This window comes from Motacilla alba, chromosome 28 (genome assembly GCF_015832195.1).
Source record: "Motacilla alba alba isolate MOTALB_02 chromosome 28, Motacilla_alba_V1.0_pri, whole genome shotgun sequence".
Lineage (NCBI taxonomy): Eukaryota > Metazoa > Chordata > Aves > Passeriformes > Motacillidae > Motacilla > Motacilla alba.
In genome coordinates, this window is record NC_052043.1 from 318027 (window position 1) to 451592 (window position 133566).

General features: G+C 56.5%; 10 protein-coding genes and 1 long non-coding RNA gene across 21 annotated transcripts in view; 7 read left to right on the plus strand and 4 right to left on the minus strand.

Moving 5' to 3' along the window:
* Positions 1–1397, plus strand: part of TMEM161A (transmembrane protein 161A) — a 5344-nt gene extending 3947 nt beyond the window's left edge. The window contains exons 11-12 of the mRNA XM_038163801.1: positions 218–314; positions 759–1397. Of these exons, the coding sequence (XP_038019729.1) occupies positions 218–314; positions 759–1015 (354 nt within the window). The 3' untranslated portion in view covers positions 1016–1397. The remainder of the gene's footprint in view (positions 1–217; positions 315–758) is intronic.
* A 5439-nt stretch (positions 1398–6836) lies between these two features.
* Positions 6837–19537, minus strand: SLC25A42 (solute carrier family 25 member 42). Of its 4 annotated transcripts, none has more exons than XM_038164018.1 (8): positions 19484–19537; positions 14068–14183; positions 12367–12478; positions 10648–10673; positions 9447–9613; positions 8530–8646; positions 8042–8221; positions 6837–7366 (listed from the first exon to the last, which is right to left on the minus strand). In XM_038164018.1, the coding sequence occupies exons 2-8, from the start codon at positions 14143–14145 to the stop codon at positions 6868–6870; spliced, it is 1179 nt and encodes a 392-aa protein (XP_038019946.1). In that variant the 5' UTR covers positions 14146–14183; positions 19484–19537; the 3' UTR covers positions 6837–6867. The 4 variants fall into 4 exon arrangements, with proteins under 4 accessions (XP_038019946.1, XP_038019947.1, XP_038019945.1 ...); XM_038164019.1 differs by lacking the exon at positions 19484–19537 and adding an exon at positions 14269–14293 and having other exon boundaries at positions 6837–7199; positions 8042–8193; XM_038164017.1 differs by lacking the exon at positions 19484–19537 and adding an exon at positions 14269–14293.
* A 1372-nt stretch (positions 19538–20909) lies between these two features.
* ARMC6 (armadillo repeat containing 6) lies at positions 20910–27319 on the minus strand. Of its 2 annotated transcripts, none has more exons than XM_038164011.1 (7): positions 27189–27319; positions 26721–26800; positions 25507–26077; positions 24535–24680; positions 23446–23577; positions 22993–23130; positions 20910–22028 (listed from the first exon to the last, which is right to left on the minus strand). In XM_038164011.1, the coding sequence occupies exons 1-7, from the start codon at positions 27307–27309 to the stop codon at positions 21819–21821; spliced, it is 1398 nt and encodes a 465-aa protein (XP_038019939.1). In that variant the 5' UTR covers positions 27310–27319; the 3' UTR covers positions 20910–21818. The 2 variants fall into 2 exon arrangements, with proteins under 2 accessions (XP_038019939.1, XP_038019938.1); XM_038164010.1 differs by having other exon boundaries at positions 20910–22031.
* Positions 27320–27793: 474 nt separating this feature from the next.
* On the plus strand, positions 27794–41575 carry SUGP2 (SURP and G-patch domain containing 2). The gene is made up of 11 exons (XM_038163460.1): positions 27794–28061; positions 28416–28609; positions 29789–31402; positions 32105–32222; positions 33361–34100; positions 34689–34800; positions 35922–36406; positions 37793–37857; positions 38878–39014; positions 40278–40398; positions 40931–41575. Exons 1-10 carry the CDS (start codon positions 27934–27936, stop codon positions 40396–40398), a joined length of 3714 nt encoding a protein of 1237 aa, XP_038019388.1. The 5' UTR covers positions 27794–27933; the 3' UTR covers positions 40931–41575.
* A 1826-nt stretch (positions 41576–43401) lies between these two features.
* HOMER3 (homer scaffold protein 3) lies at positions 43402–59165 on the plus strand. Of its 4 annotated transcripts, none has more exons than XM_038163952.1 (10): positions 43402–43580; positions 49854–49973; positions 51432–51588; positions 52053–52184; positions 53281–53388; positions 53678–53799; positions 55122–55278; positions 56107–56217; positions 56452–56592; positions 57787–59165. In XM_038163952.1, the coding sequence occupies exons 2-10, from the start codon at positions 49960–49962 to the stop codon at positions 57973–57975; spliced, it is 1131 nt and encodes a 376-aa protein (XP_038019880.1). In that variant the 5' UTR covers positions 43402–43580; positions 49854–49959; the 3' UTR covers positions 57976–59165. The 4 variants fall into 4 exon arrangements, with proteins under 4 accessions (XP_038019880.1, XP_038019882.1, XP_038019883.1 ...); XM_038163954.1 differs by having other exon boundaries at positions 56452–56532; XM_038163953.1 differs by lacking the exon at positions 43402–43580 and adding an exon at positions 48415–48613.
* Positions 59166–59882: 717 nt separating this feature from the next.
* Positions 59883–68730, minus strand: DDX49 (DEAD-box helicase 49). Its single transcript, XM_038163948.1, has 13 exons — positions 68589–68730; positions 67385–67508; positions 66955–67040; positions 66426–66547; positions 65516–65703; positions 64662–64802; positions 63951–64026; positions 63798–63874; positions 63114–63211; positions 62325–62399; positions 61587–61675; positions 61384–61455; positions 59883–60776 (listed from the first exon to the last, which is right to left on the minus strand). Exons 1-13 carry the CDS (start codon positions 68701–68703, stop codon positions 60501–60503), a joined length of 1539 nt encoding a protein of 512 aa, XP_038019876.1. The 5' UTR covers positions 68704–68730; the 3' UTR covers positions 59883–60500.
* Positions 68710–76121, plus strand: COPE (COPI coat complex subunit epsilon). Of its 3 annotated transcripts, XM_038163949.1 has the most exons (10): positions 68710–69333; positions 69755–69817; positions 70664–70770; positions 71473–71625; positions 72263–72316; positions 72755–72836; positions 73855–74010; positions 74598–74666; positions 75509–75583; positions 76026–76121. In XM_038163949.1, exons 1-10 carry the CDS (start codon positions 68725–68727, stop codon positions 76071–76073), a joined length of 1416 nt encoding a protein of 471 aa, XP_038019877.1. In that variant the 5' UTR covers positions 68710–68724; the 3' UTR covers positions 76074–76121. The 3 variants fall into 3 exon arrangements, with proteins under 3 accessions (XP_038019877.1, XP_038019878.1, XP_038019879.1); XM_038163950.1 differs by lacking the exon at positions 71473–71625; XM_038163951.1 differs by lacking the exons at positions 73855–74010; positions 74598–74666; positions 75509–75583; positions 76026–76121 and adding an exon at positions 72928–73014.
* A 1392-nt stretch (positions 76122–77513) lies between these two features.
* On the plus strand, positions 77514–89724 carry CERS1 (ceramide synthase 1). The gene is made up of 7 exons (XM_038163956.1): positions 77514–77913; positions 83967–84126; positions 85212–85392; positions 86159–86320; positions 87201–87348; positions 88111–88247; positions 89047–89724. Exons 1-7 carry the CDS (start codon positions 77689–77691, stop codon positions 89087–89089), a joined length of 1056 nt encoding a protein of 351 aa, XP_038019884.1. The 5' UTR covers positions 77514–77688; the 3' UTR covers positions 89090–89724.
* A 773-nt stretch (positions 89725–90497) lies between these two features.
* GDF1 (growth differentiation factor 1) lies at positions 90498–93965 on the plus strand. Its single transcript, XM_038163845.1, is given in 3 exon segments — positions 90498–91168; positions 92083–92660; positions 92662–93965. Coding segments are annotated over 3 exon segments (1293 nt in total). The 5' UTR covers positions 90498–90672; the 3' UTR covers positions 92881–93965.
* An 882-nt stretch (positions 93966–94847) lies between these two features.
* On the minus strand, positions 94848–118308 carry UPF1 (UPF1 RNA helicase and ATPase). Of its 2 annotated transcripts, none has more exons than XM_038163842.1 (24): positions 117717–118308; positions 111572–111714; positions 111097–111186; positions 110383–110550; positions 109413–109593; positions 108826–108987; positions 108165–108249; positions 107931–108029; positions 107609–107726; positions 106663–106822; positions 106417–106535; positions 105949–106113; positions 105659–105773; positions 105010–105153; positions 103877–104090; positions 103130–103247; positions 101961–102117; positions 100931–101073; positions 100169–100343; positions 99442–99523; positions 98570–98731; positions 98243–98460; positions 97541–97663; positions 94848–97271 (listed from the first exon to the last, which is right to left on the minus strand). In XM_038163842.1, the coding sequence occupies exons 1-23, from the start codon at positions 117939–117941 to the stop codon at positions 97544–97546; spliced, it is 3363 nt and encodes a 1120-aa protein (XP_038019770.1). In that variant the 5' UTR covers positions 117942–118308; the 3' UTR covers positions 94848–97271; positions 97541–97543. The 2 variants fall into 2 exon arrangements, with proteins under 2 accessions (XP_038019770.1, XP_038019772.1); XM_038163844.1 differs by having other exon boundaries at positions 107609–107717; positions 117717–118307.
* Positions 117763–119846, plus strand: LOC119712527. Its single transcript, XR_005259838.1, has 2 exons — positions 117763–117900; positions 119510–119846. It is a non-coding gene; the product is annotated as an uncharacterized LOC119712527 (long non-coding RNA).
* Positions 119847–133566: the final 13720 nt, after the last annotated feature.

Sequence of the window (133566 nt, forward strand, 5' to 3'; positions counted from 1 at the left end):
TCGGGAATGGGATCAATATTGGGAACGAGAACGGGAATGGGAATGGGACTGGGATCAGGACCAGGATTGGGGTTGGGACTGCAATCAGCATTGGGATTCGCGTTGAGGATTCCCAGAATTCCCGCTGGTCATTCCCGGATTCCTGCTGGGGATTCCTGCATTCCCGCTGATCATTCCCATCTCCCGGATTCCCGCTGAGCGTTCCGGGTTCCCGCAGATCACCAGGATTTACTGCTACGTGTCCGTGGTGAGCCTGCAGTACCTGGGCCCCGTGATCCTGACGCTGCACTGCGCCCTGCTGCTCAAGACGCTGGGTGAGGAGGGGCTGGGGGCTCGGGGGGCTTTGGGGTGGCAGGAGGCCACCAGCACCCCGACTGTCCCCAGCTGTCACAGCCCCCAGCTCAGGACCTCCCACGGTTCTGTCCTGGTTTGCTGTGGGGACAAACTCGGTGCTGGGACTGTGCCACAGCAGGGCTGGGGCTTGGGGACACCCTAGACCTGTCCCCTGTGTCCCACAGGGACCCCCAGACCTGTCCCTTGTCCCACGGGGACCCGTCCAGACCTGTCCCCTTTGTCCCTGAGGGATTCCCCCACATCTGTCCCGCAGGGACCCCCAGACCCGGCCCACAGAGACCCCAAAACCTGAACCCTGTGTCCCTCAGAGACCCCCGAGCTGTCCCCTGTGTCCCTCAGAGACCCCCCGAGCTGTCCCCTGTGTCCCTCAGAGACCCCCCCGAGCTGTCCCCTGTGTCCCGCAGGTCACCACTCCTGGGGGCTGTACCCCGTGTCCCCCGCCGTGTCCCCAGCAGCGCCGGTGGCCCCGCCACGCCCCGAGGGTGACAGTGACAGGGACGTGCAGGCGGTGGTGCAGGAGATCTCGGGGGTCCTGGGCTGCATCTTCACCCCCCCCTTCTTCCGAGGACTCTTCTCCTTCCTCACCTGGTGGGTGGCCACCTGCCAGGTTGTCACCAGCCTCTTCGGCCTCTACTTCCACCAGTACCTGGCAGCGTCCTGACTGGGAGGGACTGGGAGGGACTGGAGGGACTGGAGGGACTGGAGGGACTGGAGGGACTGTCCCTTGCTGCCTTGCCTGGTTGTGCCACTTTGAGGACACACTTTGGGGACATTGGTGCCACCAGGACGGGTTTTGTGTCACCACCGCTGTGCCTGCCCCTCGTGGGGACGCTCCAGTGCTGCCTTTTCTTGGAGGGCAGCGGCTCCTGGCATGCTGGGGACACGGTGGGGACCTCCGGGAGTGGCACCTGGAGCGGCCAGCAGAGATTTTGGGGTTTTTGTAGGGTCTCTGCACCCCCGCGTGACCCCTCGGGCCCAGCAGCCTCAGGGGTGGCTGCTTCACAATAAACAAGTGACACCAGTGTCGTTGTCACCCAAAAGCTCCTCTTGGTGTCCCCAACCCCCCTGGGCAGGTCCCACAGTGCTCCCACCTGCGAGGAGCAGACCTCAGCTCACCTGTCCCTGTCCCTGGGGTCCCCGGGGCTGTGGCACAGGGGTGGGGATGGGGCGGGGGTCCCTTCCCTGTCCCTGGGGTCCCCGGGGCTGGTGGCACAGGGGTGGGGACAGGGTGGGGGTCCCTGCGAGCCGCGCTGTCCCGCGGGGTGGGGGCTGCTGCCGCTGCGTGTAACGGGATTAGCAGGGCCGGGGCGCTGATCCTGTTTGATGGCCTTGTAATGGGCTTAATTCCCTCTCGCCGAGGCCCGGGAGCAGCGCTGGGCCGGGGTTAACTGGGCTAATCCAGCTCCTCCTCCTCCTGCTGCTGCTGCTTCCCAGGAATCCTCGCCGTGGATGTTTGAGGAAAAAAAAATAAGAAAAAAAAGAGGGGGAAATTCCCATTTTGCAAGTGGGGAATCCAATCCAATCCAATCCAATCCAGTCCAGTCCAATCCAATCCAATCCAATCCAATCCAATCCAATCCAGTCCAGTCCAATCCAATCCAATCCAATCCAATCCAGTCCAATCCAATCCAGTCCAGTCCAATCCAATCCAATCCAATCCAATCCAATCCAATCCAATCCAGTCCAATCCAATCCAGTCCAGTCCAATCCAATCCAATCCAATCCAGTCCAATCCAATCCAATCCAGTCCAGTCCAATCCAATCCAATACAGTCCAATCCAGCCCAGTGGAAATGGGGAGCCCAAAGCCCAGCCCAGCCCAGCCCAGCGGGAATGGGGAGCACAAAGCCCAGCCCAGCGGGAATGGGGAGCCCAAAGCCCAGCTCAGCCCAGCGCGGGGCGGGAGGGGTCCCGCAGGGTTTGGGGTGCGGGAGGAGCGGGCTGTCCCCGCCGTGGCGGTGGCGCTGGCGCTGCCCTGCTGGCCCGATGTCGCCTGTCGCGTTGCTAGGGCCGGGTTGCGGCGCAGGCAGACACGCAGACGGAGCCTCCCCGGGGAGCTGCCCAGACGGGTGACCCTGCCCGGCGGCGACAGTGACAGATCGAGCAGCCGGCGGCGCAGACGCGGCCGCGGGGGCCGGGGGCCGCTGCCAGCCCTGGCCCAGGGGGACGCGGGGGACAGCGGGGCTTGCTTGGGCCGGGGGGTCCGGTTCGGATCCGGGAGATGCCGGGGGGATTCACAGCTGGGGGGATCGTCCGGGCAGGGAGGGATGTGGGGAGTCCTGGCACACCCCACTTCATCCCAAATGGGATCCCTGGCAAGGGAGGGATATGGGGAGTCCTTGCACATCCCACTTTATCCCAAATAGGATCGTCCTGGCAGGGAGGGATGTGGGGAGTCCTTGCACATCCCACTTTATCCCAAATGGGATCCCTGACAGGGAGGGATGTGGGGAGTCCTTGCACATCCCACTTTATCCCAAATGGGATCCCTGACAGGGAGGGATGTGGGGAGTCCTTGCACACCCCACTTTATCCCAAATGGGATCCCTGACAAGGAATCCTTTCCCACTCCATTTCCATCCCAAATGGGATCCCTGGCAGGGAGGGATGTGGGAATCCTTTCCCACCCCATTTCCACCCTAAATGGGATCTCCGGCAGGGTCTGTGAGGGGATTTTTGAGGGGATTACGAAAGGTTTTTGAAGGTTTTTGGGAGGTTGTGAGGGGTTTTTTGAGGGGTTATGAGGGGTTTTATGGAGCGTTGTGAGGAGGTTTTTTTGGGGGGTTATGAGGGTTTTTTGAGGGGTTTTGAGGGGCTATGAAGGGTTTTTTTAGGGGTTATGTGAGGTTTTTTTTGGAGCATAGTGAGGGTTTTTTGGGGGGAGTTTTGAGGGGTTCTTTGGAGCGTTGTGGGGAGTTTTTTAGGGGGGTTATGAGGGTGTTTTTTGGGAATTGTGAGGGATTTTTGAGGGGTTATAAAGGTTTTTTTGGGGGGTTATAAAGGGCTCTTTGGGAGTTAGGAGCGGCTTTTAGGCTGGCAGCCCCCAAAGCCGGGGGAAGGCTCCAGGCTGTGCCTGAGCCGACAGTGCCACCTGCTGCCACCAGCCTGGGGACAGCGACAGCGACAGCTCGGCCTGGAAGGACCAGAGCTCCTTCCCTCCCTCTGGAACCCTCCCAGATTCCCAGCAAAGCCCCGAGCCAAAGCACGGCAGGAGATTTGTGTGGGCAAGGGGGCACAACCTTCAAAAAACCCATAAAAAACCTAAAAATCCTCACAAAAAAAAAAAAAAAAAAAAACAAAACCAAAAAAACGCTCAAAAATCCTCATTACCCCTAGAAAAATCTCCTCAGAACCACCCAAAAACCTCCTCAAATCCTCCCCAAAACCCCTCAAAAATCCCCCAAAACGTTCCAGGCCTGAGAGCCCGAGAGAAGCCGTGGAGAGCCCCGAGGTCAATCATATTTTTTATTAAATATACATCCTCTCTTGGCACAAATCTTAAAATATATAAACATTATATAACAAAGTGTCTTCACCGCAATAAAATAGAATCCAGATCCAAGAAAAGCCGTCAAAATCGACACCACACACGGATGGCGAGGGCAGGGGAAAAGGCAATTAACAGTGTTTGTGCTAATTAAGAGATGCATAGACCACACAGGCAGAGACGGGGCTGGGACACCCTGCAGCTCGTGGTGGCTTTGGGGGAAAGCAGAGAAAAAAGGGGGAAAGGAGGGGGGAAAGAGGGAAAAGGGCAAGGAAGGGGAAGGAAAAAGGGGAAGGGAAAAGAAAAAGGGGAAGGAAAAAGGGGGAGGAAGAAGGGGGAGGAAAAAGGGGAAGGGGAAAAGGGAGAGGAAAAAGGGAGAGGAAAAAGGGGAAGGGGAAAAGGGGGAGGGGAAAAATGGGAGAAAAAAGGGAAAACTGAGGATGGAACTGGGGGGGGAAAGAAAAGGGGAAAAGAAAGGGGGGAAAGAAAAGGGGGAAAGAAAAAGTGAGGGAAATGAAAAGAGGAAAAATGGGAGAAAAAGGGGGAAAAGAAAGAAAGGGAGAAAAGGGAAAAGAAGAGGGGAAAAGGGGAAAAAAAGGGGGAAATGGGTGAACAAAAGGGGGCAATCAGCCCCTAGAAGGTAAAAAGTGAAGATGCCAAACCAGCCAAGGAGCTCAGGAAAGTTCCCCCAAACCATCCCGTGGTGCCTGAAAATCCTGGAGCGTCCAGGCTGTGAGGGGAACACGTGCTTGGGCTGCTGGAAAAACACCAAAAAGCTGCAGTTTTGACGTTTGGGGTGCATTCTTTTGGACCTGGTTTTCTCGAAGTGCCAGTGCGGGGCTCAAGGTGCAGGAGGAAGCAGGAGGAGGGAGAGGAAAAGAAAAACAAAAAGCACAAATTTGATGGTGATGCTTTAAGGGAGTGGGGAATTAAATTTGAGAGGAATAAAATGAAAAATTAGGGAATTGCAAGAAAGGAGAAAAAGAAAAAAAAAAGGGGGAAAACTCCTGTTTTGAGTTGTTTCCTTTCTCAGAGCTCTTCCTGGCCAGCACACCTCAGAAAAAATCTGGAACGTGTGTGAATCCACGCAGGGAAGAAGAGAAGGGAAGGGAACACTCTGTTTCCCCTTTTCTACATTCAAAAAAAAGGGAAAAAAAAGGGGGAAAAAAAGCTTTTTAAACCAACCCAAAGCAGCAACACACTGAGAAACAAAAGCACCAAAACCATCAGAGGCTGAACTGAAGGATCTGCCCCTGGACGAACACCCAGCCTGCAAAACTTGTGGGGAAATTGGCTGAAATTCTGAATTTAAATCAGGTGCAGCTGCTAATGAAAAGAAAAACTTGTCAGCACCCCCAGGCTCCAGGAATTCCTGCTTTTCCCAGCTGGGAGGGGACAAGGAAGGGACAAGGAAGGGACAGGACATAAACGCTGCTGGGAATTCCTCCCTCTGGATCAGGACTAGAGCAGGGTAATTGGCTTCTCCATTGGAGAAAAGAAATGGGGGGCTGAGCGAGGGGAAAGCAGAGCTGGGAGTTTCCCACAGCCCCGAAAAAATGACACAGAATTCGCGGCCAAACCCCAGGGATCTTTGATTCCCAGGTAAATCAGGGAATGTGTCGGGGGCAGAACTGCTGAGGTTAATCCCAGCTGCAGCCTGCCCCACGCCAGTGCTGGGAGCAATCTGTGTGTCAACACCCCAGCGCCACTCCCACACCCCCTGATTCCTAAGGAAATATTTGGCATCAGGAGCAGCTTCGTGCTCCAGAGAAGAAGTGCAAAGACAAAAAAGAAAGGAGAAGGCTGCTCCTGCCCCCTTGTGCAATTCCTTCCTCTCCCACTCATCCCATCCAGCTACAACAGCTACAGTACAGCACAACCAGGAAAGGACAGGTTTTAAGGTAAATCTGATTTTTTTTCTTACATTATGGACTCTCTGGAAAGGGATTTTTCCACCTTGGTTTGTGTAATCTATCATCAGAGGAGTCTGAAGTCGGCTCTGACCTCTGAATTTAACAGAGGGATGGATCACCCACCAAAAAAAAAAAAATCTCCATTTCCCTGGAAACTGATTGGAAAGAGGAACACCGAGAGATTCCCGAGCGCTGGGCGTGGAATCCCAGCTGGAAGCCATTGGCACTGCAGGGTCAGCGCTGGGGTGCCCACAAGGATGGAATTCTTGGGGGATCTTAGGGCCAGAACAGCTGAGGGGGTGAGTTAGTGAGCAGAGGTGGCAGGACCTACACAGCAGGTACCAAGGACAGCCAGGACGCCCGGGCTGCGCTCAGCTCCCAGGGACAGCCTTTGCTGGGGACAGCCCAGGGCAGCAGGGTTTGTTCTCCCACGGGGCAAGAGCAGAGCTAACACTGAATGAAATGGGGGCTCTGGAGGATGCAACACCTCCTCCCTCAGCGCCTGCAGCCCTGGAAAACGCTGCCTCTCCAGGGCAGGGCGGCACAGAAGGAAAACACAGACGCAGCTGGAGCGGATCCAGTTTGGGAATCCAGGCACAGCCCTTGCTCGGCGACACCGACAGCACGCAGAGCAAAATTTCCTGGATGAAAGGGCTCAGAACTGCCCTCTGTGCTGCCTCCAGTCTTTGGTAATCTCAGAGGGACACCACAAACGAGGGACACTGGTGCGGCTCAACCCAAAAGCAGGGAAATCCATGGAGAAAGGGCAGCATTCCCAGCCAGAGGAAACATTCAGCTTTCAGAACAAGTGTAGTGGCCTGGGCCTGCTCTGCCCTGCTTCCACAGCCCAGGGGAATCCGGAATTCCCTACGGACTACACTGGGGTATTGCACTTGGCAGAATGTAGGGAGCTACAGAACTGCCCCTTCCCAGACCCAGGGGTTCCTTCCCAACGGCTCCAAGCCCCCTCTTGCATCACCCACGGAGAGGCAGCTGAGGAGCCAGGAGCAGCACGCGTGGGGTGGGGAGGCTCCACTCCTGGGGGCAGAGTCCATCAGAAGGGTGAGGCAGCTGCTTGGGAGGACTCAGCTCTGCAGGATCGGGAATTTCTCACTTAGGGAACGGTTAGGCTTCCAAATTCAAAAAGGGGAAAAAAGAAAAAAAAAAAACCAATCTGGGGACAACAGGAAGAAAAACCCCAACAAACGGGCGAGTTCCCAGCTGCAGGAGCACGCGGGAGGCCAGGCAAGAGTGAGCTGCTCTCCGTGCACGCCGGCCACCGAGCCACTACCTCTCGAGGCCGGGGCCGTGCTGCAGCTTGCGGAGCAGGATCTGCGTCAGGTCGAAGGTGGTGAAGCTGATCCCCACGGCGATGGGGCCCTTCACCCAGTTCATGCTGAGCCCTTTGTACAAGCCCCGGACGAGTCCCTCCTCCCTGACGATGTCCTGCATGGTGAGCAGGATGGAGCTGTAGGTGTGGCCCAGCACGCCGGCCGTCTGCATGCGGCGCCGCACCACGTCCAGCGGGTACGAGGCCGACTGCCCGATGAGGCCGGCGCACGCCCCGAACAGCAGCCGCTCCGGGGGCGAGGGCTGCGCCTTCCCGCTGTGCTCTGGGGGGACACACAGGGGGCTCCTTGGAATTCGCTCACAATTCGGCGTGGGGGGGTGGAGGGCTCCTTCCTGAGGTTTCGTTACCCGGGTTTGTCTGCCCACAAGCTGCTCTCCCGAGGTTTCGTTCCCCAGGCTGAGCTCCCTCAGTTTTGTTCCCCAGCTTGCGCTCCGAAGGTTTTGCTCCTCAGGTTTCATTCCCGAGGTTTTGTTCCTCGAGTTTTGCTCCCCAGGTTTTGTTTTCCCCAGGTTGCTCTCTCAAGGCTTTGCTCCTCAAGTTTTGCTCCCAAGGTTTTGTTCACCAGGTTTTGTTTCCCGGGTTTTGTTTTCCCCAGGTTGCTCTCCTGAGCAACTTCCCCCAACTTTTGGTCCCCAAGTTTTGTTCCCTAAGCAAAATTATTAGAAAGGGTCCCCAAATCACTAGAAAAGGTCCCATGAAAAGAAACCCCGAGTGATGTCACGTTTACTGACAGTCACAGGCACAACTCCCAAGGTTTTGCTCTCCACTTAGTGCACAACCAAGTCCTTCTGCACCCAGAAATTCCCCTTTTCTCCTCCACAATTCAGGCCCAGCCTTCCTGCAGCTTTCCTTGTTCCCAACCCGGAGCTGCACAGACCCCTCCACGCCAGGGCCAGGGCTCCAGCACCCCAAACCCTCCAGCACCTCCCGGGTTTACCTGCGTGCACTTTCTTCAGCGTCTCGTAGGTGAAGAAGCTGAGGCCAGCGTAGGGGATGACGCCCAGGATGGTGGGTGTGAAGCCCCTGTACAAGGTTTTCAGCCCCTCCTCCCGGGATATCCGGATGAAGACGTGGACAATGCTGCTGTACCTGCCGTGGGGACACGGGGAGAGCAGACCTGCGCTGGTCAGCGGCTGGGGTGCTCCCAGCAGGGCTCCCTGATGGATTAATTGGTAATTAATTAAGCTCCGAGCTCATCGGGCAGCTCAGACGGGGTTTTGGCTCTCTCGGGTGCTCCTGGATCCAGGTGGGCTCCTGAACCGATCTCCCAGTATCATCTCTCCCACATCCATGCCTCTGGACGTGCTGCTCACACCCTGGGGCTTTATCCCACCAAAGCCTCCCAGCAAGAAATTACCCAAAAAAGGGCAATACAACCACACGGCCTTATAAAAAAACTCAAAAAGTTGTGTATGAGGCACTTACATCTCCTTGGGTGTGACGGCCATGCGGGCACGGACCATGTCCAGGGGGTAGGTGAGCATGGCAGCCGTGGTGCCAGCCAGGGAGCCGGCAATGAAGCGAGGGAAAGGCGTCAGTGCCCTGGAGTGGGGTGAGAGAGGAGATCAAACGTCACCTGCAGCTGCAAATCCCACCTGGCTGCTGGGAACGGCACTGCTCTGCCTGCCGGGCATTCCCAGCCATGCCACAGGGAAAATCCGCAGGGAGAGGAGGCTCAGGGCTCGGCTGGAGCATCCCCTCACAGCTTCCACCCCGGAGCTTCCTCCTCGAAGGTTCCACCTTGGAGCTTCCCCCTCACAGCTTCCCTCTCGGAGATTCCATCTTGGAGCTTCCCCCTCACAGCTTCCTTCCCCCCGGAGCTTCTACCTCCAAGGTTCCACCTCGCAGCTTCCCCTCACAGCATCCTCTCGGAACTTCCCCCTCAGAGCTTCCCCTCACAGCTTCCCTTCAGAGCTTCCTCCTCAGAGTTTCCTCTCAGAGCTTCCCCTCACAGCTTCTCCCTCAGAACTTCCACCGCAAAGCTTCCCCCTTGGAGCTTCCCTCTTGGAACTTCCCCTCACAGCTTTCCCCTCAGAACTTCCCCTCACAGTTTCCCCGTTGGAACCTCCACCTCAGAGCTTCCATCTTGGAACTTCCCCTCACAGCTTCCCCCTCGGAACCTCCACCTTGGAGCTTCCCCTTGGAGCTCCTCCTCAGAGCTTTCCCCTCACAGTTTCCCCCTTGGAACCTCCACCTCAGAGCTTCCATCTTGAGGCTTTCCCCTCACAGCTTCTCAGAGCTTCCATCTTGGAGCTTCCCCCTCAGACTTCCCCCTCACAGCTTCCATCTTGGACTCCCCCCCTCAGGACCCCAGCAGCATCCCGAGCCCCGCTGCCTCTTACTTTCCCTGGAATCCGTAGTAGTTGCCCAGGATCTGCTTGTACTCCTCGTGGGCGCAGAACTGGATGGCGGCGTAGGGGATCACCCGCACCATGGTGGCCGAGTTCCCTCTCCAGAGGCTCCAGAAGCCCTCGTTGAGGTAGGTGTGATAGATCAGCCTGTACGCTTCCTGAGGGGATAAACCACCCGTGGGGAGAGGATAAACCACCCGTGGGGAGCAGGAGAGGGGATAAACCACCCGTGGGGAGAGGATAAATCACCCATGGGGAGCAGGCCGAGGGCAGGGAGAGGATAAATCACCCATGGGGAGTGGATAAACCACCCGTGGGGAGCAGGGAGAGGGGATAAATCACCCATGGGGAGCGGATAAACCACCCGTGGGGAGCGGGCCGAGGGGCAGGGAGAGGATAAACCACCCGTGGGGAGAGGATAAACCACCCGTGGGGAGCAGGCCGAGGGCAGGGAGCCGAGCCCACAGTTTAACCCCTCCAATCCCCAGCCCACGGAGCTGCCACAGCCACCCCAGAGCCTCCCTGGCACATCCACGTGCTTTAAAACGCAGTTTGTGTGGGATAAATGGATAAATAAACAGAAATTAATTAAAGGAAAATAGCAAAATTGCACTGTGCACTTGTTTTACAGAGCATTTCCGTGCCCAGATCTCAGAATCCAGCGAGGGCAGAGTGAAGCTCCACGCAAGAGCAAGGAAGGATTTTTAGATCCCAGCCTGCCTCATTTCCCCTCTCAGGGAAGGCACAATCTGCACAAAACCACTTCCCAAACCCAAATTCATCTCCCTGGGGCCAGGCAGGAACATTTGGATCACACACACCACGTGTGGAAAAGCTGGAATGCACAGGGGAAAAGCACTCAGGAAGCCAGGAGAGGGATCAGATCCCAGATTTAATCCCCTGTAAATGCTGGAACAGCTCCTGTGTGGCTGGGGAAGGGAATGAGCACTAGAAACGGTCCCAAGGTCACCAGGAAAGGTCCCAAAATTATCAGGAAAGGTCCCAAAATCACTACAAAACATCCCAAAACTTAGAAAAGGTCCCAAATCACTAGAAAAGATCCTATAAACACAAAAAAGGTCCTACAAACACAAAAAAGGTCCCCAAATCACCAGGAAAGGTCCCAAAGCCACTAAAAAATGTCCCAAAAGACAAAGGCCTTCAGAGCAACAGCAGACAGACATCACCTCACCTTGGCAGAAAATCTTTTTGAAGACACTAAAAATAAAAACAAAAGCAAAAAAAAGAAGATTAGGGCTTGCACGATGTAAAAATAAATATTAACCCACAAATCCCTAAATAAGGGATAAATAAACAGGTGTCTTGGCTAAAGGGATAAAAATAGAAGGAAAAGAATGAATGCAAGAGGAAATAGAGATTTCTTTGGTGCCTAAATGCTCCCATAATTTAGCACAAAAGTCCATTTCTTCCCCCCGCTGCCTGTTAGGGAAATTCAGTTTGTGCAGAATAAATGAATAAATAAAAACAATTAATTAAAGAACAACCATCCAAACTGCACTGCTCACTTATTTTTCAGAGCATTTCCATGCCCAGATCCCAGCCTAATTCCAGAACCCAGCGCGGGCAGAGCGAAGCTCCACGCAAGAGCAGCTCCATCCAGCCAAACTCAAATGAACTCCCTGATTTTTATGATTTTCTCCCTTTCCCTTGCATCCATCCGAGGTGACAGCCCCTCCTCATCCACGGCAGGCTTGGGGAGGCAGGATTTGTTTGGCAGCTCTGCCAAAGGAAGGGAAAACCCCGGCTGGAAAGCTTTAATGAAACGCGGCTCCAATTAAGGGGCTGCTGCAGCTCCCGGGGCTCTGGGAGCCTCTCGAGTGTATCCAACAATTCCATGCAAATCCGTTTTCCCCCACTGCTGCTCCTCCGTGCAATTCAATGCTTTTATTTGGAATTTTTCTCTTTTTTTTTTTAAGGAATAAAAACTACCTCGATGAACAGCGATGGTTATCAAGGCGGTTTTGCTCCTCAAAAAATTATTAAAAATAATAAAATGGTTGAGTTGTGGGTAATTTATTGAGTTTGGGATGGGAAAGCTCATCCACCCCTCTGCCATGGACACCTTCCACTATCCCGAGCCCCATTCCTAAAGGCATCACTTTGATGATCCAAAGATATTTTCCTTCCTCACAGACAGGGAATAAAACCCTTTAGGGCAGCAAGAACCTAAAAAACCCCACCAGATCCCAAGAAATTGAAGATTTTAATCCCATCCTTTCCAGCCCCTGGGATGGGCAGAATCCACAGGGATTTTTATTTTTAGGAATGTGGCCTGCCCAAAGTCCAGGGGATCCCCTGGCTCATCCCCGCCCCTGGTGTTTCCACCCTGAAATGAACCTGGGTGTGTGGTTTGGGTGGGAAAACCCAGAAATTCGGGTCCCAGGGGCAATCCCAGCCCCCCTGATCCACATCCCAGCAATTCCAGAGCTCCCTGCTCTGCCCAGAATGAAAACCATGTGAGTAGAAATCAATTCTAAATCAAACGTCAGCCGGGGATTAGGCTGAGCTCAATTCACTTAATCTGGGACGTCACCAGGCTTAAAATTCTTGGCTTTCCCCAATGTCCAGCGAATTAAAGGCCTGCGCTGTTCCCTTTGGGATAACTGGAGGAATTGCACTGCAACAGATCCCAAATCCCCAAATCCCCAAATCCCGCTAAACGCGGGGACATTCCCTGTTCCGCTCCGAGGAATGGCATCTCCTGTGACACCTCGGGGCTGCAGAGCACACACACCCAGGCCTGCAGCAGCCTCTCACTGCGGGGACAGCTGACACAATCCAGGTGCTCCCACAGCCCCATTCCCTTCCCACGCCTCCAGGGCAAGGAGCCCGATGAGCACAAAGGGCTCAAAGGTAAAAACAACTTGGGGAAAGAGCCCAGAGGCCCCACCTTGGAACATGATTTTTGTCCTGTCCAGAGGAGCCACTGCAGTTTTAGCCACAGCCCCAGCCAGAGCCCCAGACATCAGGGAGTTCAGCACTTTCTTCTTCTCCTGGTTATCCTGGGAAAAAAAAACAAAAAACATTGGATAGAGGGGAAAAAATGAAATAAATCAATGCCACAAGGAATAATATTTCACCTTTTCTGCAGCATTCCCCCCAGGGCCAGGATTTGGGTCAAAATGTTTCACTGAGTTTCCAGCACAGTGAATTGCTGGTTGGACTGCGAGGCAAAATTCCAAGCATTCCTCGTGCATGTGTTGTTTTCTCCCTGTTATTTCTCTTTCTTCTCCCTCCCCACGATTTTTAGGCATGGGCAGAAGGGAAGTTTCTGGAAGAGAAGCACCCGAGCCCTATTCCCACACCATTCCCAAGCTCCTGAGGGCAAATCCAGGCAGTTTTCCCCCTCTGATGGGTGGAATGAGAGGGATTTTGCTGCTGGAATTCCTGCCACAGCTCATATTTATAAAATCAGCGTTTTTCTCCCACAGAGAACAACAACAACAAAAAAAAAGCCACAAAATCCAACCCCGTGGAGATTGTGGAGTGAGAACAAGCCCAGGCTTGATGCGTGAACTTTTGACACTTTGTGGAGGAGTTAACATTTCCCTTGTGTTTCCCAACCCCAAAGTTAATGTTTATGACCCAAAAGCCCTGGGTCAGCTCGATTCCCCCTCCCCAGCCAAGGCGAGGTGAACTTCAGCCCCAGATTTGGGTTAAACCCCAGCCAGGCTGGGAGGCACCTCCCTTCTCCTGAGGCTGCAGGAGCAGGGAAAGCCCGGAGTGGTGGTGGGGCAGCCTGCCACTGCAGCCTGGGCTGGGAACGGTCCTGTGGCACTGGGAATGGTCCTGTGGCACTGGGAATGGTCCAGTCTGTCACTGGGAACTGTCCAGTCTGGCACTGGGAATGCCCAACCCCTTCCCAAGGGGATGGGAAGGTCTGGATCTCCTCCCGCCCCATGGATTGCACAAATGCTGCAGCTTTTGGGAGCCCAGAGCTCAAATTCCAGACTGGTTTGGGGTGGAAGGAGCTGAAAATTCATCCCATTCCACGGGCAGGGGCATCTTCCACCAGGGATCCTGCCCTGGGAATTCCATCCCAGCCGGGAATTCCCTGCCAAAATCCCACAGCAATTCCCCCTTTCCAGTCTGAAGCCAAGCCATTCCCTGGGTCCTGTCCCTCCACCTGGAGCCCTTCCAGGCTCTGGGAGCAGCTCCAGGCTTCCTCTGGAGTTTCCCTTCCCCAGCCTCGGGCACCTCCAGGGCTCCAGGGGCTCTTCAGCTGCTCTGGGAATTCCACCCCATTCCCTCCCCACCAGGAATTCCTGCCCAGTATCCCACCCATCCCTCCCCTCCGGCAGTGGGAGCCATTCCGTGTCTCCTGGAATTCCATCCTTCATCCCAGCTCTGTCTCCACGCTCCCTGTGGCTCCTTCAGGCCCTGGGAGGTCACAGTGAGGTGACCCCGGAGCTTTTCCAGGCTGCACAATCCCAATTTCCCAGCTCTTCCCCACTGCTCCATCCCTCTGATCATCCTGGAGCCGCCTCTGGAGTGGCTCCAACCCCTCCAGGACCCTCCAGGTCCTTGCAGGGCTGGCTGCAGAACTGCAGCTGGGAGGGGTGAGCTCCCTCCCCGGATGCCCTGCCCTCACCTCTGCAGGAATCCGGGCTGTGACGGGCTCCACATCCCTCTGGAATTCCACTGCGCCTTCTCTCACACCATTACCCATACCAGTCACACTTCCACAGGCCAGGAGAGCTCCAGCTCCTAAATGCGACCCAAAAACCAAAGGAAAAATGTCAAAAATGGGAAATATCCCAGCGATAAAGCACAGGCACGGGGAGTGACCCACCCAGGGCCATTTCCAGCAGGAAATTCCTCTCCCAGTTCCCAGGAGAACGGCATTTCCAGGATGCTTTCCCTTCCTTTAAGGTGTAAACGGATTTTTAGGGGATGCCAGATAAAAACTGTGCCATTCATATCAACCCGTGTCACCCTGCAAAGAACTCAGCTGAGATAAAACACAAAAAAATCATAATTTCCAGGGAAAAGGAGCAGATCCTGCCCTCTCCAGTGAGCGTTCTGGTGGCTGAATGAGACACTGGGGAAGGAAGGTGGAAATTCAAAATATCCACAATTTCCAGGGAAAAGGAGCAGATCCTGCCCTCTCCAGTGAGCGTTCTGGTGGCTCCTTGGGACTGCTGACTGAGACACCGGAGAAGGAAGGTGGAAATTGAAAACCCTCTGGAAAAAAGGGAAAAAATAGTGCCAGGAACGAGTGCCCAGGGCTGGCAGGAGCACGGGGGGGTTATTTTTGTGCCTCACACGTGCCACGAAGGCCATTCTGGATGTGCTCTGCTGCCTTCCAGGACTCCCTTTCCTCCCAGCGTGGTTTGCACGGGATTTTCCTGCTCTGAGATGTCCCAAACCCAACCTGCAGGAGGAAAGGTCGGCCTGACCTTGGCTGCAGAGCACAGATGAAGGAATAATTCTATTTAAATGGAGTAATTTGCTTTTTTAGCTCTGGCTTTCTGGTATTTCTGCCTGTTATGCTGCAGCTCGTTCAGCCTGGAATCTCCAGGGCTGGAAAACCCTGCGGTGGCCCTGGAGCTGCTCCCAGAGGGGACAAAAATCCCTTTTCTAAGCCACCAAGCTGCTCCAACAGCCCCGCTGCGGAAGGTGAAACCCTCCAAGGAATGTTTTATTAGGAAATGCGAATTCCTGAACTCAGGCCCTTCTTGCCCCAGCAGCTCCCTCCCTCCGAGGCCCGCGAAACCTCGGGCACAACATTTTGCTTAGTGGGGATAAAAAAACCATTTCCAGGCTCTTTTTTCCCCCTTTTTTTGACAATCTCAGGTACTTTGTGCTGTCAGCACCTTTCAGACGTGCTGACCTGCTTTTTCTCCCCTCATAAATTAACGGCAGCCCTCATCTCCAGGCCTGGCAGCAGATTTCAAACACAAAGCTCAGCCTGGCTGAACTCGGGCGTGACCAATTTGGGATGAAGGAGCCTCATCCTGGCTCCAAAGCGGGGAAAACACACCTGCAGGCCTTTAATTAGCCCAGAATTAACGAAGCTTCGGGTCAGGGAGGACTTTTGGGATCATCTCATCCCACCCCACACCTGCCACCACCTCGAGCCGCTCCGACCCGGCCTCAGGATGGGAATTCCATCCCCACCAAAATTCCTTCACACAGCCAGAATTCCTTCCCGATTAATTATCCCAGAATTAACGATGCTTTGGGTCGGGGAGGACCTTTAGGATCATCTCATCCCACACCTCAGGTTGTTCCAACCCAGCCTTGGGCACCTCCAGGGACGGGGCGGCCGCGGCTCCTCTGGGAATTCCCTCCCCACCAAAATTCCAGAACTCCTCCCCACAGCCGGAATTCCTCCCCAGTGCCACCCTGCCCTTTCCCCGTGTGAAGCCTTTCCCCTCTCCTGCCTCTGCAGGCCCCTGGAAATCTCCTCCTCCCTCCGTTTTGTCGTCCCCCCAAAGCTTCTCCTCTCCCCAAAACTCTGGGAGATTCGGGAAGCCCCAAATCCAGGGATTCCCCACCCCGGAGGGTGCTCGGGGAGGGACAAGGGCAGGTGTCTGGGGTTCCACAGCCCCAGGAGCTGAGCAGCACTGCTGGAGGAGCTCCCTCACCCCACAGCCACAAAAACCCCAGCGGCAGAGCCAGAATCATCATTGATTGCTCCTAATTAATCCTAATTCTTTCTAATGCCTGCAGTCACTTCCTCCCCTCCTCACTCCTCCTCATCTCCCAGGCCCGGGACACCTCGTAGTAGAATTCCATTTTTTTTTTTGGGCAGGTGCAGGTCTGATCCCTGCCCTGCCTGCGATGAAGGAATGTAGGCCACAATATCAGATTTATCCTGCCAGAAATAACCCTCCTTGCCCAAAACAGCAGCGGCGCTGCAGGGCTCGGGAACGCAAAATTCCACCTTTCTAAATGCAACGATTGGGAAAGAGGGGCCTGGAAGGAAATTTGCCAACTTTAAATGATGAAATCACGGCCGGATTTATTTTTGCATGGAGATGAGATGAAGTGACTCCACGATATTCCCATTTTTCCTGCTCAGCCACATTCCTTTCTATGTTTAGGGGCTGAGCCTACAAACAGCTGTTGATGTGCTCCACTTCCACCCCAACGGGCAAGGCAGGAATAGCACTTCTGGATTATTTTTATCCCCTTTCGCTGGATTTCATTTCGGACTCGGGCTGGCTTCTGAGCCCGGGGTCATCCTGAGCAGGAGCTCACGCTGCAGCCACGACACCCGAAAACCACCTCCCAGTTCAGCCTGGGATCAACGTGTTGGTGCCAGCTTGGAGCGCCTGGGAATAGTCTGGATAACGGGAATAGTCAGGATAATGGGAATAATCCAAATAATGGGAATAATCTGGATAATGGGAATAGTCAGAATAATGGGAATAGTCTGGATAATGGGAATAGTCAGAATAATGGGAATAGTCAGAACAATGGGAATAGTCTGGATAATGGGAATAATCTGGATAATGGGAATAGTCTGGATAACGGGAATAGTCTGGATAACGGGAATAGTCTGAATAATGGGAATAATCCGAATAATGGGAATAATCTGGATAATGGGAATAGTCAGAATAATGGGAATAGTCTGGATAACGGGAATAGTCTGAATAATGGGAATAATCCGAATAATGGGAATAGTCAGAATAATGGGAATAATCTGGATAATGGGAATAATCTGGATAATGGGAATAGTCTGGATAATGGGAATAGTCTGGATAATGGGAATAATCCAAATAATGGGAATAATCTGGATAATGGGAATAGTCAGAATAATGGGAATAATCCAAATAATGGGAATAATCCGAATAATGGGAATACTCCGAATAATGGGAATACTCCGAATAATGGGAATAGTCTGGATAATGGGAATAGTCTGGATAATGGGAATAGTCTGGATAATGGGAATAATCCAAATAATGGGAATAGTCTGGATAATGGGAATAGCAGAATAATTGCTCCTTCCCACAGCCAAAATTCCTTCACACAGCCACAGAGCCATTATTCTGATTATTATATTACTCTGATTATTCTGATTATTCCCATTATTAGATTATTCTGGTTAATCCCATTTTTCCCAGTGATTTAGGAGCCAGCAGAAGGAACCTTGGCAAGGGAGAACAGAGTGATTATTTATGATTTTCTGGGAAAAAAATAAATTGAAATTTGATTGTTTTCTGGAAAAAAATCGAAATTTTAATTTGATTATTTTCTGGGGAAAAAAATTCAATTAAAAAATAAAATAAAATAAAGATAAAATAAAATAAATAAAATAAAACAAAACAAAACAAAATAAAATAAATATAAAATAAAATAAAGATTCAAGTAAATCCACAATGAAACTCTTGGGGTTGCCAAATTCACCTGTCAGAGGATTCCTGCTGAAATCCAACCCCGGCCCCTCTTTCCTCAGGTCCCAATTAGGGAAAATAAAATAAAATAATAAAATAAAAATAAAAATAAATAAAAATAAAAATAAATAAAATAAAAATAAATAAAAATAAAAATAAATAAAAATAAAAATAAATAAAATAAAAATAAATAAATAATTAAAGTTAAATGCACCTGAAGCACGGGAGGAGCAGCCAGAGCTCCACACACACACTAAAGGTGATGCAGCTTCCAACCCCACTCCAAATCAGCAGGCAGGAGGGAAAAACACCAAAAAAGGGGAAAAAATCCATAAAAACACACAGGAAAAATGGGAAGGAAGCCCATAAAGACACACAGAAAATGGGAATAAATCCTCAGCACGGCCCGGCCCGGCACGGCCCCGGGCACCGCCGGCTGCACCGAGCCAGGGAGCCGGCAGGCACAGCGGGGACTGGGCACGGGTTTCCGTTGGTTTAATTCTAAATAATGCCATTGTCTAAATAATGCCTGTGCAGGGCAGAGCCCTCCTGTGCCCCTGGATCTGCCCCTCGGAGCAGGGACTGTGCAGGTTTGGGTTGTTCTAATTCCAAATAATGCCACTGTCACCCCTGTGCCCCGGGTCTGTCCCTCAGAGCAGGAACTGTGCAGGTTTGGGTTGTTCTAATTCCAAATAATGCCACTGTCACCCCTGTGCAGGGCAGAGCCCTCCTGTGCCCCGGGTCTGTCCCTCGGAGCAGGAATTCCGCTGCGCCTGAACTTCAGCTGCTCGGGGATGGAAATGAACCAAAAATCGCATTTCTGCTCTGGGGCGGGAGGGGACAGAGCCCGGCCAGAGCGGGGGCGGCAGGGCAGGGACAGTGGGACAGGGTGGACAGGGACAGTGGGACAGGCTGGGCAGGTGGCAGGGCAGGGACAGGGACGCTGGGACACGCTGGGCAGGACAGGGACACTGGGACAGGCTGGAAAGGTGGCAGGACAGGAAAAGGGACACTGGGACACGCTGGGCAGGTGGCAGAACACGGAGAGGGGCTGGCAAGGTGGCAGCAGGGCAGGATGGGGCCAGGAAAGTGTGGGAAACAGGGAAAGCAGGGGCTGGAAAGGCAGGGAAAGCAGGCAGGGGAAACAGGCAGGGGAAACAGGGAGAACAGGTGGGCAAAGCAGGGGGAATGGAGGGGAAAGGGAGCAAGGAGGGAAACAGGGAAAAGGAACCGGGGGGAAAGGGAGTAGGGGGCAAAGGGAGCAGGGGAAGCGGTGCCGGAGGAGCACAGCCGTCACTGTTCCCCTCGCTCGGCCCTCCCGGAGCCGTCCCGGAGCCGTCCCGGAGCCGGGCCGGGCCTCCCGCGCGGTGCCGCGGCCCGGAGCGAACGCAGCCGAGGCCGGCGCCGCTGCCCCGCAGCTCAGCCCGGGCCCGGCCGCCGCCGCCGCCGCCCCGCGCTCCCGAGCGCACCGAGGCGGCCGCGCCGGAGCCGCGCGGGCCCGGCGGCACGGGGTGACCCCCGGGAGGCCGCGGCAATGTCACCCGGAGCCCCGCGCCGCCGCAACGCGCGCGGCCGGCAGGGCCTGGGCGGCCGGGCCGCGGCGCCGGGGCCTCGGGGCCGCGTCAGCGCCCGCGGCGGCGCCGCCCGGGCCGGTCCCGCACTCACCGGCTCCGCCGCGCGTCCGCCCCGGCCGCGTCCGCCGCCGCCAGCCGCCCCCGCTGCGCCGCGGGAGGCGGGGCCCGCCCCGGGGCGCGGCCAATCGGCGCGGCGGGGGCAGAGCCGGGCGCCGGGGATTGGGTGAGCGGGGAGGATTGACAGATGAGCCGGCCAATGGGATGAGGGAGGGGCGCGGTAAGGGGCGGGGCGCCGGTAGCGGCACCGGGCGGGCGGGGAGCGCGGCCGGGCCCGGGGAATGCCCGGGACCCCGAACGGCCCCGGGGCACCCCCGAACGGCACCGCCGGGACCCCGAACGGCCCCGGGGCACCCCTGAACGGCACCGCCGGGAGTCCCGAACGGCCCCGGGGCACCCCGAACGGCACCGCCGGGAGCCCCGAACGGCCCCGGGGCATCCCCGAACGGCACCGCCGGGAGCCCAAAGAGCCCGACCGGGCACCCCGAATGGCCCCAGGGCACCCCGAACGGCACCGCCGGGAGCCCGAACGGCCCCGGGGCACCCCGAACGGCACCGCCGGGAGCCCCGAACGGCCCCGGGGCACCCGTGAACGGCACCGCCGGGAGCCCCGAACGGCCCCGCCGGGAGTCCAAAGAGCCCGACCGGGGAGCCCGGCGATTGCCCGGCTCGAGGAGCGACAGTCCCGCCCGGTTCCTCCCTGCAGCACCGGTGCGTGGCGCGGAGATCCCGGCCGTTCACACCGGGGAGCGCTCGGGGATCCCATCCCGGAGATCGCGCACGGCCCCGGGGTCCCCGCGGCCCCTCAGGGCTCAACCCCCGGGCGGTGGCGGTGGGAGCTCAGCTCCAGCGACTCCCGGTTAAGGGAAATTGAATCCGGCAGGGAACGCCCGGTGTGACCCTCCTTTGGGGCTGCTTTCCCCACCCCAAACCCACCATGAAGGCAAAGCTCGGGAGCCTCAGGCTGCACCAAAGCCGCTGCCCTCAGTTCTCATCCTTCTGCACCTTCGCCCCAGCTCTTGGCCCCGCTGGGGGCCCTTTCAGCTGGGTCAGGGCAGTGCCCAGAGCCTGCAGCCTCTCCCCTTGCCTCTTTAGCTGGGTCAGGGCAGTGCCCAGAGCCTGCAGCCTCTCCCCTTGCCTCTTTCAGGCTGGGATGGGGTCAGGGCAGTGCCCAGAGCCTGCAGCCTCTCCCCTGGCCCCTTTAGCTGGGTCAGGGCAGTGCCCAGAGCCTGCAGCCTCTCCCCTTGCCTCTTTCAGGCTGGGATGGGGTCAGGGCAGTGCCCAGAGCCTGCAGCCTCTCCTGCACGGGGGAGAAGCTCTGGAGAGCACGCTGACCTTTGCGATGCGCTGGCAGCCAGCAGCGGGGCTGCGCGAGCCTGCGGTCACAAACCCAGCACCGAGGCAGCTCCCAGCACCTTGCTTTTTTCCTGCCACAAAGAAAAAGGCTCTCCACACAGAGGCACGCAGGCCTGGACGGTTGGAGTGTTTTATAAGGTCACCATTTCTACAGAGAGAACCACATTAAAACATCCACTCACAAAACTGGCAGCGGCGCAGGAGGGCTCAGCACCAGGGCAGGGCTGGCACCAAGGCCTTTGGCTAAGCCTTCAGAGCCTTTGTGGCCCACAAATGCACAGTTGTGCCCCAGCCCACCGGGCTCTTGGCTGCTCAGTGCAGTGAAAGCGCTGCTGGATCCAGGGCAGTGCTGAGAGGGGACAAAGCCCGGCCTTCCCAGCGGCACAGCGCACTTTGGAACTCCCACCCCCACTGCCCTGCTCCTCTGAGGGAGCACATGAACTTTCCTCCTGGATGCCAACAGTTCCTTTGGATGTTATCCCAAATCTTTCTTTGCTTTTTTTTTTCCTTTCCTTTTTTTTGGGTTTTTTTGTTTTTGTTTAAAACGTTACGCTGGCGGAAAAATCCCAAACAAAGCAGCGACACAGGAGTGGGGTCAGCAGTGAAAGAACGGGGCCAAGGACAGAGAGAGCACATCCACAAACGCTGCGATTCCTCCTCCAGCCCCCGAGCAGGGGCACAAACGGGAGCCAGCAGCCAGGACAGAGCCAGCCCTGCTGTCACCGCGGGGTCGGAGCAGTGACAGCAGCCCCGTCCCATGCGCCGGGGGGAGCAGATCACCTTCAGCCACGAGATGATCCGGGCAGCCATCACCACACAGAGCCGATTTGCAGGCTGGGAATGCAGAAAGCCACTTCAGGTGTAGCTCCCCTGATCAAAGTTCCCTGCGGCCTCCCAAGGCTGGGTTTGCTCCGGTGTTCCAGCGGGGCTCGAGCAGAACCGTCCGCGCCGCGTCCCGCCGGGCTCCGGGGGCTCCGACGCTTTGGATCTTCCCTGCCTGCTCCCGGGAGGCTTCACTGGGCCAGGCCGCCCCTCTGGCCCGTCCAGAGCTCCCGCAGCTCCACCTGGCAGCCCAGGTCCCGCAGGGCAGCCCTGGCCACGTCGTCGCAGTCGCGGTGCGCGGCGCGCGCCTCGGCGATCAGCGCCTCGGCGCCCAGCGCCAGGATGGGCCCGCAGAGCTCCCGGCTGCGCGACACCAGGTTCCGGATCAGCATGCAGGCCTGCTTCTGGGGAGGGGCAGCACGGGTCACGGGGGCCATGGGGAGCCACGGGGGTCACTGGGGAGCCATGGGGGTCACTGGGGTTTGGAGGGAAGCCATGGGGTCACTGGGGTTTGGAGGGAGGTCAGTGGGGTCCTGAGGGAAGCCCAGGGGTCAGAGGATTTCCAAGGCAAGCCCAGGGGTCCGTGGGGTCCCGAGGGAAGCCCAGGGGTCCGTGGGTTTGCAGGGAAGCCCAGGGGTCAGAGGGTTTCCGAGGGAAGCCCAGGGGTCAGTGGGGTCCCGAGGGAAGCCCAGGGGTCGGAGGATTTCCAAGGCAAGCCCAGGGGTCCGGGGGTTTGGAGGGAAATGCAGCCATGGAAAGTTTTGGCATTGACAAAGCAGATCAGCTCAAGAGTATCTCCTGAGAAACCCAAACGTGAAATGCTGCAGAGAGCAGCAACCAGCTGTTGCCTGGAGGAATAAAATCCACGGATGTTACTCCTGCTGGAGTTTAGACAACCAGAGCTCTGTGCAAATCTCCAACACCAGCCAGGCAACACCAATTAATTTTGAAGTAACGCTAAAAATTCTCCGGTGCAGCAGCCCCACCTTCCCATGCTCCCTAAACCTTAAACTCCTCCTTCAGAAAACATTTTCTGTTTCTGAACACTCAGGAGAGCACAGAAGTGGACACAGAACTGGAACCTGCAGGAGAAAGCAGAGGCCATCTTGCCATGCAGGTGGCTGGTTTGACTCTGGAGGACGGGTGGCACAGAGCCCATCCTCGCTCTGCTCTTCCAGGAGGAGAAGGAAGGCCTGGCACAGGATTGTGGCGCTCTCAGGTGCATTTGAAACCTCAGTTATTCTGCTCAGGGTGACAAATGCAGGGGGCTGCACCGAGCCGCTGCCTTCCCAACCTGCCGGGATTCGACGAGTACAGGGGAGAAGCGATCCCAAAGGAACAAAGGCCGCGCTCCGAGGGACCCACCTGCACGGCCACCTCCCGCGGGTGAGCCTTCATGGCCCGCAGAGCTGCCGCGGCCCCGCCGCCCTCCACGATGACGCCGCAGTTGTCGGGCTTGCGCAGGGCCAGCACGCCCAGGGCGGCGCAGCCCTGCTCGCAGATCTGCAACACGGGGGGCAGCGCTCAGCTGCAGAGCTGCAACACGCGGGGCAGCGCTCAGAGCCACAGAGCTGCAGAGCTGCAACACGCGGGGCAGCGCTCAGAGCCACAGAGCACGCTCACGGGGCAGTGCTCAGAGCCGTGGAGCTGCAGAGCACGCTCCAGATCAGCTCCATCCCGCCCCAAGGGAGCTCCCAAGGGCCTGGGGGTACCTGGGGGTACCTGGGGGCAGCCTGAGGGCTGCTGGGGGTGGCCTGGGGGGTACCTGAGGGTGGCCTGGGGGTACCTGAGGGCTGCTGGGGGTGGCCTGGGGGGTACCTGAGGGTTGCCCAGGTGCTGGCTGATGGCCAGCACGATCAGCTCGGTGGCCCCGGCGTCCACGATGGCGTCTTTGACGTCGTCGTTGCCGGCCACGGCGCGGATGGCACCCAGCACCTGCTTCACCACGTCCTGCTCCGCGGGCAAACAGCAGCAGAGAGAGAGTTGGAGAGCTCAGAAAGCAGAGCAGAACATCCCCACGCCGTGCAAACGGCCATGGTAATAGCAGCTACAGCAACTCCAGCCTCAGTCACGCCCCTGCTGCTCGAGGGACCCTGGAAACCTGAGCCAGGCCCTCACGAGGCTTACAGAATCACACATCAGCCTCTGGGACCTGAGCGTCTAAATGCTTTGTTTGAAATCTCTTTTTGTTTTAAAATCTCATTCAGCTTCTCTGGGAGCAGGCAGAGTGCTGCTGGTGGGCACAGGGCACTCTGAGCCAGAAGCTCACCAATTTCACCTGCAGAGCATTTCACTCTGCCAATTAGAGGGGTTTCAAGCCCGACTGCAGCTGGATTACTGCACAGGCTGATGTCACTGCCGTGCTTCCTGGAAAAATCCCTTGGCCAGGGTTTCTCTCCTGGGAAGCTGGGGAGCCTCAGAGAAAAAGGAAACAATAATTATCTGATTGCTTCTCCTGTGCTCTGCTGCTTTGGAGTGTGGCTGCAGATCGTTCACCCAACAGGGGAATTGTTTTTAGTTATTGGCAATCGTGGCCAGGCTGTGCCAGACTCTGGAAGGAGTCAGCAGTTTGCATTCGTATCTTTCAGCCTTCTGCCTGGATCCTTCCTCTACTCTTTAGCAAAGTTTAGGATAACATTCTTTAATTTAATACCTTCTAGCACCATGAAATAATAAACCAGCCTTCTAAGAACGTGAAATAATTAGTCAGTCTTCTAAGAACGTGAAATAATAAACCAGCCTTCTAAGAACGTGAAATAATTAATCAGCCTTCTAAGAACAGGGAGCCACATTCCTTCATTCCTGCTCCGTGTGGGGAGCTCAGAAAATGCCCCAGGCTGAGCTCCCTCATGGCCGTGCACCTCAGAGCTGAGGATTCTCAGCCCATCCCAGCCCTGCCCTGCTCACCGGGTGCTCCATGCAGTCAGCCAGCAGAGTCACCATGAAGTTTAACCCCCCCAGGTCCACGATCTCCTGGCAGAACTCGTTCCTGACCGAGAGGCGAGACAGCGTGGCGCAGAGCTCGCTGAGAACCCCAGAGTTATCCGTGAAGGCTGCGGAGGAGAGAGCAGGGATGGAGTCATTGCTGCACAATGAACGGGGCTTGCTTTGATTAATCACCAGGAAACATCTCGTTTCTGGTGTTAAAACATCTCATTTAACGTGTTCAAACAGGGGAGATGACACCTGCTCACTCTGCTCTGGCCACAGCCACAATGTCTTCTCTGGGCCCTAAACCTGTAAACGCTTCCTAAATACCCTGAAAAACTGCTCTGATCACCTGGCTGCTGCACAGGTCAGCAGCAGCACCACGGTGGCACTTCTTGGCTCTCTCAGGGCACATTTCATGGATGGAATTAAACCCCATTTGAGTGACAATCCTTGAATCAACTCCGAGGAGCTTCACATTATGACAATGAGAGAAGAAATCAGACAATGGGAGAGAAATCACAAGCGATTCCTGAGAAAATGAGAGAAGAAATCACAAGTGATTCCTGAGACAATGAGAAAAAATCTGAGATGATTCCAGAGAAGAAACCACAAGTGATTCCTGAGAAGAAATCACGAGTGATTCCTGAGAAGTGACAGAAGAAACCACAAGTGATTCCTGAGAAAATGACAGAAGAAATCACAAGTGATTCCTGAGAAGAAACCACAAGTGATTCCTGAGAAGTGACAGAAGAAACCACAAGTGATTCCTGAGAAGAAATCACGAGTGATTCCTGAGAAGTGACAGAAGAAATCACAAGTGATTCCTGAGAAAATGACAGAAGAAATCACAAGTGATTCCTGAGAAGAAACCACAAGTGATTCCTGAGCCCACGGGAAGAAATCCCAGCTGCTTCCCCACCGGGATGAACACCCCCAGGCTCCTTTTACCTTTGGCAGCCTCAATGAGGACTCTCAAGCCATCGTTCTCCAAGACGATCATCTTGGCGTGGTCGTGGGCGTGACCGAAGGGCACGCGGATGTCGTCGTCGAACGTCATGACGCGGAGGGCCGAGGCCGCCGTGCCGACCAGCTCGGCGCTGCCGCCGTGCCGGGCGATGGCTCCGGTGAGGACGGGCAGGACGCCGCCCTTGACAAAGGCCTGCCGGTTGCGCTCGTGCTTGAGGCAGGCGCGGCGCACGCAGCGCACGGCGGCCAGCGTGGCCTCGGCGTCGTCGCGCCGCTCCCGCAGGCTCCGCAGCAGCAGCTCCCGCCCCGCGGCGTCCAGCAGGTCCGGCTGCCCGTCCAGCAGGGCGGCCAGCGCCGAGAGGGCCCGCAGCAGCAGGTCCCTGTCCTCTGCAGCCAGCCGGCAGGCGGACAGCACGGCGGCGTAGGCGCCGCTGCGGCCGGCCAGGCAGCGGGAGGCCGGCTGCTCCTTGCACTGCGCCGCCAGGGACGACAGCTGCTCGCGCAGCCGGGCCGCGTCCTGCTCCGCCACCGCTCTGCCCAGGCTCTCCAGCGTCTGAGGGACACACCAAGGGTCAGCCGAGCGCCCGAAGGGCGCGGGAGGAACGGCAAGCTGCTTGCTTTGAGGTTGAACACGGGCTTGGGGTAGCGGGAGCGGCGGCCGCGCGGTTTACGGGGCTCGGGGCTCGCGCACGGGACCCCGGGGGGACGGGGGCTCCCTGTGCTGCCACTGCCACGGCCCCGCCGGGCACCGGCGCCAGCCGGGCTGGCTCTGACCAGCTCATTCCAGCTCTGCAAGTGTCCACAGCCTGGCCGGACACAGCTGGGGCTGAGCGGCACCGATCCCCACCGTGTCCCCAGAGCCACATCTGCCACAGGGGGACACCCCCGGGGATGGGCACCCCAAAGCTCCCTGGGCAGCCTCCCCATGGGGAAACCCCCCCTGAGCCTCCCCTGGCACACCCTGAGGCCGTTCCCTCCTGTCCTGGCCCGGGAGCAGAGCCCACCCCTCCTCAGCCACACGGAGCCCACCCTGCAAAGAGCACAGAGCTCCTGGGATGTTTTACATCTGCAGAAGAAATGGGATGAACTGCCTGAAGAGCCCCCAGAGGAACAGGGCCGAGGCAGAAGATGGCCTAATATTTATATTATTATTGTTATGTAACCCTGAGAGAGAGAGCAGCAGCTTGTGCTCCTACCAGCAGGATCTGATGCTTTTGCCTCTGCCCGTTCTCAGAGACAGGTCTCACAGCTTTCACAATATTGCTCAGGTCCACACCTAAAAGGGGAAATAAAACCAAGTTTAGTACTGGTTCCAGGATAACTGGTGTCAAATAAACAGCAGCAGTTCCAGTTCCAGGGAAAAGCTGCCAAGGGAACCCCAGAGAACAAAGATGAACTTGTGAAGATGCTGAAACGTTCCCTTCTGGCTGTAAGGTCAGATTCTGCCTGGAACAAAGCTAGATGTCAGCTGAGGGGGGAAAAAAGAAGGAATTTAATTTCACTGACCAAATTTTGCCCTCCAGCTTCCCTCTAAGCAGTTTTAGAATCACAGTTAATCCACAAAAGCAGGTCAGCATTAATGGTGCCTCTGCTCCACTTCTCAAAGGCTCCTTTCCCACGCTGCAGGACGCCCCCGAACCCCGGGATCTGAGCCAGCCCAGTACCTTGGGCCTCGAACTGCTGCACGGCCTCCCTCACGGCCTCCTCGGGCTCCATCTCGAACTCGGTGATGTTCTCCTGCACGGCATCGTCAAACGTCTCCTGGGCGATCTGCCTGGAGCCCATGGCGCTGGCACGGGCTGGCACCAGCTCGGGGTGCTGCTGCTGGCAGAGGGCACGGCTCGTGTGGGTGCGAACCCTCCCGGCGCCCAGCAGAGCCCGAGCCAGGGGCTGGTTCTCCGCCGAGACAAAGGCTCAGAGCTCTGAATCCAAGACACCCCGCAAAGGCACGGCCGGTGTTTTATCTAATGGGGAAAACAGGGAAGGGGGATGAGGAGCCTTTTCAGCAGCACTCCCGCATTCCCATGGGGTTTCAGCAGCGGGCACCGGGGGCTCTCGCTGCAGCACGGAGGGCACCGCGCCCGGGCCCGGCCCTCAGCCCGCCCTGCCCCGCTTCCCCCGGGCCCCGGCGCATCCCACACCCCCCAGCGGGCCCGGCAGCTGCCAGAGAAGCGGAGAGGGCCCCGAGGGAAGGCGGCGGTACCGGGGGAGCTCCGGGGCTCCCCCCGCGGCCCCGCTCCCCCCCACGACCCACCTGGGCTGCCGCCGGCCGCCGCGCCGCACAAAGGGCAGCGCGGAACGGCCCCGCTCGGCCGCCGTAGGCGCTCTCGGCGCACGCGCCGCGGCCCGGATCCGCGCCGCGCGCCCTCCCGCCGAGCGAGAAAGAACGCGGGCCGGGCGGCAGCGCGCATGCGCACACGCGCAGTGGGCGCGGCGTGCCCGGGCGCGCCCGCAGGGCAGCGGCGGCCCCCTGCGAGCGGCAGGCCGCGGGCCGCTCCCCTCGCTCCCGTCCCGCTTACCGGCAGCGCGCCCGCTCCGTTAGTACCGCCCCGCGCCGCCGCCGGGGATGAGGCGGCTCCGCGCGGCGGGAGGGGGCGGGACACGGGGGCGTGGTTAGCGCGTGAAGAAGGCGTGGTTACACCTGCACGGGGCGCGGCCTCGGGGGGGCGTGGCCGTCGCGGTCTCCGTTAGCCCCGGGAGCGGCGGGAGGGGCGTGGCCACCGGCGAGGGGGCGTGGCCAGCGTGAGGGCCCGGTGTGGCGGGAGGCGGCGGCGGGGCCGCCTCGGTGAGGGCGGGCCGGGCTCGGGCTCCGGCTCCGGTTCCTCCTCCCGGCGCTGCGCGGGGGGCGGCGGGGAAGCGTGAGGCTCCCCTCAGGCTGCGCCTCCCCTCAGGCCGCGGCGGCGCCCCGGGCCCGCGCCAGGCCGTGCCGTGCCGTGCCGTGCCGTGCCGTGCCGTGCCGTGCCGTGCCGTGAGGGGAAGATGGCCTCTCGGCGCATCACCCGCGAGACGTTCGAGGCCGTGGTGCAGGAGAAGGTGAAGCGGTACCGGAGCGGTGCTGCGGGGGATCCCGTCCATCATTTCCCAGGTAGGAGAACGGGGATGGCGGGAGCAGCCCGGCAGCGCCTGCCATTCATTTATTCATTCATTTAATTATTTATTTATTTATTTATTGTTTATTTGTTGGCCTGGCGCTGGTGTTTTTCCACATCCGATTTTATGGAAGAGGCAGGAGAACAGCTGGGCAGGGACCGACACCGTAACGGGGGAAGAAAAGGGAATTTTAGACAAAGGAATTGTCCTCAGCACCGCAGAGTGGGTCCATTGCAGGCGGGTCTCAGGGCCCGTGCTGCAGGGTGGAATTCTGAAGTTAAATAAATGCGGGAGTGTGCTGGAAGCCTTTGGGTCCTTGTGCTTGGTGTTATTTCAGGGGAAAAAGCTCAAAGCAGGGCATTGACCTCATGAACGGAACGCAAAACGTGGTCCCCGAATCGGTTTTCCTCCTCAATTTGGGATGGAAAATGTCCAGCAAGACACTTGGGTTGTATTCACAGGGATGGACAGTCACAGGAGAGCTTTAGAATGAAGTCTGATATTTTTTATTGTTATTTCTTCATGAGCCCTGAAGAAATCATTCACATTAAACACTTCTATTTTTTCTTTTTTCAATTATTGCTTACTTTCTGAATTGATCTTGTGGGATTGGGGAACAGCTGGGGAACAATTGAACTTGTGGGATTGGGGAACAACTGGGGAACAACTGAACTTGTGGGATTGGGGAACAACTGAACTTGTGGGATTGGGGAACAACTGGGGAACAACTGAACTTGTGGGATTGGGGAACAACTGGGGAACAACTGAACTTGTGGGATTGGGTCTTGGATAATGAGGGTTTCCTGCAATAGTGAGAGGACTGTGGCTCAGTTTGTAGGAAATCCCAGTTTCTGTCCAGCTGTGGAGTTCCTCCCGGGAATTCCGGTCTGGGTGACAAGGTGGGCATTGGCCAAAGCTTGCAGTTGCTGGTCTTGGAGGTCTTTGCCAATTTGTAAGTCCTGGGGAAGCTGAAAGTTCGGAGTTCTGGTGGTTTTTATGCCTCAGGTAGAAGAGCAAGCCTTGAGACAGTGACCAGCAAAGAAAAATTTGATTTGGAGGAAAACTGAGTTTATGTAGGGACTGGAATACGGGAATGGGAATGCGCCGAAGCGGATTTCCTTCAGGGATCTCCCTGTTTTGACTCTTTTCTCAACCTCTCCGTTCCTCTGCCCAGCTCACCCCCGGGCGCTGCCCCGGCCCCGCTACAGCGAGAGCTTCCAGCACGACGGGCGCTTCCCTCGCGCCAACTGCCGGCCCCAGGACTGGAGCCAGGAGCCCGGCGAGGATTACCCCGGGGAGGATTACCCCGGGGAGGATTACCCCGGGGAGGATTACCCCGGGGAGAGTTACCCCGGCCCTTCCTACAGAGCCGCCAGCCCGCTGCTGCGGAAGGAGAATTATTTCCACGGACATTTCTCCCGGCCCGCGCCCCGGGAGCGGGAATTCGGCCGGGATTTCGGGAAGTTTGGCCGTGCAGCTGCCCCCGGCAGGGAGTACGGGCAGCACCCCGCCGCCCGGGGCCGGGAGTACGGGCAGCAGCCCCGCGACTACGGCCAGCGGGACCGGGACTACGGGCAGCAGCGGGACTACGGCCCCTCGGATTCCTGGGAAGCTGGCGGGCAGCACGGAGCGGGGTTCGGCTCCTCGGAGGTTTTGGGGGATTTTCGGTCTCCCGGGCTGCTGGAGGAGCGGTACGGCGGCGCGGGGGAGCGGGAGCTCGAGGGGGACGGCGAGTTCCGGCCGGCGCTGCGCGGGGCAGGCGTGGGCCGGGGGAGAGCGCTCGGGGGGAAGCGCCTCGCCAGGGGGGCGGCGAAACCCAAGGTGTTCAAAGGAGACCTCAAAAGCCCCCCGAAGAAGTGGAACGTGAAGAAAGCACAGCCGGGCGTGGATCCCGAAGCTCCGGAGCAGCCTCCGGAAGGCGGCGAGCAGAGGCCGGTGCCGCTCCAGCAGCGCCCCGGCCCCAAGCTGCCCCCGCAGCCCGCGGCGGCCCAGGGAGCCATCCTGAGGCTGCCCAAGCCCGCCCACGTCTTCAGGAACCTCAGCTTCGACCTGGTGGACAAATCCGACATCTTCTCCACCTTCGGCGTCGAGATCATCAAGTGGGCCGGGTTCCACGCCATCAAAAACGACGCCGAGTTCTCGCGGCTCTTCGGGGCCCTCTTCGAGCTGGAGACCGAGACCTGTGCCAAGATGCTGGCCTCCTTCAAGTGCTCCCTGAGGCCCGAGCACAGAGATTATTGCTTCTTCACCATCAAGAGCCTGCAGCACGCCGCCCTGAAAACCCCCAAGGTGGACAACGAGTTCTTGAACATGCTGCTGGACAAGGGGGCCGTGAAAACCAAGAACTGCTTCTTTGAGATCATCAAACCCTTCGACAAATACATCATGAGGCTCCAGGACCGCCTCCTCAAGGGGGTGACCCCGCTGCTGATGGCCTGCAACGCCTACGAGCTGAGCCTCAAAACCAACGGCTTCGGCAACCCCAGGGACGTGGCCAGCGCCTTCGAGACCACCGTGTCCCTCTGCAGGAAATCCCTGGCCCTCCTGGGCCAGACCTTCGCTCTGGCCTCTGTGTTCAGGCAGGAGAAAATCCTGGAGGCCGTGGGGCTGCAGGAGATGGCCCCAGCCCCCACGGCCTTCCCGAATTTCGACGACTCCACGCTCTTCGGGAGGGAGTACATGGAGCACCTGAAGGCGTGGCTGGAGAGGAGCGGCTATCCCATCCAGCTGAGGGCAGCAGAGGCGGCGCCCGCGCAGCGGCTCCCGGCGGCCGAGCCCGAGCCCAAAGGTAACGGGCGGGGATGCTCTGCAGGGGGGTTCGTTTGTGGGGGCCGGGTAGGCTGGGAGTTCCTGGCTCTGGGAATTGCAGGGGAATCAGCTCCCAGTCAGGGCTGGAGCTGGGCTGGAATTCCAGCGGAATCCCAGTCAGGGCTGGAATTCCAGGAGAATCCCAATCAGGGCTGGAATTCCAGGTGAATCCCACTCAGGGAGTGAATTCCAAATAAATCCCAATCAGGGTTGGGGCAGGAAAGGAATTCCAGGAAAATCCCACTCGGGGATGGAGTAGAGAGGGAATTCCAGGTGAATCCATATTATATTATGTTATGTTATGTTATATTATATTATATTATATTATATTATATTATATTATATTATATTATACTATTATACTGTATTACATTGTATTACATTGTATTACATTGTATTACATTGTATTACAATTATATTATATTATAATTATATTATAATTATATTATATTATATTTTTATTATATTATAATTATATTATATTTTTATTCTATTCTATTTATATTTCATTACATTGTATTATATTTCTATTCCATTATATCACAATATGTTTATATTACACTGCACTGTGTTCTGTCCATGACATTCTGTGGTAATTGTGTCGCTCACGTTGCGTTCTGTCCCGTGCTGTCACTGCTCTGCTGTTCTGTGTTCCCTCTGTGGTGGCCTCACGGCCCCGCAGCCCCGCAGCGCGCTGACCGCGGCGTCCTGGCGGCCATCGAGCGCCTGGTGAGCAGCACCGTGGCAGGAGCGGCCAGTGCCCGCGATGGGAGCGCCCCGGAGACCTCTGCTGAGTACTGGTGGGTGTCAGAGCTGCTGGGGAATTAGAGCAGATCAATTACAGTTATTAATGCATTAATTACAGTGAGTTAATCCATCCAGCCCCTCACTCCATGGCAGGAGCGGCCAGTGCCCGCGATGGGAGCGCCCCGGAGACCTCTGCTGAGTACTGGTGGGTGTGCCAGAGCTGCTGGGCTTTGGGGCAATTAATTACCGTTAACTAATTCATTAATTACAGTGAGTTAATCCATCCAGCCCCTCACTCCCTGGCAGGAGCGGCCTGTGCCCGCGACCCCAGCGCCCCGGAGACCTCTGCTGAGTACTGGTGGGTGTGCCAGAGCTGCTGGGCTTTGGGGCAATTAATTACAGTTAATAATTAATTAATCCATCCAGCCCCTCACGCCGTGGCAGGAACTGGTTTGGGGTTAGATTGGGAATTTAAATTACAGCAGGAAAACAAACAGGAGTTAGATTGGGAATTTAAATTCTAGGAGGGAAACAAACAGGAGTTAGATTGGGAATTTAAATTCTAGCAGGGAAACAAACAGGCATTAGATTGGGAAATTTAAATTCTAGCAGGGAAACAAACAGGCATTAGATTGGGAATTTAGAATTTAGGAGCATTTTAGGAGCAAATTCGGGTGATGGAGACACCCAGCAAGGTGCCAGGGTTTGGAATTCCAGGGGAAATGTTGGGAAGGGGGGAGCTGAGACACCTCCAGGTGTGGGAGCTGAATAATTCCTGGATAATTCCCATCCATTATTTATTTCCTTGATCCCAGAAAAAGCTGCTCAGCCTCGTGCTGCACACCTGGAACGAACAAACAAACTGGGATGCTGAGGGGTTTTACTGAAAAATAGAGATTTTCAGCTGATTTCTCCTTTTTTCCTGTGTTTCTCAGGTTCCTGTGTGACAAGGAGTATAAATACCACAGGCTGAGGCTGTAAAAATGGAGATTTCAATCAGATTTTCCTGTTTTCCAGGTTCCTGTGTGATGAGGAGTAGAAATCTTTGGCTGAGGCTGTAAAAATGGAGATTTTAATAAGATTTTCCCTGTTTTTTCAGGTTCCTGTGTGACAAGGACAGCCTGGAGTACAAGTACCACAGGCTGAGGCTGTAAATATTGAGATGTCAATCAGGTTTTCCTGTTTTTTCAGGTTCCTGTGTGACAAGGACAGCCTGGAGTACAAGTACTACAGGCTGCGGCTGGCAGAGGCGCAGAGGGGCAGCCTGGCAGGGCGGGCGGTGCCCCCGGAGTCCCTGCGGGCCCTGCTGTGTGCCAGGAGGGTGGCCAGCATCAAAAGGAGACTCTTCAAGAGGAACAAAAAGCCTGCCCTGGCCCCTGCCCGTGCCAGGAGGGTGAGGAGGGCGAGCACGGGCACCCAGACCCTGCTGTCGGCTGGCACCGTGCTGAGGCAGCCAGGCAGGAGCCCTGCGGGTGCCAAGGCTGCCCTGGCACAGCACGGTGGCCTGGGTGCCACCTCAACTCCTCCAGGTGCCACCTCGGCCCCTCCAGGTGCCAGCTCAGCCTCCCAAGGTGCCACCTCAGCCTTCCAAGGTGCTACTTCAGCCCCTCCAGCTGTCACCTCAGCCCCTCCAGGTGCCGCCTCACCCTCCCAAGCTGCCAGCTTAGCCCCCCCAGGTGTCACTTTGGACCCTCCAGGTGCCACCTCGGCCCCTCCAGGCACCACCTCGGCCTCCCCAGGTGCCACCTCAGCCTCCCCAGGTGTCACCTCAGCCCCCCCAGGTGCCACCTCAGCCTCCCCAGGTGCCACCTCGGCCCCCCCAGGTGGCAGCAGGTGCCAGGTGCCGGTGGCAGCAGGGGCAGAAGCCGATCCTGAGGCTTTGGCAGCGGATCCCGAGCTCCTGCCAGCCGCGGGATCGCAGTTTGCTGATGGTGAGTGAGGCCTGGGGTGGAGCGGGGGTTTGAATTACAGCAGGGAGAGCTGGCATGGGGTTAGGTTGGGAGTTTGAATTGTAGCAGGGGAAAAATGAACTGACTTGGGGTTAGATTGGGATTTGAAGTTATATCCAGGAAAAAGAAACTTTTCCTGCAATCCACAAAAATTCCTGCTGGAAACCCCAAAGCCCATTTATTGAATTCTGTATTTATGGACTGGGTGGTTCTCAGCTGCACTGGTTTGGGGTTGGATTGGGAATTTTAAATTGTATCCAGAAAAAGAAACTCAACTTCTCCTGCAATCCACAAAAAGAATTCCTGCTGGAAACCCAAACCCCATTTATTGAATTCTGTATTTATGGGCTGGGTGGTTCTCAGCTGCACTGGTTTGGGGTTGGCTTGGGATTTTAAAACATAGCAGGGAAACAATCAGGGGTTGGATTGGGATTTTAAATTATATCCAGAAAAACCCCAGACTTCTCCTGCAATCCGCACAATTTCCCGCTGGAAGCCCCGAGCGGTTTGTGCGCTCCCGCGTGCTGAGCTCGCGGCTGCCCCTGTCAGCAGCGCCCTCTGTCCCCGCAGTGGACGCCAGGACCAGGCAGACGGCCGAGAAGCTGGCCAGGTTTGTGGCTCAGGTGGGCCCCGAGATCGAGCAGTTCAGCATCGACAACAGTGCCGACAACCCCGAGCTCTGGTGAGAGCCCGCTCTGCCTTCCCTGCTGCTGCCTTCCCTGCCTGCCCTGCCTGCCCACTGTGCCTGCCCTGCCCTGCCTGCCCTGCCTGCCCTGCTGCTGCCTTCCCTGCCTGCCCTGCCTGCCCACTGCCTGCCCCGCTGCCCGCTCTGCCTGCCCACTGCCTGCCCCACTGCCTGCCCACTGCCTGCCCTGCCTGCCCAGCTGTGCCTGCCCCGCTCTGCCTGCCCACTGCCTGCCCACTGCCTGCCCTGCCTGCCCAGCTGTGCCTGCCCCGCTCTGCCTGCCCTGCCTGCCCCACTGCCTGCCCCGCTGCCCGCTGTGCCTGCCCCACTGCCTGCCCTGCCTGCCCTGCTGCTGCCTGCCCTGCCTGCCCAGCTGTGCCTGCCCCGCTGTGCCTGCCCCGCTGTGCCTGCCCCACTGCCTGCCCCACCTGCCCCACTGCCTGCCCTGCCTGCCCTGCTGCTGCCTTCCCTGCCTGCCCTGCCTGCCCCACCTGCCCCGCTGTGCCTGCCCCGCTGTGCCTGCCCTGCCTGCCCCACTGCCTGCCCTGCCTGGGGATTTGGGGCTGCAGGAGCTGGGATTTGGGGCTGTAGGAACTGGGATTTGGGGCTGCAGGAGCTGGGATTTGGGGCAATCCTGCAGCGCCTCCAGTAATGGGGAATATCTGAGATAGCTCAGGAAAAAATCCCATTTGTGCATAAATGGATTGATGTCCCTCACTTCTCCCCTTTCCCCCTCATTTCACCCCTTTCCCCCTCACTTCTCCCCTTTCCCCCTCACTTCTCCCCTTTCCCCTTCACTTCTCCCCTTTCCCCCTCGTTTCTCTCCTTTTCCCCCTCATTTCTCTCCTTTTCCCCCTCATTTCTCTCCTTTTCCCCCCCATTTCTCCCTTCCCCCCCCATTTCTCCCCTTTCCCCCTCACTTCTCCCCTTTCCCCCCCATTTCTCCCCTTTTTCCCCCTCATTTCTCCCCTTTCCCCCTCATTTCTCCCCTTTTCCCCCCCATTTCTCCCTTTCCCCCTCACTTCTCCCCTTTCCCCCTCACTTCTCCCCTTTCCCCCCCATTTCTCCCCTTTCCCCCCCCATTTCTCCCTTTTCCCCCTCGTTTCTCCTCCCCTCAGGTTCCTGCAGGACCAAACCAGCCCCGCCTTCCAGTTCTACCGCATGAAGGTGCAGGAGCTGTGTCCCTCCATCTCCTTCGGCCCCGAGGCTGCAGAAGCTGCCAGAGCTGCAGGGACAGCCCCGGACACCGAGGAGGACGAGGAGGAAGAGGAGGAGGAAGAAGAAGAAGAAGAAGAGGAGGAAGAAGACGAAGCTGAGTTTGAACCCTCCCAAGCTGAGGAGGAGGATGAGGATGATGAGGAGGACGTGGCAGCAGGTAGAAGGGTGACAAAGCTAGAGGAAGATTTGGTGTCCAGAGCAGGAGAGGAGATGTCAGGAGGTGAAGTGCAGCTCTCCAGCCCCTCTGACGGCGCTGTCCCAAATCTGTCGACACAGGCACCCGGCCCGGCGCCCGGCTTCCCCCGCAAACGGGTCAGCTCCAAGTCCCTGAGGGTGGGCATGATCCCGGCCCCCAAGAGGATCTGCCTCATCCAGGAGCCTAAAGGTGCGTTGGTAACGAAATGGTTGAATTCTGTCCAGAAAAAAAGGGAATTTGGGCAAAAATCCCCATTTTTTTACATGTTGTCACTTTAAAAATGGCGTTTCTGCAATGCAAAGCTCAGCTCCAGGTCCCTGAGGGTGGGCATGGTCCCACCAGGAGGATCTGCCCCATCCAGGAGCACAAAGGTCAGTGGGCATCAAAACATTTTATATGAAAATAAATGAGGATTTGGGCAAAAATCCCCATTTTTTTACATGTTGTCACTTTAAAAATGGCATTTCTGCAATGCAAAGCTCAGCTCCAGGTCCCTGAGGGTGGGCATGGTCCCACCATGAGGATCTGCCTCATCCAGGAGCCAGGCAGTGAAATGGTTAAATTCTGTACAGAAAAAAAGGGAATTTGGGCAAAAATCCCCATTTTTTTACATGTTGTCACTTTAAAAATGGCGTTTCTCCAATGCAAAGCTCAGCTCCAGGTCCCTGAGGGTGGGCATGGTCCCACCAGGAGGATCTGCCCCATCCAGGAGCACAAAGGTAGGTTGGCAGTGAAATGGGTTAAATTTTATAGTAAAATAGAGGAGGATTTGGGCAAAAATCCCCATTTTTTGGGTCGATTATCACTTAAAAAATCATATTTCTGCAACACAAAACTCAGCTCCGAGTGCCTGGAAGTTGGGCTGGTCCCGGCCCCAGAAGGATCTGAGCTCAAAGGTCGGTGAGCATCAAAATATTTCAATTTTCTATTAAAATAAATGAGGATTTGGGCAAAAATCCTCATTTTTTAGGTGGTGTTGCTTAAAAAAATCTCATTTTTTAGGTACAAAAATGGACTTGAGGTCTTCATTAAAGGATCGAGCAGCCCAAAGGTCCACGGGCATCAAAACATTTCAATTTTACACTGAAATAAAAGAGGATTTGGGAAAAATACTGATTTTGTTTGGTGTTTTGTCACTTAAAAATGGCATTTTGGGTACAAAAATGAGCAGAAAATTCACTTTAAATCTTCATTAAAGCGGCAAAGGATAGAACAACCCGAAGGTCAGTGAGCATCAAAATATTTCAGAAGAGAATTTGGGCAAAAATCTTAAATTTTAGGTGTTTTCTCATTTAAAAATTGCATTTTTAATAAAAAATGGGCATAAAATTGACTTTAAAAGGAGAAGCTGAAGAAATCATTTGTTGTGGGCCAATATATTTCCATTTAATTGAGTATATATTGAATTTTTTAATGAATTCTGGGGTTTTTCATTGCTCTAATTTTTTTTATTGCTTCTGTTTTAGGTCCAGGCCTGAACTGGAATTTTTGGAGGATTTTTGAGCCGTGCTTTGGAGCTTTTTTATGGAAAGAATTTGAATTTCCAGCTGAATTTTTGGTTTTTTTGCCTTGCAGTGCATGAACCTGTGAGGATTGCTTATGACAGACCCAGGGGCTGCCCTGTCACAAAGAAGAAAAAGGTAAAAAATTCACATTTCTGCCCTAAATCCAACCAAAAATCAGAGATTGTTCGGGAAAAAACAATCTGGAAAGAAGGAAATGAATTTTTTAAATTGTATTTAAAAATTCCTCATAAAAAAGGAAATTACTGTGAGGAAATTGATTTTAAAATTCCTTTAAAAATGGAAATTCCTTTAAAAATTCATTGAAAAGAAGGAAATTCCTTTAAAAACTCCTTTAAAAATTCCTTTAAATGAGGGGAAATTTCTTTTAAAAATTTCCTCTAAGGGAACAAAATTTCTTTTAAAAAATCCTTTAAAAATCCAATTTAAAAGAAGAAAAATTCCTCTAAAAATTAATTTAAAAGAGGGACATTCCATTAAAAAAAATTCAATTTACACCGGTCCTGATGGGGACTTCCCCCATTTCACCCACCCTAATAAATGTTCATTTTTTCCCCATTTTTATGGAATTTTCCCCTGTTTTTGCAGAAGGCCGGGGCACTGGAGCTGCCCCCCTGGAACCTAAAAATTCCTTTAAAATTGGGGAAATTCCTTTAAGAGAAGGAAATTCCTTTTAAAAAATCCCTTAAAAATTCCATTTAAAAGAAGAAAAATTCCTCTAAAAATCAATTTAAAAGAGGGAAATTCAATTTAAAAATTCGCTTTACACCGGTGCAGATGGGATTTCCCCCCCGACGTGTCCCACCCCAATAAATTCCTTTATTTTCTTTCATTTCCCTGTTCTGCAGAGGGCCCGGGCGCCGGAGCTGCCCCCCAGGAGGCTGAGCCCCAGGAACCTAAAAATTCCTTTAAAATTGGGGAAATTCCTTTTTAAAAAATTCCTTTAAGAGAACAAAATTCCTTTTAAAAAATCCCTTAAAAATCCCATTTAAAAGAAGAAAAATTCCTCTAAAAATCAATTTAAAAGAGGGAAATTCAATTTAAAAATTCCCTTTACACCGGTGCAGATGGGATTTCCCCCCGACATGTCCCACCCCGATAAATTCCTTTATTTTCTTTCATTTCCCTGTTGTGCAGAGGGCCCGGGCGCCGGAGCTGCCCCCCAGGAGGCTGAGCCCCAGGAACCTGGGCTTCCGCATGCTGCAGAGGATGGGCTGGCAGGAGGGGCACGGCCTGGGCGCGCGCGGCCGCGGCATCCGCGAGCCCCCCGGCCTGTGAGCGGGGAAAAGGGGGAGATATGGGGGGTATGGGGGGTTTATGGGGGGAAACGGGGGGGGAAAAGGGGAAAATGGGGGATTTATGGGGGTTTATGGGGGAATAAAGGGGATTTATGGGGGGAAAAAAGGGGTTTAGGGGGGGAAAAGGGGTTTATGGGGGAAATAGGGGAAAATGGGGGATTTATAGGGGCATTAATGTGGGAAAAAAAGGGGTTTTATGGGGGGAAAAAAGGGGTTTATGGGGGAAAAAGGGGGTTATGGGGGATTTATGGGGGAAAAAGGGATTTATGGGGAGTTTATGGGGGAAATAAAGAGGATTTATGGGGAGATTTATAGGGGAAAATGGGGGATTTTTAGGGGGATTTATGGGGGAAAAAAGGGGATCTATGGGAAGATTTATGGGGGAAAATAGGAGATTTATGGGGGAAATAGGGGTTTATGCGGGAAATAGGGGATTTATGGGGAGATTTATAGGGGAAAATGGGGGATTTATAGGGGGATTTATGGGGGGATATATGGGGGGATTTATAGGGTAAAATGGGAGATTTATAGGGGGATTTATGGGGGGAAAATAGAGGGATAAAGAGGGGGATTAATGGGGGATTTATAAGAGAAAAATAGGGGTTTATAGGGGATTTATAGGGGGATGTTTTGGGGAAAATAGGGTGTTTATGGGGAAAATAGGGGGGTTGTGGGGGAAAATAGGGGGATTTATAGGGGATTTATGGGGGAAATAGGGGGATTTCTAGGGGGATTTATAAAGGGAAAAAAGGGATTTTATGGGGGAAAACAAGAGTTTTTAATGGGGGAAATTAGGAGTTCTTAATAGGGGAAAATGGAGGTTTCATATGGGAAATTCCCTGAATTTCCATAGAATTCCCTTTTATCCAGAATCCTCTGCCATTCCCTGCTCCCTCCTCAAACCCTCTGGGCTTGAATTCCTGAAATCCCAAAACTGAGATTTTTCCACCAGAAAACCAAACCTGAACTTCAAATTTATCCCACAGTTCCCTCCCCCACCTCATTTTTTTCCCCAAAAAAATCCCAGTTTTCACCTGGGAATTCACCTTCTGATAGGAACTGGAGGGAAAAAATTAAAATAATTTTTTAAAAAATCCAAAAAATTCAAAAGAATTCAAAAGAATTCAAAAGAATTCAAAAGAATTCAAAAGAATTGGCTGCCCCAGGCACCGAATGATGCAGAATTGGTTGAAAAAAAATCAAATTTTTTGGTTCTAACTGTGAAATTTTCTTCCCCAGGGGTGCAACCTCTGCTGGGGAGGGTTTGGGGGTGGCAGGGGAAGAAGCCCCAGAAGATGCTTTTGACGTTTTCCGCCAGAGGATGATCCAGATGTACCGGCAGAAGAGGGCCAACAAGTAGGTGAGTGCCAGGATTCCCTCCCGGCTCTGCTGCCTGGGCTGGGGAGGTTTGGGGCTCCGAGCCTGCTGGGGAGCCCTGGAGGCGCTGGGACACCCCGGGGTTTTCATTCCCGGAGGTTTTGCTGCTTTTGGGGGTTCTGGAGGTGCTGGGAGACCCCAAAATCTGCATTTGGTGGGGGTTTCGGATCTCTGAGCGTCTCTTTTTTCTCCTTTTTCTCTTTTCTTTCTTCTCTTTTTTTTTTCTATTTTTCCCCCTCTTTTTCTCTCTTTTCCCCATCTTTCCCCTCTCTTTTCCCTCCTTTATTTCTCTCTCTTTCTCTCTTTTTTCCCCATTTCTCTCCCTTTTTCCCATTTCTCTCCCATTTCCCTCTCTTTTTCCCCATTTCCCTCTCTTTTCCCCCATTTCCCTCTCTTTTCCCCCATTTCTCTTTTTTCCCCATTTTTCTCTCTTTTTTCCCCATTTCTCTCTTTTTCCCCCCATATCTCTTTTTTCCCCATTTTTCCCTTTTTTTTCCCCGTTTCTTTCATTCCAGCTCCAGGCTCTTCCATGAGGACCCCAGGGCCCCCCCGGCTGCCTCTGCTGGACGGGCTCCGCCTGCCCGGGACCCCAAATTTCACCTTCCCTGCCCCAAACTCTCCTTTCCCACCCCAAAAGCTCCTTTCCCACCCCAAATTCTCCTCTCCTACCCCAAATTCCAGGTTTTCCATCCCAAGTTCTGGATTTTCCCTGCAATTCCACCCCAAAATTCAGATTTTCCATCCCAAAATTAGATTTTCCCTGGAATTCCATCCCAAACTCTGGGGTTTCTCTTGAATTCCATCCCCAATTTCAGATTTTCCCTGGGATAAACCCCAAATTCTGGATTTTCTACCCCAAATTTCCAATTTTCTCTGGATTTTCCATCCCAAATTCTGGATTTCGCCTAGAATTCCACCCTAAATTCCAGATTTTCCATCCCAAATCTCAGATTTCCCCTGGAATTTCCACCCGAAATTCTGGAATTTCCACCCCAAACTCTGGATCTTCCACCTGAAATAAATCCGACTTTGGGGTTTTCTGAAATTAATCCAATTTTGGGTTTTGTTCTGTAACAAATCCAGTTTTGGGGTGTTTGGTGCCCTGGGTTCAGTTTGGGGCCGGGGCTGTTTGGATTCTCTGTGCCAATAAAATTCTGGTGTTGGAATTTCCGTGTTTGGGATTTGGTGTTTGGGATTTTGGGATTTGGGGTTTTGGTGTTGGAATTTTGGGGGTTTTGGGGTTTGGAATTTCAGGGTTTGGAATTTGGGGTTTTGGGGTTTGGGATTTGCTGTTGGAATTTGGGCGTTTGCTGTTTGGGGTTTCCTGCGGCTCTGTGGGGTCAGGGTGGGAGGGACCTCAAAGCCCATCTGGGGACACCCTGGGGACACCCTGGGGACACCCTGGGGGCCAGCATGAGCACATCCTGGGGACACCTTGGGGACACCGTGGGCACACCCTGCGGACAGCCCGGGGACACTTCCTGCCACCCCAGGTGGCTCCAGCCGTGTCCCTGTCCCCTGTGTCCCCCCTGTCCCTCCCCGCGGTGACAGGGGACTCCGTGGGCAGGACTGACCGGGAGCTCTCTGGAACGCCGGGAATCGGAGCGGGGGGACGGGGACAGGGACTGGGACAGGGACAGGGGTAGGGGCAGGGGACAGGGGACACGGACAGGGACAGCGGTGGGGACACTGGGGACAGGGGTGACACCTGGCACAGTTAAAACAGCGCAGGACGGGGAGGAGAGGAAAGGCTGAGTGTGAGCAGGGGGGTTCACACCCGGGTTATCACACTCAGGTTATCACACTGGTGTTATCACACCTGGGTTATCACACTGGTGTTATCACACTCAGGTTATCACATCTGTGTTATCACACTGGTGTTATCACACCTGTGTTATCACACTCAGGTTATCACACCTGTGTTATCTCACCCATGTTTGTCCTGCCGGGGTGGAATTCTGGATTCCAGGGCTGAGGGGCTTTGGGGCTCAGAGGATTTTGGGATTTTGGGGCACAGGGGTTCCGGGGCACCGGGAGCCCCAAGGACTGGAGGCTTTTGAGCTGCAGACGGTTCAGGGGACAGAGCTCCTGTCCCCGCTGTCCCCGGTGGCCCCGAGCCGCTGTCCCGGCAGGCGGAGCTGCCGGCGCCGCGAATAAAACCGGGAGGGGAAAAGCGGCGAGCGGGATGGGGCGGCGGGAGCGGGGAGGGAGCGGCTAGGGAGCGGCGGGCACCGGGCAGGGAGCGGCGGGCACCGGGCGGGACCGGGCAGGGAGCGGGGAGGGAGCGGCTACGGAGCGGCGAGCACCGGGCAGGGAGCGGGGAGGGAGCGGCGGGGACCGGGCGGCACCGGGCCGGGAGCGGCGGGCACCGGGCAGGGAGCGGCGGGAACCGGGCAGGACCGGGAGCGGCGGGACCGGGCAGGGAGCGGCGGGCACCGGGAAGGACCGGGAGCGGCGGGCACCGGGCGGAACCGGGCCGGGAGCGGCGGGGAGCTGGGAGGGAGCGGCAGGGACCGGGCAACGAAGAGCTCGGGCCGCCCGGGCCGCGGGGGAAGGCTCGGAGAGGCACCGGCTGCATCCAGCCGCTCCCTGCCGGGCTGGAACGGAACGAGGGAACCGGGGAGCAGCGGGCGGAGAAGCGCCGGGGCACAGCCGGAGCGCTCCGGGGCCGGTGCCGCTCCCGGTGCCGCTCCTGATCCCGGTGCCGATCCCGGTGCCGCTCCCTTTCCCGGTGCCGGTGCCGCTCCTGATCCCGGTGCCGCTCCCGGAGCCCCTCCCGATCCCGGAGCCCCTCCCAGTGCCAGCGCCGCTCCCGATCCCCTTGTCTCTCCCGGTGCCGGTGCTGCTCCCAAAGCCTCTCCCGGTGCCAATCCCGAAGCCCCTCCCGGTGTCGATCCCAATCCCGGTGCCGATCTCGATCCCGGTGCCGATCCCGGAGCCCCTCCCGGTGCCGAGCCCCTCCCGGTGCCGGTCCCGAAGCCTCTCCCGCTCCCGGTGCCGCTCCCGGTACCGCGGAGCAGCAGCAGCAGCAACGCTTCAAAGTGAAATTCCGGAGGAAATTTCAAGAGCATCCGGATCCGGAGAAAGACAGAAAGAAAGAGGAAGGCGAGGAGGAGGAGGCGGCGGCGGCGGCGGCTGGAGAGGAGCGGCCCCGGCGGGGATGGGGTGAGAGCCGCGGGCCGGTCTCGCTCTGCCTTTGTCGTTCGCGTTCCGGTGCCGCCGTTCGTCGCGCTGGGGCGGCGGGGGCAGCGCTCCAAGGGTTAATCGGGATTCTCCCCGCGCTGCCGCCTGGAAAGTTTCGCCTGGCGTTGGTGCTCGGGGCAGGGAAGCGAGGGACGGCGAGTTCGCCGCAACTCCTCGGAATTCGATGGATTCCCGAGCAAGGGCAGCAGCCGGAGCGGGGCCGTGCCCGAAACTTCCCCGGCAGCTCCGAGTCCCGCTCGGGCCGGGATCGCTGCGCTCCGGAGCCGGGATGGACCGGGCTGGGCTCGGGGGCGGCGGGGGCTGCGCGACCCCCGGGGGTCCCGGCAGGGCGATCCGGCTGCGGGGACGTGGCGCGGGCTTTGGGGGGTTTGGGAGGATTTTGGTGGCTTTGGGGGAATTTTGGTGGGTTTGGGTGGCTCTTTGTGGCTCTTTGTGGAGTTTCGGTGGATTTGGGTGGGTTTGGGTGGATTTTGGGTGGATTTTTGGTGGAATTAGGTGGGTTTCGGTGGGTTTTGGTGGGCTTTGGTTGGTTTCGGTGGGCTTTGGGTGGGTCAGGAGCTCAGGCTGGGCTTTGCTTCATGTCCACGCGTTCTTCCAGGAGGGAAATCCTGCTGCGGGGATGTGGCGCTGGGTTTGGGGGATTTTGGTGGATTTTAGTGGCCTTTGGGTGGATTGGGGTGGGATTTGGGTGGAATTTTGGCGGATTTCGGTGGATTTCGGTGGATTTTGGGTGGGACGGGAGCTCAGGCTGGGCTTTCATTCGTGCCCCAGTTCTGAGCCTCAGCCGGGTCCCTTGTAGGACCCGACTCGTGAGGGTTTTGTGCAGTCCAGTCCGGAGGATTCCTGTCAGATAATTCCCTCCCTGCGTGGGGTTTGCAATAAATCACATTCCTGGGGGCTCCTTTTCCTTTTTTTTTTTTTTTTTTTTAATTTACAATTTCCCTTTTTTTTTTTTTTTTTTTTTTTTGTTAATTTACCCTTCTCCTTTTAAAAGGGGCGTGCAATTCCTCCTGAGTGGAAATCCTCATTTCTCTCATTCCCATTTTCTCTTGCTGCATGGATTTTCTGGGGCGTGTAAAGGATTCCTGAGCTGCAGCCTGGCTTTGAGTTTTAAATTTTAATCGCTCAATTAAATTTTAAATTTTTAAATTTTAATTCCATCCTAGCTGAGCCTGTGTCCCAGAGCAGGAGGAGCAAAGGGACACCCAGGCGGCTCCACAATTCCAGGGAAAAGCCATTCTTTGGGGTTTAAAGGCCCCTGGGGGGGTGTGTGACCTTGTTTGGGGCTGTCCCCGAGCTGATCCCGGGTCTGAGGCAGCTGCTCCTGCACCGGGGAATCCCCTGGGAATGGGGGAAGAGCCGGATCCTATTCCTGGAGCTGCCCCTCCCCCGGGTCACAGCCCTGGAAACCTCCCTGGGGAGGGAAAACCTGCTGGAACCCAAACCTCGTCCCCAAAACCCCGAAACCCTGCTGGAACCCAAACCTTGTCCCTGAAACCCCAAATCCTGCTGGAACCCAAACCTCGTCCCCGAAACCCCAAAACCCCAAACCCTGCTGGAACCCAAACCTCGTCCCCGAAACCCCAAATCCACCTTCCCAAAGCCCTAAATTCATCTTTGGAATCCAAACCTTGTCCCCAAAGCACTTCTGCGGGGAGGAATCGTGGGATATGCTGGATTGTGGGATATCCTGGGTTGAATTGTGGATTATCCCAGGCTGTGGGATATCCTGGATTGAAATGTGGATTGTCCTGGATTGTGGGATATCCTGGATTTTGGGATATCCTGGGTTATGGGATATCCTGGATTGTGGGATATCCTGGATTGTGGGATATCCTGGATTTTGGGATATCCTGGGTTATGGGATATCTTGGATTGTGGGATATCCTGGATTGTGGGATATCCTGGATTGAAATGTGGGATATCCTGGATTTTGGGATATCCTGGGTTATGGGATATCCTGGATTGTGGGATATCCTGGATTTTGGGATATCCTGGATTGTGGGATATCCTGGGTTTTGGGATATCCTGGGTTTTGGGATATCCTGACTGGAGGGGCTCCCCCAGCCCAGCTCCAGGACCAGCACGGGGATTCTCCTGCACCCCCTGAGGCTCTGCAGGGCTCGGAATTTGGGGGGGAGGAGAGGGAAGGAGCTGGGAGCTGACTTTTATCGGCCCCAGTTCCCCAGACAGACAGACAGATAGACAGACAGATAGACAGCCAGGCAGCAGCTCCTGGGGCTGCTGAGGGGAGATAAAAGGAGAGCAGACAGACAGACAGCCCTGGAGGAGGAGGAGGAGGAGGAGGAGGGTTGGGCTCCTCTCTGTGCTCCAGTTCTGCCTGGGGGGTGCTGGGCTCAGCCCCAGCCCGGCCACCGGGGACTGGGGGGATTTTCCCTTTGGGATTGGGGGGATTTTCCCTGTGGGATTGGGGGGATTTTCCCTTTGGGATTGGGGGGGATTTTCCCTGTGGGATTGGGGGGATTTTCCCTTTGGGATTGGGGGGATTTTCCCTGTGGGGGGGGATTTTCCCTTTGGGATTGGGGGGGATTTTCCCTTTGGGATTGGGGGGGATTTTCCCTTTGGGACTGGGGGGATTTTCCTTTTGGGACTGGGGGGATTTTCCTTTTGGGATTGGGGGGATTTTCCCTGTGGGATTGGGGGGATTTTCCCTTTGGGATTGGGGGGATTTTCCCTTTGGGAATTGGGGGGGATTTTCCCTTTGGGACTGGGGGGATTTTCCCTGTGGGATTGGGGGGGATTTTCCCTTTGGGATTGGGGGGATTTTCCCTTTGGGACTGGGGGGATTTTCCCTCGGGGAGGGAGCGCCTGGCTCAGCCCCAGGCCGGGCTCTCAGCTGACTCAGCGTGGCCAGCGGCCAGGGCTGGGCTCATCTCTGTCCTGTGCTCATTCCTGCCCTGCTCACACTCGTTTATTTCTGTCCTGTTCCCATTTCTGTCTTGTACTCATTTCTGTCCTGTGCTCTCATTCCTGTCCTGCTCACCCTCATTTTAATCCTGCTCACGCTCATCCCCGTCCCCCTCGCTCATCCCCGTCCCCCTCGCTCATCCCCGTCCCCCTCGCTCATCCCTGTCCCCCTCACTCATCCCTGTCCCCCTGACTCATCCCTGTCCCCCTCACTCATCCCTGTCCCCCTCACTCATCCCTGTCCCCCTCACTCATCCCCATCCTGCAGACCCCGCTCAGGGAGAGGCCCCTGAGGGCAGAGCCCAGGCCAGGACACCCGAGGACAGCGAGGACAGCCAGTGTGACACCAGTGCCAGGGCTGCACAGCCCCTGTGCCATCACGGCAGGGCTGGACAGTCCCTGTGCCATGCACAGCCCCTGTGCCATCACGGCAGGGCTGGACAGTCCCTGTGCCATGCACAGCCCCTGTGCCATCACGGCAGGGCTGACAGCCCCTGTGCCATCAGTGCCATGCACAGCCCCTGTGCCATCATGCCAGGGCTGACAGCCCCTGTGCCATCAGTGCCATGCACAGCCCCTGTGCCATCACGGCAGGGCTGACAGTCCCTGTGCCATCACGGCAGGGCTGGCTCTGTCCTCTGCTCCTCCTCGCTGTCCCCCCCGTGCCCGCTGCTCCCCCCAGGCTCAGGCGCTGCCAGGGCTGGCCCTGCTCGGTGCCATCTGTCCCTCCTGGCGCAGGTGCCGGGCCCTGGCCGAGTGTCACCGTGTCCCCAGCTCTCCTCACCCTGCCCGGCCACTGCTGCTCTGCCCAGAGCCAGAACTGAGGGCACAAACCACAGATCACAAACCACAGATAACAAATCACAGACAACAGATAGCAAATCACAGATAACAAATCACAGATATAACAAATAACAAATCACAGATATAACAAATAACAAATCACAGATAGCAAATCACAGATATAACAAATAACAAATCACAGATAAGAAATAACAAATCACAAATCACAGATAAGAAATCACTGATAACAGATAACAAATAACAAATCACAGCTCACAAATCATTGATAACAAATCACAAATCACTGATAACAGCTCACAGCTCACAAATCACTGATAACAGACAACAAATCACAGATCACAGACAGATCACAAATCACAAATAAGAAATCACAGATAACAAATGTTCCTTGTGACCATCTCTGGATCCCTGTGCCCTCCCCAGACACCCGGGGGAGAGGGAAGGAGAGAAATGATCCCTTCCCTCCCTGCTGCTGCTGCCATGGGGTTTTGCTGGATCCCCACTAAAAGAAGGGGAGATTTTAATGGATCCCCACTAAATTAGGGGAGCTTTTAATTGATATTCACTAAATTAGGGGAGCTTTTAAAGAATACCCACTAAATTTAGTGGTTCTTTTAAAGGATATCCAGTCAAACAAGGGGTTCTTTCAGTGGATCCCCACTAAATCAGGGTGCTTTCAATGGATACCCACTAAAATAAAGGGTTCTTTTAATGGATATCCACCAAAAAAGGGGCTCTTTAAAAGGATCTCCACTAAATCAGGGGTGCTTTTAAAGGATATTCACTGAAAGAAGGGTTTCTTTTGATGGATATCAACTAAAAGAAGGGGGTTTTGTAAAGGATATCCACTGGAAGAAGGGGTTCTTTTAAAGGATATCCACTAAAAAAGGGGTTTCTTTTAAAGGATATCCACTAAAAGAAGTTGCAGCAACTCACAACTCCCCACTTCCTTACCCTAAAAATAAAATGCAAAGCCAAGCATTCCAGCTCGGAGCGGGTTAAAATCGCAGCATTTAACCCCGTCCTGCAGTGGGAACCCCGTCCTGCAGTGGGAACCCCGTCCTGCAGTGGGAACCCCGTCCTGCAGTGGGTTTCCAGCGGGCCGAGTCCTTTTGAAGCTCCTGGGCTGTTGGATCCTGCCCTTCCCCCGGTGCCGGGAGCAGGGGAGGGACCTGGAGCCCTTCCAGTGCCACCAGATCTTTGTCCTTTCAGGCCTGTGCTCTGCTCCTCCTCAGCTATCTGCGAGGGCCAGCCCCGGGGCTGTGAGTGGGTTTATTTACCGCTTGTTTATTTTATTTATTCGCCCTTGGCTGCGGGACGGAGCAGGACAGAGGAGCCAGCCTTGCAGGGACCCGGCCGGGTCCGGGAGGGAGGAGCAGGAGCTGGAGCCCCGGAGCTGCTGGGGAAGCTCGGGGTGTTTTGGGCAGCAGCTCAGCCCTGGCTGTCCCCTCGGGGTGTCCCTCAGTCCCGTCCCTCTGGGCAGCAGCTCCTGCAGCAGCTCAGCCCTGGCTGTCCCCTCGGGGTGTCCCTCAGTCCCGTCCCTCTGTCCCCACCTGCCCCTTCCGCTGGCTCAGGGCTGGTTCGGGCTGGAGACGATGGAAAGGGCTGGGGTGGAATTCCCAGAGCAGCTGAGGAACCCTGGAGGTGCCCGAGGTTGGGAAAGGGAAACTCCAGAGAAAGCCTGGAGCTGCTCCCAGAGCCTGGAAGGGCTCCAGGAGAGCTGGAGAGGACAGGGAGGGACAGGGACATGGGGACAGGAGCACAGGGACAGGATCTGGATATGGCTCCATGGATGGACAGGGACACAGGGATGCGGTCTGGATACAGCTCCATGGGTGGACAGGGACACAGGGACAGGACTCCAGGATGAACAGGGACACAGGGACAGGATCCTGGACAGACAGGGACACAGGGATGGGGTCTGGATACAGCTCCATGGGTGGACAGGGACACGGGGATGGGGTTTGGATGGGCAGGGACACAGGGACAGGATCTGGATACAGCCCCATGGATGGACAGGGACACAGGGACAGGATCCTGGACAGACAGGGACACAGGGACAGGACTCCAGGATGAACAGGGACACAGGGACAGGATCCTGGACAGACAGGGACATGGGGACAGGATCTTGGACAGACAGGGACACAGGGACAGGACTCCAGGACGGACAGGAGCCCAGGAACAGCTGCTGTGCCCAAGGACTGGTGTCCCAGGAGGGTTTTCCATCAGGCAGCAGCAGCACGTGGCCGTGGCTGGAAGCTCCCAGCCTGCTCCCAGCCTGCTCCCAGCCTGCTCCCAGCCCGCTCCCAGCCGGGGGGCTGCTCCAGCTGCACGGCTCACCCGAGTGCCTCCCAGAACAGGGAAAAAAAAGCCTTGCTCAGCGCTGAGAGAGCTCTGCAGACGAGCGGCTCTGTGGATGCTGGGGCAGACAGAGCCCCGAGAGGTGCCTGGCTGTGTGGGGAGTAACAACTCCCAAGTAATTTTTGGGTTTTCCCTTGGCAGGGAATGAATCCCTGCGGAGGCAGCGCTGGGAAGGAGCCCCAGAGCAGCTGAGAGAGCCCCGGGAGGAGCCGCTGGAGGAGGGGACGCCTCCTGCCCTGCCCTGCCAATGTCAGCAGCCCGGTAAAGCCCTGCCTTGGTTCTTTGCGGAGCCGGCCCGGGGTCTGGGGGCTCAGGGCACACGTATCCATTTCCCCGTGTGCCAAAGACGGGTCGTGATCCCCGTGGAAGCAGAGCCTGGGAAGTGGGAATCTCGCTCCAAAACGCGGGCAGTGAGGGCGAGGAGTGCGCTGCCAGGAGAAACCCGAGCCAGGGCTGGCACCTGGGGGGAGGAAATCAAATCTTCCCTGCCGGGCCCTGGGAAGCGCCGGGGTCGGGATTGATGGGCCGGGCTGCTGGGGCAGCTGGCAGCGCCCGGGGGCAGGAGGCAGCGGGGCTGGGAGCTGCACGAAGCAGGAACAAAAAACCCTGAGCCTCGCAGCTGCCTGCGGGGACACAGCCCTTCAAATGTCCCTGGTGTCGGCCACGAGGAGCCCTGGAGCAGCTGGGATGGTGGATCATGGAAAACATTCCTAAAATTTCCTTCCTTTCCTTCCTTTCCTTCCTTTCCTTCCTTCCCCTGGACACCCTGGGGCCACAGCCCTGCTCAGCTCCTGGGACATTCCTAATCCCAAACCCCAAACCCCTGACCCTGGGGGCAGCATCCTGGGACACTCCTGACCCCAAATCCCAGGGGGCAGCATTTTGGGACATTCCAGCCCCAAACCCCCTGGGCCGGGGGCTCCTGGGCAGCTGCAGGTCTGGGGGTGCAGAGGACAGGAAAGTGCTGCACCCCCCCTTGCCTCAGCTTCCCCTGAATCGCCAAACCAGGAATCACAGCCAGCTCTGAAACGTGTGGCCGCTCTGCACGAGGATTTCACCTTCCATTTATTTCCCAAAATAGCAGATTTGCATAGCCCGGCCCCTCCCAGCCCTGCTCTGCATTAAAATGAGGTTATCAGTCCTGCACACGTGCGCAGTCCCTCTCCCCAATCGGGTCAGTGGCCCCAGGGATGAAGCCAGGAGAGTCTTCCTCAGGTCTCTGTGACCCTCTGGCACCCCCCAGCCCCTGCCCTGAGCTGGAGGGACAGAGCCCAGGTGCCGGGCATGGTTCTGCTTCCAGAATGTTCCTGTAGTGCTTCGCTTGCTCCCCCTCCTTCCCCGGGCGAGCTCATAATGAAACAATTATCCCTGTTCTTCCTGCAGCATTATTTTACCTTTATTTCCACAGCAATGCCTCAGATTTGAGCATCCAATAATCACTAACCATCACTGGTGTGTCTGGCTTCAATGGGAATTGGTTCTGGCCCTCAGCTGAAATTTTAACCCTTTAAAATCACCATTCCAAGCCCTGTTGGTGTATCTACCTTCAGTATGAATTGGTTCTGACCCGCAGCTGAAATCCCAACCCTATAAAATAATTATTCAAAGCCCTGTTCTCCTGTTGGTGTATCTAACTTCAAAATTAGTTGGTTCTGACCCGCAGCTGAATTTTTAACCCTTTCAAGCCTCCCTTCCAAGGCCTGTTGTCCGTCCCCGCAGGGAGCAGCCGATCTTCAGCACCAGGGCCCACGTGTTCCAGATCGACCCGGCCACCAAGAGGAACTGGATCCCGGCCAGCAAGCACGCCCTGACCGTCTCCTACTTCTACGATGCCACGCGCAGCGTCTACCGGATCATCAGCGTGGGGGGCACCAAGGTGGGCACCGCCCGGCAGCTGTGCCCCTAAAACAGCAGCTGTGCCCCCCAAAAATTGCTGTGCCCCTAAAAAGGCAGCCGTGCCCCTAAAGAAGCAGCTGTGCCCCCATAAAAACAGCTTTTCCTGCACTAAAGCAGCTGATTGTCTGATCGGTTCCCTGACTGATTCCCTGATTGATCCCCAGACTCCCTGATCAATTCCCTGCTCAGTCCCTGCTCAGTCCCTGCTCAATTCCCTGATCGATTCCCTGCTCAATCCCTGCTCAATCCCTGCTCAATTCCCTGCTCAATTCCTTGCTCAATTCCCTGATCAATTCCCTGCTCAATTCCCTGATCAATTCCCTGATCCATTCCCTGCTCAATCCCTGATCAGTCCCTGATCAATCCCTGATCAATTCCCTGACTCCCTGATCGATTTCCTGCTCAATCCCTGACCGAGTCCCTCCTGCCCCTGCCCCGTGCCAGGCCATCATCAACAGCACCATCACCCCCAACATGACGTTCACCAAGACCTCGCAGAAGTTCGGGCAGTGGGCTGACAGCAGGGCCAACACCGTCTACGGGCTGGGCTTCGCCTCCGAGCAGCACCTGAGCCAGGTGAGCCAGGAAACCAGGAACCTGAGCCAGGTGAGCCAGGAAACCTGTGCCAGGGGAGAGCAGCACCTGTCCCAGGTGAGCCAGGAAACCTGTCCCAGGTGAGCCAGGAAACCTGTGCCGGGGGAGAGCAGCACCTGAGCCAGGTGAGCCAGGAAACCAGGAACCTGTCCCAGGTGAGCCAGGAAACCTGTCCCAGGTGAGCTCAGGGAACCAGGAACCTGAGCCAGGTGAGCCAGGGAACCTGTCCCAGGTGAGCCAGGGAACCAGGAACCTGAGCCAGGTGAGCCAGGAAACCTGTGCCAGGGGAGAGCAGCACCTGAGCCAGGTGAGCCAGGAAACCTGTCCCAGGTGAGCCAGGAAACCTGTGCCGGGGGAGAGCAGCACCTGAGCCAGGTGAGCCAGGAAACCTGTCCCAGGTGAGCCAGGAAACCTGTGCCGGGGGAGAGCAGCACCTGAGCCAGGTGAGCCAGGAAACCTGTCCCAGCCAGGAAACCTGTGCCGGGGGAGAGCAGCACCTGAGCCAGGTGAGCCAGGAAACCTGTCCCAGGTGAGCCAGGAAACCAGGAACCTGAGCCAGGTGAGCCAGGAAACCTGTGCCAGGGGAGAGCAGCACCTGAGCCAGGGGAGAGCAGGGACCTGAGCCAGGTGAGCCCAGGAAACATGTCCCAGGTGAGCTCAGGGACTGGGGAACCTGTACAGGTGAGATCAGGGACCTGAGCCAGGGGAGCCCAGGGACCAGGGAACCTGTGCCAGGTGAGCTCAGGGAACCCCCCTGGAGAACCCCCCCAGAACATCCCCAGGCAGCTGCTGAGGTGCTGTTCCCGCGGGGCTGGGGTGGGGCTCAAGGTGCAAAGGCACTGGAGCAGCTCTGAGGTTGCATTTCAGAGGGGTTCGGGCACCACCAAAGAGCTGCAGGTGCTGCTCCTGCCCCGAGTGCCAGATTCGGATTCAAACCCCTGGGTTTTGGTGCTGGGGAGAAATCAAAAAACATTTTAAACGAGGCTGCAGGCAGAGCATCAGCTCTGCCCGTTCCCAGCCCCAGCGTGACCTTCCCCTTCCTTCCCTCCCCTCCCTCCTGTCCCCTCGGTCCCTGCAGTTTGCAGAGAAGTTCCAGGAGGTGAAGGAGGCCGCTCGCGTGGCCAGGGAGAAATGCCAGGACAAGACCGAGCTGACCAACCCCGCGCTGAGCATCGCCTCGCACCAGGTGAGCCTGGCCGGGGGTGCCCCCGGGGCTGCTGCCATCCCCTGCCCTCCCAGAGCTGCCCCGGGGTGTCCCTGCTGTCCCAGGGGTGTCCCTGCTCTCCCCAGGGGTGTCCCTGCTGTCCCAGGGGTGTCCCTGCTGTCCCAGGGTTGTCCCTGCTGTCCCTCTGTCACCTGCACAGACGCCTCCAGCGCTGACCCCGTGCAGCCAGGCCGGGCTGGTGGCCACAGGGCCAGCCCAGGTGCCCCTGCTGGAGGTGCCCACGTGTCCCTGTCCTTGTCCTTGCTCCCAGGTGCTGCCCAGCCCCATCATCAGCTCCAACGGGCCCGGGGAGGACAAACTGTTCCGCAGCCAGAGCGCTGACGTGGAGATCAGCACCGAGAAGGAGAGGCTGAAGAAGATGCTCTCCGAGGGGTGAGGCTGCTCTGCCCCCCGAGCTCTCCCTGGGGCAGGGCTTGGGGCAGGGCTTGGGGCAGTTTGGTCACCCCAAGTAACTCTGCCCCGTTCTGCCCTGTTCATTCTCTCCGTCTGCTGCTCAAGCCCGGGGCTGGATGAATTCCTGAATTCCCCTTTGCCCAGCAGGGATTTATTCCAGCTGGGAAATCTCAGAGGGGAGGAGGGGAGGAGGATGCTCTGAGCCTGCAGGGCCTGGGCTGGTGCCAGCCGTGCCCGGATCAGGCTCCTGGTGCCAGCCATGCCTGGATCAGGCTCCTGGTGCCAGCCGTTCCCGGATCAGTGTCCTGGTGCCAGCTGTGCCCAGAGCAGTGTCCTGGTGCCAGCCGTGCCCGGATCAGTGTCCTGGTGCCAGCCGTGCCCAGAGCAGTGTCCTGGTGCCAGCTGTGCCCAGATCAGTGTCCTGGTGCCAGCCGTGCCCAGATCAGTGTCCTGTGCCAGCTGTGCCCAGAGCAGTGTCCTGGTGCTAGCCGTGCCCAGAGCAGTGTCCTGGTGCCAGCCGTGCCCGGATCAGGCTCCTGGTGCCAGCCGTGCCCAGATCAGTGTCCTGTGCCAGTCATGCCCGGATCAGTGTCCTGGTGCCAGCCGTGCCCAAATCAGGCTCCTGAGCCCCCGGGAGATGTTCACTCCTGGGTTTGTGTCACTCCTGGTGGCTCCAGCACAGCCCCTGCTGCTGCCTCTCGTTGTCTCTCCTGCAGGCTCCGGGGCTGCATTCTGCCCCGTGGCTCCTCTCAGGCTCCCCCTCAACACCTGGAGTATTTTTAGATCAAAAGCAAAGAGGCCTTTGCTGCTTTTACCCAGCCTGGGCTTTATTCAAAGCCAGCTCTGCTCTGATGTGGGTTTTTGGAATGGATTCACAATCGCACGCTGCAGAGCCCCGTTAGAGCACCCAGATCTCCCCCGCCCCATCAGCCCCAGCTTCAGGCCCAAAACCCAAATATTGAAGGGATAAAATACAGAGGGGACATCCAGACCCGCATCTGCCCCACCCCGGTAATCCCAGCGTGGTTTGTGCAGCTTCAGGCCCAAAACCCAAATATTGAAGGGATAAAATAGAGAGGGGGACGTTGATACCCAAGGGAAGCATTTAGATGTGGGAGGCTGAAGAGAAAAGCCAGGCCCAAACCCCAAATATTAAAGGAATAAAGCACAGTGCCCCCCCTGCACCTGTGCCACCCCTGCCCCCGTGCCACCCCTGCCCCCGTGCCACCCCTGCACCTGTGCCACCCCTGCCCCCGTGCCACCCCTGCCCCCGTGCCACCCCTGCCCTGCCGTGTCCCCAGCTCGGTGAGCGAGGTGCAGTGGGAGGCCGAGTTCTTCAGCCTGCAGGACAACAACAGCAAGCTGGTGGCCGCCCTGCACGAGGCCAACGCCAGCGTGGAGCAGTGGAAGCAGCAGCTGGCGGCGTACCAGGAGGAGACGGAGTCGCTGCGCCAGCGGGTGAGGGTGGCAGGCAGGGAGGGTGGAACACGGGGAGGGTGGCACACGGGGCAGGGGGGATGGCACACAGGGAGGGGAGGATGGCACACAGGGCAGGGAGCCTGGCACACGGGGAGGGTGGCACACGGGGAGGGTGGCACACAGGGCAGGGGGGATGGAACACTCAGGGCAGGGGGGATGGAACACTCAGGGCAGGGAGGATGGCACACAGGGAGGGGAGGATGGCACACGGGGAGGGTGGCACACGGGGAGGGTGGCACACGGGGAGGGTGGCACACAGGGCAGGGGGGATGGAACACGGGGCAGGGAGGATGGAACACAGGGAGGATGGCACACGGGGAGGATGGAACACGGGGAGGGGAGGATGGCACACACTCAGGGCAGGAAGGATGGCACACAGGGAGGATGGCACTCAAGGCGGGGAGCCTGGCACACTCAGGGCAGGGAGCCTGGCACACAGGGAGGGGAGGATGGCACACAGGGAGCCTGGCACACACAGGGCAGGGAGGATGGCACACAGGGAGGATGGCACACAGGGAGGGGAGGCTGGCACACTCAGGGCAGGGAGCCTGGCACACACACAGGGCAGGGAGGATGGCACACAGGGAGGGGAGGATGGCACACAGGGAGGGGAGGATGGCACACTCAGGGCAGGGAGCCTGGCACACTCAGCAGTTTCTGTCCCACCAGCTCGCTCAGGGCTGGCTCCCAGCCAAGGCAGACCAAGCTCCTGGTTTGTTCAGTGCAGGGAGGCCCCCGGGGCTCTCTGGTGCTGGCAGGCTGCAGTCTCCTTCGCGGGCTGATCTCTCCCCTCCCGTCCCCGCGCAGGTGGCGGAGCTGGAGTCCCAGGGGGCCCAGGATTCCTCCAGCGACAACAACAAGGAGGAGCTGAGCCAGAGCCTGGAGGAGCTGGAGCTGCTGCTCAAGGCTAAGGATGAGGTGAGGCTGCCAGAGCCCCAAAACCTGGCAGAGCCCCTAAGCCAGTCAGACCCCCCAAGCCATTCAGACCCCCCAAAACCTGGCAGACCCCTCCAAAACCTGGCAGAGCCCCCCAAAACCTGGCAGAGCCCCCCAAAGCTGCCAGAGCCCCCCAAAGCTGCCAGAGCCCAGGCCTGTCAGCAGGACTGGAGAGCACAAAGGCTGGGATCTGAGGGCCCCCCTCCCTGTGCCCAGGAGATCCAGATGTTGAAGAGCCAGAGGTGCGGCCGCTGGGAGGCCGAGGGCGAGCGCGAGGAGACGCTGCAGAAGCTGCAGGTACAGGTGGAGGTGGCACCTCAGCTGCAGGTACAGGTGGAGGTGGCACCTCAGCTGCAGGTACAGGTGGCACCTCGGGGACACCCCCTCGTTAATCCCCTCATTAATCCCTCAGCAGGTTTTTTAGTCCCTGGGCTCTGGAGGAGTTTTAGGGTTTTCCCCAGCCCTGAGGCAGTGCCAGCCCTGTGCTCCCTCAGGCCATTCCCAGTGTCCCCTCCCTGGCCCGGAGCCACTCTTCTCCTCGCCAGAACCTTCTGGAAATCCTTTTTGATCTGCTCAGTCCTGTGCTCAGCATTTGGGAATGACAAAAGCTTTGCCAGGCTGTGAAGGAGCCAATCCCACCCAGTGGAGATGATCCAGAGCAGCTCCAGAGCCAATCCCACCCAGTGGAGATGATCCAGAGCAGCTCCAGAGCCAATCCCACCAGGCTGGGGGGATCCATGGCCAATCCCACCAGGCTGGAGATGATCCAGAGCCAATCCCACCAGGCTGGAGATGATCCAGAGCAGCTCCAGAGCCAATCCCACCCAGTGGAGATGATCCAGAGCCAATCCCACCAGGCTGGGGAGGATCCATGGCCAATCCCACCAGGCTGTGGATGATCCAGAGCCAATCCCACCAGGCTGGAGATGATCCAGAGCAGCTCCAGAGCCAATCCCACCTAGTGGAGATGATCCAGAGCCAATCCCACCAGGCTGGGGAGGATCCATGGCCAATCCCACCAGGCTGTGGATGATCCATGGCCAATCCCACCAGGCTGGGGGGATCCATGGCCAATCCCACCAGGCTGGGGGGATCCATGGCCAATCCCACCAGGCTGTGGATGATCCAGAGCCAATCCCACCAGGCTGGAGATGATCCAGAGCAGCTCCAGAGCCAATCCCACCTAGTGGAGATGATCCAGAGCCAATCCCACCAGGCTGGGGAGGATCCATGGCCAATCCCACCAGGCTGTGGATGATCCATGGCCAATCCCACCAGGCTGTGGATGATCCATGGCCAATCCCACCAGGCTGGGGGGATCCATGGCCAATCCCACCAGGCTGTGGATGATCCATGGCCAATCCCACCAGGCTGGGGATCCGTGTGGGCACAGCTGCCCTCCCACACCCTTCCCCGCAGGCAGGGCTGGGGCCAGAGCCCCCCACGGTGACCCAGGGCAGGGACACGGCTCAGGAGGGAGCCCCGGGGACGCCGGGTGGCCCTGGGGTGGCAGGCTGGGGCTCGGAGCAGTCCGTCTGTCTGTCCCTGCAGGAGCTGGAGGCCCGGAACGCGGAGCTGGAGCAGCGGCTGCAGCTGGCAGAGCAGAGCCTGGCAGAGAGCCTGGCAGAGAGGGACAGGCTGCACCTCGAGGTCACCAAGGTGGCCGAGATCATGGATGTGAAGATCTTCGAGCTCAGCGAGCTCAGGCAGGGCCTGGCCAAGCTGGTGGAGAGCAACTGAGCAGCTCCAGAGCCCCTGGAGAAGGGCACCCCGGCCGGGAGCGGGCACCACCCAGAGATCCTGAGGGCACTGAAGGATCCTGAGCGGCCTCGGCGCTGTCCGGGCAGGATTTGCCACCCACCAGCAGCTGCTGGACACAGCGGGCACCAGACTGGCCACTCACTGCCCACCAGACTGGCCACTCACTGCCCACCAGACTGGCCACTCACTGCCCAGCGAGCCCCAGGGAGCACCTGAACCCCTGAGCCTTCTCCAGGGAGCCCCTGAGCCCCCAGATCCTCTCCAGGGAGCACCTGAAGTTCTCAAATCCTCTCCAGGGAGCACCTGAACCCCCAAACCTCTCCAGGGAGCCCCCGAAGCCCAGCCAGGGCTCCCTAGCCCTGCCCAGAGGTGCCAGCTGTGCCCGTGCCCCCGTGCCCCCCCTGCTGCCCCCGGGTTTTTACATTTTCTGAGGCCAGGGGGCTGAGCTTTGGGCTGGGGGTTTCTTTTTTTCTGTAGATTTTTTAGGGAACCGTTTGCCTTTTGCAGAGCAGCTGGGCGGGCAGGAGGAGCTGGGCACAGCCAGCCCCTGACTTCCTCCTCCTCCTCCTCCTCCTCCTCCTCGCTGGGTGCTCCCAGCAGACCCAGCATCCCAGGGGAGCAGGGATGGAGGAAAATTCTGGGAAATTTTCCCTGCCCCAGAGGGAAATCTGCATTGTCACAGCCTGGAGGAGCTGAACACGGAGGGTTCAGGACTGAGCTGGGCTGGGCACGGGGAATTTGGGACAAGGGCCATCCCTCAGGGCACGGCCACCAAGCTGCTGGGCTGGCACCTCTGCTGGCCCTAATTGAAATTAAACGGAGCAAACTGAAATTAAACGGAGCAAACTGAAATTAAATGGAGCAAACTGAAATTAAATGGGGCTGCTCTCGGGGTTTTGGCTTCTTTTTCCAGTTCCTCCTCTTCCTCTTCCTCCTTGCTGGGCGCTCCCGGCAGATCCAGCCCCCGGAGCATCCCAGGGCAGCAGGGATGGAGCTTCCCAGAGGGAAATCTGCGTTTTCACAGCCCGGATGAGCTGAGCGCAGAGGATTCAAGGACTGCTGGAAGACGCGGGGCTGAGCAGGAGGAATTTGGGACAAGGGGCCTCCCCCAGGGCGCGGCCACCGAGCTGCTGGGCTGGGTTAATTGAAATTAAATGGAGCAAGTCACAGCTCTCGGGGATTTGTTTCTTTTTGCTCTCGGGTTTTGTTTCTTTTCTTGGGCCTTTTCAGATGGGAAGCAGCCCCCGGGGGTGTCCTGACAGGGACAGGGCCAAGGACAGCGGGAGGAGCTGGGGACACCTGGGACCTGCCCTGGGGGGCTGGGGGAGGGTGGGAGGACCCCAGGAAACCAGGAGTTACCCCAGGAAATCAGGAGTTACCCCAGGAATCCAGGAGTTACCCCAGGAATCCAGGAGTTACCCCAGGAAACCAGGAGTTACCCCAGAAGTTTGGGAGTTATCCCAAAACGCTCAGGGCTCCCCCAAACCCCACCTCACCCCCACACAACGCTGCCCTCCCCCCCAGTTCCCAAAAAATCCCAAATCCAGGCAGCAGTGGCAATAAATATTTATTGAATCGGAGAAAAGGCACTGAGGGGCAGAGCTGGGCCAGGGCTGGGAGGATCTGGGAATTCCTGTCTCCTGAGGGAAGCAGAAGTGGAATTTGGGATTGCTCAGCCCCAGCCTGTCCCACAGGCACGGAGGGAAGCCCCGGCCCCACTCCGGTTCCTCTGGATGAGCGAGGGAATGCTGGGCAGGAATGGTCCTGGACATCCAGGGCTGCACCAGGGCTGCAGCCTGAGCTCCAGGAAAAGCCTTTAGATGTGCAAAGATTGCCCCAAAAGCAGCATTGTTCCCAAAGCAGGACTGTTCCCAAAATCCCAGGACTGTTCCCAAAATCCCAGGACTGTTCCCAAAATCCCAGGATCATTCCCAAAGCAGCATTATTCCCAAAGTCCCCAGGATTATTCCAAAAATAGGACTGTTCCCAAAGCAGGATCATTCCCAAAGGCCCAGGACCATTCCCAAAGTCCTTCCCAACGTCCCGGACCATTCCAGGATCCTCCCGGGGAGGCTCCAGGCTCTGGCACGGCTGAGCTCAGCTCACCCCGGGTATTTTTAGGCTCTGGCTCAGGGGAAGATCCAAACAAGTGAGAGTGGCAGGGACAGGGGCAGGGGCAGGGACAGGAAGTGTCCCAGCAGGAACTGTCCCAGGATTTGTCCCAGCAGGAACTGTCCCAGCAGGATTTATCCCAGCAGGAATTGCCCCAGGATTTATCCCAGCAGGAATTGCCCCAGCAGGAACTGTCCCAGCAGGATTTATCCCAGGATTTATCCCAGCAGGAACTGTCCAGCAGGAACTGTCCCAGCAGCCCTGAGCTGCTCCCAAGCCCTCCCAAGGGTTCTGGGTTTCCCCTTCTCCCCAGCACCGATGTTTTCCCACTTTCAAGTGCTCAATCCCAACTTTCCCAAAGCAGCAGCAATCCCAGGGCAATCCCGGCCAGGTCACGGCTCCTCCTTCTCCTTCTCCTTCTCCTTCTCCTTCTCCTTCTCCTTCTCCTTCTCCTTCTCCTTCTCCTTCTCCTTCTCCTTCTCCTCCTCCTTCTCCCCCTCCTCCTCCCTCTCCCTCTCCCTCTCCCTCTCCCGCCTGCTCCCGCTCCTCCCGGCCCGGCTCCGCTGCCGTTTCCTGCCCAGCCTCTCCCGCAGCCTCTCCCGGCACTCGCGGTTCCGGCCCCGGATCCGCTCCAGCTCCGCCCTCCTGCGCGCCGCCAGCTCCGGGTCCTGCGGGGACACCGGGGACACGCTGGGGACACTGGGGACACACCAGGGACACATTGGGGACACGGGGACAGGACACCGGGGACACGCTGGGGACACTGAGGACAGGGCACCGGGGACACGCCGGGGACACGCTGGGGACACACTGGGGACACTAGGGACACACCGGGGACAGGACACCGGGGACACCGGGGACACTGGGGACACCGGGGATGGGACAGGACATTGGGGACACACCAAGAAGGGAAAAGGGAGGGAAAAGGGAGGGAAAAGGCAGGGAAAAGGGAGGGAAAGGCAGGGAAAAGGCAGGGAAAAGGCAGGGAAAAGGCAGGGAAAGGCAGGGAAAAGGCAGGGAAAAGGCAGGGAAAAGGCAGGGAAAGGCAGGGAAAAGGCAGGGAAAAGGCAGGGAAAAGGCAGGGAAAGGCAGGGGAAAGGCAGGGAAAAGGCAGGGAAAAGGCAGGGGAAAGGCAGGGGAAGGCAGGGGAAGGCAGGGGAAGGCAGGGGAAAGCAGGGGAAAGGCAGGGGAAGGCAGGGGAAGGCAGGAGGGACTGTCCTTCCCTCTCCCTCTCCCACACTGATCACCCAGAGCCCCTCGCACAGCAGCGCTCACCTTCCCTTCCAGGATCATCTGCTTCCTCTTGTTGATTTCCTTCTTCTCGTCAAAATCCATCCCCTCCAGCTCCTGGCAGAGGGAAGAGCAGCAGAGCCACAAACCTCAACCCTGAGCAGCAAAACCCCTGAAAACCTGAGAAAAACCCCAGAAAGGCGTGGGGAGAGGGGCAAGCAAGGCTCCCCGAGCTGCAGGACACTCACGATCTCACACTCCCTCCTGGTGACGTTCACCTGGGTCAGGATGTCCAGCACCAGCTGCTCCTCCACTGAGAACTCCTGCAGCTGCAGCTCTGGGCCAGGGGACACGCAGGGTCACAAAACCCAAATTATCAGGGGAAAACACCAATAAATCCCCCAAATCCCCGGGGTTATCAGTGGGGCTGTGACACAGAGGGTCACAAAATGCAAATTATCAGGGAAAACACCAATAAATCCCCCAAATCCCCGGGGTTATCAGTGGGACTGTGACACAGAGGGTCACAAAATGCAAATCCTCAGGGAAAACACCAATAAATCCCTGGGGTTTATTGGGATTTCCCAGCGGGGCTGCTATGTGCTCTGTGGTTAAATAATGTTAGATTTTTACACTCTGAGGAGTGGAACAGGGAATGGGGATCCTGAGGAGAGGAAAAAGGAATGGGGATCCTGGAACATGGAACAGGGAATGGGGATCCTGAGGAGTGGAACGGGGATCCTGGAACAGGGAACGGGGAATGGGGATCCTGAGGACTGGAGCAGGGAATCTGAACCCCATTTTTGAAGAAGCAGCTGCTTTCCTAAGGAGCAGCTCCACACAGTTCCTGCTCCACTGGAGCAGCAGGAACACGAGCAGGGAACAGCACCAGCAGGAACACAAGCCTGACCCAGCCAGGGACCCCAAACGTGGGACTCGGCTGCTCCTGCTCTTGCCCAGGCCCCGGGGAGCCCAGCCCCACTCACTGATCTCCCCCTCGATGGCGTGCACCAGGTGGATGTCATACTGTGTCACCAGCGTGATGGCCAAGCCCTGCCGCCCTGAAAGGGGAGAACAGGAACTGAGCAATGCTGGCAGGCACAGAGGGTGGCCCGGGCACTGCCACCCCCCTGCCCAGGGGCCAGGCTGGGAGAGCTCTTCTGGCCCTGAAAGTCCCGTTCATAACCCCACTAAAAGCAGCAGGGTGTGACCCACCCTCACACACCCCAGGGCAGGATCCCAGGGGTGTCTTAAAGGAGGGGGAAATGAGGATTTTGGGAATTAAACACAGAAATGGGAGGTGTCCCTGGAAGTGTCCCAGTTTTCCCAGCCCAGGAGCTGTCCCAGGCCCTGCTGGAGCACCCTGCCCTGGTGGGACAGTCCCTGCCTGTCCCAGCTCTGTCCTGATCCATCCCCTCCGTGCATCCTGAGCGTTCTCCCGATCGATTCCCTCCCTTCCAGGGACTGCCAGCTGCTGGACACCGTGCTGAGGGTGGTGTGGGGTGTCCCTGGGACCCTCCCTTGGGGGCTGTCACCCCTCCCTGGGGCTGTCACCCCTCCCCTGGGGCTGTCACCCCTCCTGGGGCTGTCACCCCTGCCTTGGGGGCTGTCACCCCTCCCTGGGGCTGTCACCCCTCCCCTGGGGCTGTCACCCCTCCTGGGGCTGTCACCCCTGCCTTGGGGGCTGTCACCCCTCCCCTGGGGGCTGTCACCCCTCCCCTGGGGCTGTCACCCTCCCCTGGGGCTGTCACCCCTCCTGGGGCTGTCACCCTCACCGGCGCGCGCCGTCCGTCCCACGCGGTGGATGTAGATCTTGGGCAGCCCCGGGGTGTTGTGGTTGATGACAAGCTGGACTGCAGGGATGTCCAAACCTCTGGAATTCAGGGGGGAAAAAGCAGCTGAAAGATCAGGGAATCGTAAAACGTCTCCGTGGTTTGGGGTGGGAGGGACCTTGAAAGCCACCGAGGGCTCGCCTGGCCTTGGGCAGGGACAGCCACTGTGCCAGGGATCGGAGACTCCTGCTCTCCAAAAGCCCCAGATTCCCAGGGATAGAGTCTGTATTGGCTGATTGCAGGACAAATTCCTTCCTCATAACAATTCCCAGCTCCTCAGGGCTCAGCAATTCCCAGCTCCCCCCAGTTCAACAATTCCCAGCTCCTCAGAGCTCTGCAATTCCCTTGGAGCTGCTCCCTGGCAGCCCCAGGAGCCCCTCAGGAGCCCCCAGCCCTCCCCAGGCTCCAAAGCCCAGCTCAGACAGCTTGGGAAGAGCCTGTCCCACCCAAACCTGGGGGGTTTGGGGCTCTGCCCGTGCTAAACTCAGCCTGAGGTGGCTCTGGTGTTGATCCAGGTGGGAAGAGCCTGTCCCACCCAAACCTGGGGGGTTTGGGGCTCTGCCCGTGCTAAACTCAGCCTGAGGTGGCTCTGGTGAACAAACCCAGGTGGCAGAGCTTTGGATTCACCTGGCAGCCACATCTGTGGCAATGAGGATCTTGAAGATGCTGGACTTGAACTTGGCCAGAGCTGCAAATCTCTGTTTCTGGGAGGAGAAGGCTCCAGGTGAGGGCGGCGGGAGGCAGCGGGAGCAGCCCCGGGCAGGGCCCTGCAGCCCTCACCTGCTTCATCATGGAATGCAGAGCCACGGACGGGAAGCTGAACTTCCTCAGCATCATGTTCAGCACCTGGCAGTCCCTGGAAGGGAGGGAATCGATCGGGAGAACGCTCAGGATGCACGGAGGGGATGGATCAGGACAGAGCTGGGACAGGCAGGGACTGTCCCACCAGGGCAGGGTGCTCCAGCAGGGCCTGGGACAGCTCCTGGGCTGGGAAAACTGGGACACTTCCAGGGACACCTCCCATTTCTGTGTGCAATTCCCAAAATCCTCATTTTTTCCCCTCTTTAAGACACCTCCCACTGTCCCAGAGTGCTCCAGCACGGCCTGGGACAATTCCTGAGGTTGAAAAACTGGGACAGGCAGGGACAGTCTTATGGACACCTCTCATTTCTGTGTTTAATTCCCAAAATCCTCATTTTCCCCCTCCTTTAAAACACATCCCACTATGCCAGGGTGCTCCAGCACGGCCTGGGACAGCTCCTGGGGTGGGAAAACTGAGACAGGGCTGAGTGCCAGGGAGGAGGAGGAAGGAGAAAAGGAGGAGGAAGGGAGGAGGAAAAGAAAGAGGAAAAGAAAGAGGAAAAGAAAGAGGAAAGGAGGAGGAAAAGGAGGAGGAAAGGGAGGAGGAAAGGGAGGAGGAAAAGAGGAGAAAAGAAGGAGGAAAGGGAAGAGGAAGGGAGGAAGGGAAGAGGAAGGGAGGAGGGCTCTCACTTGCAGGTCTTGGTGAAGATGATGATGGCCCAGTCCTCGTGCTGGTCCTGGAAGCTCTGCACCAGGTGCACCAGGTAGGCGTCCTTGAGCGCCTCGGGCACCAGCAGGTACCTCTGCTCCAGCTGCTCCACTGTCCTCACCCTGCAGGGACAGGGAAGGTGGAACCCAGCCCCCCCGAGGCTGGACAGCCCCCAGGATCACCCAGTGCCAACCCGGACTGTCCCCCAGCACGGCCAGCCCTGCCCCGGGCTGCTCCTTCCCAGGAGGAAATTCCTGCTGCTGTCCCACCCGGGGCTGCTCCCTCCTGTCCTGGCGTCCCCCGGGACCCTCCTGGCTGTCCCCTCCTGTTGGGGGCTTGGGGACGTTGGGAATGTCCCCCTGATCCTGCTTTTCTCCAGGCTGGGCCCCTTCCCAGCTCCCTCAGAAATTCCCAGCTCCCTCAGGAACCCTCCAGCTCCTTCCCAGGAATTTTCCAGCTCCCACAGGAACCCTCCAGCTCCTTCCCAGGAATTTTCCAGCCCCCTCAAGAACTCTCCAGCCCCTTCCCAACTCCCTTTAAAATTCTCCAGCCCTTTCCCAGCTCCCTTCAAGAATTCCCAATTCCGTTAAAAGCTCTCCAGTCCCTTTCTCATCTCCCTCTGGAATTCCCCAGCCCTCTCAGGAATTTTCCAGCTCTTTCCCATCTCCCTCAGGAATTCTCTAGCCCCTTCCCAGCCTCCTCAGGAATTCTCCAGCCTCTCCCTGCCTTCTCCTGACACCCCAAGAGCCCTGGCGGCGCCTCAGCAGCGCCAGCACAGCAAAGAGCAGGAAAAGGAGGCAAAGCCCCGGGAAAAGCGGGAACTCCGGGCACTCACGGGGACGTGGCCTCCCAGAAGAAGGGGCTGTTGGCAGCCAGGGCCCGCAGCTGGCTCAGGGTGGCCGTCAGGGTGGCACTGAAGAGCAGGGTCTGGCGGCGCGCGGGCACGGCGCCCAGGATCAGCTCCAGGTCCGCGCTGAAATCCGCGCTGCCCTGCTCCAGCAGGCGGTCAGCCTCGTCCAGCACCTGGGCACAGCTCCCTCAGGGGCTGGGAACCTCCAGGAAACCCCGGGAACCCCCAGGAACCCCCAGGAACCCCCAGGGAACCCCGAGGGAACCCCTAGGGAACCCCCAGGGAACCCGCCCTGCCCTGCTCCAGCAGGCGGTCAGCCTCGTCCAGCACCTGGGCACAGCTCCCTCAGGGGCTGGGAACCTCCAGGAAACCCCGGGAACCCCCAGGAACCCCCAGGAACCCCCAGGGAACCCCGAGGGAACCCCTAGGGAACCCCCAGGGAACCCGCCCTGCCCTGCTCCAGCAGGCGGTCAGCCTCGTCCAGCACCTGGGCACAGCTCCCTCAGGGGCTGGGGAACCCGGGAACCCCCAGGGAACCCCCAGGGAACCTCCGAGATTCCAGGGAACCCCCAGGGAACCCCCAGCATGCCAGGGAACCCACCAGGGAAACCGTGGGATTCCAGGGAATCCACCAGGGAACCCCCACCACGTAATCCACAGGGAATCCACCAGGGAACCCCCAGGATTCCAGGGATTGTGCCAAGGGAACCCCCAGGATTCCAAAGAATCCACCAGGGAACCCGCAGGGAGTCCCAGGAATCCACCCAGGGATGGAGGAAACCCTGCAGGACTCTTGGAAATCCACCCAGGGACCCCAGGGCATTCCCAGGACCCCCAGAGCATTCCCAGGGACCCCAGAGCATTCCCAGGACCCCCGGCCGGACTCGGGGCTCACCAGGAATTTGATCTTGCCGAGGCTGAAGGTGCTGGAGCTGCGCAGGTGGTCGGCGAGGCGCCCGGGCGTGGCCACCACCACGTGGGGCCGGCGGGACAGGGCCAGCGCCTGGGCCACCATGTCTGGGGACAGAGGGGACACGATGGCAGCGCTGGGAACGGGCTGGGAGCGCTGGGAACAGGCTGGGAGCACTGGGAATGGGACTGGGAGTGCTGGGAATAATGGGAATAATGGGAATGGGCTGGGAACACTGGCAATGGGGCTGGGAGCACTGGGAATAAGACTGGGAGCACTGGGAATGGGCTGGGAATACTGGGAATGGGCTGGGAATACTGGGAACACTGGGAACGGGACTGGGAATGGAACTGGGAACGCTGGGAATGGGCTGGGAATGATGGGAATGGGCTGGGAACACTGGCAATAGGGCTGGGAGCGCTGGGAACGGGACTGGGAGCGCTGGGAATGGGCTGGGAGCACTGGGAATGGGGCTGGGAACGCTGGGAATGGGGCTGGGAACCCCCAGACTCACCGAGGCCCCCCACCACCACGCAGTCCTTGAGGCCCAGGGGCTTGCCCAGCACCCGGAACTGCTCGGCGATCTGGTACGCCAGCTCCCTGCGGCGGGGGCGCGGCTCAGCTCTGCCTCCCCACGGCTCCCCACCGGGGCTCCCCCCAACTCCCCCGGGTTCCCCAGAGCTCCCCAGAACTCCCCACGGCTCCCCACCGGGGCTCCCCAACCAGGGCTCCCCGACCTCCCCCCGGTCCCCCCAGGGTCCCCCCAAAGCTCGCCAGGGCTCCCCCCGGCTCTCCCAGAGCTCCCCATCATTCCCCCACCGGGGCTCCCCGACCTCCCTCTGGCTCGCCCCACTTCCCCAGAGCTTCCCAGGGCTCTCCCCAATTCCCCCGGCTCCCCCGGTTCCCCGCTTCCCCCGGTTCCCCCGGTTCCGCGGTGCCGGTACCGGGTGGGGGTGAGCACGAGGCAGAAGATGCCGTAGGGGTCCTGGGCCAGCACGTGCAGCACCGGCAGCACGAACGCCGCCGTCTTCCCGCTGCCCGTCTGCGCACAGCCCAGGCAGTCCCGGCCTGCGGGAACGGGCGTCAGCGGGAACGGGAACGGGAATGGGAATGGGAACCAGGGAATGGGAATGGGAACGGGAATGGGGAATGGGAATGGGGAATGGGAACGGGAATGGGAACGGGAATGGGAACGGGAATGGGAACGGGAATGGGAACGGGAATGGGAACGGGGCAGCGTTAGCGGGACCGGGAACGGGAACGGGAATGGGAACGGGAATGGGAACGGGAATGGGAACGGGGAACGGGAGCGGGAATGGGGAATGGGAATGGGGAACGGGAATGGGGAATGGGAACGGGAACGGGAATGGGAACGGGAATGGGAATGGGGAATGGGAATGGGGAACGGGAATGGGGAATGGGAACGGGAATGGGAACGGGAATGGGAACGGGAATGGGAACGGGAATGGGAACGGGGAACGGGAATGGGAATGGGGAATGGGAATGGGGAACGGGAATGGGGAATGGGAACGGGAATGGGAACGGGAATGGGAACGGGAGAGGGGATGGGAATGGGGAATGGAAACGGGGACCGGGAATGGGAACGGGGAACGGGAATGGGAATGGGAACGGGAATGGGAACGGGAATGGGGAACGGGGAATGGGGCACGGGCGGCGTCAGCGGGAATGGGAACGGGAACAGGAAATGGGAACGGGGAACGGGAATGGGAACAGGAACGGGGCACGGGGCAGCGTCAGCGGGACCGGGAATGGGGAACGGGAATGGGAACGGGAATGGGGAACGGGAACGGGAATGGGAACGGGAATGGGAATGGGAACGGGGCGGCGGGACTGGGAACGGGAATGGGAACGGGAATGGGAACGGGGCAGCATCAGCGGGACCAGGAACGGGAATGAAAACGGGAACGGGGAACGGGAACGGGAATGGGAACGGGGAACAGGGCACGGGGCGGCATCAGCGGGAACGGGAATGGGACCGGGAACGGGAACCGGGAGGGGAACAGCCGGACCGAGACTGGGCACCGGGAAAGGGGCACGGGGGGAGAACGGCCGCGCCCGAGGGAGGGATGGGGTCCGTGAGGGGCCGTTCCCGGGGGTGGGGATGGTCGGGGCCGCTCCCGGGCTCACCCTGCAGCACGGCCGGGATGCAGGCGGCCTGCACGGGCGTGGGCCGGAGCAGCCCCACCTGCCGCGCCTGCTCCGCCAGCCACGGCGCCAGCCCGAGCGCCCGGAACTCCGCCATGCCGCGCCGCCGCGCGCCCCGATGGCGTCACCGCCGCGCGCCCCGATGGCGTCATCGCCGAGCGCGTCGCTCATTGGCCAGCTGGCTCTAACCCCGCCCACACGCGGTGCCGCGCGTCTCGATGGCGTCACCAGCCCGATGGCGTCACCGCCGCGCGTCTCGATGGCGTCACCACCCCGATGGCGTCACCGTGGCGCGTCTCGATGGCGTCACCAGCCCGATGGCGTCACCGCCGCGCGTCTCGATGGCGTCATCGCTGAGCGCGTCGCTCATTGGCCAGCTTGCTCTAACCCCGCCCACACGCCATGCCGCGCGACCCGATGGCGTCACCACCCCGATGGCGTCATCGCCGAGCGCGTCGCTCATTGGCCAGCTCGCTCTAACCCCGCCCACAAGCCGCGCTATGATGACGTTGCTTTGATGACGCAACCTCCTCCCGGCGTCGCTATTGGCGGTTTCCATGGAGACGGCGGCTCCCGGCAGCCCGCGCGGCGCGGCCGCTTCCGGGTTCGTGTCTGGGCCATGGCGGGCGCGGCGCCGGCCGGGGAGGCGGACGAGCTCTTCGACCTCCGCAACAACTTCTACATCGGCGCCTTCCAGGCCGCCATCAACGAGGCGCAGCGCGCCAAGGTCGGGCCGGGCCGGGGCGGCGCACGGAGCCTCCGCGGCCCCCGCAGCGCGCTCACGGCGGGGCCGGGCGGGCCGTGAGGGGCGGGGGTGTGGGGCTGGTTCTGTGGGGTTTTTGCTGCGGGGTGGTTTCGTGGGGTGAGTTGTGTGGGGATGGTTCTCTGGGGTTTTTGCTGCGGGGTGGTTTCGTGGGGCTGTTTGGGGCTGGTTCTGTGGGGCTGGTTCTGTGGGGTTTTTGCTGCGGGGTGGTTTCGTGGGGCTGTGTGGGGCTGGTTTGTGTGGGGCTGGTTCTGTGGGCTGGGTTTGTGTGAGGTGGGTTGGTGTACGGCTGGTTTTATGGGGCTTTTCGTGTGGGGCTGGTGGTGTGGGTTTTATGGGGCTGTTTTGGGGTCTCACATCGCTGAGGGTCCCTGTTGTCCCCCAGCCCAGCAGCCCCCAGCAGGAGGCCGAGCGGGACGTGTTCCTGTTCCGAGCCTACATCGCCCAGGTGAGCCTGGGGAGGGCAAAGCCCTGCCCGTGCCAGCCCTGCCCCGTGCCCTCCCTGCCCCGTGCCCTCCCTGCCCGTCCCATCCCTGCCCGTCCCATCCCTGCCCGTCCCATCCCTGCCCTGTGCCATCCCTGCCCTGTGCCCTCCCTGCCCGTGCCAGCCCTGCCCGTGCCAGGGACGCCTCCCCCTGTCCCCAGCCCCGCCCTGGGCACTGCCAGCATCCAGGGGCAGCCTCAGTGCTCTGGGAGCTCCAGCCCAGCCAGGAATTCCTGCCCGCTTCCCTTTGCCCAGTGTAAATCCATCCCCTGGGCCCTGGAATTCCCATCCCAAATCCATCCCCTGGGCCCTGGAATTCCCATCCCAAATCCATCCCCTGGGCCCTGGAATTCCTAGATCCCAAATCCCAAATCCATCCCCTGGGCCCTGGAATTCCCAGATCCCAAATCCATCCCCTGGGCCCTGGAATTCCCATCCCAAATCCATTCCCTGTCCCTGCAGATCCTTGAGCGTTCTGCTCAAACCTCAACCTCAACCTCCCTTCTCTCCCTTTTCTTCCTGCCCTTCCCGCTTTTTTCCTTCCTTTCCTTCCTTTCCTGCTTTTCCTTCTCTCCCTGCTCTCCCTGCTTTTCCTTGTCTCCCTCCTTTTCCTGCCCTCCCTGCCCTTCCTTTTTTTTCTCCTCCTTTTTTCCTTCTTTTTTTCTCCTGCCTTTTTTCTCCTTTTTTTCCTTCTATTTTCTTCCTCCTTTTTCCCCTCCTTTCTCCTCCTCATTTTTTCCCTCCTTTTTTTTCCTTTTTCCTCCTCCTTTTTCCCCTCCTCTGCTCTCCCCTGCCCGTGCTGTGTTGCAGAGGAAGTTCGGGGTGGTTCTGGACGAGCTGCAGGGCAGCTCCAGCCCCGAGCTGCAGGCTCTCCGGATGTTTGCTCAGTACCTGGCCAGCGACAGCCAGAGCCAGAGGTGAGGGGTGGCCCAGCCCTTCCTTCCCGGGGCTCCCTGGGCTCTCTGGGCTCTCTGGGGGGTCTCTGGGCTCTGTGTGCTCTGTGGGCTCTGTGGGGTGCAGCAAAGCTGGAACACAGTCCCGACAGTTCCAGGAGCTTTTGGGCTGGAGGGGGTGAACACCAGGGATCCCTCCCAGGCTGCTCCAGCCTGGCCTCGGGCACTTCCAGGCACGGAGCAGCCACAGCTTCTCCTCTTTCATCCTCTTTTCTCCCCCGTTTCCTGCCCCCATTTCTCCCAATTTTCCCCCATTTTCTTCCCCTTTTTATCCCATTCCCTCCCACCATTTCCCCCCATTTTCTCCCAATTTCCCCCATTTCCTCCCATTCCCCCCATTCCCCCCCCATTTCCCCCATTTTTTTTCCCCTGTTTTATCCCATCCCCCCCATTTTCTGCCCCATTTTCTCCCTCATTCCTCCCATTTACCCCCTTCCCCCCATTTTCTCCTGAATTCCCTCCTATTTTCTCCCTCTTTTTCCCCATTTCCCCCCCATTTTCTCCCAATTTCCCCTCCATTTTCTCCCCCATTTTTCCCCATTTTCTTCCCCATTTTATCTCGTTCCCCCCACCCTTTTTGCCCCCATTTTCCCCCAAACCCACCCCCCATTTCCCCCATTTTCCCCCCTTTTCCCCCATTCCCCCATCCCCTCTCCCGCCCCGCAGGGACTCGGTGGTGGCGGAGCTGGACAGGAGGATGGCCAAGAGCGTGGACGCGGCCAGCTGCACCTTCCTGCTGATGGCAGCGGCCATCTACTGCCACCAGCAGGACCCCGACGCCGCGCTGCGCGCCCTGCGCCAGGGGGACAGCCTGGAATGGTCAGGGGGTCCCCAAAAATGGGGTCACAAACGGGGATCAGCACCAGGGGGACAGCCTGGAATGGTCAGGGGCTCCCCAAAAATGGGGATCAGCGCCAGGGGGACAGCCTGGAATGGTCAGGGGGTCCCAAAAATGGGGATCAGCACCTGGGGGACAGCCTGGAATGGTCAGGGCTCCCAAAAATGGGGATCAGCACCTGGGGGACAGCCTGGGATGGTCAGGGGTCCCCAAAATGGGGTCACAGTCAGGGCCCGGCGCCAGGGGGACAGCCTGGAATGGTCAGGGCTCCCCAAAAACGGGGTCACATCCTCCCCAAAAACAGTTTGGGTGTTGATCCATGTGGGATCTGAGCTGGGAGCAGCTCCAGGGCTCGGGGCTGGGCTCAGGAGGGACCCTCAGGGCCGTCCCAGTGGGGTTTGGGGTCAGAGGGACCCTCAGGGCCGTCCCAGTGGGGTTTGGGGTCAGAGGGACCCTCGGGCCTGTCCCAGTGGGGTTGGGGGGACCCTCGGGCCCGTCCCGGATGGCCGTGAGCCCTGTGCAGCCATTCCTGGCGTGGGAGTTCCCTGGGGATGTCCGGGCTGCCCTGGTGAGTGCAGCTGGGTCAGCCCCTGTGTCCCTCTGCTCCTGTCCCTGCAGCTTGGCCATGATGATCCAGATCCTGCTGAAGCTCGACAGGCTCGACCTGGCCAGGTGGGATTGGGCCTTCCCTTTCCCCTCTTCCATTTCCCTTTCCCTCTTCCCTTTTCCTTTCCCCTCTTCCTTTTCCATTTTCTCTTCTCCATTTTCTCTTTTCCTTTTTCCTTTCCCTTCCTTTTCCCCTTCTCTTTTTCATTTCTCTTTTTCCTTTTCCTTTTCCTTCCCGTTTTGCATTTTTCCTTTTCCTTTTTCCTTTTCATTTCTCCTTTCCATTTTGCATTTCCTTTTTCCCTTTTTCCTTTCCCTTTTCCATTTTTCATTTTCTTCTTTCCTCTTCCTGCTCCTGCTCCTCCTCCTCCTCTCCCGTTTCCAGGAGTCAAACCAGGCCTCTCCTGGTGAAATAAACCACAGAAAAGGGGAAAACCCCCCCTTTTTTTTTTTTTTTTTTTTTTTTTTCTGCTGAAACCCCTTTTCCTTCGTGGTTCCCTGCAGGAAGGAGCTGAAGAAGATGCAGGAGCAGGATGAGGATGCCACCCTGACCCAGCTGGCCACAGCCTGGGTGAACCTGGCCTTGGTGGGTACCCTCCCCCCAGGAGGAGCCAGATGGTCCCAAAACGTCCCCAAAATGTCCCCAAAGTGTCCCCAAACATCCCCAAATGCCCCAGGGAGCTGCTCTGCTGCCCCCACGCAGACTCCAGGACACAGAATGTCCTTACAGAGGATTGGGAATGAGGTAAAAACACTGAGTCTGGGGTCAGGAGGGTTGGAAACAAACTCCTCAAATTCCTGGGATCCGAGGTCACACAGCCTGGGTTCCCATTAAATTCCAATTCCTGGGATCTGGGGTCACACAGCCTGGGTTCCCATTAAATAAACTCCTAATCAGGAATTCCCAGCCCAGGAATGACCCTGAGGATGTAAATCAGGAATTCCCATGTCTCCAGGGATGGAAATCAGGAATTCCCAGCCCAGGAATGACTCTGAGAATGGAGATCAGGAATTCCCATGGCTCCAGAGGTGTCAGTCACCCTGCCCTGGCCAGGCTGGCCCCAGGGGTGGAAATGAGGAATTCCCATGGCTCCAGAGATGTCATTCACTGTCCCGTGGCCGGGCTGGCCCCGGGGGTGTCACTCAGTGTCCCCTGGCTGGCCCCGGGGGTGTCACTCACTGTCCCCTGGCCGGGCTGACTGTGGGGTGTCACTCACTGTCCCCTGGCTGGCCCCGGGGGTGTCACTCAGTGTCCCCTGGCCGGGCTGGCCCCGGGGGTGTCACTCAGTGTCCCCTGGCTGGCCCCAGGGGTGTCACTCAGTGTCCCCTGGAGCCAGCCACTCCCTGTCCCCTGGCCAGGCTGAGTGTGGGGTGTCACTCACTGTCCCCTGGCTGGCCCCGGGGGTGTCACTCACTGTCCCCTGCCCTGGCCAGGCTGGCTGTGGGGTGTCACTCAGTGTCCCCTGGCTGGCCCTGGGGGTGTCACTCCGTGTCCCCTGGCTGGGCTGGCTGTGGGGTGTCACTCTGTGTCCCCTGGCCAGGCTGGCTGTGGGGTGTCACTCCGTGTCCCCTGGCCGGGCTGAGCGTGGGCGCTGCCGTTGCAGGGCGGGGAGAAGCTGCAGGAAGCCTTCTACACCTTCCAGGAGCTGGCAGATCGCTTCTGCCCCTCGCTGCTGCTGCTCAACGGGCAGGCGGCCGCCGCCATGGCCCAGGGCCGCTGGGACGAGGCCGAGGGGCTGCTCCAGGAGGCCCTGGACAAGGTACAGGGTCCCCTCGGGGACAGGGGACAGCCCGGAGTCACCTCGGGGACAGGGGACAGCCCGGAGTCACCTCGGGGACGAGGGACAGCCCAGAGTCACCTCGGGGACGAGGGACAGCCCCAAGTGTCACCTCAGGGACAAGGGACAGCCCCAAGTGTCACCTCGGGGATGAGGGACAGCCCGAAATTCCCGGGAGTTTTCCTGCTCAAATCCACAGCAATGGCAGCTCATGGATGCACCTCGCTGGCCTTGGGCTGCCAGAGTGGGGTTGGGGTTTTTTTTGTTGTTTTTTGGTTTTTTTGGTTTTTTAAATTTTTCCATTCCATTCCACTCCATCCCCACAATTCCCCGTGCCAATCCCATTTTTCCCTGTGCCCATCCCATTGTTCCCTGTGCCAATCCCATTGTTCCCTGTGCCAATCCCATTGTTCCCGTGCCAATCCCATTCCCTGTGCCCATCCCATTGTTCCCTGTGCCAATCCCATTGTTCCCGTGCCAATCCCATTCCCTGTGCCCATCCCATTGTTCCCTGTGCCAATCCCATTCCCTGTGCCCATCCCATTCCCCGTGCCAATCCCATTCTGCAGGACAGCGGGCACCCTGAGACGCTGCTGAACCTCGTGGTGCTGTCCCAGCACCTGGGCAAGGCCCCCGAGGTGAGCGGGGCCACCCTGGGGGTAACGGGGCCATTCATGGGGTAACGGGGCCACCCTGGGGCCACTTGGGGATAAATGGGATCATTTTGGGATAAATGGGGCCATTTTGGGACCATTTTGGGGTAAATGGGATATTTTGGGATAAATGGGATCATTTTGAGGTAAATGGGATATTTTGGGACCATTCTGGGATATTTTGGGGTAAATGGGATCATTTTGGGGTAAATGGGATATTTTGGGACCATTCTGGGATATTTTGGGGTAAATGGGATCATTTTGGGATCATTTTGGGGATCAATGGGATATTTTGGGGTAAATGGGATCATTCTGGGATATTTTGGGATCAATGGGATGTTTTGGGATAAATGGGATCATTTTGGGGTAAATGGGATCATTTTGGGATCATTTGGGGATCAGTGGGATATTTTGGGATCAGTGGGATGTTTTGGGACCATTTTGGGATATTCTGGGGCTGGGGAGCTCTTTGGGCCGGGGCTGTTTGGGGGATTTGGCTTTTCCCACGGAATCTGAGGATCCTCGAGGTCCCTTCCAAGCCAAACCATTCCAGAACTGCAGAATTCCACGGGACCGAGACGAAAACAGGGCAGAAAAAACATTTGGAGTTTAAAGCTCGACTCTTCCTGATTTTATTTTTGATTTTTTTTTGCTTGGCACCGCCCCTGAAAGTTGATTTTGAAGTGTTTTAATTTTCATTTCAGGTCTGTGCATGGCTCCTACTGGGACAGGGAGAAAAATCAGGATTTAGGGTGTAAAAAAACCACATTCAGGTGGGATTTGTTCCACTCTGCCACCCTAAAATGGAATTTTTTTGTCCCCCCCAGGTCACCAATCGTTACCTGTCCCAGCTGAAAGATGCTCACAAAAACCATCCCTTCATCCAGGAGTACCAGGCCAAGGTAGGGAACGGCAGAGAAGAGAAACAATCCTGGAAATCCGTCAGATAAATGGAATTTTTCCTGTTCTGATGGAGCCAGGGGTGCTTTCCAGACAGCTCCATCTCATCCCGAGGATCCCAAACCTGGGAAAAAAGCTCTGAAATGCAGATTTTTAATCCAGCTGGAAATTCGTGCTCCAAACAGGAGAAAAAAGGGGAGAGGGAATGTGGGGAGAGGGGAGGGAACAGCAGGAAATGATAAAGTGATTGGAAGGGATAAATGGGGCTGGCTGCTCGTTCAGGATTCATGGGAATGAAATAAACTGGGATGAATTCGGTTTCAGGGAGCTGGGCGTGTTCAGCTAGAGAGGGAATAAATGGGAACTGGAGGAGGATTGATTGGTAATAGGGGATTAATGATTAATTAATGATTAATTTGATCCTGGTTTTGGCTGTGGTTGCAGGAGAACGACTTTGACCGCCTGGCCCTGCAGTATGCAGCCAGTGCCTGAGCCTGGCGCCCCAAATCCACCTTCGGGACCCAAAAATATCTTCTGGAACCCAAAAAATCAACTTTGGGACCCAAAAAATCCCCCCTGGAACCCAAAAAACCCCCCTTGGGACCCAAAAATCAATTTTGAGACCCAAAAATATCTTCTGGACCCAAAAAAATCCCTCTGGGACACAAAAAATTCCCTCTGGGACTGAGAAATCCCCTCTGGAACCCAGAAATCCCCTCTGGAATAGGGAAAATTCCCCCTGGAACACAAAAAATATCCCAAAAATCCCCTCTGGAACCCAAAAATCCCTTCTGGGACAGGGAAAATCCTCGCTGGAACACAAAAAATCCCTTTTGGGACCCAGAAAATCCCTTGTGGAACCCAAAAATATTCTCTGGGATAGGGAAATCCCCTGTGGAACCCAGAAAATGCCCCTGGAACACAAAAAAATCTCCTCTGGGACCCAAAAAAATCCCCTGTGGAGCCCAGAAACTCCCCCTGGAGCCAGGGCCCCCTGCAGCCCAGCCCTGCGGGGTCCCCGCGCCGGGGTTGGGTTTCGGGGTGCGAGCCCCAGCTGAGCCCCAGCTGAGCCCCAGAGAGGGACCCGACTCCGATGATTTCCCTCCCGGCACCCGCCCCAAACTCTCCATCATCCTCCTGGAAATTCCTGCTGGGATCAAAATCCCCAAAGAATGAAGAAATAAAGAGAATTAAAAATAAAAATAAACGGAAATAATCCTCGTGTCTGGTGTCCCTCCTGCAGTGTCCTTGTCACCAATCCCGCTGGGTCCAGCCTGCAGTTTCAGGAGTTGTTGTGGCAGAAATCCCCAGGGAATTTCCTCTGATCCCAGCCAGATCTGGGAATTTTTAGGAATTCTGATCCCTCCCCTTGGGAATTTGGGATTTTTAGGATTTTTTAGCATTTTTAGGATTTTCAGGATTTTTAGCATTTTTTAGCACTTTTTGGATTTTCAGGATTTTTAGGATTTTTGGGAATTTTAGCATTTTTGGGATTTCTGCCTCTCCCCGTGGGAATTCCCCCGAGTTTTGGGGTTTTTGGATCCGGGGGGTTCCTGGCTGCCCCGGCCCTGGTGGCGCTGAAAGGCGATGTCCCCTCAGTGTCCCCTCAGTGTCCCCTCGATGTCCCATGCCATGCCGTGCCATCTCCATGCCATCTCCGTGCCAGTTCTGTGCCATCTCCGTGCCATAACCGTGCCATGCCGTGCCATAACCGTGCCATTTATGTGCCATAACCGTGCCATCTCCGTGCCATGCCGTGCCATAACCGTGCCATAACCGTGCCATAACCGTGCCATCTCCGTGCCATGCCGCGCCATCTCCGTGCCATGCCGTGCCATAACCGTGCCATGCCGCGCCACCTCCGCGCCACCTCCGCGCCCCTCCCAGCCGCCCCCCGCCTTCCCCGGTTCCCCCTCTTCCCCCCCGGTTCCGAAATCCGCTTTATTTCGCCTCCGCTCCGCTCCCGCCTCGCCGTCCCCGGGGCCGCGCCGTGCCCGCGGGGGCCGGGCCGTGCCAGGGGGCGGCTCCAGCCCGGTACCGGCGCGGGGGGAGCGCGGCGCCCGCCCCGCCGGAGCCTGCGCGGGGCCGCGGCCGCGGCAGCTCGGCGATGCCGCCTCCTCCGGAGCCCATGCCCGGCTACGGGGAGCTGCTCCGCCGCGGCTACGGCAGCCTGGCGGCGGCGGCGCGGAGCTGCGGGGACTGCGGCTGGGAGCTGGCGCTGCGCACCTGGGCCGAGAACGCGCACCTGCGCTGGGCCGAGGTGCTGCTCTGCGGGCTCTGCGCGCTGGGCTGGACCGCGCTGCGCCGCGCCTGCTGCCGCCGCCTCTTTCGGGTCAGTACCGGGCTCCGGGAACCGGGCCGGAACGGGGGGCAGCGCCCGGGGCCGCCGCGGGGTTGGGGGTGCGCTTGCGGGGGCAGGGATGGGGTGGGATGGGATGGGATGGGATGGGATGGGATGGGATGGGATGGGATGGGATGGGGGATGGGATGGGATGGGATGGGATGGGATGGGATGGGATGGGATGGGATGGGATGCGCTGCCGGAGCCCCCGAGCGCGGAGCATCCCCGGGGAGCGCCCCCGCCGCCCCCCGCCGCCTCCCCCCGCCGCCCTCCCGGCGCCGCAGCCCCGCAAGGCTGAGCGGGTTCTCTTCCAGGTTATTCGCAGCTTGTTCCGTGCCTTCCTCCGGCGCTGCATCCCTGCGGATGGAGCGTCCCGGTGCCCCCTGCTCCGTTTCCCCCGCCCCATCTTCCCCCTGGATCCCCCCTCTAGGCTGAGGTTATTTCTTCCCGGTTATTCCCGGGTTTTGTGCCTTTCCGGGGCTGCATCCCGAAGGATTTGAGCATCCCGGAGCCCCGGCAGAGCCCTCGCTGCTCCATTTCCCCTCGCATTTCCATCCCCTCCAGGCTGAGGTTATCCTTCCCGGTTATTCCCGGGTTTTCTGCCTTTCCGGGGCTGCATCCTGCAGGATTTCAGCATCCCGGAGCACCGGCAGGGCCCCGCCTGCTCCTTTTTCCCCTTACTGCCCCCCCGTTTCCATCCCCTCCAGGCTGAGGTTATTTCTCCCCGGTTATTCCCGGTTATCCCCGGTTATTCCCGGTTTTTGTGCCTTTCCGGGGCTGCATCCCGGAGGATTTGAGCCCTCCCAGCTCCTCCCCCGCTCCCGTTCCCATCCCCGCATCCTCGCAAGGTCGCGGATTTTTCCTTCCCGCTCGTTCCCAGCCCGTCCCTGGCCCGGGGGGGAGAAGAGGGGACACGGAGGGGACACGGAGGGGACACGGAGAGGACACAGAGGGGACACGGAGGGGACACGGAGGGGACACGGAGGGGACACGGAGGGGACACAGGTGACACAGAGGGGACACGGAGGGGACACACTCCTGCGGTTTTGGAGCAGATCTCTGTCCCCGGCTCAGAGCCCCCCCGCTGTCCCCGCGCTGTCCCCGCGCTGTCCCCGCGCTGTCCCCCCGCTGTCCCCGCGCTGTCCCCGCGCTGTCCCCGCTGCCGGGCTTGGGGATTGAAGGGGCTGTGGGTGAGGATTGTGAGGGGAATTTGTGCCAGGCTGGATTCCCCCCATCCCCGACTGTCCACGGTGAGTGGAGGGCGCTGAAAATAAGGAATCTGCTGGGAATTTGTGCCAGGCTGGATTTCCCCATTCCCTGTGAGGGGCTGAAGGGGCTGTGGGTGAGGAATCTGCTGGGAATTTTTGCCAGGCTGGATTTCCCCCATTCCCTGTCAGGTTCTGAGGGGTCAGAGGGGCTGTGGATGAAGTTTGTGAGGGGAATTTGTGCCAGGCCTGATTTCCCCCATCCCCTGTCTGTCCATGATGCACTGAAGGGGCTGCGGGTGAGGAATCTGCTGGGAATTTTTGCCAGGCTGGATTTCCCTGGCAGCTCCTGGCAGGTCCTGGCAGCTCCTGGTAGGTTCAGACAGGTCCTGGCAGCCCCTGGCAGGTCCTGGAAGCCCCTGGCAGCTCCTGGCAGGTCCTGGCAGCTCCTGGTGGGTCCAGACAGGTCCTGGCAGCCCCTGGCAGCCCCTGGCAGCTCCTGGCAGCTCCTGGCAGCTCCTGGCAGCGCCGAGGCGCCGTTCCCTGGGGAAATGGGTCACTGCTGTAACTGCAGAAGGGCCAGGGGGGCCGGGGGGTTCCTGTGGCTGATGTTCCTGCCCTGCTCCTGTCCCCGATGCTGATGAGATGCTGAGCAGGGCTCTGGTGGCATCAGCTTTCCCCCGGCAGCAGGGAGGGACAGCTCGGCCTGCAGGGCTGTATTTTAAAAAGATTGGAAATTTTCCTGCCTGGAATTGCGGTGGGCAGGGATGGGGATTGTGGATTTCCTGGGAAAGCTGCCCGGTTTGGGTCTCAGAGCCCCTGCGAGGGCAGGGCTGGCTCAGGAGGGTTCAAGGGCAGAAAAAGGAGGGGTTTGACCCCCGGAATTCCTCCCCTGCTCAGGATTTTCCTTCTCGGGGATCTTTCCTCACCTGGAGGCTGAAATGACCCCTGGAATGGCTCCCTGCCTGCCCAGGAGCCAGGAACAGCCCCTGGGGGGAAACGCTGCCAGCAGCAGAGCCCAGCTCAGCCGGGACAAACCCCCAGACACCTCCGCAGGGGGACCCCAGGGAAAACCCAGAGCTCGGGGTGGAATTCCAGGGAAAACCCAGAGCTCGGGGTGGAATTCCAGGGAAAATCTGAACATTTGGTTTGATTTAGGATTAGGGTTAGATTTGGAATGAGGGTTGGGTCAGGGTTAGGATTGGTTCTGGAAACTCAGGGTTCTGGAAATCCGGGATTCTGGAAATTCAGGGTTCTGGTAATCCAGGATTCTGCGAATCCAGGATCCTGGAAATTGAGGGTTCCTGGTGTCCTTTCCCCCCTGCAGCCTCACAGGAGCTCATTTCCCAGTGCCAGCCCTGGGCTGGGTGGGGGATGTCCCCAAGTGTCCCCCAGGACGCCGAGCTGGGGCTGCCTCTGCTTTTCCTCCTCTGGGCACAAGCCCCGGAGCTGCGGAGGGACAAAAGCCACCACAAAGGGCCCTTTGTCCCCCGGGGCTGCGCTGCTGTGTCAGCACCGGGGCCGCGGCTCCTCCAGCCCCGGGACGGAATCCAGGGCGTAAAATAACTGCATGAAACAACTCCATGAAACAACTCCAGAAAACAGCCCCTGAAACAACCCCTGAAACAACCCCTGAAACAACCCATGAAACAACCCCTGAAACAACCCATGGAACAACCCTTGAAACAGCTCCATGAAACAACCCTTGAAACAGCTCCATGGAGCAGCTCCTGCTGGAATTGGGTGGGAAATTCCCCTTTTCCTGCTGCAGCTGGGGAATGTGGGCCAGAGCACGGCACGGTGCGGGGAAACTGAGGCACGGAGCTGCTGCGGGGATGGGGAGAGGAGAGCGGGGACAGTGAGGACAGAGGGGACAGTGGGGACAGGGGCACAGAGGGGACAGGGGCACAGAGGGCACCGAGCCCCCGGGCACCCCAGCCCTGGAAGGGGCCGGAGCCGCGGCGCGGGGCCGGGCAGGGCTCGGAGCTGTCCTGGCTCTCCCTGCCCGCTGGCACTGCCAGTTCCCGGGGATGCTCCGTGCCAGCCGCTCCTTTGTGTCCCCGGGGAACGTTCTGTGCCCGGCCAGCCCTGGCACCGGCCCTGGCACCGCCGGGCTCCTGCCAGCCCTGGCCCCGGCCCTGGCACTGGCTGCCCCTTCCCCTGCCCGGCTCTGCCGGCTCCTGCGGGGGCTGGGGCGGGATGCAGGGGTCCCTGGGGGTGGATTTAGGGATCCCTGGATGCTCCTGTGTCCTCCTGCTGGAACTGGCTGTGGATTTAGGGATCCCTGGAGCTGGCTGTGGATTTAGGGATCCCTGGGGGTGGATTTAGGGATCCCTGGGGGTGGATTTAGGGATCCCTGGGGGTGGATTTAGGGATTCTTGTGTGTGGATTTATCCCTTGGGGTGGATTTAGGGATCCCTGGGGGTGGATTTGGGGATCCCTGGAGCTGGAGGCCGGCACAGGAGCCGCTGCGTTCTCTCCTCTCCTCCCCGCGGGTGTTCCCGAGCCCGGGGCAGCCGCAGCCCCTTCCCCCACGCTGCCGGGAACCGCGGGGGGAGGAGGAGGAGGAGGAGGAGGAGGAGGAGGAGGAGGAGGAGGGGAAGCAGAAGGAGGCCGCCCTTTCAGCAGAGCCCCGTGATGGCCCCAGCAGCCCGGGGCTCCTCCAGCCCAGCCCGGGCTCCTCCAGCCCAGCCCGGGGCTCCTCCAGCCCAGCCCGGTCCCGCTCCCGGTCCCGCTCCCGGCGCGGCTCCGTCGCCCGTAGCAACAAGCATCGCCGCGCCGTCACCATGGCAACGGCAGCGGGGCGATGGGAGGACACCCCCACCCCCCCCACGGGCAGAGCCCGCTCCCGTGGCAGCCCCAGGACACCCCCGTGTCCCCCCGTGTCCCCCCCCCCGTGTCCCCCCGTGTCCCCCTGTGTCCCCTCCCCGTGTCCCCCCCGTGTCCCCCCCGTGTCCCCCTGTGTCCCCCCCCCGTGTCCCCCCTGTGTCCCCTCCCCGTGTCCCCCCCGTGTCCCCCTCCGGAGCCCCCGGGATGGGGGAAGGGCTGGAGATGGATGATCCTTGGGGGCCCTCCCACCCCAAACCCCGTGGGGTGAGCAGGGGGTGAGGCTCAGCATCCCAAATCCAGCCTGGGATAGGGAAAGGGACCCCACAGATCCCTGTGGTCCTTTCCACCCCAAACCCCGTGGGGTGAGCAGGGATTTGAGGCCGAGCTCAGATCCCAAATCCACTCTGGGATAGGGGATCCCTGCCCCACAGACCCCACAGACCCCACAGACCCCACAGATCCCTGTGGTCCTTTCCACCCCAAACCCTTGTGGGGTGAGCGTGGCTTGGAGGATCCCAAATCCCCTGGGCTGTCCCCGTGTCCCTGCCATGGGGACATCCCCAGAACTGAAGCTTTTTGTGCATTACTGCTCTCCCCTTGGGAAGCAGCTCCCAGCGTGGGACCCGTCCAAAACCCCAGAGCCTTTGGGATTGCAGCCCAGAAACCCCAGAGCCTTTGGGATTGCAGCCCAGAAACCCCCAGGGCCTTTGGGATTGGAGCCCAGAAACCCCAGAGCCTTTGGGATCGCAGCCCCTGGAGAAGGGGCTGAGCACCCGGGACAGCTGGGGCCTTAATTTAGGAGCAGAAAGTGCTGACCCCGGCAGGGTCCTGTTACTCTGCAGAGTTTTGTTTTCACCTGGGGCTCATCCCGAGCTCCTGGGGTGGTTCTGGGGGGGATTTGGGACTTCTCAGGGACCCCGGGGCTGTCACTGCCCTGCTGGGGGGCAGCAAGGGGGGCTGGAAGGGCTCAGCTGCCACTGGGGGGGCTGGAAACCCTCCCTGGGGCAGGAAAAATCCCCTCGGGGACACAAAACCGTCCCCTTGATACACAAACCCCTCCCTGGGGCACAGGGGAGGGCAGTGCCCCTGCTCTCTTTATTCCCAAAAACCCAGGGCTGTGCCTTGCTGGGTCCATTTAATCCCAAAACCCCAGGGCTGTGCCATGCTGGATCAGTTTATTCCCAAAAAAAAACAGGGCTGTGCCATGCTGGATCAGTTTATTCCCAAAAAAAACCGAGGCTGTACCTTGCTGGGTCGGTTTATCCCCAAAAACCCGGGGCTGTGCCATGCTGGATCCATTTATTCCCCCAAAAAATTGAGGCTGGATCCATTTATCCCCCAGCCCCGAGGCTGTCCCGTTTTCCTGTCCCTCCCAGCTTGTCCCTGTCCCCCTGGGGAGCCAAGACAAGGAACTTCAGGAACTTCAGGAATTTCAGGAATTTCCTTCCATGCCCCCCCGGCAGAGCCGCCCTGGGTGGGTTTGGGGGGCTTTGGGGGGCTTTGGGGGGCTTTGGCCTCGGGAAATCCCGGCGGGATTGGGGCTGGAAAAGGCGCTGGCAGTGCGGGGGGGGTGGCACAGTGCCAGGTCCCCGGCGCTGGTGGCACCTGGTGGCACCTGGTGGCAGTGCCAGCCGTGCCCGGGCGCTCCGGGGAGAGGAGGATGCTCCGGGGATGCTCCGGGGATGCTCCGAGGAGGGGGAGGATGCTCCTGGGATGCTCCGAGGACGGGAGGAAGCTCCGGGCTCCCCTTGCACAGCTCCAGGAGGGTCTCCAACCTCGGAGACAATTAAAATTCCCAATTTTCCCTCAGAATTCCCAACGTTTATCCCCAAAATCCCCCCAAAATCCCCAATTTTCCCCCCAAAAATCCCAATTGTCATCCCAAGAATCCCCCAAATCCCCTGCTTGCCCCTTCCCCAGCCCACTCCTGCTGGCAAAGCGGGGCTCCCGGCCTGGCTGGCACCACCCCGGGCTGGAATTCCTCTGCTGAAATTCCCTCTTTCCCCGCAGCCCTTCGGGGAGTGGTGCAAGCTGCAGCCCAGAGATGCTGCCAAGATGCCCGAGAGTGCCTGGAAGTTGCTTTTCTACTCCCTGTCGTGGTCCTACGGCGCCTACCTGCTCTTCTGCACCGAGTACCCCTTCTTCCACGACCCCCCCTCCGTCTTCTACGGTGAGGACAGCACAGCCACCCCGAAATTCCCCAAATTCCCTTCTTTATCCCTTTTTTATCCCTTTTTTATCCCTTTTTTGTCCCGCTCTGGGTGCAGAAAGGGCACAAGGAGGTGTCTGAGTGATTCTTTCGGTCACTTGGTGGCTGCTGGAGGGGCTGAGTGAGTCAGGAAATAAATAATGAGCAATTAATGATGAAATAAATCATGGACAGTTAAATCATGGAATGGGCTGGGCTGGGAAGGATCTTGAGGATCAGCTCATGGCCATGGGCAGGGGCAGCAGGTCAGGGCTGAAAAATCCCCTCATTCCAACCCCTGGATTAAATCAGGGTTAAAAATCACCTCAAGCTCCCTGCACCAAATTAGAGTTTAAAAATCTCCTCATTCCAACCCCTGCACAAGTCAGGGCCTAAAAATCTCCTCAAACTTTCTGCACCAAATCCCCTCATTCCCCTCACTGCTGGTTCCAGGCTGGCAGCGGGGCACTATTATTATTATTATTACCATTATTGCCATTGTTATTATCATTATTATGTAGATTATTTTCTATAATAATATAGATTTTTTAAAGTTTTTATTTTTATTTTCATTTTTACTCTTACAAACACAAACCACCCCGTGGTGGTTGCAGGCTGGCTGCAGGGCACTATTATAATTATTACCATTATTACCATTATTATTATCATGGTTATTATAATTATTATCATGATCATGTAGATTATTTTTATTTTCTATAATAATATAGATTTTTTAATTTTTAAATTTTTATTTTCATTTTTACTCTTACAAACACAAACCAGCCTGTGGTGGTTGCAGGCTGGCAGCAGGGCACTATTATTAATATTACCATTTTTATTTTTATTTTCATTTTCATTTTTATTTTTACTCTTACAAACACAAACCACCCCGCGGTGGTTGCAGGCTGGCAGCGGGGCACTATTATTATTATTACCATTATTATTACCATTATTATAATTATTACCATTAATATGTATATTATTTTTATTTTCTTTTTTTTTTTTTTCATTTTTTATTTTTATTTTCATTTTCCTCCTACGAACACAACCCCCCCGGGGTGGTGCAGGCTGGCACCGGGGCATGGAGGTGCCCGGGGACATCGCGGTGGCGTACCTGCTGCAGGGCAGCTTCTACGGGCACTCGCTCTACGCCACGGCCTACATGGACACGTGGCGCAAGGACTCGCTGGTGATGCTGCTGCACCACGTGGTCACCCTGACGCTGCTGGCCTCCTCCTACGCCTTCAGGTGAGCCCTGAGCCTCCCCCCTGCCTCCTCCTACACCTTCGTTTTCCCCCCTTTTCCCATTTTTCCCCATTTCCCCATGGTTTTTCCCCATTTTCCCCATTTCCCTGTGGCTTTTCCCCATTTCGCCACAGTTTTTCCCATTTCCCCACTGTTTCCCCCCATTTCCCCATGGTTTTCCCCATTTCCCCACAGTTTTCCCCATGGTTTTTCCCCATTTTTCCCCATCTCCCCACAGTTTTCCCCATTCCCCCACATTTTCCCCCATTTCCCCATGGTTTTTTCCCATTTCCCTGCAGTTTTCCCCATTTTCCCCCATTTCCCCACAGTTTTCCCCATTTCCCCATGGTTTTTCCCATTTCCCTGTGGTTTTTCCCCATTTTTCCCAATTTCCCCACGTTTTTCCCCATTTCCCCATGCTTTTTCCCCATTTTTCCCCATTTCCCTGCAGTTTTTCCCCATGTCCCCACGTTTTTCCCCATTTCCCCGTGGTTTTCCCCCATTTTTCCCCATTTCCCTGCAGTTTTTCCCCATGTCCCCACGTTTTTCCCCATTTCCCCGTGGTTTTCCCCCATTTTTCCCCATTTCCCTGCAGTTTTTCCCCATGTCCCCACGTTTTCCCCATTTCCCCGTGGTTTTTCCCCATTTTTCCCCATTTCCCCATGGTTTTCCCCATTTCCCCATTTCCCCGCAGTTTTCCCCATTTCCCCGTGTTTTTTCCCCATTTCCCCATGTCCCCACACTCGCCCCGGTCCCCGCGGCTCCCCAGGTACCACAACGTGGGGGTGCTGGTGCTGTTCCTGCACGACGTCAACGACGTGCAGCTGGAGTTCACCAAGCTCAACGTGTACTTCAAGCACCGCGGCGGCGCCTACCACCGCCTCAACGACGTCGCCTCCAGCCTCGGCTGCCTGGCCTTCAGCGTCAGCTGGTGCGTCTGCCGGGCCCCGATCCCAACGATCCCAACGATCACAGTGATCACAGCCATCCCAGCAATCCCAACGATCCCAGTGATCACAGCCATCCCAACGATCCCAACGATCCCAGTGATCACAGCCATCCCAACGATCCAAATGATCCCAGCAATCCCAATGATCCCAGCAATCCCAACGATCACAGCGATCCCAACGATCCCAGTGATCACAGCCATCCCAACAATCCCAACGATCCCAGCAATCCCAATGATCCCAACGATCCCAGTGATCCCAACAATCCCAACGATCCCAACAATCCAAATGATCCCAATGATCCCAGCCATCCCAACGATCCAAACGATCCCAATGATCCCAATGATCCAAATTATCCCAATGATCCCAACAATCCAAATGATCCCAACGATCCCAGCGATCCCAACAATCCCAATGATCCCAACAATCCCAATGATCCCAACGATCCCAGCGATCCCAACGATCCCAACTATCCCAATGATCCCAACTATCCCAATGATGGATGGATGGATGGATGGATGGATGGATGGATGGATGGATGGATGGATGGACAGACACAGGGACGGATCCATGGATGGGTGAACAGGCTGTGCAGGCTCTGTCCCTTTCCAGGAGCAGGATTTGGGGCTCGGGGGGCAGCAGGCTGTGCTGGCTCTGTCCCTTTCCCAGGATCTGGGGCTCGGGGGGCAGCAGGCTGTGCTGGCTTTGTCCCTGTCCCTTTCCCAGGATTTGGGGTTTGGGGGGCAGCAGGCTGTGCAGGCTCTGTCCCTTTCCCAGGATCTGGGGTTCGGGGGGCAGCAGGCTGTGCAGGCTCTGTCCCTTTCCCAGGGGCCCCTGACCCCGCGCTGTCGCCGTCCCTGGCAGGTTCTGGTTCCGTCTCTACTGGTTCCCGCTCAAGGTGCTCTACGCCACCTGCCACTCCAGCCTGCAGTCCGTGCCCAACATCCCCTTCTACTTCTTCTTCAACGCGCTGCTGCTCGTGCTCACGCTGATGAACATCTACTGGTTCCTGGTGGGTCACCCGGGCCCGGCCACCCCGCGGAGCTGCCCCGGGGACAGCAGGGAGTGTCCCCTCCCCTCGGGGACAGCAGGGAGATGTCCCCTCCCCTCCCCTCGGGGACAGCAGGGAGATGTCCCCTCCCCTCCCCTCGGGGACAGCAGGGAGATGTCCCTTCCCCTCTCCTCGGGGACAGCCCTGTCCCCGCTGCTGCTGCTGGGATGGCAGCGGTGGAGGAGGATTGGGGGGTCAGGGCGGGGGGAAGGCTGCGTGGGATTCAGACTGACACCCCGGGGGGAGTGATAACAGCAGCCGGGATTTGAGAGAGGTGAGAACGTTCTGGGAATGTTCCTGCATCCCAGGATGGGATTTGAGAGAGGTGTGAACGTTCTGGGAATGTTCCTGCATCCCAGGATGGGGATTTGAGAGAGGTGAGAACGTTCTGGGAATGTTCCTGCATCCCAGGATGGGGATTTGAGAGAGGTGAGAACGTTCTGGGAATGTTCCTGCATCCCAGGAAAGGAGATTTGGGGGAGGTGTGAACGTTCTGGGAAGTTCCTGCAGCCCCAGGCTGCGGGGAGGGGTGGAGAAGGAAAATCCATGGGGCAGAGCGGGGCAGGGAGCTGCTGATTCCATCATCCCTGGGATGAAACCCGGGCAGTCACAAACCCCATCCCGGGGGGAGCTGCCCTGCCCGAAATGGGGTGGGGGCAGCAGGGAGAGGTCCCCCCGGGCTCGGGCCGTGCCTGAGGGTCCCTGTCCCCCTGTGCCCCCCAGTACATCGTGCTGTTCGTGGCCAAGGTGCTGCTGGGGCAGATGCAGGAGGTGAACGATGTCCGTGAGTACGACGTGGAGGAGAGCAGGAGAGCCGGGAAGGAGGCTGGGATCCAACTGCCCCCGGCTCTGAAGGAAGGGTACGTGGAATTCCAGGCTGGTTTGGGTCGGAAAAGCCTCAAGCACATCCAGCTCCACCCTGGCACACTTCCCATGAGACCGGGGTCTGAGGGACCAGGGGCAGCCACAGATGCTCTGGGAATTCCATCCCAGCCCCTCCCAGCCAGGAATCCCTTCCCAACACCCACCCACATCTCCCTTTTCCCACTTTATCTCCATTCCCTGGGTCCCGTCCCTCCATCCCTTGTCCCCAGTCCCTCTGCAGCTCTCCTGGAGCCCCTGCAGGCCCTGGAGGGGCTCTGAGCTCTGCCTGGGGCTTTTCCCTCGTGGGGAAGGGGAATCAGGGTGCACAGATGTGGGGACAGGAGTGGCCCCAGCGGGCGGTGAGCAGGGGCTGTGCTGCGGGCTCTGCTCTCCCCAGGCTGAGCAGGGCTGTGCTGCGGGCAGGGGGCTGACCGCGGGCTCTGCTCCCCCCCAGGCTGGGCAGGGGGCTGTGCTGCGGGCAGGGGCTCTGCTCTCCCCAGCCTGAGCAGGGCTGTGCTGCGGGCTCTGCTCTCCCCAGCCTGAGCAGGGCTGTGCTGCGGGCTCTGCTCTCCCCAGGCTGGGCAGGGGCTGTGCTGCAGGCAGGGCTGTGCTGCGGGCTCTGCTCTCCCCAGCCTGAGCAGGGCTGTGCTGCGGGCACGGCGCTGACCGCGGGCTCTGCTCTCCCCAGGCTGGGCAGGGCTGTGCTGCGGGCAGGGGGCTCTGCTCCCCCCCAGCCTGAGCAGGGCTGTGCTGTGCTCCGGGCACGGCGCTGACCGCGGGCTCTGCTCTCCCCAGGCTGCGCCTCCGGAACGGCCTCGTCAAGGACAAGAGGTTGTGAGGGCGGCGTGGCCACGGCTGCCAGGAGCTGGCGCTGCCCGGGACCCTGCTCTGGGACCCTGCCGAGGACAGGCCCGAGGAGAACATCCCCCCCCGACCCCTGCCAGCCCTGCCCGGAGCCGGGGAGGACACGCCGCTGCCAGGACAGGGCCCCGGGCTGGGCTGTCCCTGTCCCCTGTCCCTGGGGGCTCCCCGTGGCCCCGTTGGGCTGGACACCGGAGGCTGTGCCGGCCCGGGTGGCAGCTGGGGCTGGCTTTGTGTCCCTGGTGTTGCTCCGCGTCCTCAGCCCCGCTGTGACCCCCCCGGACCCTCCCTCTGAGCCCCCCCAGCTGCTCCTGCAGGCTCCAGCCCCCGCCTGGGCAGGGCAGCTCTGGGAAGGGCACCCCGAGGCCAGCTGTGCTCCAGCTGTGCTCCAGCTGCCGCCCAGGGGCTGCAGAGGTGACCCTGGAGGAGTCACTGCCATCTGCAGCTGCCACTGCCTGGAAATCACCTCAGGAGGAGGCCCAGGAGGTTCAGTTTCCCTGGAAAAATCCTGTGGAGGTCTTGGAGTGGCTCAAAAAGGGTCCTGCGGGTCCCTGCTGGGGGCTTCCCCCCAGGGCTGTGCCCTGCCTGAAGGAAAATCAGGGAATTCCTGCTGCCAGGATCAGGATTTTGGGAAGAACAGGGAATTCCTGCTGCCAGGGCTGGATTTCCAGGAGAAGAGGGAATTCCTGCTGCCAGGGCTGGGATTTTGGGAAGAACAGGGAATTCCTGCTGCCAGGGTCAGGATTTTGGGAAGGACAGGGAATTCCTGCTGCCAGGGCTGGGTTTCCAGGCAGCTCCAGCCCTGCAGGTTCCAGGTCCCTGTCCCGGGCAGCTCTGTGGGTCCGGGTCCCTCGCTGTCCCCTCGCTGTCCCCTCGCTGTCCCCTCCCAGGCCAGGCCCCCCAGCAGCCAGAGGGGGATCCAGGATCCAGTTCCAGGTGTGGGAGGGTGGGAATTTGTGGGATTTTTCCATTTTGGTCTCTCACAGGGATTGCCCTCCAGAGCTGTTGTGTCTGAGGCAGGGACAGACCCTGGACCGGGCTGGTGGCAATGTCCCCGAGCCCTGGCAGGACCTTGTCCCTCCTTGTGACTTCCAGGGTGTCAGAGGAGCATCCAGGGCTGGAATTCCTTGGTTTTCTGCGGGATTTGCAGGGCGGGAAGGGAACTGATGCCCCGGGATGGGCCGGAGCAGAGCTGGGGGGACAAAACGGAATTTTCCAGCGCTGGCATTGAGCCGGGCGGCTCCAGCTGCCTTTGGGGGCTGTGGCATCCAGGTGGCAGTGGCAGCTCTGCTGTGATGGCCGGGAGGGGACTGGGGGTGCCTGGCGGGGCAGGACCCGGTGGTTTTTGGGGCAGATGGTTTTTGGGGGCCGATGGTTATGGGGCCGATGGTTTTTGGGGCCGTGTGAAGCAGGACTTTGATGTGCTGGAGGTTGATGGCCTTAAGAGAGAAGCGTTGGATGCCGTGATTGAGTTAAAAAAGGGAATTTTTGCTGAGGAAGAGGCGGCTCCGGGTCTGCCCCCGCTCCGGGCAGGGCTTTTGGGAGCAGCGCCGCATTTCCATGCTCACCCCGGACCCCACGGACCGTGCTGCAGCCCGAGTGCGCTCCGGAGGTGCGGGAGAGACGGCGGAGCCCCCGAAAGGGTTAAGGGGTGCCGGGAGCCTGCAGGGATCCCACCCAGAGCGGCAATCCCGCGGCGCGATTGCGCTCCGAGCCCATCAAAGGCTCCGATCAAGGACCCGACCCCCGCTGGCTGCCCGGGCCCGGCCGCCCTTTGTCTGGGCGAGCGGAGCAGCGATGTGGCTTCTCCCCATCCTCGCCGGGGCTCTGCTGAGCCCCGCGGCCGCCGGGCTGAGCCCGCAGGAAAGCTCCCTGCTGAAATCGCTGGGGCTGAGCGCCAAGCCCAGCCCCAGGAGCCCCGCGCCCGTGCCGCCCGTGCTCTGGAGGATCTTCCAGAGGAGGAGGACGCTGCCCCGGCCGGACGCGGAGCTGGAGTCCTGCAGGGTGGAGGAGTTTAATGTCCCCGGGAACATCGTGCGAGTCTTCGCCGACCAAGGTACAGCCGCGTTTGGGCTTGCCCGGGCTCCAGCCCGGGCTCCGCTCCTTCCTGCCCCGTGGCCCGAGGCCGGAACTGGATCCCGGGAGAAATCCCCGCGGCTGGAGTCCCTGCGGATGCTGCCGGCGATGGCTCAGGGCTTTGAGGGGGGCAGCTGTGCCAGGCTCTGTCCTGGAGCCCCCTAAATCCCTCCCGAGGCGCTGCTTTGATCCCTGGCCTGATCCCGCTCCTGATCCCGCTCCTGATCCCAGGCTTTGGGGTCCCCGGTGCTGGGGGTGAGGGGGAACGTGGGTGCAGGAGCGGGATCAGCAGCAGCTCGGGCAGGGATGGGATGCTCGACCCCCGGGCTGTGTCCCCCCCTCCTCATTGTCCCAGCACATCTGGCTGACCCCAGGGCACATCTGGCTGACCCCAGGGCACATCTGGCTGCTCTGAGCGGTTCGCAGTCCCCTGGGGACTGTTTGATTGGTGTCCCTGAGGGCTCAAGGCACCCCAGAGCTCTTTTCTCTCGTCGTTCCAGTTTGGCTAAACCAGGCTAAACCCAAATTCGCCGCTGTTCGCCCTCTTTTCCCCGATCCTGCTCAGCCCCAGCTCAGCCCTGGAGCTGATCCTGCCCGGCCCATGGATCCCCCAGCCCGTCCTTGGAGCCGATCCTGCCCATCCCAGGGATCCCCCATCCCCGGAGCCGATCCTGCCCAGCCCCAGGGCTCCCCCATCCCGGAGCCGATCCTGCCCAGCCCCAGGGCTCCCCCAGCCCAGCCCGGGGGCCGATCCTGCTCACCCCGAGGGCTCCCCCAGCCCATCCCGGGGGCCGATCCTGCCCAGCCCCAGGGCTCCCCCAGCCCATCCCGGGGGCCGATCCTGCCCAGCCCCGCGTTCAGCCGCCCCCACCGCTGTTTCTCCTTCCTCGCCAGGCCGCTTCCTCCCCGAGGGGCAGCCCCGGGGGTGGCTGTGTCTGCGGAAGCTCCTGTTCTTCAACCTCTCCGCTCTGGAGGAGGGCGAGCGCCTGACCATGGCCCAGCTGGAGCTCCAGTTCCACCACAGCTCCTACCACGGCCCCAGCCCGGGGCGGGTTCTGGAGCTGCGGCTGTACCGGGCGTCCCCCCGGGGGCGGCCGCAGCCCGGCCCGGGCCCGCTGCTGGAGCGCTCCCTCGTCCAGCTGCGCAAATCGCTCCCGTTCGACCTGAGCGAGGCGCTGAAGGGCCGGGAGCCGCCGGGCAGGAGCTTGGCTTTGCTGCTGGAGATCTCGGCGAGCGGCGGCCCCGGGGGCCCGCGGAGCCCCTGCGGCGGCAGCGACGCTTTCGCGGCCGCCTCGCTGCTGCTGGTGACGCTGGGCCGGCAGTGCCGGGCCGCCCGCGGCAGGAGGAGCGCCCCGAGCCCCCCGGTGACCCCCAGCCCGCTGTGCAAGCCCCGCCGGCTGTACATCAGCTTCAGCGACGTGGGCTGGGAGAACTGGATCATCGCCCCCCAGGGCTACCTGGCCAACTACTGCGGCGGGGGACTGTCCCTTCCCGCTGGCGGCGGAGCTGAACAGCACCAACCACGCCGTGCTGCAGACCATGGTGCACTCGCTGGACCCGCAGGGCACCCCCCAGCCCTGCTGCGTGCCCGTCCGCCTCTCGCCCATCTCCATCCTCTACTACGACAACAGCGACAACGTGGTGCTGCGGCACTACGAGGACATGGTGGTGGACGAGTGCGGCTGCAGGTAGCGGGGACCCGGGGGCAAGGAAGGACGAAAAGCGGGGGAAATCCCTTTGTTCCCCGCTGGGAAATCCCCGCTGCGCTGGGGTTAGGCTGGGTTTAAGGGGCGGCGCTGATTTAGGGTTAGTTGGGATGGGTTCTGGGGTTATGACCGAGGCTGGTGCTGGGTCCCTTCTCCGCAGGGGAGGCACCGGGCTCTGAGTCCCAGATTTCCCCCCTCGCTCGTGCCAGGGCTGCAGGTTTTGGGCGTTTTCGGCTGAACTCTGCAGATTTCTCAGGGTGTAAATGACTTTTCTGGGTGAAGAGGGGCTGGGGGTTCCCTGGGGCGTGGTCCAGCTGCAGGGACAGGGATGGGGTGACCAAATCCCTTGCCAGGGGAGGCAGAGCCAGGCAGATTTCTCTGTGCTGTGGGAACTGTTTGCAGGGTGTGCTTGGTGATGGGGTGGTTTGGGGACGGGGCTTGCGTTGGTGGCCAAACGCAGTGGAGGTTTTGCCTGAAAAAATGAAATTTTCCCTAAAAAACTGGAGATTTTGCCTAAAAAATTGAGATTTTGCTAACAAAAATATTTTACCTAAAAAAATGAAATTTTACCCCCCCCCAAATGGATTTTACCTGAAAAAGGGAGATTTTACCTAAGAAATCTGCTGGGAGCAGTGCCAAGGGCAGGATCCTGCAGGGCCCGGGCTGGGTGCTGGCTCTGTCCCCTCCCAGCCCGCTGTGAGTCAGTATTAATTTACCTCCTTTGCAAAGGATGAGCCCGGGCTGTCCCCCGAGTGTCCCCGCGGGTCCCGGGGCAGGAGCCAGGCGGCAGCCGAGCCTCAGGCGAGGGCAGAGCACTGAGCTCAGCTCGTTTTCGCTTTTCCGGTTGTTTTTCGTGGGTTTGTTGGGTTTGGGGCCGGCTGGCAGCCCCGGGCCCTTGGTGGTGTCACTGAGGGGCAGCAGGGACCCCAGCTGGGGCCATTCCCATCTTTAAACCCTTCCCTCCCAGCTGAAGGGGCTGAGCCGAGCTTTGGAGCCCGGCCCAGCTGAGCCGAGCTTTGGAGCCCGGCCCAGCTGAGCCAGCCCCGAGTGTGAAACCACCTGAGTGAGGATTTTGGGATTTTGGGGCAACTGGAAAGGAACCCCAGTCAGACTCGAATTTTCCCTGTTCCTGAGCTGCGGAGCCCTGGCGCAGCTTTGGTGGGGTTTTGTTTTCTCTCTGAGCTCCGATGGTTTTTGTTTTCTCTCTGAGCCCCGATGGTTTTTGGTTTTCCCTCTGAGCTCCGATGGTTTTTGTTTTCTCTCTGAGCCCCGATGGTATTTGTTTTCTCTCTGAGCTCCGATGATTTTTGTTTTCTCTCAGCTCCGACGGTTTTCGTTTTCTCTCTGAGCTCCGATGTATAACCATCAGTTTTCTCTCTGAGCTCCGATGCTTTTCCCTCCTCCTGCACTGAGGGTTTCACTGCCGGGGGTGCCTGGGGTGGTGTTTTTGTGTTTTCACGCCCAAAGCGGAGCCGAAGCCCCGCCCGGAGCAGCTTCAGCTGGATCGCCGTTCCCAGTCCCGGCGCTCCCGGCCCCGGTTCGGGGTCCCAGGGCTCAGCCCCAGCCGGAGCCGCCTCATCCTCATCCTCACTCACACGGGCACAGGAAGAAAACCTTGAAGCGCTCCTGGGTTTGCGGCCAGGACAGGAGCCGGGCTGCCCCTGGCACGAGTCTGTGCCCAGGGCGGTGGCAAGGCCAGGCCTAAACCCCCGCCAGGCCCGGCTTTGAGCCCCCAGCCCTGAGCCTGGCCGGGCAAAGCCATGTTTGCATTTCCTGCAGGCCGGGGGAGCTCCCAGGCTGGGAGCTTCTCCCAAATCCCGGGGCTGGAAGAGAGTGGGGGCCCGTCCCAGTATTCCCAGTTCTCCCAGTCGAGTCGCTCACCCCCTCTGCTATGCACACCCCCACTTTTGTACTAGTCTTGTGTTTAAAAAAAAGTAATAAACTTGACGTTTATACAATCAGGCTAAAGCTTTAATGAACGTTGCATGGTTTCCTCATTGAAACTTAGGGGCCACCTCGAATGCAAGAGCTGTTTATTCATTTTTATTATTTTATTTTATTGATGACAAACAGGTTTTAAAACAAAACTGAGACAAAAAAAATTTAATTAATTAAAAAAAAGAAGAGTTTTAACACCGTGCTAGCACTGATGTCTGGATTTGTAAAACTCAAAAGAGTTTGAACTGCTACAAAGGAAAAAACCAGCACGAAGCAGAGGCAAGCATTCCCAGCAGTGAAATAAAGGGTGAGGGGAGAGGAGGGGGCTACATTACTCATGGATAGCTTTGCACAGAGGGGTTCAGCTTAAACCTACCCGAAAAGTCTACGCCACTACGCAGCCTACCAAGGAAAAAAAATTAAAAAGCCCTTCGGCAATGTTAATAAATAAAACAAGTCCATCTCACGAGGAAGGAAGGTGGCCTGTGTCTCCATTCTTTCACTGTTTTAGAATCTAAACTCTGGAGGCTTTGGATGAGAAAAGAATGGGTTTTGTGAGTTGAGTTGGTTGTGGCTTTTGCAGTTTGTGCAGCTCCCCCCGGGCTGGGGAGCTCGTCCCTCCCGGGCTGGGGTGCTCCACACCAGGGCTGCTCTGGGGCAGATCCAGCAAATCCAGGGCAGGGATCTCCAGGAAGGACAGGAATGAAAGGGCTTCCCCCCTCCCCGGCTACAAAACGGGCTTGGAGCTGTTTGAAGTACATTCAGATGAGAGGTATTTTGAGTTTTCCCCCCAAAATAAAGGACCAGAAACACTTGGAGCCCTTTGAGTGTAAAGCTTGACTGCAGCCTGGGAGCAGCCAGGCTCTGGATCCATCTCTGCTGGCCAGTTGGGAGGTAGAGGTTACCCTAATTCAGGATCTGCTAAGAATGGGGCTGGAGGAATCGATTCTCTCTCTGCACTGTTCCTACAAAAGGTTTGGACAGAAATGAAAAGCTCCCGAGTGTCCCCGTGAGTGTTTCAGACACGGCTCCTCCGCGTGGGCTCCTCGCAGCCCCGATCCCCAGCTGGGCTGAGAGCTCTGCTCCCGCAAAGCAAAGTCTGCTCAGACTCTCTCCCCCTGGAAACTTGGCTTCAACACCTCCCTCTGTCCCTCTCCTGCCTTCACCACCCCAGAGCCTGACCCGTCCTCCCAAATTAAACCCAGCTCTGTCTCTCAGAGGCCACCACCTTCCACCACCTGCCTGCTTTGTCCGTTTGTCCATCCTGCTCCTGCAGTGGCGTGGAGCCTTTCCTTCCATCCTAAATAATCCCCAATTTCCACTAGTCCTCCCCCAGAGCTGCGGGGACCAAAGCAGGCCTGGCTGCACCTTCCCTCCAGGGCCGAAGGGCACAGGAACCCGTCCCCTTTCAAGCATAAAGTTCATCTTACAGAAAGGCTGTTTTTCACAGAGTAGAGTCCAGACAGTTGCCAATTAAAGCATACAGAAAACACTTTGAAACCCTCCTGCTCGAGCACGCAGGCTCCTCTCACTCTAAACCTATCCCATGTAGGAAGAAGAGGCTGATTGCTGCAACTTGAAATCACACTGAAAGTTCTCAAGGATGGTGCTCTAATTTTTGTTTGAAACATTTTTTTTTGGTTTTTTTTTTAAGGTTTTTTTTTTGTAATATAAGCTTCTCAGAACAAGGATCTAAATCTCCCAGGTCCACCACTAAGAATTCAGAGACAAAACTTCTTAAAAAATTCAGTGCTCTTTTTGAAAGAATCTCTTTAAAACCACCTCGTTCAGAATGTGGGCGACACGATGACAACAAATTTCAGAGCCAGTGTTGGACAACAAAACCTGCACCTCAGAGTTGAGCAGCAGCTGGATTTCTGCTCGGCTGGCCGTCACCCAGGCAGGGACTTTCTCTCTCTCTTTTTTTTTCCCCCCTTCTCTCAGATACTCTGCTTCTAAAACGTAACCAGTTCCCGCTAAAACACTTTTAGTGCCCCTCACGGAACGAGCCCAACTCTGAGATGAGGGTTTTCCTCTCCCCATCCGCTCTGAAAAGTCCGCGCCCTGCTCGCGAAGAGAAGTATGGAATGAAGTGAAACCTGCGTTAAGGCCCTTCTCCGGAGCGGGGTGACTGGGGGAGCAGGGGCTCGGCTGAGCCCTCCTGGGTGAGTCCCTCCCGCGGGCGCAGCCAGTCCTCAGGGCTCCGTCTCCTCTCGCATCTCCTTGTCTCAGTGAGCTCCAGCAGTGGCTCTCTCGCGCGCTCCTCTCTCTCTCTCTCTCCTCTCCGTTGGTTGGTTTCTTTCTCCTGTTGCTCTCACGCAGTGGTGCTTCAGTTTTAGCAGTGGAAAACAGGTATCCATTTTATTTTATTTTTTTTATTACCCAGAATAAAATGCTGATGAACTAAGCTCCACACAAGCTTAGCTCTTCTTCCTCAACCTGGGGGCGGAACGAGAGCTGAGTTAGGGGAGGCCCTGCTCACCAGCCAGGCTTCAACCGGGGGGGGACAGTTAAAGCAGGAAGGGACAGCTCAAACCAGGAGGGGACAGTTAAAGCAGGGGGGGACAGCTCAAACCAGGAGGGGACAGCTCAAATCAGAAGAGGGGACAGTTTAGATCAGGGAGGGGACAGTTGAAATCAGGGGATGTGGACATTTGAGCTCAGGGAGGGGACAGATTAGCTATGGGGAGGGGCGCAGGGGTCCTTACACTCTAATACTGTGACAGTCCCGTCACTCCACCATGTTGATATGCTCGTTCCCCCTGGTAAGTTGAGTCCTGTGACAGCGCCACGTCAATCTGGGATTTAAACTCATCACCAAGGTAACTGTCCTGCAAGGGGAGAGGTGAGGGAAGCCTCAACATCAGTGTCCAGCTCAGTGCAAGGCAGAACCAGGTTAGCCATAAAGCTGAGAGCATTTGGGTTTTTTAAATCTGCTTTTTTTTGTTATGTCCCTACGTTAAGGGGTTTTTGAGCTGTTTATCAGCCGAAGCAGCACTTCACTTTCATGCCCCCATCAGTGCAGGCTGGAAACGCTGCAGCTGAGTCACTGAGAGCAGTTTCAGTTTCGTTTCCCTCAGGAGGGAGGAGGCGCAGGCATGGATCACCCACACAAACCCCAGGAACAGCTCCCGTCATCCCTAAAATCACAAACCCCAGGAACGGCTCCTGCATCCCAAAAATCACAAACCCCAGGAACGGCTCCTGCATCCCAAAAATCACAAACCCCAGGAACGGCTCCTGCATCCCAAAAATCACAAACCCCAGGAACGGCTCCTGCATCCCAAAAATCACAAACCCCAGGAACAGCTCCTGCATCCCAAAGCCACAAACCCCAGAACAGCTCCCGGAATCCCAAAGCCACAAACCCCAGAACAGCTCCCGGAATCCCAAAGCCGCGCTCAGCTCACCTGGGATAATTCCGGCTGGGAGAGCCCAGGCTGGCTCATCTGGGAGGGCTGGCTCATGGAGATGTAGCCCTGGGTCAGGGGGCCCTGCGAGAAGGGCTGGGACACCACGTCCTGGCTGGCCTGGCTGTTGGGGAGGTTGGACTGGCTCGTGCCAGGAATCCCAAATCGGTTCTTCTGCCGCCCGCCGCGGCCCGTCTTCCCTTTGGGAGCACCGCGGCCTGGAAAGAGCCCAGCCCCCCAGCAGTGAGAACTCCGACAGGCACCAACACGTTTTTTAGGGAACTGGATCCCTCCCGGATGGCTCCCGGGCTGGCTCTGCCCCTTTACCTGCAGCGGGGCCGTTGGCCTGGCCGAAGTAGCCCGGGGGTGGCATCGGGGGCATGACGAGGTTGAAGGGGATGGGAATGTTCATGGCAGTGACGTGGCTGGGGCCAGCACTGATCATCCCGATCTGGTCGTGGGTCTGGAAGTACATGTTGGATGGACGCCCTGGGGAGGGGGAAAGCACAGGCACTGCAGGAATTCTGGCTGGAGCAGGAGGGAAAAGGACGAGCTCCCCCTGCCCGGAGGCAGCAGCGTTTCTGCCTCGCTGTGGATTCCACACCTGGAAATTCCATAAATCCACCCAACACAGGCTCACCCCACAGCTGCTCCTCACAGCCCCACCTGCGATTCCCGAAATGCTTCTCACACTCCTTTGCCCTCACTGTGCACCTGCTCTGCACATGTCAGCCTGGGAGTCCATTTACAGAGAGCAAAACCCAGGCTCAAGCCCTTCACCCCTCAAATCCATCCCAAACATTTTCACTTGTTAAATTAAATCTCAAACATTTCAGCCTCAAATTCATCCTGAACTTTTTCAGCCTCCATTTCATCCCAGACACTTCAGTCTCCAATTTACCCCAAATATTTCAGCCTCAACTTCATCCCAAACATTTTCAGCCCTTAAACTCATCCCAAACGTTTTCAGTCTTCGAATTCCATCAATTCCAGTTCTCAAATTCCATTTCTGTAGTTTGAAGTTTAAATCTTTAACAAATTCAAAATTTGACAAAGTTTAACAGCTTTGAAGAAGTTTCAAAGTTTGAAGGGTGTAAGATGCGACCCCCCTCAGGGGCTGGTTAGGGGAAAAAGAAACCCCAAAGAAAAACCTAAAAAAAAGAAACCCCTAAAAAGTGAATTTTGGGGATTTCCTTTACCTTGGCTGCTGCGGTCGTAGACAGAGCCAGGGATGATGGCCTCCCGTGCATCATACATGGCAGTGGTCATGAAACGGGCACCCTGCAGAGATTTTGGGAATTAGGCATTCATCCTCATTTTTCCCCCCCAGAAAACCTTGCACTGCAACCTCAGTGGAAGCTGTTTGGGTAAAAATCCATCAAATTCCACGGATGGCACAAATGTTGTGGAAATTAATTCTAACACGTAGAAAACCTTTAATTATTATTTCAGCCACATCCTGAACACCAAAAGTAAGATTTTCCAGCAGCCTGTCCCAAACTGTGAGACATTTGATGAGTTCTCAGTCTATTCTGAGGCCCTGGCAGTTCCTTGCTCCACTCACTGTCCTGTGGCGGCTGCCAAGCTCCCCCAATAACAATTTAAGTTAAAAATTAAGTATAAAACTTGCAGCTTGAGGGTTAAGAGTGAGTTTTCCCTTTCTACACAAACCAGTTCCTTCATTTCACTTCATTCACCTCAAGATTTACCCCTAATAAAATCCTGCAATTCAAAAGAAATCACGACGTTTGCTCAGCCCGGGGACAGCAGCAGCTGCTTCCCCCTGAAGTCACGCTGCACCGAAAGGCAGCAAGAATGGAAACCTGTGGGGGTGTGAGGCTGCGTGGGTGGCTCACCCCACTCATTTGGGATTAATTAACCCATCGGGGGCTAATTGCTGCTGTCAGCAGCGCGGGGGTCACTCACAGGGTTGATGGTGTTGACGAGCTTGCGGGGTTTGCTGAACTGCATGAGGCTCTCGCGCAGGTTGTTCAGGGGCCCCTCCACCAGCACCTTCTGCTCCTTGTAGTAATTCAGGAGGTGATTCCAGAGGGGCTGCTTGGACAGCGCCTTGGGGTTCCCCACAATGATCACCCCGTACCTGTGAACACACAGGAACCACGGCTGGTGATGTTCAAAGCTGATGTTGGGGCAGCCCCGGGTTCCCTCTGATGCAGCTGCAATTGCTGACACAGCCACTCCAGATGTGGCTCAACAGCTGGAAGGAGATTGCTGCAGGCAGCTCCTGCAGCAGCAGCAGCTTCCTCCTTCAGGCTGGCCCTGTGTCCCACCAAGCCCCCCGTGCTGGGCTCCACCTCTGCCCCTCTGGAATCAAAGCCACCAAAAAAAGCCAGATGGGCACAAAATGGCTGCTGGAGTGACAAAGCAGCAGCTGAAGGGATCCGTGCTGGAAACGGGAAGGACATGGTGACTTCCCAAATTTACTGATGCCAAGTGGTGGCAGGGGCTGAGATGAGCAGAGGAAAATGGCACGGAACAGTTTGGGCTGGAGGGACCTCAAAGCTCATCCAGTGCCAGCCCTGCCACGGGCAGGGACACCTTCCAGCTGCTCCAACCTGGCCTGGGGCACCTCCAGGGATGAGGCAGCCACAGCTGCTCTGGGAATTGCACCCCAACCCCTCCCTGTTCCTGTGTCCTGCAGCTCCCTCCACGGCCAGTTTCCCGTACCTGGCTCTCGTCAGGGCCACGTTGAGCCTCCTGGGGTCGTTGAGGAAGCCGATGCCCTGGTGCTCGTTGGCCCTCACGCAGGACAGGATGATGAAATCCTTCTCCCTGCCCTGGAAGGCGTCCACGCTCGCAATTTCCACTTCCTGCAACGCAGGAAAACACCTCAGGCACGGAAGCAAAACAGCTCTGGCACCTGCAGGCACTGCCAGGGGCCCTGGCCACGCTCTGAGCCTTCCATCAGCTGAGAAAAATGTTGTTTTTGGAGGGAGGAATGATTTGGTAACTCCTCTGGGCACTGAGCAGCTTCCCCAGAGGGGAACAGGGAGTCTCAGTTCAGGAGAAATTGCTTTCATGTTCAGAGCTTCATGCTTCTCCTGTTTCCCCAAAACTCTGCAAAGCAGCTCTCTTTGCTCAAGGACGTTGCCAAAAAGTTCTGACTGTTCCAAAATTTGTAGGATGAGAGGTCCAAATTAGCTCTGAGAAACCTCAGTGAGAGGGACACATCATTCCTGGCACAGGGAAAAATGTTTCCACCAAGTTTCCCCGCAGTGAAAACACTGCTCAAGTTCTCAATCTTGCAAAACAAGACCATATTAAACACAGAACTGTCCTGTTTGCAGCAGCTCATTTTCCTGTTTGGTAGAGGAGTTTCACTGGTGGCAGGATGTGTTCCCAAGCAAATAAATTGTGGCCACCAGGATTTATTTGCTCGGTTTCCCGCACGTCCCTTGGCATGGAGGGCTGCTGAAGGCACAAGGTTTTCCACAGTGACCTCTCCCTCCTGTCTCAGAGGATTTGCTGCAGCCTCTTCCCACACAGATTTCAGCAGGCCTTCCCCTTCCCCTGCTCCCACTGGTACCTCCTAACTCTTCTCCCTGGTTTTAACCAAACTGACTTCAAAACTCAAAACCCCATCGATATTAACAAAAACCAACTGAAAAACTCAAAAGACTTGAGCCTGCAGATGGAACAAACGTTAAAAACACTGAGAGTTTCCCAATGTGTGCCTCGGGGGCTGGTGTGGCAGTACCTGGTAGAGCTTGGTGTGCAGGGAGCCACTGAACTGCATGTACTGCACCAGGTAGGAACGCTGCCCCTCGTAGGGGGTGATGATGCCAATCTGGTCCGGCTTGGCCCCAGCCTTGAGCAGCTTCGTGGTGATCTTCTCCACGTTGGCAGCCTCGGTCCTGGAGAGGCAGACTGGGTCAGCCAAGGAGGGTCAGGGCATCAGGGCTCAGGTTTTAGGAAGTTAATGGGATTTAAAAGCCTCCCACGTGAGGGTGCTTCAATGGAAAGATCAATTTTGCTCGAGTGCTGCAATTAATTCAGCTGGAGCTCCTGGCTCTGGACACGCACAGAGGAATTTGGGCCAAAACCAACATCCCAAAGGCCTCAGCACCACGCAGACCTCACCCCCACCTTCTCAGAGCTGCACAACAAACAGCAAAACCTCCTCAATTCCAAATGGGAATTCTTGCTAAATGTAAACGTGGAACTTTCACAATCAACATCATTCCAAACATCCCCCAGATCCTTCAGCTGCTTTATCTTTAAAGCTTTAAATACAGAATGTTTTGGATGTCAATGTCCCCTATCAGCCCAGCACTGTGCTGTTTGTCTCTGCACAATCTGCTCCACTGTAGCCAGTCTTGCACATGCTGCTCAGGAAACAGACTGAGATTAAAAATATCTCAGCTGATATTTTCTTCACAAGTTGGGCTGAGTTTTTTCCCTGCCAGGCACGTGAACAATCGTGACCCAAGAGGAGCAGATTTTACATTTATTTGTGGAAAAAGAAGGTTGAATGTGCAGAAAAAAGGGAAAAAAAAAAAAAGTTCATTTCCATCCCTTTTGAAGTAAATCTGAGTTCAGGATTCTGCCTGAGGAGTTACTGGAATTCAAAATGTGACCTGATCAGCAATTCCTGCTGGCCCAAAATTCACCCACATCAGGCGTTTTATCACACCCTGCTCCTTCTTCAGCCAGTGGGGGTGAGCTCCTGCACTCAGCTCAGCTCTGAGCTGCTCCCCCTGCTGCCTCTTCCCCCTGGTTTGCCACCAGAGGAGCCCAGGGACACCCAGGATCGCAGCTCAGGCTGCAGCCCCCATGGAGGCTCTGTTAAAGCAGGATGGGGATTCTCCTGCAGGAAGCAGCAGCCCTGCCCTGCACGCTCAGGTCCAGACAGCAGGCTCTGCTCACCTGTTCAGGTACGAGGTGCCTGAGCTGGCAATCTCCTCCTGGCCCTGGGTCACGTAGAAGAACATGGGCTTGTCAGGCTGGGGCCACTGGAAATCAAAGCCTTTCTTCACCCTGTCAGCTGAGGAGCACAGCAACAGGGAGCAGAACAAATCAGCAACAGCACCGTGCAATTTCCATATCAAAGAGCCTCAAAATGAAGCGTGATGCAAATTTTTTTATTAAAAAACCAAACCCAGATGAGAGAATGCCTGCTTTGATCCCTGCTCAAGACTTGCAGCTCTCCCCAGTGGCTCAGAAACCTTTAGTGGCACTCTCTTTTCAGATGATCATTTTAATATAAAATCTTACTCACTCTCCAGATTGTTCCACCAGCACCAACACCTTCCAGGCCAAGGGAACAGAAACTAGCAGGGCTGACCCTAAATGAGCAGGGCTGACCCTAAAATGAACACAACTAACCCCAAATGGAACAGGGCTAACCCCCAAATTGAACAGGACTAACCCCAAATGAACAGGACTAAACTCCAAATGAACAGGACTAACCCCCAATGACCTCAAATGAACAGGACTAACCCCAAAATGAACAGGACTATCACAAAATGAAGTCAGCCAGGTTTGTATGACGGAAAGAGAAAATCTTTGTGTGCCTACAGTGGGAATGCAACTGCTCCGTGCTACGCCCTGCCGCATTTCCCAGCCCCGCTCCTGGGTGCCCCTGGTGCTGGCCAGGCTGGCAGCAGCCCTTACCTGCAGTGACCCCGTTCTGCAGGGAGCCCTCGTAGAAGATGTTGGAGGGGAAGGCGCTGAGCGCGGGGTGCATGCGGTACTGCACCTGCAGCCGGATGGGCCGGATGCCCAGCACCACCAGCCTCTCGAACAGCGACTGCGACAGCCCGGCCTTGGCCGCCTTCTTGCACATCACCACAGGCCCCAGCTGGCAGTGGTCACCCACCAGGATCAGCTGGGGGAAGAGGTTGGGGATAGCTCAGTTTGCCTGTTGGAGGTTGTTTGGAGTAACAGAAATATCCCACTGGGAAATGGAGGATCCTAAATGCCACCCCGTGCCACCCTGGGGCGCTTCCCACCATCCCAGCCTGCTCCAGCCTGGCCTGGGGCACTGCCAGGGACCCAGGGGCAGCCACAGCTGCTCTGGGAATTCCCTCCCAGCCAGGAATCCCCTCCCAACACCCACCCACATCTCCCTTTCCCACTTTATCTCCATTCCCTGGCTCCTGTCCCTCCATCCCTTGTCCCCAGTCCCTCTGCAGCTCTCCTGGAGCCCCTGCAGGCCCTGGAGGGCTCTGAGCTCTGCCTGGAGCTGCTCCTCTCCAGCGTGGCCTTGGACAATCCCAGGGATGAGGCAGCCACAGCTGCTCTGGGAATTCCATCCCAGCCCCTCCCCTCCCTCACAGAAACAATTTCCCCGAAATATAAAACCCAAACCCACTCTCTGTCAGTTTAAACCATTCCCTGACATGTCAGCAATTAATCATTCTAACTTGTGAGGCTTCAGCTCTCCCCAACGGCTCAGGAACCTTTAGTGGCACTCTCTTTTCAGATCATTTTAATATAAAACCTTACTCACTCTCCAGATTGTTCCAACAGCACCAACACCTTCCAGGCCAAGGGAACAGAAACTAGGGCTGACCCCAAATGAGCAGGGCTGACCCCAAAATGAACATGGCTAACCCTAAATGAGCAGGGCTGACCCCAAAATGAACATGGTTAACCCTAAATGAGCAGGGCTGACCCCAAAGCGAGGCCAGGTAAGTTTATGTTACAGAAAAGGAACAATGCTGAGTGCCTGCACTGGGAACGTGGCTGCTCGGTGCTGTGTCCCCTGCTGTGCTCCCCCACCCCGTCAGGGGATGCAGGGTTACCTGCTTGGCCCCCAGCACCACGGGCACCATGCACTCCGGCTCTGTGGCCTGCGTGCTCTCGTCGATGAGGATGGAGCGGAACTGCATCTTGGCCAGCCGGGGATCTCCAGCTCCCACACACGTGCAGCAGATCACGTCGGCGTTCTGGGACAGCCAGCGAGCACGTCAGCGTGCCACGGGGGCAGTGCCACAGGGGAACTGCCACGGGGGCAGCACTGCCACGGGGGCAGCACTGCCACGGGGGCAGCACTGCCACGGGGGCACCACTGCCACGGGGGCACCACTGCCACGGGGGCACCACTGCCACGGGGGCACCGCTGCCACGGGGGCACCGCTGCCACGGGGGCACCGCTGCCACGGGGGCACCGCTGCCACGGGGGCAGCACTGCCACGGGGGCAGCACTGCCACGGGGGCAGCACTGCCACGGGGGGCACCACTGCCACGGGGGGCACCACTGCCACGGAGGCAGCACTGCCACGGAGGGCACCACGGATCTGGGGAAGCCCCAGGGATTTGGGGTGGCAGCCAGGATTCAGGGTGGCCACAAGGATTTGGGGGGACAGCCCCAGGGATTTGGGGGGTACAGCCCCAGGGGTTCAGGGGGTGCAGCCCCAGGGGTTCAGGGGGGCAGCAGTCCTGGGCCCTCACCATGAGCAGCTCCCGCTCCGCCGTGCGCTTCAGCGCCCGGTAACGCTTCTCATCAGCAGAGGAAAGCTCTCCAGTCTCATCCTTGAGCTGCTGCAGCTTCTGGAGCTCCGGCATGCTGAAAAGAACCCAGGGATTTTGCTTTACAGCCCAACCAACTCCGCAGGACTGCAGTGAAAGTGATTTTTATGAAACAAAATCAACCCACTGAGCAAACAACGGTGCTGCGGTGACAACACCCCTCAGCTGTGCCCACCACCCACACCAAGCTGAGGCTTCTCCCCACTCCTCACCTGTCCATGTTCCTGATCTGGTTGTGCAGGGCCAGGAAGGACACGGGGGAGTCGATGGCCTCGCGGCTCTTGGCACACAGACGAACCACCTTGAGGCCAGTCTGGTGGATCTTCTCCGTCAGCTGATCCACAGCGATGTTGCTGGGGGCACACACCAGCACAGGCCTGGGAAAATCAGCCCCAAATCAGCTAAAAATCAGCCCAAAACCAGCCAAAAACCAGCCAAAAACCAGCCCAAAACGAGCCCCAAGTCTCAATAAACTGGAATTTCTTTCCACTAGGCTTGCAATAAAATAAAAGTAGTAACACATCCCCTAAAAATGTGCTGGGGAAGGGTATTTTGTGCAACGAGCCCAAGTCTCCCCAGAAAATGCAGTTCAATGGCACAAATTATTTCTGCCTTTTAAACCAAGGTGATTCTTTGCATGAATCAACCTCAGGCACAACGGCTCAGAGAGCAGCTCTCACCCATTGCCCTGCCTGGCCAGGTGATACACGATGGTGGCTGATGTCACTGTTTTCCCAGTGCCAGGGGGACCCTGGATAAGGCTCAGAGGACGCTGCAGGACGGTCTTGACAGCATAAACCTAAAAATAAAATTTTAAAAAAAAAGGTTTATTGTTATTTAACATCCCCAGCACAGGAATTAAGCTGTTTAACCTCCATTTAGAAATGCTGTCTGTCATTCTGTGCAGAGAGAGGAGATGAGCTTACCTGAGAGTGGTTGAGATCAGGGAGCCCCTGGGCTGTGAAGCGTTTTGGCAGCTGGCATTTGATGATGACATCCTCCACCTCGTGGCCCAGCAGTTTGTGGTAAATGTACCCAGACACTGAGGTCTCGTCCACCGCAAACGTCTTCAGAGCACTCTGCATCCTGAAATGAAGGAAAAGCAGGAAAATTATTGCTAAAGATCAGTGTGAAGCACCCAGGTGTCCTTCCCCAGGTACCAGACACCAACGGGAAAGAGAACAACGGCCAACACTCATTGACAGAGTTCAAATCACAAATTACACCCTGAGAACTCAGATTTTGCCTTTTCCCCACGTGAACATCACCAGGTATTCCCAGAAAACCGTGGGGAGGAACACCAGCTTTGGTGACAGAACCTGGGACAGTAATTTCAGGTGCAAGAACCCGTGACAGGGATTTAGGTGCAAGATTTGAAGAAAATTTGCAGCCATAATGAATAAAATAATAGGATAAGATAATAAGATATATAAGATAATAATAATAGGATCTATTACTAGCAGGAAATTCTAATAATAGGCTAAGAAGCCAACTCCTGCCTTACCAAACACAGACTTGGCTGAGGCCTGTGGGCTCCAGAGCCAAATTCTGATATTTTAACAGTTTAAAGCAATTTCAGGAAGCTCCACTATAAGCTGTTTTTCTTCTTCTGTTTCAAGCATTATTAAACATGGGGTAAATTTCTCCCTTCGATGTCTTTGCAACAAACCCTTCAAAGTGAGAGCAGCTGGCATTTCATGCCCCTGATTCCATTTCTGAACCAGCTGCTCAGCACGCACTGACATCTCTGCGGGTGCTGCCAAACCAAGACGAATTTTTTGGGCTGAAAACCACTCAGTGAAAGCAAAGAACAAAACTCTACACAACAAGTGCACGAAGGGCCTGCCAGGCTGGGAGGTGCCGCCTCAGTACCTGTCAAAGGAAGTGGATTTCCACACAAAATCCACCTGGAAGTTGTGAGTGACCTCCACGGGAGCTCCCACGCTGCTCCTCAGCTCGATGGCTATCTCATCACCATAATCTGTAGAACCTCGTTAAGTAGTAATTTCGAGCAAAAATTTGAATTTTATTCTCCCCAATTTTGGTGATTTTCTTCAGCAGACCCCCCCCCCCCCCCCCTCCAACCCCCCCAGAATTTTAAATTAGCAGAGAATTACTTTTGGAGGTAATTAATGACTTGTTAACGACTCCAGCTCTGGCCTGGCCCTGCTGAGGGCTCTGGAGTAAAGGATACTATCAGGAACTTTGATCACGTGCCCAATTCCTTTCCAGAGGGGGGCCAGGTCTCCCTTGTACCTCAGGCAGATCTCATCTCCTTGCATGAGGCGCATGTCTGCAAAGGAAGGGGCAAAAAAGCTCTCAACAACCACAAAAACCTTCCAGAGCCTCCCTCAGAGTGCTCTGAGGGCTGGTTGTATTCAGAAGCAGAACAAAACCCCTGGCAAAGAGGCAGCCCAGGTGTCCTCACCTGAATCGGTCTTTGGCAAAGTGAAATAAGCAATTCTCTTCTTGTTCAAGCCCAGGTCCCACCTGACTGTGATGTTATCTTGGGTCTGAGGGTGAAAAAAACAGCATCTATTATTTTCTTGAAGAATTATTTGCCAACCACCACAGTCCAGTGCTTCAAAACAGGGCAGAAATGACGAAACTTGCTGTTCCAATGTCACAAAAATCTGTTTATTCCTGTGGCTGAGTTCACAGCCCCTGCAGAAGGTGAATTCTGCTCTGAGAGTCATGGTGAGAAAGCAAGTGCTGCTCAGCAGCTGTGTAATTCCCCCCCCTTCAAACACTCAGCAAATGTTCCCAGGAGCTCTCAGAACTCCCATTTCCCTGCCAGGGAACTGCAGTGTCTGGGGGTAACAAACAGCTGCACTTCTGGGACAGAAGGTGGTTTTTGGAAAGAAAAACTTCAACACAGAAGAGGTGAGAGGTTCCCAAGTGTTTCCAGCTCTTAAAAGCCCTCACTGTGAGGGTTCTCCAGCACTGCTGATACCCCAGAGCTGCTGCACCACAGCCGTTCAAACCTTGATTTATTTATTGTACTCAAGGCCTCCTTTTGTGTTTTAATTCCAAGTTTGACCCCAGCACTGGCCAGGAGTCCCTCAAAAGGCAAATCTCACGTATTTTACCTGAGATTCCTTGAGTTTCTTATCATAATCTGCCTCAAGCTTGACCAGAGGACCAAATATATTCTGGTATTGATAAGCATCTTCATATCTAAGCAGGACATGCTGGGGTTCCTCATCAACACCAGGTTTCTCCAAGTCCTCCAGGGTTGCAGATGGATTTTCCTGGAAAGAAAAGCAGAGATGTTTCGTTTCACAGCTGGAAGGATAAAAATTGACAGCAGGACAGGTGAAACTGTGTTTTACTGATACAGGGATTGACAGCAAGGTGGAACCACCCTGAAAGCTACACCAGGGCATTACAGATGATATTAAACCCAGTTTACATTTTAAAGGATGCACAAAAACCCCCATAACTGAGTGAGCAGCAATTCCCTGCTCTGCTGGGCATCACTTAGAGCAGAAATATTTGCAAGTCTTGATATGAGCAAGGAAAGTTGTTTTCAGCTTGGTGAACCTCTCAATAATTTCCTGAATCCTCTGAGCACTGTGGCACTGCAGGATTTAAACCCAGTGTGACTTCTGCCTTCCAGAGCTCCTAAAAACCCCTCAGAAGTGGTAAAATAAACCCCAAGCAGCCCAGGCTGTACCTTCCAGAGCTCCTCCAGTTTGTTGATCTGCTGGGCCGTGATCTGGCGGGCGCGGAGCTGCTCCTGCTCCGAGGGGATCTTCACCAGCCACGAGAGGAAGCAGCGGTCCTGGATCAGGGGCTGCCACTGGGAACTGTCCCAGTTGATGTCCTTCAGGCTGCTCTGGCTGGCACACGGCTGCCTGCAGGACCAAACACAGCCACGAGTTGAGACATCAGAGCAGAGCGAGGGACAGGCTGCTGTGGAGGGGGGAAACAGGGCTGCTGTGCTCCTGGAACTGCTCAAAACCAGGGAAAACCCAAAGAAAACAACCCCAGTCTGCTGGGAAAATTCATCTCTCACTTCTTCTTTCAGTACTGTGAGATGGGTTGCTTGGGTGATTCCAGGACTGAAAATGCATTTAAGATATTAAATATGACACCTCTGGATTCTAATCCATGAGGATTGTGCACACACAGACCAGAAGAAGAGGTTGCTTCCCAAACAGAACTTCCTCCACAGAAATACAATTTCTACTGGCAACCACACAATGACAGCATCGAATTAAAACACACACAATTATAAATTTTTAGTTCTGACTTAGCCTGTCAGAGCAATTTCTGATTTATTGTGGCCTCAAATGACTCTGTGAGCTGAGAGAAAAACACCCTGAGCGAGAGTCGCTGTTCCACGGCTCCAGAGTCACTTCCTGAACAGAGCTGTGCCTCTCCCAAAGCCCCAAAAGAGGGAAAAACACCTTTCCTCCATTAAGGAATGCAGAATTTAGGAAAAAAATACTTTTCCACAGAAATAAGTTGTTTGCCCAACATAACAGAACTCCCTTTGCTGCATCCCTGAACTCCATGTGACCACCTGAAGGAGAAAGAGTGGCAAACCAGGATATGAAATGTATTCTGGGCCAAAATGAAAGCAAGGGCTGCTTTTTATGAAACCAGATGGCAAAGAGAGCTGGGAGCAGAGCTCGTCTCACCTGCACAGCAGAACCACCACGGAGTCAGCCTTGGCCGGGATGAAGCCCAGCAGGAAGACGTTGCGGCAGCCGCAGTTGTAGCACTCCAGCACGGTCTCTCCCAGGGGCCCGTCCTTGTGCAGGGTCACCTCCTTGCACTTGGCTCTCACCAGGTGGTTCACAATGTGGCTGCAAGCACACAGGACAGGTTTACAGCACAGACTGACAGCAGCTCCACAGCAGAAACACCTCTGAGAGCAATTAGTAACACACAAATAAATCTATTTATCGCGGCACGCATCGGCAGGATGAGGCTCTTTCCACCCATGCAGGAGCATCCCCCAGTGCATGAGAGCTCTGAGAGTGAGAGAAATGAGCACAAAGCTGTGCCTGCCTCTTTCCATCCATGCAGGAGCATCCCTCAGTGCATGAGAGCTCTGAGAGTGAGAGAAATGGGCACAAAGCTGTGCCTGCCTCTCTCCATCCATGCAGGAGCATCTCCCAGGGCATGGCTGCTCTGAGAGTGAGAGAAATGGGCACAAAGCTGTGCCTGCCTCTCTCCATCCATGCAGGGACATCTCCCAGGGCATGAGAGCTCTGAGTGAGAGAAATGGGCACAAAGCTGTGCCTGACTCTCTCCATCCATGCAGGGACATCTCCCAGGGCACGGCTGCTCAGATGTGAGAGAGGAAATGAGTACAAAGTTGATTTTTGTTTCATGATTCCATCCTTTACCTGCCAGAGGTGTTTCCACGGCCGTTGCAGAACCATTTCTTGCTGGTGTTGCAGTAAACCACGCAGGCAGGGTCGTGGATGCCGCAGTAGCTGCAAATGCAAAGGGAAACCAGCAAGTGATTGGTTATTGCAGAGAGGAAAACCCAAACCCAAGCTCTGCCTGGACTGACAGGGCACAGAAATCAGGGGAAGTGGAAACTGGGGAACACCAAACAGCAGCCAAATTCCTGTGGTGAGTCACAAATATTTTAATATTCAATGAATATTTTCAATATGAATTTTAGACATTCTCAGTATTTAACATTCCCACCCCTGGGGTGGCTGAGCCTGGGGTTTATCCCCCAGGGAGCTCTGAGCTGGCCACAGGTGGACGTGGCAGCTGCAGATTTGAAGATGTGGAGAGTGCCAGGAGCTGCAGGAGCAGCTCAGGGATGTTCCCGGGATGCCTTTCCCTGGTGCCCTCCGGAAGCCCCACCTGCAGGCGTGCACAGGCAGATCCTTGGTGTAGTAGGTGTCCTCCTCGTCCTCCTCGAAGTTGAGCTCTGCCAGGAGCTGGCTGGTCTTGGCCACGTTCTCATCCACGGCTCCGTTCTGCAGGATCCCATCGGGACCGTTCACCTGGCGTGGGGGTGCACACCCAGAATGAGCCCCCAAGCCTCGTGTGGCACGAAAACCCCCCAGGAAAACGCTGCCAAGGGCTCTACACACCCCCACGGCACAGGGACACCACGGGCAGGAGCTGCTCCAGGGCGTGCTCCACCAGCTCCTGCTTTCCAGCATTATTTCAGCTCCAACTGCTAGGTTGGAATAAAGTTTCCAGGAGGAGACTGCTTTCCTGCAGGTTGTATTTTTCCACGCAAGCCCACAATCAATACCTGCTCCATCACCTCCTGTTCCACAGGATTATTTCAACTCCAACTGATAAGCAGGAAAACAAGGAGATTGCTTTTCTGCAGTTACATTTTTCCACAGCCTTACATAACAAGATTCCGTTTCAACAATCCCAGCAGCTGTTTTCTCACCCTTCTTTTTATCCCAGGGATCTACCTGGGAGCAGGAATTTCCCCCAGCTATTCCTGTCTCCAGCACGGACTGCCAGAACCACGGAACTCTGCAACATTTGGTGCTGTCTCAGCAACTCTGCCACCCCAGCCTTTCTCCTGACCAAAAGAACTCCAATTTTGGGCACTTTTACCGACAGGAGGTGGGGATGTCACACTGGGATGTTGGCATGGCCACTGTAGGTGTTGGCCCCTGGGCTGCCCAGGTGTCCTGGTTTAATTTCTCCAGCCCTCAGAGGCTTTAACACCTCAATACTGAGCTGGGAAAGACCCCAGAATTTGGTTTATTCTCTGCCCTCTTTAGCCAAGATCCCACCAAAAGCTCAACAGGGATAAGTTTATCCTAATCCATTTAATTTTGAGTGGAAAATGTGGGAAAGGGGCCACCAAAGTGACTGGAATATTCCCAACAGATCTGACAGGAGAGCTGGGGTCATTTCCTATCAAAGGGATAACTAAGAGCCCCCAATGTTCGCAAAGTTAAGATTTATTTGTGAATTTTAACCAGCCAAATAGGACAGAAATCACTCAAAGCCTCTGTCTGTGAATCCAGAATTTTAACAACTTAGATTTAATGCAGTTTCTCTGGGAGGTGCAACTTAATTTGACAGAAAGCTGAGAACACAAAACCTTTTGTAAAAGACATAAAAAAATAAATAAAAAGTTGCCCTCTTCAAGCTGTGATGAAGCAAACTCAGCTTATTCCTCATTTACAGAAAATGAAAACTAAAAATTAACAGCCAGTTGCAAGAGTTAAAGCCCAAAGCCAACTTCCCACGTGCCCTGAGCCACCAGGACTGTCCCCAAAGCCAGCAGCTGTCTCCACTCTGCACATGAAACGAGGAGCACTGGGATAAAATGAAATGAGATCAATAAATGGGCTGGCTCTTACTGCTGTTATCTCCAAGCTCTGCCCTTCAACAGCACCACCAGCCCAGAGGAACTGAAAGTGCAAAAGGGAAGATGGAAAAGGGAATCAAAGCCCACGGGAGGAGCAGCGCGAGCCCGCGAGGGGACAGGGCAGACGCCACCAGCTGGCTGGGGGACACAACACACTCTGCACGGCTGTCAGCAGACAAACACCCCTCCAGACCCCACTGCCCACCCGAGAGCCCCTGCGCAAAGGATCAGCGGGGGCTGACCCCAAAGACGAGACTTCTCTGAAGATAAACAAGGTCTGACCCCAAAGATGAGACTTCCCTAAAGATAAACAAGGTCTGACCCCAAAGATGAGATTTCTCCTAAATAAGGCCTGATCCTCAAGATGAGATTTCTCTAAAGATAAACAAGATCTGATCCTAAAGATGAGATTTCTCTTAAACAAGGTCTGATCCTAAAGATGAGATTTCTCTAAAGATAAACAAGGTCTGATCTGGCCCAGGTAGGATTCCAAAGGCTGGACTTTACCTGAACTCCTCACAAGCACTCCCAGGCATTTCTACCCCACAATGCCTTATTTTAAGGCTGTTTGATTTTAATACATTTTTTGGGTGCTCACACAAAACTGCCTCCCTGTTTTCAAACAAAAAGCAGTAAAGTTTGGGTTGGGTTTGGGATTTTTTCAGGCAGAGAAGGCAGAAAGGCCAAGGGCAGGGGTGGCTGTGCTGCCCCGGAGGCAGCAGTGATGTCACCTGGCTGTGAGTGCAGCCCCAGCCCTGGGCAGCCCTGGATGAGGAAGTGACTGCTGCAACCCTCCCGAGATGCCAGCCTGCGTGCCCTGGATTAACAACCTGGCACGGGCACCTGCGCTGGCAGGGGCCCTGCTCTGCCTGGGAAAACCTTGGCTGCGGCTCCTGGCGCGGCGAGTTCGGCAGCTCCGAGGTGCCACAGAACTGCTCCCAAAACTGCCGGGGCTGCCTGCTCCCCCAAACAGCCCCTGGGACACAGAACGAGGGCCAGGACAGAGCCAGGGCCAGAAGCAGCGGGGACGGGGAAGCCGAGGCTGCTCCATCCCTGCAAGCGCCCCAGGACAGCCGGGAGGGGTCTGGAGCAGCCTGGGACGGGGGTGTCCCTGGGGTGGGGTTTAGGACAGGGTTTGGGATGGGGTTGGGGGTTTGGGGTGGGATTTAAGGCCCTTCCAACCACCTGGGAGTCCCCGGTGCCATGAAGGAGGTGACAGGATGGTGTGAACCAGGACTGCAGCCCCTGAGGGGTCCAGGAGAGGGACTGGGGACAGGGATGGGGGGACGGGAGCCAGGGAGTGGCTGCCAGTGCCGAGGGCAGGGCTGGGCGGGAAGCTGGGAAGGGATTGTTCCCTGTGGGGATCCGAGGCCAGGCTGGAGGAGGGAAGCTCCAGGGACACCTTGGATCCACTTCCAGGGCCTGAAGGGGCTCCGGGAGAGCTGGAGAGGGATTGGGGACGAGGACTGGAAGGATTTCAGTTTTCCAACCCAAATCAGGCCGGGATCCTGGGACCCTGCTGCCTGCGAGTCGCGGATCAGGGCTGACAGAACATTCCCAGCTGCCACGCCCGCCCAGGCCCGGAGCAGAGCCCCAGGTGAGCACACCTGCAGCCTCCTCAGCCAGCCCTGCTCCCAGGAGCTGCACTTCAGGCTCCAGCAAGGATTCCTGACTGCACCTCAGCTCCAGCAGGGATTCCTGACTGCACCTCAGCTCCAGCAGGGATTCCTGACTGCACCTCAGCTCCAGCAGGGATTCCTGACTGCACCTCAGCTCCAGCAGGGATTCCTGACTGCACCTCAGCTCCAGCAGGGATTCTGCCAGGAAAGGCCAGCAACGGGGCCTCAGCACCGTCCCGCTGGTGGATTCTCACCCCAAACCCCACATTCTGGGCTGGGCTGGCAAAGGCAGCCGCTGCCGGGGGTGATTTTCCCTTCGGGGCTCTGCGGGTCCCGGCCAGGGTGATTTGCTTTCCCTTTCCGAGGAGGAAGTTGGGAAAGCCTCGCCCCTGGGAGGGAGCGACGCTTCCAGATGGGACCTGAGCAACAAGGACTCGTCTGGCCCGGACAAAACAGCCTTTGTTAGGGCTGGGAATGAAACCCGGCCTGCCCAGGCCAGACCGCCGGCCTAGGAGCTGCCCCGGCCGGGCTGAGCCACGCCAGGAGCCGAGCTGAGCTCACCCCACCGAGGGAAGAGCGAGGCAGCAGGGGAACCGCAGAAACCCGGGATGGCTGGGGTGGGAGGGGACCCCAAAACCCCCCTGGGGCACCCCAGGGTGCTCCTTGGACACTGCAGGGATGGCTGGGGTGGGAGGGGACCCCAAAACCCCCCTGGGGCACCCCAGTGACCCCAGGGAGCTCCCTGGACACTGCAGGGATGGTTTGGGGTGGGAAGGGACCCCAAAGCCCCTCTGGGGCACCCCAGTGACCCCAGGGTGCTCCTTGGACACTGCAGGGATGGTTGGGGTGGGAAGGGACCCCAAAACCCCACTGGGGCACCCCAGTGACCCCAGGGAGCTCCCTGGACACTGCAGGGAGCCAGGGCAGCCAGAGCTGCTCTGAGGATTTTAAATTCCTCTTGAAACACTCCAGGAAATTGATCCTTACGTTTATTTCATGCTAGGAAACAATGGAAATAGAATTTTCTGCAGAAAATGTTTGGGCTCTACTCCTACTTCTGGCAGCTGCCCGTCAATCAATTGTAACACCATTAAACTGTTAATGAATGTATTGGGAAAGGACATTCCTTAAACAAAATCCATCATATTTTCCCAAACCGTGAGGTGCCCTGCCCTGCTCAACTCATCTTTTTAAAAAGACCCCAGCAGCAGCAGAGCAGAAGCTTCCAGCTCCAATACTCCTCAGATCCAAATAACATTTCTGATTTAATGAGCTTTAATTATAATCCCAGGGCTAATATTTCATTAAGCAAAACCTGATCAATTGCAGAAGTCATTATTTAAGAAGCCTCCTGCCAAAAGGAACAACAAACTTCAATTACCTGGTGAGGGCAGCAGAACTCCTGCCCAGAACCTTTAAAAGCCCCCAGATGTTGTGATTTTATCAGCCCTGAGCCCGTGGAGAGGGGCAGGTCTGAGCAGATCCCGGGCTCTGCTGAACTCACTCAGGAGGAAACCTGTTCCACCCCAGAGCCCCTCCCCAAAAATGACATTTCCAACCTCACAGTGAGCAGCAGCACGACCACAAAAGTTCACAGAAACTCAAAACCACGCTGATTTAAAAAAAAAATCAACATAAAATCCCTTTCTTTTAGCCAGGAGACAAAACCAGCACCTGAAGGTGCTCTCCAGAGCTTTTATTGGTTTTTTTTTCCCTTGACTTCAAAGGTTTTTTTCAAACGTGTTTAGACAAAAAAAAAGGCCAATTAATAATCCTCCTGTCTGGACTTTCAGCTTATGAGGCTGATTTTGGGGTGGTTTTTCTTCTCCTTGGCCACAAATTCCCTGCTGGGAGCTCTGGAGCCATCACACCCCATTAAAGGTTTAAAATCAAATGCGATTCAAACTCTCTTTTACCGTGCAGTCCCAGAGATCTTACTGCTGGTGGGAAGAATTCTGACCTCCCGATGCCCAAACCGGATCGATTCCACCAAATCCAGAAGCGACAGAAACCAACCCAACAGCTCTCCCAGCGACCCGAGCACATCCCTGCCGTCAGCGAGCACTTTCAGGCACAAAAACTGAATTAATGTGTGCTGGGATAACCCCCGGGCCAGGAGAAATCCTCCCTCAGCCCTGCCCTGCACACCTGCGGAGCCGCAGGAGCTCCCTGCTCCCCTCACAGACCCAGCGGGGGCAGCCCCGGCAGATAAAGGGACAAAAAGCAGCTCTGGGACGTTAGGTTTGGGGGTAAAAACTCACCCAGAGCCCTCAACTCCTCTCCAAACTCATCCCTTAACTCGTGGGTGATGCACAAGCATTTAATGGTTAATAATGGGATTTCTGTGAGGGACCCGAATACTCCACGATCTCCAAACTGCAGAAAAGTGTGGCTTTTTTCGAAACACGGAGAGTCCTCCGGTGTTTCTGTTGTTTACTACGGGCACACTGAGATGGTTATCTTCATTTCCAGCACTTCTCGGGAGCTGTAATCCTAATTCCCCCCCGCCTACGAGCTGTGAATTGCTAAATAAATACAATTTCATTGTCTTTTAGGTACCAACCATCAGCTGTAATAAAAAAAAAAAACAAAACTAAAACCTGTTTTTAAGCCACGAGGAAGCAGAGCTCAGAACTTGTCTCAGGCCCGTCCCTGCCACACAACCCCGAAACAAACCAGCCCAACAAATAAAGTGGAAACTGAAATAAAAAATTAACATTCACGGCAATAACAAGAAGAAATCAAAGCGTATTTTAGCGAGGGGAAGTAAAAAACGCGAATTTCCTCAGCGCCCAACTTTCGATAAGCGAACACCCCCCAACCCCCCGCGTTTGTTTTAAGGAGAAACAACCCGAACCTCCACCTCCCTATCGCAACGACACAACTATCGCGACTCGGCCAAGTTTCCTCCGCGCACCACTCGCTCCGGTGGCGCCCGCAGGGGCCGCTCCCCACGCGGCTGCCGCCGCCCGCCCGCCCCTTCCGGACCCCGGCCCGAGCCCCGCCGCACGGCCCCGCACGGCCCCGCACGGCGCCTCACCTGCGCTTCCAGCGGGCCCGGAGCTCCCTGCCCCGCGCCGGGGGGCCCCTGGCCCTGCGCCGGCCCCGCCTGGCCGGGCCCGGGCGGGGTCTGGGTCTGGCTGGGGAGGGTGAAGTCGGTGAACTCGAACTCGGAGCCCTGCGTGTCGGCGCCGAGCAGCTCGGCCTCCTCGGTGTCCAGGAAGGTGAGGGTCTGCGAGCTGGGGCCGTACGCCTCCACGCTCATGGCGGCGGCGTTTCCTCTGGCCGGGAGCCTTGGCTCCCCCCCGCGCTCCGCCACCACCACCCGCCCCAACCCCGGGCCTCCCCCTCGGCGAGCCCGGGCGGCCGCGCTACGCGAGCGGCGGGATCCGCCGCGCGCACCAGGCCGCGCGCCCCCCCCGCACACAAAAACGAACCCGCCGCCGCCGCCGCCGCGCTCGGGCCGGCTCGCCGGGAGGCCCCGGAGCCAACGGGCGGGAGAAGGGAGGGCAGCGGAGCCGCGTCCGTGCGTCCGGCCGGGTCCGAGCGTCCGTCCGGCCGCGGCCGCCGCGCGCCAGGCCCGAGAGCGGTGACGCGGAGCGCGCGCGGGGGACGCGCCGGCGGCAGCGCGCGCGCGCGGGAGGGGACGGCGCGGGCGGGGGGGGGGGGGGACGGGGGGGGGGGGTGACGCACACGCGGCACGTACGGGGCGGGCGCGGCCGCTAGGGGGCGCGCTGCCCCGCCCCGCAGCCCTCGCGGGGAGGGCGGGGATTGGCTCTGAGCGACGGGCGAGGCAGCCAATGGGTTGTTGAGATGAGGGGGGGGAGGGAAGGGGAGTGCGAGCCCCGCCCGCCCAGTGCACGCGGAGGGAAGGGGCGGGGATTGGCCCTGAGTGATGGATTTGGCGGCCAATGGGCCGTCGAGATAAGCGTTAAGAGGGGGTGTGGGGCGTGTCCTGGCAAGGGGGGGTGCGGGTTTGATTCTGAGTGACAGGCGTAGCAGCCAATGAAGGCGAGAGGTCATGAGTGCGCGCGCCACCCACCATCGCAGACGTTGGTGGGCGAGGCTTAGCTCTGAGTGACGGCCCTAGCAGCCAATGGGTTCTTGCGATTAAATGATGGGCGGTGTCTAGCTCTGAGTGACGGGTTTGGCAGCCAATGGGACATCGACATGAGGGGCGGGGGCTGAGGTGGTGGAGAGGTCACCGAGGGGGATGTGGTGGCCGTGGGCACTTGTGGGGGGCTCAGGTCCTGGAGAGGTCACTCTGAGGGGAATGAGGTGGCACTGGACACTTGTGAGGGGCTGAGGTCCTGGAGAGGTCACTCTGAGGTGGCACTGGACACTTGTGAGGGGCTGAGGTGTCAGGTCGCTCTGAGGGGATGTGGTGGCACTGGACACTTGGGAGGGAAGGGCTGAGGTGCGTGACCCTGTGGCCACAGGAGCTGCCAGCTCTGCCTGTTCCTGTTGGAGCTGAGCCCCTGTTGGGGCTAAGTGGGAATTAAGGATGGGGAACTCCAGGAATTCCAGCTGTGATTCCTGTCACGCCTGTAACACCCCCAGCCCTGAGTGAAGGCTGAGCTGCTCTGGGCGTCCTGCGCTGGGAGTCTCTGAGCTCAGAGAAGGGAGCACCACATTACCACCTTTAAATGAACCCAAAACTTTGGATTTACCCCCATTCCATTCGACCAGCACACGACAAATCCCTGTTAAGAGAAATCTCCTGTGTGTTGGGAAAGGCTGGAGAGTCAGTCCCTCTTCCCTTCCACGTTGAGATGCAAATCTCTGTCTTCTCTTATAAATAACTTGGATTTTATATTCCTGTTTTTGGTGTAGGATAAAGCCCGGCCTGAATCAACGTGTTCCAGATCTGCAGCTGCTGGGCTGAAAAGACGGAGACTGGAAAACGGCCTGGGAACATTGTGCAGCAAAAAGGAGGGGAAAAAACAAATCCAGGGAACACAGGAGCATCACCACTTCTGCAGAGAGGCTGAATCCGTGTCGGTTTTAAGCAGAATAAACTGTTCAGACCAAAGAGTAACGGGGAGAAAGCGTGAAATAACATTTGAGCATGAAAGTGGAACCAGAGGGGAGGAAAAAAAACCCAGTACAAAGCCAGGTGGCTGCTTGCTGCAAACACCTTTATTTATTAATAAACACAACACACTCCAAACCTTTGGCTGCTTGACAGAATCCTCAAAATCTTGGAAAGGGATCAAAGTTCTGCTGCTCTGCCGGGTCCCTGTCCCTGTCCCTGCCCCAGGTGCCTGTAGGGACAAGCTGGAGGAGTCCCTCCCGTGCCAGCAGCAGTGGGTTTGTCCCCTCAGGGTGGCGTTGGGGACACTTTGGTGCTGCTGTCTGAGGTGCTGAAGCTGCGGATCCCCCAGCACGGCCTGGAGAAGCAGCTGGAGAACCAAACTGGTTTAAACTGGGGCTTGGAATTCTCTTTGGACCGACACAGAGCACAGGCCTGGGAATTTCGGGATAATTCTGCTCCATTGCAATGCTGGGAGCTCTGGGGGATAAAATGGACGCACAGGCAGGCTGCAGAGCTCCCAGGCTGGATGTTTCTGGGGTGTTTTGTGGAAGTTTTCTCCCTCCAGCCCGGGCTGCTGCAGAGCGCGGGCTGTGAGTCACTGGGCTGGCCTGCTGTGCAGCCAGAGTGGAATTTCGAGAGGCAGGAGCTGGCACAGCTCCTCTCACGGTGTGAGCTTCCCGCCTCCCTGCGGACCAGGAGCCGCAGCTCAGAGGAGAGGAAACGCGAGCGAGTGAATATTTTAAAAGCCATTTTCTGCTTGCAGGAGGTGAGAAGGTGCAGCTGATCGTCCCCAGGTGCTGACGAGGAGTGCCAGCCCCGAGCAGCTGGGGAGCAGCCCCAGCCCTGGGCACAAGGAGAGGCCTTTCCCTGCAGCTGACTGGAATTCCAAAGCAGCCCAGCAGCTCTGGATTTGCTGACATCCTCCTCCATCCTCCTCCATCCTGCATGCTCCTGCATCCTCCTCCATCCTCCTGCATCCTCCATCCTGCATCCTCCATCCTGCATCCTCCTGCATGCTCCTGCATCCTCCATCCTCCTCCATCCTCCTCCATCCCGGGATTGGTCTGCAGGGGTTCCCAGCCATGGAGACAAGGCTGGGGCAGCCCCGTGACGTGAGGGGGGCGCAGCCAATGGAGCCCAGGCTCCAAAAGGGGGGAAATGGGAGATTTTTATCCTGGGATGGGTGAAAACCGGGCTAGGGGGAGCTGAGGGGGGGCAGGGAGGAGCTCAGGGAAACTCCCACCCCGAGCAGTAAATGCACCCAGAGTGTCCTGGAAGGGCAATAAATGCATCCAAATTCCCATTTTTCTTCATTTTCTCACTCTGTTGATTGCCTTTTTCTTCCCTTTTTCCTTAAAGCTAATCCTGAATGAAAATGCCTTAAAATTTTACTTATTTCACCACACCTGGATACCAATAAATAAAAGAACAACCAAAAAAATCTGTTTGTTTTTTTTTTTAATATTCTCTATGCTGACAAAATTCTAATTTTTTTAAGGTTAAATCCATAGGGAAGAAAATGGAGAGTGAGTTTTTCCAGTGCAGCTGGGCCATTTCTCCTGAGTCACCACGAGAGGGACACAGAAGGAAAGCAAAAGGAGCTGGGAAAGGAAAGATCCAAGGAACAGCTCGAGGTGGAATAATAGCAACACATTTCCCTTGTGTTGGGGAATTTCTGGGGTCACAGCAACCCTACAGCTCCCATCAAATCCTAAAAACCCCTAAAATCCTCAATTCATCCCATCAAATCCTAAAAAAATCCCTACAATCGTAAAAAAACCCTAAAATCCTCAATTCATCCCATCAAATCCTAAAAAATATCTTCCCAGATAATGGGCTAAGAAATGTGAATAGTTAAAATGGAATTTTTCCCCAGATTTTCCTCATTTTCCCTCAGCTTTTTCCCTTTAGAAAGCCAGGACAGGAGAGGTTGGGCTGCCTGGGATTTTGTTCCATCCTGAGCTCCTGCAGCAACAAGTCCCCCAGGATTTTGTGGGTTTGGGGAGGTATTTCTGTTTATTCCCAGTGAATTTATATTTGTGGAGGTATTTCTGTTTAATCCCAGTTAATTTACATTCCCTCCAAAATTGTGTTTAAATTCCCTTTCCTGGAAAAGAGCTGCAACAGGACAGGACCTGGATTCAAGGAATTAATGTGGGAAAAGGCTTTTTATGGGCAGAACTTGTGCCTTTTGTAGGTCCAGAATCACCATGTGAGGTTAAAACTCGCTAAGGAAAAAGCCAAGAGTTCCCAAAATCCAAGGAAAAACTGCTGGAATTGCTGAATTTATCAGGGAGATCCTTGTTCCCTGTCAGAGCTGCCTCGGGAGGAGCAGAGTTGTTAAAAATCCCCAATTTCCAAAGGGGCATCCGCAGCTCTTGGGGAAAAAACCAAAACAACCAAAAAAAAAAAAAAAAAAAAAAAAAAAAATGGATTTCTCCAAAGCAGATGTTGCTGGAGCTGAGCTTAAAAACAAAATGTGGAGCTGTTGATGGGCTCCAAAATGTCCCTGTTTGCTGGGATTCCTGGCAGCTTTCCTGGGCAGATCAGGGGATTGTGGAGTGATGGAAAATCCAGGCTTCCCACAGAGTGGGGCTGGGCATCCTCCCCAAGGAGAGAGGAACACGGGGGTTCCAGGTTATCCCCCGGGGATTCGGGGGTTTTTGATTCCTCAGATTTTGTGCAGTGCAGGTTTTTCGTTTTGGGGCGAGGCAGAAGGCTCAGGGTTAAACCTGAGGTTGGGTTTGATTCTTCAAAGAAAAAAAAAAAAAATCGCTTCAAAATCAGGAGTTTTGGAGTCCCACCCTGGCTTTTGGTGTAAGGGAATAACATATTTACATTCTCTGCTCAGAAAATAAATCCTCCCGAGGAAATCCTCCTTTCCTGCTGTGGAGAAATGTTCATTTGGCTCTTAATGATGAAATAATGCAAGGGATCAAGAGCTGGGCTTTGGCTGAGTGTCCCAACGTGTGTTTGGCCACACCAGGAGGGCTCCAGGACCAAACACCCTCACCCAAAAAAGGCCTGAAACAGGAAAATTCCATTTTCTGGCCTCCATCCCTGAAGAATTTTCCTTTTCAGTCCCTTTTGATGTTAAATTTGCCCAGCTTGGCCTTATCTGCACCTTGCAAATACTCCGAGTTTGGAAAACAAGGAGCGTAAAGTCATTTATTCTTCCACAGCTGTAGGAAAAGCTGGTGATATTTCTGCAAGTTGAAGTTTCTTCTTCATTTTTTTTTGCTGAATAAAAACCAAACAGAATGGAGGGAACCCAAGAGCGTCGGGTGCTGCAGTTGTTTTGCCGTGGTGGAAGGCCTTCCAAGGAGCCGTGTTTGTCGTGTCTGGGGGATGGTTTTAGGAAGGGGAAGGAATGTTTTCCTTGCAGAATTCTGTGGATTTCAGGAGGAATCCAGCCAGGGCTGCCCTCAGGCCGTGAATGGTCCCAGTGTAGTTTTGCGAGGCCTTCCCAGAAGTCAGGAGTTCCTTGGACAGGAACCCAGGAATGCCATCAAACAGCCTGGGACGAGATCAAGGGGGCTGCGGGCTCCCGGCTCGTCCCGCGTTCCCAGGGGGGACATTCCCTCACCCTGAAACAGAGAGACCCTCACGCCGTGCCTCTGCCCCCGCGTGCTGGGAAGGCTTCCCCTCGTCCCCCCGATGTCCAGGCCTGCTCCCTTTGCCAGGGATTTTCCCTTTTTCCATGGGAAAGGGAGGGATCCTGCCCCAGCCTGGTGCTACTGGCTCCTGTCCCCACCTCAGGCATTCACAGCAGCCCCAGCTGGGGCAGAGAATGATGCATCTGAGTCCATCTTAGCACAAGGCTAATTAATTATTTATTATACATATGATTCTATACTTTATTACACTGCATTACATTGCATCCAAACTGAATGTGCCAAGCACCCACCCCTGCACACGCTGCCCAGAATCTCGTGGCTGTCCTGACACACACACACGCCTGGCCCTGACAGGCCCAGAAACAAAACCATCACTGAGGGAAAACAATCTCCACATTGCATTCTGCTTTGGCACAGACACAGGCACAGCAAATGATAACTGTGTTTCCTTTCTCTGAGCTTCAGAGAACGTGAAACCCAGAGATGTTCCTGGGCAGGATTGTGCCTTGCTTTTCTCTGTGAGGAGAAATGTGGGGCTGCACACTTGGCCCTGACAGGCCCAGGAACCAAACACCATCACTGAGGGAAAACAATCTCACTGCATCCTGCTTTGGCACAGACACAGGCACAGCAAATGATGAGAATTGTGTTTTGTCTCTCTGACTTTCAGAGAATGTTCCTGGGCAGGACTGTGCCTTGCTCTTCTCTCTGAAGAGGAACGTGGCGACGCAGGCCGGGCGAGGATCGTGATGGCAACACCTCAGCACCTCCCTGGCCTTGGCCCAGCTGCTCCTCCAGGGCCACCAGAGCCTCCTGCCCGCTCCAGGGGCTGTGTGAGGAGGCAGAGTTCCCACTGGGAAGAGCAGCCAGCTGGACGGGGAATAATCACTGGGAAGAACAATGGAAATTCAGAGATAAGGACTTGTTCCATGCTGGCCCCTCCAGGGTCACCAGCAGAGCTGGGGTTCACATTCCAGAGGCTGCCTCAGGTGCCATGGTGGGAGTGGAGCCTGGTGGAGCTGCTGGACTCTCAGCAGGGCCTGTGGCAGCACAGCAGACCCATGGAGGAGGCTGGAAACTCTGAACTGGGGCTGTTTTTGCTAAAAACGGCACCGCTGGCCTTGATTTATGAGCAAACAGGAGTTTGCAAATGGCCTCGGGAGCCTGGCCCAGAAATCCATGAGCCTGATGTCATGTGGAGAGGGCCCAGAACACGGAATTATTTTTATGGAGTTGTTAGCAAGTGTTATTAAAAAATTGAGATGTTCAATTGGAATTTTTTTTTTTTTTGGCTATAGGATGAGGGCAGAGCAAGAGTCCTGGAATGGATGTGGACAAGACATCCCAGTTTTAGGCCACCCTTCCTGGCTGCAGATGAGAGCTTTGCTGGAAGAGGGGATTGCAAAAGGGGATGTGAGGGAGGTCTGGAGAGCAGTCATTTTAAACAGCACTTCAGCCATGATGTCATTTCAGCTGAAAAATAACGTTCAAGTTCGGGCAAGCAGAGCCCGGGGCCAGCAGCCAGGGTGGGGAGGAACTGCAGCAAAATGGAAAGTCCAAAGCGTGGAAGGTCATGGTGGAAAACCAAACCAGAATAAGCCCAAAAAAAGGTGGATGAAAACCCTGGAATTTTCTGTGAGCGTGAGGATTCCAAGGAAATGGAGGGGAGGAAGATGTTCAAACCCTGGCCAGGGTTCTCACTCCTCTGTCTGGAAGTCAGAAGCAAAATCCTGGAGCACAGGAACAGCCTGAAGGGCTGTTGTGACCCCAGACTGTGCTCCCAGAGTGATCCCGACCTCTTCTCCTGGGATTTAACCCAAATCCAGCCAAAAGCTGCATCCGCCTCCTTGCCTGAGGAGGCCAAAAGGCTGAAACAACCAAGGGGCCTTGTTCCAGTGGATTTGGACATCAAAAACATCATCTAAAATTGCTGTGTGGGCTTCTCCCTCATGGGCTGAAATGGAGGATCACCCTCAGGCCAAGCTGTGGGATCAGCCCTTTCCGTGGGGTTTGAAATGAATTCCACTCATCCAGCCTTAGAAAGCTGAGCCTTGCTCAGCCTTGGGTAAAGCCTCGCACATTTTGTCCTTTTTTCCTTCCCTGTTCCACCACAAACCTCAGCTGGGGAAAAAAAACCCAACAAAGCAAGCAAAGGAAGGGGCACCTGCAGCTGGAAATGACAAAAAGCTCCTGTTTTAGGAGGAGATTTAGGACTTGGAGCTCCCCAGGAACAACTTCTCTTCCCGCTGCGCTGGGAGCCAGGAGTGAGCTCAGGCTGTGAGATCAGATTTTGCTGAGTCCACAGGGTTAGGCTTGTTCTTTCCTCTTTTCCAGAAGCTCCCCTCTCCAGGCCGTGCTGGATATTTGATTTCCTGGGGAAATCTCGGCCCTCTCAGCAGCTTTTGCTGCGTTTTGTGTCCGGGACACTCAGCTCTGCCAGCAGCAAAGTTGCTTTTGTCATTCCCGTTTCTCCACCTGAGGCCTGGGCTTCCTGGAATTGGCTGAGTTTTCCTGGAAGAAGTGGTGCAGGCAGGAATGGCTTGTGCAGAAAGCACTCCAAGGCTGCAGAGGTGTCCAGGAGGCAGCTGGAATTTAAGGAGAGCTCCTGGAATTCTCTCTCCTGGTGGGTGTTTCTGTGGCTGTTGATGAGCACCCAACGTGCTCTGGCTCGAGGGGGAGTTCAGGGAAGAACCTGACCCTGTGCTGGCCAGAAGGAGTTGGAATTTCATGGAGGGAACACTGCAAAAACACACGGGATCCATGTAGTGTCCATCTGGAATTCAAATTAAAGGAATTTGGGACCATCACAATCGGGCCAAACCTGTGCCCTTGCAATTTTTGGGTGGGAAGAGCAGTTCAGATGAAGCAAGGGCTGACTCTGGGTCTCTGCACAGCCCATGATCCTGAAAATTATCATGGAAAAAGAGCAGGTTTGCCCTTCAGGCTGTTTTTCAGCTCTGGGTGGGGTCAGGAGAAGGCACTGCCAGCGCTCTCCAGAGCCAGTTCATTCCTGGGAGATTTCTGGGGCTGAGATTTTCTGGAAAACTCCAGAGGTTTGGGTCAGTCTCCATCCTCCTTCTTTCTGGAGAGCTTCCCACCCCTTGTGAGCCTGCACACGCCGTTTTTCCATTTCTCTGGAAGTGACCAAAAACCCCAAAACAACCCCAGAGCCTGGATGATGCTGAATTTTCCTCTGAGCTCATCGAGGATGTCCAAAGCAGCACCATTTGCAGATGGGGCCAAGAATCTGTAATGTCTCAAAGCTGAGCAAAATAAAACGTGTGTGAGAGAAGAGATGGGTGATAAGGGGAGCTCAGGGGGTGGGAGCCAGGAAAAAGCTGGGTTTGGGAGCCGGTGGTTGTCCCAAAAGCCATGAGGGGGTGAAACGAGCGTTTCCACGAGGGCAGCTGTTGGTTCGAACCTCTTTAATGAATTATTTTGATTTTCGTTTGTTAGTTGCTGTCAGGAAGGAGCTGCAGCTCCAGGCTGAGAAGATCCTCCTGCATGGAAGTGTTTCCCACTGTTCCCCAGCTGCTGCAGGTTTTTATTGCTGGAATTTCCTCTCTTTCTTATTTGCAAATTCATCTTTTTGTCGGAGGAAATCTTTCTTTGGAGAGGGACAAAGGACAGGGTGAGGAACCCTGAGGGTGTCCCTGTCCTTCCCCGCACCCAGAGCATCTCTGTGCATCCCTCCTGCTCGCAGCCAGGATTGTCCTTGCTGGAAAACCCCTGGAATGCCTCAGGAGACCCTGGGAAGGGGACACAGGGTGAGGCCCGGCTCCACCAGGGCTGTCCTGGCATTGTCCCTCTCTGCTCAGCCCCCAGGAGCTGGAATCCTTCCGTGCTCAGGATTTTGGCAGCAGTTCCCAAAGGAACTGAAAGCAGATTTTGGGGAAGAAAACTTCCTTCTGGTGTGCTGGGGATGGAACATCAGCTGAAAGGGGGACAGGCAGAAAGGATCGAGACAAAGCTCTGCTCCACCACCCCCAGCCGAGGAAGAATTTGATAATAGATCCATTTTCCTATTCAAGATTCCCGTTTTGCCTGAGGACAACGAGACCTCTTCAAAGAACAACACGGAGAATTTGCTGGTGCTCCCTCTGCCCCTCTTTTCTTTGTGCTCCTCACAAATCTCCTCACTCCACAGCAAAACCCCCACCTATCCTGGAGAGTTCTCAGTGCAATCCTGAAAGGTTTTCTCCCATTTTCCCCTATAAGAAAAAGCCTTTTTTCCTCACACAAGTGTTAAATGACTCCTATTAAAACCGAATTTAAGTGAATTTGAGTGAATTTAATCTCTTCCTGAGATGAGATAGAGAGTGTTACATTCAATAATCAATTTATTCCCCCCTTTCTCTGTCCCACTCAGTATTTCCAGTTGGGAGAAAGGGAATTACCACGCAGTGATCGATCCTTTCTTCCTCTCCTTACAACTTAAATCTCATTTCCAGCAGGGAAAAGGTTTCTGTCTGCTGCCAAGAGCTGGCTGCAAAATCATTTGTACAGAGCACCTCTTTGATCACTGGTGTCCTGAAAAGACCTGATTGCTGGGTTTGCCTTTTTCCAGCTGTTAAATTCTCCCGGCTATCTTCCTGCTGCATTTGTTGAGGGGTTTTTAATGGAAAAAGGGAAAATTGGGAGGGGAGACCCAGCCCCTGTTGCAGCCAGTGAGAGGAAAAGGCATAAGGACATAAGAAGTGGCATGAATTTTGAATTCATTCATTAAAAGTTGGTTTTTGCTGTGTATTCAGGAGATTGGGCAGGTTTCCTTAAGCAAAGCCCTGGCATGGAAAATCCCTGGAGTTCCCTTGGGATGCCCACGGAGAGGGCAGCTCTGGGGGCAGCGTGGCCACAGTTCCTGGGACATTCCCAACTCCTCGTCCCCCTGGGGCAGGACAGGCCGAGCAATCTCATTTTCCCTGGGGGATGTGCCCGGCTGCATCTCCAGGGGATCCATTCCTCAGCTCCCTGGGAAAAACAAGATTTTCCCTGGATATTTCCCGAATAGTTCCCTTTTTGCCCTGGATTTGGCTGCGCTCCCTGTCCCTGTTTTTAGGGTGAATATTGTCAGGTCCCTTGGGATCCTCCCTGTGGACAGGAGTGATGGAAGAAGCTCTGTCCTGAATGTCCCCAGCTGTGCCAGGAGGCAGCGACCTGGGGCCACCAAATCCTCACCCAGGCCATCCTTGGGCTCACAAGAATGCCTTTTTTGCTCCCCAAAATGTGAATTTCCGTGCAGCTGCGGAGCCCCCCGTGGGCAGGGAGCTCCCGGATCCCCGAGCTGCAGGGCTGTGCCCGCGCAGGGCTCGGTGCCAGGCGTTCCTCTGGAGCCCGCGGACCCTGGGATGTGTTGGAGGGCAGCTCCCCGAGCCGCTGAAGCGAGGACGTGCTGGCTGCCCAGCTCCAGCGTGAGCTCAGAGCCCGGAGCACGTCCAGTCCTGCCTGGAGGAGCCAGCTCCTGCCTGTTTCCTCCTGCCGGGAGACCCCTGCCTCCCACAGCCCGGCGGCTCTGACCGCAGGCAGCGCGGGGCGCATCATTTCGGGGAAAACGGAAAGCCTGGCTGCCTCGGAGAGCTTTTGGGTTTAAGCTCTGCCATCCCTGAGAGTTTTGGGAACACGGAGCAGTGAACTGTGGTATTGTCATTATGACTCCGGGAAGCGTTTTGCAGGAGAAAATCCCAAAAAAAAAAAAAAAAAAAAAAAAAAAAAGAGGAGATCACAGCCAAAGGACTTTAGTGGGAAAAGCTGAGGACTCTGAGCGTGAAAGTCCCAACAATTCCCAGCAAGCAGCGATGGCTTCGCTCTCTCATCACTTTGCACCTCTCTCAGACAAAACATCCCCCAGCCTTCCCCGATTTCCCAGCGCAATTCCAGCGAGTTATCCCCGGGCTCCTCGGCTGTCTGAGCTCCCGCTGGCTGCTGGAGGAGGAGCAGCTCATTGTTACAACCGATCTGACTCCGGAGCTCGGAATCTTTCATTGTCCCCGCTGGAGAGGGCTGTGAATAGTGAAGGAAAAAATGCGAGCGGTTTCCTGCGGGGCTCTCGGAGCCTCCTGGGGCCGGGATTGCGCCACGGCTGTGCCGGGGAACGGCCCCGAGCGGGGTGGCCCTGGCACGGTCCCAGCTCCCGGCCCCTCTGCAGGGCTCCTCGCTGGGGGACCGGGCAGGACGGGACACGGCTCCTCCCGGTGCCAGCCTGCCCGGCTGTGCCACCCTCTGCCCCTGCCAGGGCTGGCAGCTCGGGGGACTTCGCTTGGCCTCCTGGGCTCGGGTTGGTCAAGCCCAGGTGAGTTCCAGGTGTTCTGGGACAGGATCCCGGGGCTGGGTTGGTCAATCCCAGAAGAATTCCAGGTGTTCCCCTGGGACAGGATCCCGGGGCTGGGTTGGTCAATCCCAGGTAAATTCCAGGTGTTCCCCTGGGACAGGATCCCGGGGCTGGGTTGGTCAATCCCAGGTAAATTCCAGATGTTCTGGGACAGGATCCCAGGGCTGGGTTGATCAATCCCAGGTAAATTCCAGGTGTTCCCCTGGGACAGGATCCCGGGGCTGGGTTGGTCAATCCCAGGTAAATTCCAGGTGTTCTCCTGGGACAGGATCCTGCTGACACAGGGCTGGGGTTGATCAATCCCAGAAGAATTCCAGGTGTTCTGTTGGGAAAGGTGTTTGGGAAGGGTTGGGATCACCAGTTGGGACCAGGGCTGTCTGACCAAGCTGGGAGGCGCCGAGCGGATCCAGCAGGGCTCCTGGATCCTGTTTTAGTGCAGGATCACATCCAGGGTGATCCGGGATCCCTGGATCTGGACACACCTTGGAGCTGGGATCGTCACTGGTGTCACCTCCTGTTCCTGGGCAGGTTCCCAGGATGTGCTGCAGGTGACCCCACACCCCAGCCCACCGGGAGGCTCCCCGTGACATTTGAGGTCCCTCCACCCCAAACCAGCCTGGAACCCCAAACCAGCCTGGAATTCTGTGATGTGAGGTGGAACCGGCCTGAGCCACTTCACCAGGAGCAGATCCATCAGAAACCCCACCAAGAAACCAGAACTTCACCCTTGGGGTGCTCTGTGTGCAAATTTACCCTCATTTTTTTTTAACTTTATCCTTATTTTTTTTAACTTTACCTTTATTTTTTTCACTTTATCCTTAAGTTTTTTTCACTTCATCCTTAATTTTTTCACTTTATCCTTAATTTTTTCACTTTACCCTTAAGGTTTTTTCACTTTACCCTTAATTTTTTCACTTCCCCCTAATTTTTTCACTTTATCCTTCGGGTTTTTTCACTTTACCCTGAATTTTTTTCACTTCATCCTTAATTTTTTCACTTTATCCTTAAGTTTTTTTCACTTTATGCCTAATTTTTTTCACTTCACCCCTCATTTTTTAACCTCACCCCTCATTTTTTCACTCTGAACTTTATTTCTGCAGCTCTTCTTTTCCCCATTTATGGGATCTGAGCCGTGGCAAGGCTGGGCCACCAGCAGGGACTGGCACCTTGGCACCAGGATGGTTCTTCCAAGAAGGTTGGGCTTCCAAGCATCATTTTATTGGGATTTATTGGGATTTATTGGGGTTTATTGGGGGTTTATTGGGATTTATTGGGGTTTATTAGGATTTATTGGGGTTTACTGGGATTTATTTGGGTTTATTCAGATTTATTGGGGTTCATTGGGGTTTATTTGTGTTTATTGGGATGTATTCAGATTTATTGGGATTTCTTGGGGTTTTTTTGGGGGGTTTATTTGGATTTATTGGGATTTATTTGTGTTTATTCAGATTTATTGGGGTTTATTGGGGTTTATTGGGGTTTATTTGGGTTTATTTGTGTTTATTGACATTTATTCAGATGTATTGGGGTTTATTTGTGTTTATTGAGGTTTGTTGGGATTTATTGGGGTTTATTTGTGTTTATTGGGATTTATTGGGGTTTATTTGTGTTTATTGGGGTTCCAGGATCCCAGGAAAGCGTGGAATTGCACTGCAAGCTTTCCAAACCACACTGAAAGGACAAATCTGCTCCTGGAGCCCTGGAGAGTGAAAAAAGGAGGAATGGCCTTAAAATTCCCGTAAAACCAAGAATTTCAGTGCCTGGAGCCGCTGAGTGGAAGCGTTTCAAAACAGGGAAGAGCAACCTCCGGAAGGCAAGCGTGAGGAGAAGGAGAGGTGTTGAGGAAATTGTGAGGAAATTGTGAGGAAAATGGAAGTTTTTGAGGAAATTATGAGGAAAATGGAAGTTTTTTGAGGAAATTTTGAGGAAATTGTGAGGAAAATGAGAAGTTTTTTGAGGAAATTGTGAGGAAAATGGAAGTTTTTTGAGGAAATTATGAGGAAATTGTGAGGAAATTGTGAGGAAATTGTGAGGAAAAGGAGAACTTTTTGAGGAAATTGTGAGGAAAATGAGACCTTTTTGAGGAAATTGCGATGAAATTGTGAGGAAAATGGAAGTTTTTTGAGGAAATTGTGAGGGAAATGGAAGTTTTTTGAGGAAATTATGAGGAAATTGTGAGGAAAAGGAGAACTTTTTGAGGAAATTGCGATGAAATTGTGAGGGAAATGGAAGTTTTTTGAGGAAATTGTGAGGGAAATGGAAGTTTTTTGAGGAAATTGTGAGGAAAATGAAGTGCTGGGAGGTTTCCTCCTCTGTGCTCTGGTTTTTCCCTCCGGCCGTGCCTCGGCGCCCCTGTGAGAGGCTCCTCACCCAGCTCCAGCCCGGAGATGTTTTCCACTTATTTTTAAAGCTGACCTTCCGAGGCTGGAGAGGAACATTTTCCTCCTGCTGCCTTTTGTCCCGCTCCTGGCAGAGCCCGTCCAAAACAGAGAAATGGAAAATATTAAAATATTTCAGCTCCCGGCAGCAGCGGCTCCGCTGGTGGCTGTTTGTTTGTGAGCTCCTCTCGTTTGTGAGCTCAGCTCCGGGCAGGAAAAAGAGCTGTCACAAACCTGGCAGTGCCCGCACTCAGAAACCCCAAATAAACATTTTCTAATGCCAAATTGGAGTTTTTGTCAAGCAGCAAAGCTTCAATAGTAACCCTGCTCCCAGCTGGGAGATGCTTCCCCATCAGCTCCTCCTGAATTTGGGTTTTATTTCAACAAACAGAGTTTTCTGGGCTGGCTGGAGGTGATTTACAGGGAATTCAGGGCTGGATTTGGGAATAGAAATAATAATAATAATAATAATAGTAATAATAGTAATAATAGTAATAATAGTAATAATAATAATAATAATAATAATAATAATAATAATAATAAAGTAATATTAATAGTGATAATAATAAAAGTAATAATAATAATAGTCTTAATAAAATAACAATTGTAATAAGAGCAATAATACTGATAATACTGTTAATAATGATCATCATCATCATCCTCATCATCATCTTAATAACAATAATTGTAATAATAGCAATAATAATAATAATGATAATAATAATACTGATAATAATAATCATGATAGTGATAATGACGTTAATGATGATGATAATAAAAATAAAAATGAAATTAAAATTAATTAATAATTATAATAATAATCATCTTAATAACAACAATAATAGTAATAATAGCAATATTTATATTTGTATTTATATTTATATTTCCATTTCCATTTCCATTTCCATTTCCATTTTCATTTTTGTTATTTTTTGGGGCCCGGGTGGGCCCAGCAGCTCCCTCAGGCACCTGAAGCTTGGGAGGTCTGAGGTAAAAACAGGGAAAAAAAAAATCCCATTTTCTGTAAATATCCCAAATTCCTGCTGCTCCCACTTCTCACAGACGGAGCTTCTGTTCCCTCCCTCCCTGAGCCTCTCCTGGGTTTTATTCTGCATTTCTGGAATGTTCCAGCCCTTCCCAGCTCCCACCTGGAATCCTTGGGCAATTCTTGGAACTTTTTCCAGTTTTTCCATCAATCCCCAGGGTGGATTCCTCACCTCTGATGGAGACAAAAAGCTGCAAATTTCCTTTCCCCCCTCATTTTTGCAGAAAATAACCTGAAAATTTTGGGGTTTTTCCCTCATTTTTGCAGAAAAAAAGCTGAAAATTTCCTTTTTCCCCCTCATTTTTGCACTTTTTGCTTCCTGCAGGAATAAAACTCCCCCTGGAGCCCCTGTGGAGAAGGATTTGGGAATCCTGGGCATGGGAGTGGATCCGATTTCACGCTGCTGAAATTGGCCTTGGCGAGTTGCGAGAGAATCTTTCTGCAGTTCCGCAGCGCTCCAGATGTCCCCGAGCATTTTCAGAAGGGAAAT

What these genes read in the sequence shown, in the direction of transcription:
- DDX49 (XM_038163948.1), bottom strand. Translation starts at nt 68,703, where the DNA reads ATGGCGGAGTTCCGGGCGCTCGGGCTGGCGCCGTGGCTGGCGGAGCAG. An exon ending in TTCTGGGAGGCCACGTCCCC is followed by an intron (nt 64,803 to 65,515) that starts GTGAGTGCCCGG and finishes CTGTCCCTGCAG; the next exon opens with GGTGAGGACAGTGGAGCAGC. An exon ending in CGCCATCGAGGGGGAGATCA is followed by an intron (nt 61,676 to 62,324) that starts GTGAGTGGGGCT and finishes CCCCTGGCCCAG; the next exon opens with AGCTGCAGCTGCAGGAGTTC.
- ARMC6 (XM_038164010.1), bottom strand. Translation starts at nt 27,309, where the DNA reads ATGGGCTCCAGGCAGATCGCCCAGGAGACGTTTGACGATGCCGTGCAG. An exon ending in GCAGCAGTTCGAGGCCCAAG is followed by an intron (nt 26,801 to 27,188) that starts GTACTGGGCTGG and finishes TTCCCCTTTTAG; the next exon opens with GTGTGGACCTGAGCAATATT. An exon ending in CGCGGGAGGTGGCCGTGCAG is followed by an intron (nt 22,032 to 22,992) that starts GTGGGTCCCTCG and finishes GCCCCTCCCCAG; the next exon opens with AAGCAGGCCTGCATGCTGAT.
- HOMER3 (XM_038163952.1), top strand. An exon ending in TGAGCATCGCCTCGCACCAG is followed by an intron (nt 53,389 to 53,677) that starts GTGAGCCTGGCC and finishes CCTTGCTCCCAG; the next exon opens with GTGCTGCCCAGCCCCATCAT. An exon ending in TGCTCAAGGCTAAGGATGAG is followed by an intron (nt 56,218 to 56,451) that starts GTGAGGCTGCCA and finishes CCCTGTGCCCAG; the next exon opens with GAGATCCAGATGTTGAAGAG.
- UPF1 (XM_038163842.1), bottom strand. Translation starts at nt 117,941, where the DNA reads ATGAGCGTGGAGGCGTACGGCCCCAGCTCGCAGACCCTCACCTTCCTG. An exon ending in AACTGGAGGAGCTCTGGAAG is followed by an intron (nt 108,988 to 109,412) that starts GTACAGCCTGGG and finishes TTTTCTTTCCAG; the next exon opens with GAAAATCCATCTGCAACCCT. An exon ending in CCCAGCCGGAATTATCCCAG is followed by an intron (nt 97,664 to 98,242) that starts GTGAGCTGAGCG and finishes CTCCCCTTGCAG; the next exon opens with GACAGTTACCTTGGTGATGA.
- COPE (XM_038163949.1), top strand. Translation starts at nt 68,725, where the DNA reads ATGGCGTCACCGCCGCGCGCCCCGATGGCGTCATCGCCGAGCGCGTCG. An exon ending in AGCGACAGCCAGAGCCAGAG is followed by an intron (nt 70,771 to 71,472) that starts GTGAGGGGTGGC and finishes CCCGCCCCGCAG; the next exon opens with GGACTCGGTGGTGGCGGAGC. An exon ending in ACCTGGGCAAGGCCCCCGAG is followed by an intron (nt 74,667 to 75,508) that starts GTGAGCGGGGCC and finishes TGTCCCCCCCAG; the next exon opens with GTCACCAATCGTTACCTGTC.
- SLC25A42 (XM_038164017.1), bottom strand. An exon ending in CAGCCCGGATTCCTGCAGAG is followed by an intron (nt 12,479 to 14,067) that starts GTGAGGGCAGGG and finishes TTTTTTTCCCAG; the next exon opens with GATAACCAGGAGAAGAAGAA. An exon ending in CAAAAAGATTTTCTGCCAAG is followed by an intron (nt 9,614 to 10,647) that starts GTGAGGTGATGT and finishes TTATCCCCTCAG; the next exon opens with GAAGCGTACAGGCTGATCTA.
- SUGP2 (XM_038163460.1), top strand. Translation starts at nt 27,934, where the DNA reads ATGCGCACACGCGCAGTGGGCGCGGCGTGCCCGGGCGCGCCCGCAGGG. An exon ending in ACCGGCAGCGCGCCCGCTCC is followed by an intron (nt 28,062 to 28,415) that starts GTTAGTACCGCC and finishes GCCTCCCCTCAG; the next exon opens with GCCGCGGCGGCGCCCCGGGC. An exon ending in GGCCGAGCCCGAGCCCAAAG is followed by an intron (nt 31,403 to 32,104) that starts GTAACGGGCGGG and finishes ACGGCCCCGCAG; the next exon opens with CCCCGCAGCGCGCTGACCGC.
- CERS1 (XM_038163956.1), top strand. Translation starts at nt 77,689, where the DNA reads ATGCCGCCTCCTCCGGAGCCCATGCCCGGCTACGGGGAGCTGCTCCGC. An exon ending in CCCCCCCTCCGTCTTCTACG is followed by an intron (nt 84,127 to 85,211) that starts GTGAGGACAGCA and finishes GGGGTGGTGCAG; the next exon opens with GCTGGCACCGGGGCATGGAG. An exon ending in TGAACATCTACTGGTTCCTG is followed by an intron (nt 87,349 to 88,110) that starts GTGGGTCACCCG and finishes TGTGCCCCCCAG; the next exon opens with TACATCGTGCTGTTCGTGGC.